Source organism: Macaca mulatta, chromosome 1 (assembly GCF_049350105.2).
Source record: "Macaca mulatta isolate MMU2019108-1 chromosome 1, T2T-MMU8v2.0, whole genome shotgun sequence".
NCBI classification, from domain to species: Eukaryota; Metazoa; Chordata; class Mammalia; order Primates; family Cercopithecidae; genus Macaca; species Macaca mulatta.
The window spans coordinates 109,345,912-109,490,090 of NC_133406.1; the positions used below are offsets into that span (position 1 = coordinate 109,345,912).

Consider the following 144,179-nt stretch of genomic DNA (forward strand, 5'->3'; position numbering starts at 1 on the left):
CTTACTATAATGGTGGGTTTCTGTATTTCTATTTTAAGTTTTGTCAGGTTTTGCTTCATTTTTTGAACCTCTGTTTTCAGTGCATGAAGATTGTGGTCTCCCATTGGTGAGTTAACTTGTTCATCATTAGGTGATGTCCCTCTTTTTCCCTCGTTGTGCTATAAAGTTTACTTTCTCTGATACTAATTAGCCATTTCAGCTTTTTAAGGGAAATTTTGTATTTTTATTAATACAGCAAGTTGTATATACTTTGGGGTACATGTGATATTTTGACACATGTATACAATATGTAATGATCAAACCATGTTAACTGGGATATCCATCACTTCAAACATTTGTCTTTTCTTTCTGTTGGAAACATTGAAAGTTTTCTCTTCTAGCTATTTTGAAATATACATCAAACTATTGTTAGCTATAATTTCTTTATTACACTATCAAATATTAGAAATTATTCCTTCTATCTGACTGCATTTTAGTGTCCATTAACCAACTTCTCTTTTTTCCCTCATTCCCCTTCCTTTCCCAGCTTCTGGTAACTATCATTCTACTCTCTACCTCAGTGAAATCCACTTTATAACCTCTCACACATGAGTTAGACCATGCAATAATTATCTTTCTGTACCTGATTTACTTTACTTGATATGATGACCCAGTTCTATCCGTGTTACTGAAAATGACAGGGTTTCATTCTTTCTTATGGATGAATAATAACCTACTGTGGATATATACCACATTATCTGTTCATCTGTTGACAATCTGTTGACAATTCCATATGTTATCTATTGTGAATAGTGCTGCAATAAACTTGAGAGTGCAGATGCCTCTTTGGTATATTGATTTCCCTTCTTTTGAATATATACCAGGCAGTGGGATTGTTGGATCTCATGGTAGATCTCTTTTAAGCTTTTTGAAAAACCTCCATACTGTTCTCCATAGTGGCTATGCTAACTTATTCCTATCAACAGTGCACAAGTGTTTTCCTTTCTCCACATCCTTGCCGTCGTTTACTACTTTTTGTCTTTTTGATAATAGCCATTCTAACTGGGGTAAAACAATATCTCACTGTGTTTTTGATTTGCATTTCCCTGATGACTAGTGATGTTGAGTGTTTTTTCATATACTTGTTGGTGATTTGTATGTCTTCTTTTGAGAAATGTCTATTCAGGTTATGATTTATTTTTAATCAGATTATGTATTTGTTTTACAATTGAGTCATTTGCATTCCTTATATATTCTGGTATTAATCTCCCGTCAGGTGGATAGTTCGCAAATGTTTTCTCTCCTTCTGTAGATTGCCTCTTCACTTTGTTTTCTTTGCTGTGAAGAAGCTTTTTATCTTCATAAAATCCCATTTGTCTATTTTTGTTTTAGGGACTTGTGCTTCTGAGGCCTTACCAAAAAATCTACGCCCAGAGCAATGTCCTGGAGTGTTTCCCTAATGGTTCAGTAATTGCATAGTTTCAGTTCTTACACTTAAATCTTTAATACATTCGGAGTTGATTTTTGTATATGGCAAATGATGGGAATCTAGTTTCATTCTTCTGTATATGAATATTCAATTCTTCCAGCACCATTTATTAAGGAGACCATCATTTCCCAAATATATATTCTTGGTGCTTTTTTGAAAATGAGTGGGCTGTAAATGTGTAGATTTACTTCTGGATTATCTGTTCTATTCTATTTGTCAATGTGTATCTCTTTATGTGAGTACTACCCGGTTTTGGTTACTATAGCTTTGTAGCAAATTTTGAAGTCAGATAGTGTGAAGTCTTCAGCTTTGTTCTTTTTGCTCCAGATTGCTATAGCTATTCAAGGTCTCTTGTGGTTCTATGCAAATTTGAGGACTTTTTTTCTTCTTATTGTTCAGTAGTTTTTGAATACAGGTAGTTTTGGGCTACATGGATAAGTTCTTTAGAAGTGAATTCTGAAATTTTAGTGCACCCATCACCCGAGCCGTGTACACTGTATCCAATAAATAATTGTTTATCCCCTACCCACCTCTAGAGCATCTCCCCTGAGTCCCCAAAGTCTATTATATCACTCTTGAGCCTTTTCATCCTCATAGGTTAGCTCCCACTTATAAGTGAAAACATACGATATTTGGTTTTCCATTTCTCAGTTAATTCATTTAGAATAATGGCCTACAGCTCCATCGAAGAAGTGCAAAAGACATTATTTTGTTCCTTTTTATGGCTGAGTAGTATTCCATGTTATATATATTATATATATCATGTATATATGTGTATATAAATGTGTATGTGTGTATATATGTGTATATATGTGTGTATATATGTAAAACATTTTCTTTATCTACTCATTGGTTGGTTGATGGGCACTCAGGTTGGTTCCATATCTTTGCAATTGCAAATTGTGCTGCTATAGACATGTGTGCGCAAGCATCTTTTTCATATAGTGACTGCTTTTCCTCTGGGTAGATACCCAGTAGTGGGATTGCTGGATCGAATGGTAGATCTGCTTTTAGTTCTTTAAGGAATCTTTATGTTGTTTTCCATAGTGGTTGCACTAATTCACATTGCCACCAGCAGTTTAAAAGTGTTCCCTTTCACTACATTCATTCTAACATCTATCATTTTTTGACCTTTTAATTATGGCCATTCTTACAAGGGTAAGGTGGTATCTCACTGTGGTTTTAATTTGCATTTATCTGATGATTAGTGATGTTGAATATTTTTTCATATGTCTGTTGGCTATTCGTATATCTTTTTTTGAGAAATGTATATTCATATTCTTTCCCTATTTTTTGATGTGATTATTTGTTTTTTTCTTGCTGATTTGTTTGAGCTGCTCGTTGATTCTGGATACTAGTCCTTTGTTGGATGCACAGTTTGCGAATGTTTTCTCCCACTCTGTGGGTAGTCTGTTTGCTGATTATTTCTGTTGTTATACAGAAGTTTTTAGTTTAAGTCCTATTTATTTATTTTTTGGTTTTGTTGCATTTGCTTTTGGATTCTTAGTCATGAATTATCTGCCTAAGCTAATGTCTAGAAGAGGTTTTCTGATGTTATCTTCTAGAATTTTTTATGGTTTTAGGTTTTAGATTTAAGTCTTTGATCCATCTTGTATTAGGCGAGAGATGAAGATCCAGTTTCATTCTTCTGCATGTGGCTTGCCCATTTTCTCAGCACCATTTATTGAAAGGTCGTCCTTTCCCCAATTTATATTTTTGTATGCTTTGTTGAAGGTCATACAATATTGAAGGGTGTCCTTTCCCCAGTTTATGTTTTTGTATGCTTTGTTGAAGATCAGTGGACTATATTTGGCTTTATTTCTGGGTTCTCTATGCTGTTCCATTGGTCTATGTGCCCATTTTTATACAAGTACCATGCTGTTTTGGTAACTATAGCCTTGTATAATTTGAAGTCTGGTAAGGTGATGCCTCCGGATTTGTTCTTTTTGCTTAGTATTGCTCGGCTATGCAGGCTCTTTTTTGATTCCATATGAATTTTAGGATTTTTTTTCTAGTTCTATGAAAAATGGTGATAGTATTTTGATGGGAATTGCATTTAATCTATAGATTGCTTTGGACAGTATGGTCATTTCATACTATTGATTCTTCCCATGTATACGCATGGGATATGTCTCCATTTGTTTGTGTCATCTATTATTTCTTTCAGTAGTGTTTTATAGTTTTCCTTGTAGAGATCTTTCATTTCCTTGGTTAAGTATATTTCTAGGTGCTTTATTTATTTCTTGTATTTGTTATAAAAGGGACCAAGTTCTTGATTTGATTCTGAGGTTGGTCATTGTGGGTGTATAGCAGTGCTACTGATCTGTGTACATTGATTTTGTAACCCAAGTCTTTACTAATTCGTTTATCAGATCTAGAGCTTTTTGGATGAGTCTTTAGGGTTTTCTTGGTATGCAATCATATGGTGAACAGCAATAGTTTGACTTTCTCTTTTCCAACTTGGATGCCCATTATTTCTTTCTCTTCTGTGAATGCTAGGATGCGGATTGTTTTTATATATTTCTGTGAAGAATGTCATTGGTATTTTCATAAAAATTCCATTGAATTTGTAGATCATTTCAGGCATTACAGACATTTTAACAAGATTAATTCTTTCAATTCATGAGCATGTACTATCTTTCCATTTTGCGGGTCCTCTTCAATGATTTTCGTCAGCGTTTTATATTTTTCCTTGTAAAGATCTTTCACTTCTTTGGTTTAATTGATTTCTAGGTATTTTATATTCTTTGTATCTATTGTTAAGTGAGATTTTTTTAAATTTATTTTTTAGATTGGGTGCGATTAGCAGGTAGAAATTCTACTGATTTTTATAGGTTGATTTTGTATTCTGCAACTTTACTAAACTTGTTTATCAATTCCAAGAGTTTTTTTGTGGAGTCTTTATTTTTTTCTTAATATAAGATCATGTTATCTGCAAACAAGGGAGATTCAACTTCTTTCAGTTTGGATGCCTGTTCTTTTATTCACTTGCTTAATTGTTCTGGTTAGAACTTTCAGTCCTATATTGACTAAAAGTGGTGAATATAGGCTTCATTGTCTGCCTCCAGATATTAGTAGAAAGGCTTTCAATTTTTTCTGTTCAGTTTAATATTAGCTATAGGCTTGTTATATGGCTTTTATTGCATTGTAATATGTTCCTTCTATACCCAATTTGTTGAGGGTTTTTATCATGAAGAAGTGTTGAATTTTATCAAATGATTTTCGGCATCTATTATAATCATCCTACTTTTTTTCCTTCATTCTGTTGATATAATGTTATCATGTTTATTGATTTGCATATAGTGAACTATCTTTGCATCCCTGGGGTGTATCCTACTTGACTATGGTGAATGATCTTTCTAATGTGTTGCTGAATTCTGTTTGCTAGTATTTTGTTGTGGATTTTGCATTTATGTTCATCAGAGATGTTGGCCTATAATTTTCTTTTATTGTTGTTTCTTTTTCTGGTTTTTATATCAGAGTATTTCTGGCCTTCTCAAATGAGTTTGGTTGTATTCCCTCCTCTTTGATTACTGAAATAGTTTGAGTAGAATTGGTATTAGTTCTTCTTCAAATGTTTTGTGGAATTCAGCAATAAATCTATCAGGTCTTTTGATTTGCTTTGATGGGAGAAGTTTTATTACTGCTTCCATCTCATTACTTCTTACTGATCTACTGTGGTTTTCTGTTTTTTTATGGTTCAATCTTGGTGCCCCTTTTGCCATATAACACAGATTCTAATATGTTGTGCTTCTATTTTCATTTTTTTCAATAAGTGTTTAAATTTCTTAATTGATTCATTGAACCATTGTTCTATCAGAAATATGTTGTCTAATTTCCAGGTTTTTGTGCAGTTTTCAAAGTTTCTCTTGTTATTTCTAGTTTTATTCCATTGAGGTCAGAAAAGATATTTGATATAATTTCTACTTTTTCAGATTTGTTAAGACATGTTTTGTGATCTAAAATATGGTCTATCCTACAGAATGTTTCACGTGCTGGTGAGAAAAATCTGTATTTGGCAGCAGTTGGATGAAATGTTCTGTAAATGCGTGTTAAGTCCAATTGGCCTAGAATATAGTTTAACACTGATGTTTCTTTGTTGATTTTCTGCCTGGAAGATCTGCTTATGGCCATAAATGGGATGTTGGAGCGCTCTACTATTATTGTGTTGCAGTCTATTTTTATTTCTCTATTATCTATCTCTTAACAGATTGTTACTATAACAATCACATTTTATCATTTCTTATGGAATAGGTCTGATAAATTTCTTTACTTTTGGGGGCCAGAAGGGGTTCTGGGAAAGTCTTTGTCTCCTTTATTCCTGAAGGATAACTGTGCATGGCACAGTATTCTTGATTCTTTTTTTTTTTTTTTTTCTTTAGCATGCTGAATATATCATCCCATTCTCTTTTGGCTTGTAAACTTTCTGCTAAGAAGTCTGCTGCCAGGTGTACTGGATTTCCCTCATATGTTATTTGCTTTCTTCTCTCACTGCTTTCAGGATCTTCTTTTTTGGTTATAATTTGTCTTGTGGCATTATAATTTGGGTTGAATCTGATTGGAATCTTTGACCTTCCTATAACTGAATATATAGATAGATCAATATCTGGATATATCTATCTAATTATCATCATCATCTATTACTTATCTATATCTAGCTTTTCAAGGTTTGAAAACCCTTCCACTATTATTTATTTAAATAATAACACTACACTATAATAACACAATAATAATACCACTTTGCCTTTCTCTAGTTCTCTTTTTAACTTGAATAACCTGAGTATTTGCTTTTGATGTTGTCTCATAGATACCATAAGCTTTGTTTATTCCTTTTAATTATTTCTTTTTTTTCTCCTCTGACTGTGTACTTTCAAATAAACTGTCTTCAAACTCACCGATCTTTCTGTTTGATCAATTCTGTGATAATCTCCACTGCATTTTTTGTTTCATTTATTGCATTTTCAGCTCCAGGGATTATTGTTTTTTATTATTTCAATCTCTCTATTAAATTTCTCTGATAAATTTATAAATTCGTTCTCTGTGTTTTCCTGAATTTTTTTGAGTTTCCTTAAAACAGCTATTTTGGATTCTTTGTCTTAGAAATCACACATCTCCATTACTTTAGGGTCAGTTTCTGGTGTCTTATTTTGTCTCATTGGTGAGGTCATATTTCTCTGAAGTTTCTTGATACTTGTGGAAGTTCAACAATGTGTGCAGATTAAGATATTAAGTATTTGTTTTAAAATAAAAAAGCCACAGCGTGGCTTTTTGTGTGCCTGTCTTTCTTCAGAGGTCCTTCTAGGCATTCTAAGTTTTCTGACAGTTGTGTCCCTGACCCTGTGACCACTGCAGTTTTCTCAGCAATAAGAAGATTTTCTAATCTCAGGCTTTCTGTGAGTCTCATGAGGACTCTGATACAGCTTTCCAACCCAGGTGGATCTGGAGAAAACCCAAGGAAGGTACTGGGCTGCATGAAAACACTGGTCAGGGACCTTGGGCCAAAAGTCTGCCCTGGTGAGCCTTGAGTGGCATCCCTCTCCCAGCAAGTTCCTGCACAGCTGAGATAGCTCCCCGATTGCAATAGGAAGTGCCAGAGCTGAGACTGAGACCCCTCAGGATCCTCTGTAGTACAGAGCCTGGAGAGCCTGTGTCATTCATCCAGTCAGATATGCATATTTTAGCAGGTCTGAGAACATATGAGATAGTTCCCCATCTGTAGCAAGAGGAACCAGAGCTGAGACTGGCCCCCCTTGGGATCTGGTATAGGACAGAGGCTAAGGAGCCCATTGGTAAAGGTTAAACTCCCAGGCTATGAGGTATGGGTGAATCTTCCTCTGGGTCCTTATATAAGCAGTTCTGATGCCGGACCTCAGCTGAAGAAGGCTGTAGCAGGGCAACCAGGCAACTTTCAGGTTCACTGCCAAGACTGATGTCAGCAAACAGATGAACCTTTCTGCCAAGGCACTGGTGTGCACAATTTTTTCTCAGGCCCTTGACAGGTAGTTTTGCTTGCAAACTCAAGACCAAACAGAAAAGTAATCAACCCCCTGGGGCACTGGATTATTTTGGGGCTTGAACCCAGAAGAAATACTGGCAAGGCAGATCAGCCACCTGGATATCTGTCTGCACTCTCAAAATTTCCTTCTTAGATCTTTAGCTCCACTGGGCTTTTACAAACTCCTATCTATGAGCAGAATATCTTCTATTCTGCCATCTTGGTGACATCACTTTGATCAGTTTCAGCTTTCTTTGAACAAGTGTTTGCATAGTACATCTTTCTTTTTTTTCTCCTCTTACTTTTAACCTACTGATACCATTAATTTTAAAGCCAAGCAAGGTGGAGAATTGTGGTTGTGAGTGTCCAGTTGCCAGACTGCTCCTCCAGCTAAGGTATTCCCTCCACCACCCTCTGCCCTCTTCCTGTTTCTCCTCCACCTAAATGTCCATGTCGAAAAGCCCTACATAAATTACATTACCCCATTATTCATAGAGGACCTTTCTTTTTCTTGACTGCTGATTTTCTGAGATCCTCTCTCTCAAACCTCTTTCTTCCCAGTTTATCTCCCATTCTCATTTATGTCTCAGTCAAAATATCATGTTTTATTTTTCTTGCTGTCATAAGGGTCCACTCAGCCCTAGATAGTGCCTAGTTGCCCAGCTGTAGCCAGTGTACTGCAATGACAATTATTTCCTTTGGGTTGATGTTTCAGGACTAGACTCAAGGGGGAGAAGACATGTGGGTAAGGGACTAGGAGTTGAGGATTGGAGGAGTCTCCTCACCACTTCAGCCCTGCTGATGTTCTCAAGACAAGAATGATGACAACAAGTGATGTTGATTTTACTCATCAAAGTTGATTACCATTGACAGAGACCAAAGACATATTGCTTGTCATGTCACAAAGACACAGGCCAAAACATATTCAAGAGCTAGAGAAACAAATTCCACCTCTCTAGGTAAACAGCTACAAAGTCACATTGCAAATATATGGATTCAGGGAAGAGAAGAATTTGTGGCCATTTTTATAATCTACCATGGGTCCTGAAGAGTTGAATGTAGTCTGGACAAATTAGTTAACATAATAGAGAGGTGACCCTATTGTGAATGGGGCTAACATTGAACTTGTTATGAAATTTAAATTCAAGATGGTAATGTTTTGTAATGACAGATAACTTAAATCTCATTATATTATTCACCAGACTCACTCTGCACCAAAGAGTTAAAAACAGAACATATCTCAAACTCAGTAATTAAAACCATGAGTTAGATATATTCCTGAGGTTAGAAGCACAGAAGCGTTAGCACTTTACTTGATGAATTAGATGCAAAGTATGCCGATCAACTATACATGAATTTTAGGTGGCTTTCTTGTGGCATGGTGAATTGAAAAAAAAAAATAACTCTTTCATTTCACCCAATGAACAAACTTGGTCTTGGCTCCTTATCAAAGATTAGATCAAATACTTGGCCTTTTTACTGAACAATACAACCCATTTAAACACTTTGAATCTTTCTCAGATAAACATTTATGAATAATTACCGAAAATTATAATCCTATTCACTGAAATCAGTTTCCAGAAATAAAAGGATTGAATTATATATCCTAAATTGCTGAATTGAAAAGTGAATTCAGAAAGTAAAAATCTAAAAATAAACCAGCATGGTTGAATTGACTTTTTTCAATTAATATTGATAGCGGGACTGAAGAGTTACAAATAGCAATAATTATAGAAGTAGGGAAGACAATACTGAAAAACAATATGGCAATGTAGGAATGCCAGAAATCTACAAATATCTCAGAAGAAGCTATCCTAAATATAAAACTATTGTGTAAAGTTTCTATCCATGGGCAGAGTGCCTACATTTGCAAACAGCAATTTGCCTTTATAAAACAATAAACTAAATATCGCAACCATTTAAAGGATACAAAGCTGAATCCTGTGTTGCACATACACTGTGAAATGTAAGTTTTGCCACTGATTTTTTGGTGCAAAAGAAGAGATGTCAACTTTTTAGTCCCCAGTTCAGAAATAATAAATAATAAAGGAAAAATTAAAAATTAATTGTGTCTGCATTCCAATTTGTATTTTTCAAATGTGAATTTAAAATATAACCTCCAACCAGTGTTTGTATTATGTTACACACATACCCAATAGTTCAGCAAAAATAATCAAATTTTATTAAATTTTGGCAGTTAGTTTTTCTCCCACATTACTTTCTTCATTCTACATTGCCTATCTGGCTCCCATAGGTTTTGAATTTACACCCCCTGAAATAGGCTGAGCCAGATTAAAACTGATGCCAGGGGCACCAATCTACAAAAAGTAATCAAACCAGGGTGAATCGGTAAAATGTAAACTTCCTCCTCTCCCATGAAGTGAAGCTCACCATCCAGTTTAATTTTGTAAATACACCTCTCTAAAGTGTTTCTCTGTTGAGTGTTTTTGTGATGTGCAGTTCCAGCTAAAAATGAGTAGTTATAGACAAAATTTGGAAGCCATCAAATGCTTAGCTTAATGTTGTTTACCAGCGGATGCGTGATTTTACTTTAGCACCTAATTTTTTAATACTTCAATACACAGTCTAATAAATTGCTTCGTTTAAGAAATCTTGAAATCTAAAAATTATGATTTTAAAACTTTTATTTTGGTGATTCTTTTTCAAGAATCAACTCAGTTTTGGCTAATAGAAATGAATGTAGTAGAAAATCAGTTTCCACATAAAGTGAATTAATGGAAAAGCAGTATCTCCCTTCCCCTTCTAGGTAAGTGTTCTGTGCCTCCCTAACTTTTGTAGAGGCCCTGGCAACAGTGCAAGTTGAGGTCTTCCTAATACAAATCTGGGGATTTAAAAGTTATAAATTGGCCGGGCGTGGTGACTCACGCCTGTAATCCCAGCACTTTGGGAGGCCGAGGCGAGTGGATCGCAAGGTCAGGAGATGGAGATCGTCCTGGCTAACATAGGTGAAACCCCGTCTCTACTGAAAATGTAAAAAATTGGCCGGGCGTGGTGGCGGGTTCCTGTAGTCCCAGCTACTCGGGAGACTGAGGCAGGAGAATGGCGGGAACCTGGGAGGCGGAGCTTGCAGTGAGCTGAGATCGAGCCACTGCACTCCAGCCTGGGCACCAGACAGAGACTCCATCTCAAAAAAAAAAAAGTATAAATCAATCTAATAACCTAATAAGATGTGTTTTATTCTCCTACTTTGATAAATATACCTTCATAATGACCTGGAAGTCTGGGTTCAAATAAAACATTTAAGATCATGGGAGTTTTGTACTAGAACAAGGCATGATAAGGAAAGCAGGCTCTGGTCTCCGGTTCCAAGCTTACAGCTTCCTACTTCTCTTCCTGCTCCCAGCTCCATCCCATAGTACAACACACTGGAATGAGCCAGCCTGCACATGCAACCTTCTGACACATCCCTCAAACAGCACTGCCTTGGCCAATCCTCAGGAAAAAGCTGACCAAATATGGCTAAATGTTAATAACTGGTAACTCTCAGTGGAGCAGGTAAGTATTTATTGTACTATTCTTGCCATTTTTTGAAAGGTTTAAAATTTTTTGAAATAAAAATATTGGGGAAATCAAAGTTTGGTGTTAAAGTCTCCAAGTAACAAAATGGATTTGCCTTGAGCTACATAGCTTCTAAGTGATGAAGCAAAACCATAGCCAGGCCTTAGAGTTCAAATCTGGTGTCCATTTCACACCCTCTACTACATAACTGTGGATCTATGAATCTAGAATAGAGGGCACTAACAACCTGTGATTCTGTTCTCACTTTGGACAAGTTTTTGAGCAAAAAGATCTGTATGTTCATGAAGATAGAAGAGTCTCAACTTAGAACAAGAAATCATCTCTGAAAAGTCTCTAAAACAAAAGGAGATTATATTTTACCATTGAAGGCGAGAAATATTCTTATCTGCAGTCATGGAAAATAAAATGAAGTTTCTACATGGCACTAGCCTACAAATAAATGTAACTGAGCTTATTCACTGCCTTTTCTTTGAAGTTCAAAGTTGATTACTCCAAGCAGCTGTTCCTCCATCACTAACAAATGGCTATAGAAATCATTATGTATATAGCCACTGATTTGGGAGAAGGGTCTTTTAATAACAAGAACAACAAGTTTATCCCTCCAGTATTTTTCCCACCCATAAAGCACTGACAAGACCACAGACTCCCTGTCACATAGTTAAAAATGTATGATTCTCCCGTAGCAGTAAAGAACATACTCACACTCAGATCTTGGTTTCTAAATATCAATCTCTATTGAAAGGAATTGGGGCTCCTTGAAGAAGTGGCTGATTCTAGAGTTGGGGCAGGAAAATGTAAGATGAGCCAGGAGCAACTCGTAGTGCCAGAGAGTACAGAAATGTTCCAACAAGGAAAAGGATGAGGGTTTGTCAAAGGCTCAAAGAAGCTGACCTGAAAGAGCTCCCACTCACCAAAGCTGGACCAATTTGAGCAACAAAATAAATAAAGTATTATATTGTTACCAAAGTTTAAAGTAAATGTACAAATCCATAGTGATATAAATAAATGATTGAATGGATGGCTACATCAATAAGTAAATAAGAACAAGGAGACAAATCCCCCTACCTCACCTCTCGCCCTGACTGTGGGCTGGACTTGCTCCCAAACAGAAGAACATAGAAAAAGACAAACAGTAATTTTACATTGAAGAAACCTGGCAAACACTACCTTAACCAAGCGATCATAATTTACATTACCAGTGATAAGTCATGTTGAGATTCCATACCCCCAATGTGATGAGAAGGATACTCTACCACTGTGGTATTCTTTGTGAAAACTCATAACCCCAATTTAATCATGAGCAAAACATCAGACAAACCCAGAATGAAAGACACTACAAACTACCTAACCAGTACTCCTCAAAACTGTCAAGATCATGAAAAACCAGGAAACACTGAGAAACTCATAGACCAGAAGAGACGGAGCAAAGATAACTAAATGTAATGTAGTATCTTAGAGGGGATACTAGAAGAGGAAAAAGGTATCAATGGAAAAACTGAAAAAAGCTGGATAAGCATGTAATTAATAGCAATGCAGCAATCTTTGTTTCTTAGTTTTGACAAATGTACCACCATGATGTGAAATGATAACTGTAGGGGAAATTGAAACACGTGAGGGCTTCCTACATGGGAACTCTTTGTATTATCCTTACTATTGTATATAAATCTAGAATTACCCCAAAATGAAATTTTATTTTTTAAACTGTAATGGTTTAAATGTTTTTCAAAAAAAGTTAGAAAAGTTTCAAATTTTCGGTTTCTTACATTCTCACTGAAAACAATTATTTTTGTCCTTTGTTAACATAAAATCTAAAAGTTCCGGGTTAGTCAAGCACTTGCTTAATAAATCATGGTATATGTACTCCCTGGCTGATGTTTCAAAGTAAAACCATACTTCTGGAACCAATATCTAAAACATTTCTGTCCGTGACTTAAACACAACAACAAAAATAGTACTTGACTGATGTAAACTTAAACATTTACACAGTAGTTGTAAATAAATATGATTTTTGTGTTTGGACATCTTGTATAATGTCATAAATGTGAAATGTTATTTTGCTAATTGAAATTTATTCATTCAACAAAACTTATGGTAGAAACAAGAAAACAGGCAATATGATTTCAACTTCCCCTCAATCCTTAGTCAATCAATAAATATTGGAGTTCTAAACTTATGCAAAACACTATTTTCCTGTGTTATAAGGAATACAAAAATGATGGTAGAATATTATGTCAATTATAAAGTGCTTTCCAGTTCATTACACTTGTTACTTCGAGTATTACAGAATAGTTCTCAGCACAGGGACTGACCCCAGAGTTCTATGTCATTAATGTATTCATGCAAACATCAATATCAGCATCCACTTCAGCTGGACATTATTTTTATCTCCTTTTTACCAGTGTGAAAGAGGCTAAGTACCTGACCAGAGTCACCCAAATAGCAAGAGGTGAAGTCAAGGTTTGATCCAAATGTGTGGGATTCTACAGATCAGGTTCTTGACTGCCATTTTACACCCTTTCTCCTCCTGGGACAAGTGAAGGCAACTGAAAGATGACAGCAAGGTCACAAGGCAAGGAGACAAAGGACCCGTTTGCCGCCTTGACAGCTTGTGTCTCTATGGTTCCTTGTGCCTGTGTCTACTCTGGTCCTTACCACATTGACTTTTTCTAAGTCTTTAAGAGAGATTCACTTTATTCACCTTTTTATTCTTCTAAGGCCATGGACATTGTCTAAAATACAGTTGATGTTCGATACAAACCCTAGTTATAAAATAAACTATTACAAATATATAGAAAAACATTATATTAGAAAAATACAGACCACTCTTAATCCATCCTATGTCTATTATCTATTCACAGATATCTTGAGGATGATGATGATGGTCACGATAACTGCCTTCCATCTTAGTCCATGCTAATCTCTCAGTCCTGGAATGATATTCTTTCAGCTTGGATGTTACTTCCTCAGGGAAGCCTCTCGTGCATCCCCAGAACAGGGTCAGATTTCTCTCCTAGTGGACTCTCAGAACACTTTTCACTTGTATGTAATTTCCTGTTGACTTGTTGTCTTCCCCACTAGAATGAAAGCTTTCCAAGTCTTGATTAACACTGTACTTCCAGCACCTGGCACTATACCTGAAGCACCACGGTGCTTCTTTTTTTTGCCATTAACATTTTTTTATATCTATATACACAAGATAACAGCATAAAAAAGTTTTAAAGAGTTATACATACCAAAAGGTTATATGTACCAAAAAAGTCATTATGAATTTTTCCCTGTTTTTTTTCTTAACTTTTTTTTTAAGTTCTGCGATACATGAGCAGAGTGTTCAGGTTTGTTATGGATAGGGAGAGCATTAGGTGTTTCTTAAAACACCAAACGGCATGTTGCCCAGTGTGAAAGAATCCAGATGACAAAATTCAAAATTTAATAGAATTATTTAAGTACCCACTCTGACATCCTGATGTCAAGGCTAAAGCCATCATATTTTCAGAACTCTGTAGCCTCTTGTCTTTCAAGGAAATCACAACTTATTCTCTCTGCCACCAGATACCAGGCATATGTATTTCAATCAATATATATTTGCCAAGACATTCCTGTAGCAAATTTCGGATTCTAGGACATTAAGTAAAAATGTTATGGTCTATTATCTAGGAAGAGCATGATGGGGCTATAATTTACTCCTCAGCTTGCCTTCTACTCAGATCAAAAGCTGTGGCTTCTCCCAGACTGATGAGTCAGGATACTTTCATATATATCAGACAAGGTGAGAGTTGCCTTGTGATTGAGATGTTTCATCAGATATACAGACGGCCTGCTGGCGGTGTTCCAGTAGAAGCATCAGGGGTCAAAGGAAGCCTTTTCCATGTTGAATGAGAAATTCTTCATCTCTGGTGAGATTCAGGGACATCCTTATATTATGTGGATTTCAATATGCCTGCAATCTTACCTCATCTCTGGTAGCAGAGAGAATAGGTTGTGATTTCCTTGAAAGATAGAGGCTAGAGAGTCCTGAAAATAGAGTAGCTTTAGCCTTGAGAAGTGATTTACGCCAGGATGTCACAGCAGTACTTAGTTCTATTAAATTTTGATTTTTATGGTTTGGATTCTCTCACACTGGGCCACATTGTTGTTTGGTGTTTTCAGAAAGAGTCCTCTACTTCCCCCTTTCACTTCATTATCTCAATCAGCTTTATGTAGAGAAGAAGCTTACTGAGCTCGCTGCTGGTGCTGGTGTAGGCAAGTGCTGCTTTGGCAATCTGGGCTGACCTGGCTTGTCTACTAAGAACTACTTCTCTAACCCTGGAGCAGGCTTCCATGCTGCTGTGGGCGTCCTTGCTGCTCTTTGGTAAGTGATTGAGAGGAGGCCTCTGCTTGCTGCAAAGCTGAGCCTCACCATGAGCAAAAGCCCTCTTTTCTGGGCTGCTGCAATCATGGATTTTTACTCCCATTTTAGAACAGCAGAAAATGAACAAAAAGGAAAGATAATGATTTACTGGTAGAAGGGGAAAAATGATAATGATTGATTTCCAAAGATGTATTTCTCATCTACTTTTGCTATTAATTGCCTATGGAAAATCATTTTATCCCCAAATGGACTTATTTTGTTTATGTAAAAAGAAACCTATGGCTAGGTTCAGTCCCTAAGTCACAGAGCATGAGGACCCAGAGGAGAAGATGGACTGAGTCCTTTGTGAAGGACCAAGTCCTGATTGTGAACTCAGGTAGAAAGGATCATCTGCTGGGAATAGTTATTTCCTTCTCTGTATTCTAAGATCAAACCTGCTCTGATGTTTGCAAAGAGCATGAGAAGAGAAGAGATAAGATGGTTTCCCTTTGATTTTTTTCTTCCTGCTTTTGTACCACTTGTCAGTGTTTGTACAAATGAGGCACTGGTTTCCTAGTAGCTCAAGCTAGGGAATTAAAGAACAGTCAGTCTGTTGTACATTAAATATTTATTAAGCATATTTGTCTAGTTCCCACCTGATCCCCAGACCCCAACTAAGGGAAGACCTGTTAGTGTGATTGACATATGATGAGAACTAAGGAGTGAATGGATGGGTATACTTGGCATACCACACTGCTGGGTACCACAGAGGATATGGAGACCTGCAGGACAGAGATTCTGCCCTCAAGAGGTGACATTCTCAATAGAACCTCAATGTACATATGCAAGAACATCTGACTCGACAATAGGAGAAAAATATTACGCAAATAGTTATAGGATAATGTGTGAGGATGTCAATTAATTTTTGCTGAGCCCTGACCACATCCCACGTTTCTAAGGTTACGCCATGTATAAATTTATCCAATTCTCTAATATTTGATCTGGTGGAACTTTTATAACTCCCATTTACAAATGAGGAAATGAAGGCACAAAGATGTTGGTCTTATCCCTAAGGTTTATGCAGCTAGTACAGGATTCAAACCCATAATCTAACTTTGGAAACTAGGCTTTTAACTACTACCCCCTACTGTCTGTCTCATTTTGAGTTCCAAATTAGCTATGATAATAAGTGTTCTGAGTCAAGAGAAGAGGGAGCAGCAGCAGCCCCATACTAAAAAATTAATGACAGCAGCCATTAATTGAAACCTTACAGATCTAACTCATTACAGTACTACTATGAGGTCGATTTTGTGAGCCTCATTTTTCAAATGAGAAAACTGAGACTTGAAAGTTCATGTGGTTTGCCCTGGGTCATACAGCTAAAATTCAAACCAGACCATCTGAGCCCACAGCCTGAGCGTCCAGCCACTGTGTTTCCTCACTTCCCCGGGATGGGTGAAACGGAACGCATTTCTCTTCCTCTTGGTTGGAAGTAGCATACGAGTGTGTGGGCTCTCAGGGTGAATAGTTTGGGACTCCTTGCCTATGCTGATGGCTGGCTCTTTACTCTCTTTCAGCTCCAGTCTGTGGACAATCTGGTAAGTCCTTATTTTCTTTGCTCCTTTATATCTCTAGATTTCCTAATAACTATATCTTATCTCAAATACTTACAAGAGTCCCCATTGTCCGTTTCATTCTTTTCCTGAGGGCTGCAGGGATGTGGAAACATCAGCTGGTGTGGTGACCCTGACTCTAAGAATCAGGCTATTTGGGGGTCACTCTCTTAAACCAAAACTGCCATTGTGCTGGATAAACATGGCAGGGCCTGGGATATGTGTCACAGAGTCCACAGGAGGAGGAGCTGCCACCCTGCCTGATGTGGGATTCTAGCCAAGCCTGATGGAATGCATAGCATCCCAAGAGGAAAAGGGTAGAAAGAAGCCAATACTTCACAGGGGGAGGCTGGGGCTCCAGCAGCTTTTCCACTAACCATGTGTAACAAATTTATCCCCACCTTCCGCATCCCATAGAGACACGCTTCTCTGTGAATAGCTCAAATTATGATGACCCTGAGTCTGCATCTACCCTACTGGTCAACAAAAAGTCCCATCCTCCATAGGGAGCCGCCTCACAGGTGTTTGGGCCATTCCTCTAGAGCACCCTAGGAGCTGCTGGAGCCAGCAAGGGTCTTGGCCCCCTTGAGGTGCACTGTCTCTTGCCGCTCCTAACTCTGCTGTTCTTCCCCTCCTTGGTGCCATGGACACAGACTGTTTCCCACACACCCTTCCTGAGACAAGATTATAACTTGGCAGACTTTGCTAATGGTTCTTGGATGGGGAAATGAAATACAAAAAGTGTCTTGAATTAACTACAGCCAAGGATGTAGTTCATCTCAGAGCCCATCAACTCAGTCTCAAACACACAAAGGCCCTGAAAAGTTATGTCCCTTCTTGGCCATAGGGCCACCTGCACATAGCAGGGGCAGCTTCCTCAGAACAAAGAAGAGTCTAGTTGCACATATCAAAGGAAATAAATTCTCCTTCCCTCCAGTAGAAGACGTATTGCCTAAGTCTCAATTGCCCCGCATCCAGGTGCTTCCCAGGAACAGAGCCGGTAGGGTTTTCTATTCTCTTCAGCAGAAACACAGCCCCATTCCCACTGATGACATAGGGTATTCTGTCTAAACCTTTAAATACAGAATTTTCTTTTTAAAAAGTGTCTGCAGAGGCTGGGCACAGTGGCTCATGCCTGTAATCCCAGCACTTTGGGAGGCTGAGGTGGGTGGATCACTTGAGGTCAGGAGTTCAAGACCAGCCTGGGCAACATGGTGAAACCTCATCTCTACTAAAAATACAAAAAATTAGCCAGTCGTGGTGGCACGTGATTACAGGCTGAGGCAGGAGAATCGCTTGAGCCCTGGAGGTGGAGGCTGCAATGAGCTGAGATCAGGCCAGTGCAGTCCAGCCTGGGCAAGAGCAAGACTCCATCTGAAAAATAAAATAAAATAAATTCTGCAGAGACACACAGATGTTTCACCTTACCAAACAGAACATTTAGCTTCTTCCTGTAAAACATGAAGTTGGGTTATTTTACAGTTTTCTTTTTTCCCCCCAAACAGAGAAAGGGCATTTTCTTCTCATTTAGATGTAACTAAAAGATCTATTTGGGAAGTTCTTCTGGACAAAGGCAAGAATGTTTACAATTTTAAGCTTTAAAAAATCAATTGCCTATAAATCCTTAAAGGTAGACAGTCCTCATCTGAGTAAAAAGGTTCCAAGAAGAATATAATTAGAATTTTTTCTATTAAAAATTTTATAGTAAATAGCAATCCCCAAAATTGAGATTTTATTTTTGAAAATCAATACAAACAAAAATGATGCATTTTATTTTCTACTTCACAGAAGTGACATTACCATAGGCAATCTGTAGGACAAAGCATGAATCTAATATTGACTTTTCAAAATGTGGTAGCTGCAACAGCTCCAGGCTTCATGACTTTGTTCAAGGCAGAAAGTGGGGAGAAGTAAGGAGGCAAGTGGAGAAGGAAAGCGAAGCTGTCAAAGAGCACCCAGTGTACATCTTTTCTTTCAAATAAAGGAAAAGCACTTCCCCAGAATCCTTATTCCCTAGTCCATCCCTAGCATTATTTCTCTGACATCCCTTTATTCAGACCTGGATCATGTAGGTGGGAAAGTTAGTACTTCATTTTTTCAAACACATTAGTGGGCAACAGGTTAGAGAGAAGAGCATTGGGACTGACTTTTGAGAGCCAAACAAGTGTTTTCCCTATTATTGATTTCTCCTTCATAATCATTAATAGGTCTTGCTGGGCCATACTCTTCAGTGATTTTATGACTGATCAGAGCAGTGGTTTCACATAACTATTACCAAGTTTATAAATTACTGCGTCTTCAGCAGAATCTAAAATAGCAATCAATTTTCGTTTGTACACCCACTAAAGATTAGCCTACCAAAGCACTGATCTTGGAGAAGGCTAGATAGTAGTATTATATTGGTAAGGACGTTTGAGTGAATGTTTCTAATAGTGAATAATTTGTGTTGTAGTTACTTTTGTTGTTAGCCAGCACGAAGTCAGAACTACAAAACTCAGAAAACAAACATTCAGATTAAAAAGAGCCTCGGAAACAGTTTCTTCTTAGAAGATACATAATTAAAAACAAAATCTCCTCCCAACTCAGAAATCCTCTCCACAAGGGTAGTAGAGAAAGGAAACATTTGTATTAGTGAATAAGCAATAAGCCAGAATATGATGAACATCACAGACAATCCACTAAGAAGCTGCAAAGACAGAAAGGAATTCCACCCCGTCGTCTTCAGTAACTGAAGGGAAACAAACTTCTGTCTTTACAACAGCAGGTGGTTTTGCACATTGGAGAAAGCTGAGGCCACCAAAGTTAGGTCCTTACTCTCCCACAGGAACTGAGAGAGACAGAGGAACTCTCTCCCTAGATGTTTGTATTCAAAAAGGTGGTTCCCAGGACTTCCCTGGGTTGTGAGCCAGGCAATAGGCTTATTTATTATATTATTATTATTATTATTATTATTATACTTTAAGTTCTAGGGAACATGTGCACAACGTGCAGGTTGGTTACACAGGTATACATGCGCCATGTTGGTTTGCTGCACTCATCAACTTGTCATTTATGTTAGGTATTTCTCCTAATGCTATCCCTCCCCCAGCCCTCCCACCCCTGACAGGCCCCAGTGTGTGATGTTCCCTGCCCCGTGTCTGTGTGTTCTCATTGTTCAATTCCCACCTATGAGTGAGAATATGCCGTGTTTGGTTTTCTGTCCTTGTGATAATTTGCTGAGAATGATGGTTTCCAGCTTCATCCATGTGCCTGCAAAGGACATGAACCCATCCTTTTTTATGGCTACAGAGTATTCCATGGTGTATACGTGCCACATTTTCTTAATCCAGTCTATTATTGATGAACATTTTGGTTGGTTCTAAGTCTTTGCTATTGTGAACAGTGCCACAATAAACATATGTGTGCATGTGGCTTTATAGTAGCATGATTTATAATCCTCTGGGTATATACCCAGTAATGGGATCACTGGGTCAAATGGTATTTCTAGTTCTAGATCCTTGAGGAATCGCCACACTGTCTTCCACAATGGTTGAACTAGTTTACAGTCCCACCAACAGTGTAAAAGTGTTCCTATTTCTCCACATCCTCTCCAGCATCTGTTGTTTCCTGACTTTTTAATGGTAGCCATTCTAACTGGCATGAGATGGTATCTCATTGTGGTTTTGATTTGCATTTCTCTAATGACAGTGATGATGAGCCTTTTTTCATGTGTCTGTTGGCTGCATAAATGTCTTCTTTTGAGAAGTGTCTGTTCATGTCCTTTGCCCACTTTTTGATGGTTTTTTTTTTTTTTCTTGTAAATTTGTTTAAGTTCTTTGTAGGTTCTGGATATTAGCCCTTTGTCAGATGAGTAGATTGCAAAAATTTTCTCCCATTCTGTAGGTTGCCTGTTCACTCTGATGATAGTTTCTTTTGCTGTGCAAAAGCTCTTTAGTTTAATTAGATCCCATTTGTCTATTTTGGCTTTTGCTGCCATTGCTTTTGGTGTTTTAGTCATGAAGTCCTTTCCCATGCCTATGTCCTGAATGGTATTACCTAGGTTTTCTTCTAGGGTTTTTATGGTTTTTAGGTCTTACATTTAAGTCTTTAATCCATCTTGAGTTAATTTTTGTATAAGGTGTAAGGAAGAGATCCAGTTTCGACTTTCTACATACGGCTAGCCAGTTTTCCTGGCACCATTTATTAAATAGGGAATCCTTTCCCCATTTCATGGTTCTGTCAGGTTTGTCAAAGATCAGATGGCTGTAGACGTGTGGTGTTATTTCTGAGGCCTCTGTTCCATTCCATTGGTCTATATATCTGTTTTGGTACCAGCACCATGCTGTTTTGGTTATTTAACCAATATAAACATTTACATGCATTTGCAAAGGACAGAGAAAGAAATTCTGAAAGAGGAAGAGAAGCCTCTTCCTTTTGTCAGAGAGAATTAAGCCTCTTATTTTTTATTTGTATTATCCTCAAATTCTTCAGTTTCTATCCACCAATGCTTCAAAGAGTTTAGGGCCTAATTTCATGTAGGGTTAGTATTTTACTGTCACAAGAGAGTGCTTTGAGGTCTGGGAAGTTAGGACCACCTAGCTCCCTGCACTCTTACTCTCTGCAGCTATCTAGATATATTTCTTATGACAGACAGAGCCTGCTCACCTCTCCCATACATATTTCTTGACAGTAAAAACATAAATTAAACCACTTTCCATAACAGTCTAATTGACCTCCTGATTTCTATATTCACTCCATCTATAACCCCATCCCACCACATGCTCATGCTACCTGTAGGGGAGGGAAAAAATTTCCATCTCTCTTAGGTTTGAAGAAAGCCAAAATATTTCACCCCAAAATATGGCCACTTGGTATAACTAGTATTTTGAATTAAAGGCCTTTAAAGATCAGCAGAAGAAACTTCACCCTATCCACCTAAAGACCAATCGACCCACCAGTAAGCACAACTGTTCTTCCCTCCTCTCTACTATAGAAAAGAAGACTGACAGGTGTAACCACACCTGAACAGACCCCATCACAAGAAAATATCTATGCTTCAGGCTCATTCGTCTTCCAAATAGAACCATTTATCCATTAATTCACCATGGTCATTATTTATTGCTCTTCAAAAGAGTTACCTACATTCCCCCTCTCCCCACTCCCCTCCAAAAATGGCTGTGTAAGTGTCTGGGCCTTATTGGTATATTTGGGGAATCACTCTGTAATTCTGCCCTGCACATGTAAATAAATTTGTAGACCATTTCTCCTATGACTCTGCCTTTCATCAGTTGATTTTTCAGCAAATTAAGAGGGCAAGGAAAAATTTTTCTCTTGATCCTACAGGTTAATTTTCTGGGGCCCATAAATTAACTTGATAAAAGATAGACTAGGCCAGGTGCGGTGGCTCACACCTGCAATTCCAGCACTTTGGGAGGCTGAGGCAGGTGGATCACGAGGTCAGGAGATTGAGACCATCCTGGCTAAGAAGGTGAAACTCTGTCTCTACTAAAAATACAAAAAATTAACTGGGTATGGTGGCACTCGCCTGTAGTCCCAGCTATTCAGGAGGCTGAGGCAGGAGAATCGCTCGAACCTGGGAGGCAGAGGTTGCAGTGAGCCGAGATCTCGCCACTGTACTCCAGCCTGGGTGACAGAGTGAGACTCTTTCTTGAAAAAAAAAAAAAAAGACTAACAAGTGAAAAAAAATTTTTAATTATGTACATAGACAGGGGAATTTACAAAGAAAACAATGGCTGAAGGAGGCAGCCAGATGATTGAGATTTACACAGGTTGAATATCCTTCATCCAAATATCTGAAATCCAAAATCTGAAAGTTTTTAAGCACTGACATGATGATCAAAAGAAATGCTCATTGGAGCATTTCATATTTCACATTTTTGGTTTATGTATATGTTCCAAAATCTGAAAAAAACTCAAACTCCAAAACCCTTCTGTTCCAAAGTGTTTTGAATAAGGTATACTCAACCTGTATATCATCTTGGACTAAACAAAGGAAAAGGAGTTTTGGGCTTCTGGGTGGGAGAGGCAGGCTGTGGCAGGTTGACTAGGAAAAACTTACCTTGTTTACCATACAAGGGTTTTTATGCATATTTAAGTCAATGCCTTCTCTATCGATGAAAGTTGTTAAGAGTCTTCCTCTTCCTAGTGTGGGAGAGGGAGACACATTTACAAAAGGAAATTTCCCTTATAAGGGAAAACTTTTCACTTATAAAGGAAAACTTGTGCCTTGCTTTTAGAACTTTTCCTATTTCTGGTGATTCTCAATGGCCTTTGGCTCAAAATAATCCATATGCCAAAGAGACAAACCTGGAGATGGCATTTTCTGGTACCCTTCACACACAAGAACTCATCTTAGAGAGGTCCCTGTAACACCAAGATCTCAGGTGAGAGTCCAGGAGAAACGCGATTTCCAACTATCTACCTGAGGACTTGGTTCACTGAAACAAGTGAGAGGGTTTGTGAGCCTCGCATCATCTATCACTGCTGAGTGGATCCTGCCAGGGCTGCCCTCCCTCTGAAAGGCCAATCTGCTGCTATAGACTGCTGAGCAGCCACTGCACCCTGGAGAAGGTGAGCACAGCTCACCTGCAACCTGGGGAAACAGAAGTCATCCAGGGGCCTCTTAGGGAACTCCCAAGCCATGTCCTCCAGTGTAACCTACACAAGCCACTGCAGCTGGGACTGCAGGCACCTCTACCTCAGACCTACTACTCTTTCCTCCTCAGCAGCTGCACACAAACCTGTGATTTCCGTCCATCCTCCATGGACCACATTCTTCAAAGGAGAGAGAGTGACTCTGACTTGCAATGGATTTCAATTCTATGCAACAGAGAAAACAACATGGTATCAGCACTATTGGAGAGAAAAGTTGACCGTAACCCCAGGAAACACCCTCGAGGTTCGGGAATCTGGACTGTACAGATGCCAGGCCCAGGGCTCCCCGCAAAGTAACCCTGTGCGCTTGCTCTTTTCTTCAGGTGAGAAAGAAGGTGAATTAGTTGAAACTTTATAAAGAGTTTCCATTTGTCTTAGCTCCCTGGAGGTTCCACGAACTGGGGTCTTTCGTTGCTCTCTAACCCTCGATCCCATCTCCTTTAGTTTCACATTTTCCCTCCAATGGCTACAAGTGTTTTTCAAACTATGATTGAAACTTGAGTTTAAATGGTTAATATTAATCGACATCCCCACACACTTACACGGTCAAGAAAATGAGTTACTTTTAGGGAGTACAAAAATGAAGCTGTCTCAGATCCTGCCCTGCAGGGCTTTATAGCCTCATAAGGGAGAAGTTACACACACATAACTGTGCTGAGGACAAAAGTGCCATCAGAGGAGCTCAGAGGTGGGAAATCTCCGAACTGATGCTTTTTATCCCCACCCGTTGTTATGTGTCCCTTCTTCATTGCTAGTTTTCCCTCTGATTGGCATCAAGCTCCCACAGCTCCTCCTGTCCAGTTTTACCTGATTGATAATGATTTTGGTCACTTGCAAGGGCATGGTCTACAGGCGTAGGCATTCAACACAGTCATCTAAGAAAGAAGAGATATAGCTAACCTCAAATTAGAATCATTAGAATCTGAACAGCATGGAATTTCCATAGAGGACCACATCCACTGTCCCTTGAACCTAGACTGTGTCTGTGTCTCTGACAAGAATCCTGCTACAAATCATGCTCCAATGCCCGGGAAGAGTTCCTCACATAGTTCTCCAAGTGCCCCTTCTTTCATAGTCCTGCTCTGGGACTCGGTGAGCAGGTTGGTTTTAAGTTCTGACATACTCTATTAGGTCAGGGATTTTGATCACCCTTCCTCTCAGCTTTTATTCTCCATATTAGACTCCTTATCTTTGGAATCTGACCTTGAATGATAAAATAGTTGCCTCTGGGATTTATTTAGGAAATTTAGGAATTGTATCTGAAGCATGTTACACTGATTTAGGAGTTTTGTGAGCTTGGATCAAGAGACTACCTCTTGTGGAAGAAAGAAGAAAACAATAAAGCCTTTGTAATTCAAGAGACACAAAAGAAGGAAGTAGCAGGAATGCTTTGAATGACGATCTCCTCTCTGTGTCTTTTCCAGACTCCTTAATCCTGCAGGTCCCGTATTCTGTGTTTGAAGGTGACACGTTGGTTCTGAGATGCCACAGAAGGAGGAAAGAGAAATTGACTGCTGTGAAATATACTTGGAATGGAAAAATTCTTTCCAATTTTAATAAAAGCTGGGATCTTCTTATCCCAAATGCAAGTTCAAATAACAATGGCAATTATCAATGCTTTGGATATGGAGACAACAATGATGTATTTAGATCAAATTTCAAAATGATTAAAATTCAAGGTGAGTCTTTCAGTTCATATAGATTTGCTTAGTAATGTCAGGGATAGGAAACCGAGCATGTAAGGAAGGAATTTATGGGTTACTATTGAAACCCTGGATAGATGAGAGGCACAAGTCCTCTAAGAGGCAGAGAAAGTGGGATGATTGTACCTGAATAAACCTGTGGAAGAAAATTTTGATAGAGGGTTTGATAAGTTTGTCTTGCTGTGTGTCTGAAGTTTCCTGGGACTGAGCACCCAAACCTGTCTCTCCCAGAGTGCTAAATACTCTCATGCTCAGAACTTGATTTACCTCTTCTCTCTAGAACTATTTCCACATCCACAGCTGAAAGCTACAGACTCTCAGCCTACAGAGGGGAATTCTGTAAACCTGAGCTGTGAAACACAGCTTCCTCCAGAGCGGTCGGATACCCTACTTCACTTCATCTTCTTCAGAGATGACAGGGTCACCCTGTCAGACTGGAGCCCTTCCCGGGAACTCCAGCTCCCAGCCATCTGGAGAGAAAACTCAGGATCCTATTGGTGTGGTGCTGAAACAGTGATGGGGAACATCCAAAAGCGCAGTCTCTCGCTACAGATCCACGTGCAGCGTGAGTGTTGGAGAGCCAGGCGTCTTCCCTGCCTTTCTGGGCCCCTCAGGCTCTGCAGGCATGGGGACTATGTAGCAGAGACCGGTTTTATCATCCCAACAGAGGAACCGGGCTTAGGCCAAGAAGTGAAGTACAATAATAAGAGAAATACATGACTTCTTTTCTACCTCCATTTTCCTAAAACCTCAGTCTTCCTTTGAAATTCTATGACTTCAGAATCACAGCTGACTCATGGAGTTATGTTTGAGAGCTATGGAAAACAAAACAAGAAAATAAGGTGCCCTGCTAGGGAGTTGGCAGATTCTAGAATGGCTAGATCTCAAAGAAAACTATTTAGAAGACAAGCATCCATCAGTAGCAATGAACAATGTGAGTGCCTATGATGTGTACAGCAGAAGAGAAGGAGAGATAGATAGGTCCAATAAACATCACTTAGGTACCAAACTATGACTTTTAAAAATAGATGTGGTCCAGCCTACTGCCATGATGGCCACTACTGCTATTACCTCTCCCTCAAAACAACTCGGACCTCCAGCCAGGATGTCAGACTAAACCCAAATGCTTCTTTTTTCTTTCCTGGGGCCTCATATATCAGGATGGAAAGCTTATCACATTTAGTGATATTTTCAGCCCTAAATTCGTGGTCTGTTGGTCACAATGTTAGTGCCTGCTGAAGAGGATATCTTGAAGTCACATAAGAAGTGACTCTGCCCAACACCCCAGCTACCCAGCCCTGCCCTCCTTCACAACTGGCCCCGACCTGTGGTCTCATTTTTACATAGGGATCCCTGTGTCTGGGGTGCTCCTGGAGACACAGCCCACAGGGGGCCAGGCGGTTGAAGGCGAGACGCTGGTCCTTGTCTGCTCCGTGGCTGAAGGCACAGGGTACACCACGTTCTCCTGGCACCGAGAGGACATGCAGGAGAGTCTGGGGAGGAAAACTCAGCGTTCCCCCAGAGCGGAGCTGGAGCTCCCTGCCATCAGAGAGAGCCATGCAGGGGGATACTACTGTACAGCGGACAACAGCTACGGCCCCGTCCAGAGCGCGCTGCTGAATATCACTGTGAGAGGTGAGTTTTCATCTCTATTGACCTTATTTATTCTCAGCAAACTTCCTCAAATTAAGGGTGGGTAAAGTAATTAACATTACCCTGTGATTCTGCTTTTTCTGTTTCCATTTTGCCATGCTCCACTGTGATAAACGATTTCTTCCATTAGAATGTTAATAACTCAATCGGGTCAGAGTAAGGTCCTGTAGTGAGGTAATGCTGGCTGGGAGCCACTTTGCTTTTTGGAGGTGATTTTTTTTTGTCTGTATTTGGAACCATTGTGTGTTTATCTCCAAGAGGAGCCTTCCCTCATTAGCAGTGCTTCTGGGTGGGGCACAGCGCTGTCACCCTAACCTCTCCTTTCAGTAAATCATCCACACACATCAGACCAGCAGCCGCACAGAACCGAAAGCACGAGGCATTCCTTTCCTTCATTACTATAATAGAATCCTGAGGGATCTCGGCAGCCAAATCGTATGTGGGTCAGGAAACTCACAAGAAGCATGGAGAGCAGATACAGAGCCCACTTTTGTCCATTGAGGAGAGAAGCCTTACTTTGGGATCTCACAGGTTTAGCTCATATAGGTCTCTTCCTCCATCCCTAAGAAGCCACACTGGGCCAAGCTATGTTCTCGCTCAGCTACCTTGGCACTAAGGAAATGGTCTTTACGGGGGTTCAATTCCTCCTCAATCTCAGGTTTGGTTGCATCCCTGACAAAAAAAAAAGAAAAAAGAAAGAAAGAAAAAGAAAGAAAGAAGAAAGAAAGAAAGAAAGAAAGAAAGAAAGAAAGAAAGAAAGAAAGAAAGAAAGAAAGAAAGAAAGAAAGAAAGAGGGGAGGGAAGGGAGGGAGGGAGGGCAAGAAGGAAGGAATGAAGGAAGGAAGGAAGGAAGGAAGGAAGGAAGGAAGGAAGGAAGGAAGGAAGGAAGGAAAGAAGGAAGGAAAAGAAAGAAAGAAAGAAAGAAGCTTTTATTAAGTTACTGGAAAGCTAGATTTCCCTTTTTTCTATATAGTAAAACTCCTCAATTCACTCTCCTTACTTCCGTTATTTTTTCTTCAACCCATCACCACCAGGCTTGCTTCAATCCACCAAAATTCCTAATGATCTCCATATATCTAAGGCCAGTGGAAAATTGTTCCCATTTGATTTGACCTACCTCCAGCTTTTGATAGAGTTGATCCCTCCCTCCTTCTTGAAACATTTTCCTGCTCAATTTCTGGGACATAACCTGTTAGTATTCTATCTATTCACCAGATACTTTTTGAAGTTTTCTTTCTGGATCCTTTTAATATTTCCAACTTCTAAATTTTGGAGACTGCTCCCCCAAAACAGCTGCACTGTTTATACAAAGTCAGCTCTGATGGTCAGAGCCATAAACCTGAACAGTTTAGTCAGAGGCTCCAGCAAGGGGGTTGCTATGCTAATAGCCCAGTTGCTGGCAAGTCTTGTGATCAAGCAGGCCCCACCAGGTTAAGAGACTGAGGTGTTTCCCCAGAACTAAGTACCACAACAGTCTGCATCTCAGTCTGGGAATAACACTGGGTGTAATTCCCAGCAGAGAAGGACTGAGACTGAGCTAATGTCATTTCAATGACTTTTTTTTTTTAAGACGGGATCTCTCTCCATTGTCCAGAGTGGAGTTCAGTGGCATGATCTTGGCTCACTGCAGCCTTGACCTTCTGGGTTCAAGTGATCCTCCCACCTCAGCCTCTTAAGTAGCTGGGACCACAGGCATGTGCCACCGTGGCCAGCTATATTTTTTAATTTATTTTTCATAGAGAAAGGTTCTCACTATGTTGCCCAGTCTGGTCTTGAATTCCAGGGCTCAATGGCATTTCAAGAATCAGATTAGGGAAGAGAAAGAAGGGATTAGCAAAATTGCAAACTGCCAAGGGCTCCCTCTAAAGACTCCTGAATGCCCTGAAATCCAGAGTAACGCTGATGGTAGAGGGTGTTTCTTCTGCAGGAAGGCTGTTATTCTGAAAAGTTTGCCTCAGGAAGCTAAAAGATTATAATCTCTGAGGAGATAACAGTGAATCTGTTGGTAAGTATAAATTATTCCTCTCCCTTTTGGGGGTTAGGGTCTTTAGAATGGATCAGCTTCTCCCGATCCAGGCAGTGAACTGGCCACTTCACATGTATCATTTCACTTTATTCTCATGACAGCCCTGGAAAGCAGGTGTCAACATCTGTTAAGGAAACAGATGATCTCAAAGATTAAATGGACATCAAGGATCCAGTGATATTTGATGGAATAGGGATTCCCTCCTAAATATTTTTTAATCATAGACTTTGTGCAAAATCCCCTGTGCTTAGAAATAGGAGAATATATAACAAAGAGAGAAACTCTGCAGTAGCCTCATGTGCTGGGCTAAGGTGGGCTGTCTCAGGCAACTTGAACTGCCATAACCGAATACCAGGGACTGGGGGGCTTAAACAACAGAAATCTATTTCCTCATAGTTCTGGAGGCTGGAAGTCTGGGATTAGTGCACTAATATAATGTGGATTCTTATGAGGGCTCTCTTTCTGGCTTACAGAAGGCTACTTGCTTGCTGTATCTTCACGTGGCAGAGAGAGAAAGCAGGACAACCTTTCTGGTGTTTCTTCTTAGAAGGCACTAATCCTATCTTTGGGGCCCCACCCTCATGATTTCATCTAAAGCCAATTACCTCTCAAAGGCCCTATCTCCAAATACCATCACACTGGGGTTAGAGCTTCAGCGTATGAATTTGGGGGAAAAGAGTACAAATCAATCCATAGCATGGACTGAGGTTGTCTGGGGTAGGGCTGTATGGGAGCAGGCTTAACCTATGGAGGTGTTCTCTAAGCTAATCAGAGACCAGCCTGAAGTTCCTGAGAGTCTAGGGCATGGTGTCAGGACCACAAAATAAGAACTAGTACTTCCCTAGACATAACACTTAAGTGTCAGGCACTGTCCAAAGCACTTTACATGTACTAACTCATTTACAACAGTAAGTAGTTGAAAACTGAGGCAAAGGGAGATTAAATAATTTTCCCTGCTCACACAGTGAGTAAGTTGAGGAGCTGGGATTCTAACCCAACAACTTGGATTTAAAATCTGTGCCTTTCTAACTGAGACAAATTTCAATTACTTTCCCCAAAGTAGCCATTTCTTTTAGGAAATAGAGTTACCAGGAAGGTAGAGTAACTTGCTTTCTGCCCATTGAGTCTAGAATCCTAGACCTGGGCATGGCTGATTCTAATTTTGCACAGGCAGATGCCCCAGCAGGCGACAGGGAAAGATTCAATACAGGATGTAGTGGCCAAGCCTCTCTGTCCTTAGATTTCTCTCCTGCTGTCCACCCTACTCTTTCAGCTGTTGTGGCTGGGAAGCTGGGCTGGCTGTCCACTGAATACTGTCTATCAGTGGAACCACTCAAAGGTCAAAGCGCAGGTATGTTGGTATTGTCAGGGAGGGAAGGATAATATCAGAAATGTCACCAGCCACTCCTGGCCAATGGCTCCTCTGTGCCCGAAATCATAGATGAAAATAAATGGAAATCACGGTCAGTGTTGCTGTTGTTCTACTACCTGCATGTTCTCTGTCAATTCTGTGGTACCTGTGTCTGAGGTCTGAATTTAGTTTACCTGGGGACCAAGAATACGTATGGGAAAGTACCACCCCTCACTCTCCACTCTCTCTCCCTCTCTCATGCTTTTTGCTCTTTAGCTCATCACCACAGGGCATGGTATAAATTTATTTATTTGTTTATTGCTTGTCTCCCCTCCCTGGGTTATCAATTCAAGAGCAGGGACTTTAATGCCTTGTTCACTGTTGTATCTTCAAGGGTTAGGTCAGTGCCCGGCACAGGGTAGCCTCAGTAAATACTTGCTGTATAAACGAGTAAATTGAATGAAACCTCCTTTTCTGTGGATGAAAGGATAGGAGAATGGACCCCATGGAAATATCAAAATCCCCTAATAATGCATGGATTGTGTGTACTTTTACCATCCGTTTTTTTCTCTCCTGCCCTTCAGACCACACAGGCACAGGCTTCTGTGAGGAAGGAGGCTGATGCCATTTCATCACGGTGTCCCAATGCAGAGCAATCTCAGAGTTACTGTTGGTTCAATTGGCGCCCTAATCACTGGTGCAATTTTCATTCTCTCTCATGCAGTTTGCTGTTCCTAAGTTAGGTGCTGCCAAGCCATGGTCCCACAGTATCTCTCCAGGTGTCTGGGGGCAATTTGCAGGAAGCCAGGTTACCAGAATACAACATTAGGATTTCCCCTAAATTGTTAGTTTCTAAAATGATTTACTGAAGGTAGAGGGAGCTGTTTCCTCTTCTACTCAGGCCCTGGCCCACCCAGTGTGAGCTTTTCTGGCCAAAACCTGGCCCAAGATGTCTTTATGAGTCCTAGTCCTTTAGATTCTTCTCTCTTCCAGGGCTCAGTACCCAACCAAGCTGAGGAAAAGGCAATCCCAAGCCCTGAACCTCTCCACTGAGATTCACACAGGTCCTTTCCCCTTAGAGATCTCAGGCAACAGAGATGGCCTTGTCGCCGCGGGAGCCACTGGGGGGCTGCTCATTGCTCTTCTCCTGGCCTTGGGCCTGCTGTTTCACTGCTGGCGCCGGAGGAAGTCAGGTTTGTGCTCTTTTCTTTGCCACAGTTCCTGCCCTGTCCCTTCCCCTGAACTCAGCGTGCAGCCAGCCTCAGTGGCCACCAGGCCACCACTCCCAAGTCTCCCCTCCCAGCGTTCACATACACTCACGTCTGTCCCTTCCTTAAGGGGTAGTTTTGCAAATAGAGGCCATGAATGAGAGCTGCTCATATCTAGTCTGATTGGCTAAGTCTCAGGGAAGGGGAGGAAAAGTGAAATTTTTAATGTAAAGTTCCAAAAACTGTATCTGAACAGTTTACTTAGGCAGTTTCTTTGGTTCATACAGACTGGCCAGTTAGATACTTCAACCTAAATGCACCATAAATGGAGATTCAAAAGGAACTAAAGGGCTCTGCAGAAATGACTGAGAATAAGAGCTGGCTAATTTTATCCTTCTGTCCCCTCAGGAGCTTTTCTGGGTCTGAGTTTGAGCCTGCCATCTAGTGCTCCAGCAGCCCCTCTCTCCTCAGGTCAGCCTCCCCTGCCTCTTGGACATGGTCTGTCCCAGGCATTGTTGGCTGCGTACTTCCAAAGCCTTCTTGCTTCAGCCCACCTCAGGCTGGCTTTAGATGCCAAGAAACCTGGTGTAGAAGACAGGAGCAGAACCTTTTTCAGCTCTAGAACAATTACCCACATCCTTCAACTCTGTCTCTTAATTCAATTCAACTTTCCAGATTCCTGACAGCACCTTCTATGTGTCCTGCATTGAGCTGGAGGTAGGGAGCTTTGGACCTCTGACCGATTCTCCTTAGTGAGCCTGAGTCAGAGCCCGATGCTCCTCTGGGCATGACCACAGATGTTCCTCGAAGTTCACCCACAGCTCACTACTCTCCAAGTGACACTTTGGTTATATGTAATGTTTCCTGAGGGATTTCAACACAGACTTGAGTCTTCAGAAATTCTCAAACAATTGCATATTTAACTCAGGAGTATGCAATCCTGGTCTCAACAAGTTATATGCTTTGTTCAATCTTTTTTTCACCTCATTTTCATGAAAACCCAGGACCGGGCAGGTGTTTGAATTGACTTTCTTGATGACATCTCTTAGATAGCGCCTGTTATGTGAAGTCATTGAGAAAGGGCTCCCTCTGCTGACAAAAATGCATCTTTGCTTTATTTTGCAGGAGTTGGTTTCTCGGGAGACGAAACCAGGTGAGACCTCAGCTTCTGCCAGTTCCTTTTTAGTTTCCCAAGCACACAATATGCAAAACTGTGGGGTTATGAAATTAGGTCAAGTTATATCTCTTTGGCCCTGTAGCTAGATACTTCCATTTTCACACTCCTTGAACTGGTCAAAAATGAACCTTCCTAGAACTTTGCTTGTCAGCTAATAGTTTGCAATACCTACAAAATGATAGATTTCTTATTTGACCTTAACCTACTCATCTAAATGGATAATACCAAAGGTTATAAATTTTCTGGGTTGGCAAAGAATATTTCTTGTACCATAATTAAGTTAGACAATGTGTTACTATAACTATGCATACAATGACTAGAGTCTAGATTTTCTACAAATGTTCTAGGTTTTCCAGGGAACTCTATGTTTCTAATAATCTCCTTTTTGCACCATACATGCATATATACTCATTAAATGTTATGTCCTTAACTTCCATTTGGAAAATACTGTCATCTTCCTCTTTCTATGTCAGTGTCTCAGTCTTAGGTTAGGAATAGGAGTGTGGATTATGTCTAATTCCTTCTTGAATTGTACAGACATTACAATGTAAAGACATTTTATTTATTTTATTTATTTATTTTCACCCAGATTGGAGTGCAGTGGCACAATCTTAGCTCACGACAACCTCCGCTTCCCAGGTTCAAGTGAGTCTTATGCCTCAGCTTCCCAAGTAGCTGGGATTGCAGGCGTGAGCCACCACATCTAGCTAAGTTTTGTATTTTTGGTAGAGACTGGGTTTCACCATGTTGGCTGGGCTGGTCTCAAACTCCTGGCCTCAAGTGATCCGCCCACCTCAGCCTCCCAAAGTGCTGGGATTACAGGTGTGAGCCACTGAACCAGGCCAACAGTAAAATAAAGACATTTAATCACTACTTCCTGATGATGAAGAAGCCAGTATGTATACATTTGAGACAGGATCTGGCTCTGTCACCGAGGCTGGAGTGCAATGGCATCATCTCAGTTTACTGCAATCTCAACCTGCCAGGCTCAAGCAATCCTCCCACCTCAGCCTCCCAAGTATCTAGGACTACAGGCACATGCCACCATGCCTGGTCAACTTTATTTTATTCTGTATAGAGACAAGGTCTCACTATGTTGCCCAGGCTGGAAAGCCAGTATTTTTTAACCAATCAAGAGTAGTCATTCTAACTATGAGACGATGATTGTTACTATGATGTCAGAGACTCCCTAACCTTGTTTCCAGGCAGCCTGTCCATCCTACAGCCCCAGGATTTCTTTCAAAAGAACAATCTCACTCTACATAGACGTATTGAAACTCTGATTAAACCATTCAGGCTTTCCTGTTCCCTGTTGGCTGCTGACTTTCTCCAAATCCTCTTTCTCCTCTGCCGCTCTCCCTGAGTATCTCACTCTCCTGCATGTTATAATGTGACAGGGATTATTATGGTTTCTGTGTCTCGCAGGCTTCCTCCCACTCCAGGCCCAGGAGACTCCTCCCATTCCATCTACCCTGCCCAGGTGGAGCTTCAGTCGCTATGTGTCGATGGTGAGGATTCCCCTCTAGGAAGCTGTTCCTGGCCTCAGCCATGGAAAGATAATGCGCTTTCAGCCATGGGAAATGCCCCTGAACTCCCCAAAGTGTCCCAAATCCAGATATTCCCAGATAATTGTTCCGTTGTGTGTCCAAGAAGAGTGGAAATGATGCTTAGGAAGAGGTATCTGTAGCACTTTAATACTAACAGGAACAGCCTTGAAAATGTCTTTTCTTTCCAGTACACCCCAAAGAGGGAGATTTGATGTACTCGGAGATCCAGACTATTCGGCTGGGAGAAGAAGGGGAAGGTACGTCCCTGGGAAGAGATTCTGGCTGCAAACTATATTCATTCATTCAACAAACATTTACTGAGCACCTCCTATGTGCTAGGTACTATTGTAAGTATGGGAAGTCAACCAGTAAACAAGGCAGACAAAAATCCCTGCAGTGGGGAGCTTAGATTCTAAGGAGGGAAAATAGGTACTGAAATATACACAGTATACTTTTGCTGATGATCAGGATGGAAATTAAGCATCCTTCTGATATTGTGATCATTATAGTGTATGTATTAAGGTCTCCCTTAGGTCTGAATGAATAAATGTTTGTAAAACGTCTACTATGTGGTAAGCATTGTGCTGAGAATATATATATATATATACATATATATATATATATGCAAGGCATTTTTAATTAAGTGCTAGAAAATGTGATTTTTACAGTATTTTATTCCTCTAATTACTGTCAGATTTTAAATTTTATATTGGAGAAAGGTAAGTTATTTGGAATGAGTTGGATCCTTTTGAGGCTTGCTTTTAAGCTTTGTTAGGGTGAGTCTCAAGCAACCTTTAGAGTAGGGTTAATCTAGCCTGATAGTAAAGCAATGCATTTCTGGGGATTCTACATCAGATGGTCCGTTAATTACAAGGTCTGCATCAGCTTCTGGGATTATTCTGCCTGTTCTTCTCCCGTGGTTCTTACCCTGGCCTGAGATACTTTCATCTTACAAATATGCCTATCAGTATTCAGCCAAAGACTCGAGGAGAGCCCTCTGCAGACTTCTGGAGCTTTCGATCTGTTTTCCTCCTGTCTCTTTGGTACTGTCCCACAAATTCTAGCTGCTTTAGTAAAACAGAACTGTTGGTCTCCGTCACTTCAAGTCAGCAAGGCTTCAGGCCAGAAGTCAGGCTCTGTCTGAACTCCCAAGTCCATGCACAGTTTAGTGGTAAACTGGTGCAATATCTGAAAAGCACTGTTTTGTCCTTTTTTCTCATTGTTTAAAATGGGAAGACAAATCCAGTCCCTGTTAGTCCATTTTGGCCAGAATAAGCTGAATTGTTCCTTGAAGTTCTACTTCGCTTCTTTAATCCTATTCAGACTCCATTTTAAGACCCACTAATGAATTGAGATCTGTTGTTAGAAAAATATCACTGTAGGTAACTGCAACCTGTGGTCCACTTTGGCTTTCTGAGGTGAGAGCTCTATATCCCAGCATCAGGGAAATCACTTCAAAATCACTTCAGAAGTTCAAGAGGAATTTCTTTTTTTTTTTTGTTTTTGTTTTTGTTTTTGTTTTTTGAGACGGAGTCTCGCTCTGTCGCCCAGGCTGGAGTGCAGTGGCGCGATCTCGGCTCACTGCAAGCTCCGCCTCCTGGGTTTACGCCATTCTCCTGCCTCAGCCTCCTGAGTAGCTGGGACTACAGGCGCCCGCCACCGCGCCCGGCTAATTTTTTGTATTTTTAGTAGAGACGGGGTTTCACCGTGGTCTCGATCTCCTGACCTCGTGATCCGCCCGCCTCGGCCTCCCAAAGTGCTGGGATTACAGGCGTGAGCCACCGCGCCCGGCTCAAGAGGAATTTCTGAGATCTCCTTCACCAGGCTGGGGGCTATAAAATAGCGGTCTCCACCTGCTACTCCCACCTCAGAAAACCAAAGCAGAGACACATTGGACGTAAACTGATCAATCTTTCTAAAGACATCTCTTCAACAAATCTTTTTATTTTTTTCCTCCCCACACTTCCTTGCTTTGGTTGATTAACCTGGGTTCTTACAGTCAAGGAAACAAACAATTCTCTCTATTTCTTGTATAAATCTACCCATGGCACCTCACTTGGGAGGTTAAAATCTAGGAATTTCAGTTGTAACCTGATGCTGAAGGTGTTCTATGAAAATGAAGTATTACACATAAGACTCAGAGAAGGACTTTCCCAAGGTCACAAAGTCAGTAAAGGACAAAGCTAAGACTAAGTCTTCTGTCTTGCTATATTTTCTGCATGCACAGCCTATTACTATATTTGACCAACGTATATCACCTGATCACTTGCTTTGTCTTTCACTTTGTTCCCTGAGCCACCTCCATTAATCAGGATCCCCTTTGAATGGGAGCATTAGAAAGGCCACTACCTTTCTTGGGTGGATTGAGTACATCTTATCTTATAGAGCTATCTTTATCATTTTGCTTTTCTTCATACTCTTTCCTTGACATATTTATGAAAACACCATTTAAGCCAAGTATTCTGTTGATGGACTAGTTACATTTCAGACACTTGAAGTATTAATGATTTGTAGAACGGTTTCTTTAGCTGTTCCTCAAGGTTTACATGAAGCCCCTGAAATCATATGCAAAGTTTTATGCATATGACCATTATTCTGGGGAGAGTACATAGCTTCCATCATATTATGAAAAATATCTGCAATCCCTAAAGGTGGGGTAAGAATATGGTAACAATACAGTAAGAAACAGAGAGAAAGCGGCCGGGCGCGGTGGCTCAAGTCTGTAATCCCAGCACTTTGGGAGGCCGAGACAGGCGGATCACAAGGTCAGGAGATCCAGACCATCCTGGCTAACATGCTGAAACCCCGTCTCTACTAAAAAAAAAAAAAATACAAAAAACTAGCCGGGCGAGGTGGCAGGCACCTGTAGTCCCAGCTACTCGGGAGGCTGAGGCAGGAGAATGGCGTGAACCCGGGAGGCGGAGCTTGCAGTGAGCTGAGATCCGGCCACTGCACTCCAGCCTGGGCAACAGAGCGAGACTCTGTCTCAAAAAAAAAAAAGAAAGAAAAAGAAACAGAGAGAAACCTCAAGTGCCCCAGAGTGTATCTTTTTTTCAGGCTCTCTCTCTCCATAAAATTGCTGTGCTGCTCTGATAATTCTACCTTTTACTCTGAGACTCTTAATTCCTAATATGCATGATCCACCAAATCGTATCTGCTAAACTTACCTCTCACTCTGGCTCCAACTCTAGGAAACTATGGCAATAAAAATCAAGAACTAGAACTTGTTAATGTAGGAGAGAGTTTTTCTCACAGGGCATACATATGGAGCACTGTAATGGGAACTTGCCAAACAATCAGGGGTGGTGAGATGACAGTATTGTAAGTTAAGAGAAGCAAGAACTAAAACTAAGAAAAAAAATAATCTCTCAATATCTGGTACAGGAAGGATGTGAGGTTTCTTAGTGTGGTATTGATGGAGGACTTTACAGATCAATGGAGCTTGAAAAGAACTTGCAGAGGGCTGGGTTAAGAAATGGTAGAACAGAAAGTCAAATGTATTGTAAGACATGTTAGGGGAAGAGGTGGAGAAAACATGACAATCAATGGACAGGGCCCAGTGGCTCCCAGACTCTAGGGAATCAGCTAACAGACTGAGTTCTAAGTGCATCCTTGTGCCCATAGTCCAGTGATTATCTTTCTCTCCACAGCTAATACCTCCAGGACACTTCTAGAGGATAAGGTGAGTTTCATTTCCCCACAGTTTTATCTCCACCATTACCTGCAGCCTCACACTCCCTCTTGGTTTCCACTTCTTTCTTCGTTTCCAGGAGGTCTCAGTTGTCTACTCTGAGGTGAAGACACAACACCCAGATAACTCAGCTGGAGAGATCAGCTCTAAGGACGAAGAAAGTTGCGAGAATGAAAAGCCACGAGAATGAAAAGTTACGAGAATGAAAAGTTACGAGAATGTCCTACTCATGTGATTTGTCCCTTATGCAAAGTCCCAGGCCCAGTGCAGTCCTTGTGGCCCCTGGAATGATCAACTCATTCCAGCTTTCCAATTCTCCTCATGCATATGCATTCACTCCCAGGAACACTCATTCATCTGCTCTGATGTTGGGATGGAATGGCGTGAAAGACTTCACTAAAATGACCAGGATCCACAGTTAAGACAAGACCCTGGATTATTTGCTGTGGGCCTGGCCTAATACATTCCCTAGGGTCTGCATTAGCGAAGGGGGATAAAGAGAGAGAATGACTGTTTTTGAAAAACAGAAGCACACATTTTGGTGAATTGGGATTTGCACAGAGATGAAAAAGACTGGGTGAACTGGATCTCTGCTTAATACATCTACAACAATTCTCTCACTGGAGACTCACTTGCATCAGTTTGTTTAACTGTGAGTGGCTGCATGGGTACTGCACAAACAATGAAAAGCCCCTTCACTTCTGCCCGCAAAGCTTACACTGTCAGGATTCCGTTGCAGATAACAGAACCCACCTGAAATGGTTTACAGACAGAGGAATTTAAAAGAGGACATCAGAAGAGCTGGAGATGCAAGCTCTAGGCTGCGCTTCCAAAAGCAAATGATAATTATGTTAATGTCATTAGGGACAAAGATTTGCAACATTAGAGAAAAGAGACACAACTATAAAATTAAAAACTTAAGTAACAATTCTCCAAACCTAAATTTGAATTTAAAATATTAGTATAAACTCATAATAAACTCTGCCTTTAAAAATAGATAAATATTTCCCACATCTGTTCACTGAAAAGGCCTAGAAATTAATTACCAACCTGTAAGCAATAAGCACTCCTTACAGATTCTCTAAATACCATTCCCTACTCAAAGGAAATAAGGTTGCTTTTCTTGTAGGAACTGTGTCTTTGAGTTACTACTTCATTAATGTGAGAATAATTCTTGCAATAAATGAAGAAAGAATAAAAGAAATAGGGAGCCACAATTTTGTATGGATGTTTCATGATATACCTACTGGTTAAATAATTGACAAAAACCAGCAGCCAAATCTTGTAGGTCTCCTGATGGAAGTGTACAATACCACCTACAAAGTATCCATGCCCCAAATGTTAAAACTGAATCCATTCAAGTCTTTCTAACTAAATACTTGTTTTATAGAAAATCCATGGAAAAAAGGAACTTGTTTAAATAATATTATGGGATTGCAACCAGCAAAACACAAACTGAGAAAAAGTGCTATTGGGCAAATGACCGGGCTTCTTTAACAAACAAATGGCAAAAAAAAAAAAAAAAAAAAAAAAAATGAAGAGGAGAGAGAGGAAGAAAGGGAGAGAGAAGAAAAGAAAAATGATGAAAAGTAATTAGAATATTTCCAACATAAAGAAAAGACAAATATTTAAGGTGATAGATACGCCAATTACACTGATTTGATCTTTACAAATTATATGAATGGATGAATTTGTCACATGTATCACCCCCAAAAAAGAGAAAAAGTAAAAGAGAAGACATATCAATTAAATGAGACTTGAGACAATTCAACCAAAAGGAATGCATGGGTCTTGTTTGGATCCTGACTCAAATTAAGAAAAAAAAATTACCTATGAGATACTAAGAAAAACGTGTACACTAATATTAAGAAATTGTTGTGTGTTTTATATATAAATGATAGTTTATTGTAGTGATGTTTTTATAAAAGCAAAAGGATATTCACTTTTATAGCTTATACTGAAGTATTAGATTAAAGTTTATTAATGTAGATTCAGTGTACATGAAATTAGTAGATGAAATTATGTGATTTGGTTTCAAATAACCCTATGAAGTGAGGGTGGGTAGGAAGTGGGTAGGTATAGATGTAGCAGGATCGGTCATATGTGCACCATTTCTGAAGCTGGGTGATGGGTAAGAAGAGGAGGTTTATGCTACTCTTTACTTTTGCATGTTTTAATTTTCCATAATAAAGAGTTAAAATATCTACACCCAGAAGACTGCCTCGTTATACCACCCCATTATTCTACTCTTGTCTGAGGTGCCACTCACTTCTGTTACAGTGGTAGCTTCGTGTCTCCCTTCTTTTTCCCTTTCATCCCCACAGCCCATTCTCAGCACTGTGGTCACTGTGCTCAAAACCCTGCAGTGCCTCCCCATCTCTCTTACAGTGAAAGCCAGAGGCCCTAAGTGCCCACAAGGCTACACCTGACTGCCCCCATTGCTGCCAGTCTCCTGCCATTCTTCCCCTTAGCACTTCACAGAGGAAGTGCTGCCTTCCATACTGCTTCTTGCACACACCAGGTAAATGCTTGTTTGAGGCCTTTGCATGAGCTGCTCTCTGCTTAGAATGCTCTTCCTCCCTGATATCTACCAAAGCTTTGAGGTCTGCCCTGGTGACTCAAGGCTTTGAGTCACATGTAAATTTGGAAACTACTTCCCCCCCATCTTCAGCACCTCCAGTCTCCCTTACCCCGATTTGCTTTTTTTCCATAGCACTTATCACTTTCAAACATACTTTGAAACAAACGTTGCCGATTTACTACCCTTACTGCATATCATCTCTCTAAAAACTAGATTTCTTAAGGGCAACAAATCTTGTTCTCTTTGTTCATTGATATACCCCAAATACCTAGAACTCTGCCTAGTCCATAGTAGGTGTTTAATGTATATTTTTGAATAAATGAATCATCTGTTTCAGTGAGAAAAATCATTGCCTTCTCCATGATGGAAAGGATCCATTGCAAATAATCCACAACCACAGAGCACACGGGCCGCTGAGGATCTGACTCTCTATCAGAGGCTCAGATTTGGCCTCTATGTCTGTCAGTTGGGCACTTAGCAGTGGTCAGAGAGGCCTGGGTGAGTACAAGCTTATGTTACTGAATCATTCCATAAACTCTGCACCTTCCACGAAGGCCGCTTCATTAATGAGCCCTTTGAGCAATCGCTGGAGTAACTGGAGAAAGAGGCTGCCTGACATTCAGCCAGAGCACGTGACCACAGCCTCCTGATTACTGAAATCTTCCTCAGTAAGGGCTTGGATGAGTATTCTCATAAGACACAAATATTCTCGTACTCTAGATCCATTGGAAGAGGTCCAACAATATGACTCTTCCCTAATCTTGCAGTTTTATTCTTTCCAAATCCTGACCATACAGCTCCAAACACTAGCCACCGCTCATGAATCAGAGTAGAACCTCACCTCTGGACATCTCATCTTCCAGGTAAAGTGGACCACTGGGAATACCCACCTTTGTCACAATCCTCCAGGGATTCCCAAATGTGGTTGTGGTGCTGCAGTTGCCACCCTCAGCTGACGTGAGGGTGTATTTAAACTAGGATAGACTGTTTTTTCCTCCTCTGTCAGTTGGTCATAGGGAACTCACCACTAGGTCACAGTTGCTGGTTGAGAGAGAGAAGTAAAAAAGCAGCAGAATATGAGCTATTCATTGTTTATTCAACTTACCATTGCTTTCAGACCACTCTGGAGTGAGACCTCCTGTAAATCACTTCCACTTAATGATGGAATAATCCTCAATATATTATGAAGTTTTGCTTAGTGGATCAGACAGCTTCCAGTTCATGGGGAACAGCTCAGGTCTCTGATGGGCCATGTTCAAGTGTTCAGTGAAAAAGGAAAGTTACTTGAAGAGAACATAGTTTTGCTCCAAAATTTTATGGTTCTCAACTGTGATTCTCTTGTAGAGCCTTGCTGTAGCCCTTACACAACATCCTGACCAGCCATAACAGTTTTGGGCTCTTTGGATATGCTGGATCCTAAAAGCCAAAGTCCGTGGTTCTTGCGCTGTAACCTAGACAAGCTAAAGACCCCTTGCTTGCTCAGGGGCCCACTCAAAGATGATAGATTTGTGAGTTATCCAGTTATTGAGTGAGAATAGGCAACCAAATGTGACGTCTGTTGCTTCCAAGATCCAGAGGCGTATCAAATGTTGGGCTTCTTCCTTAAAAGAATAGAAGCAACAATTTAATTTACTATCCCAACATGTTGCAGACACCTAATTGCACAATAAATCCCCATAAAGGAAGAATTAGATTTAATAGAATTTCTTTAACTATTAATTTTAACAGCAGAAATCTGTATATTTTGCTGAGAATAGTAGACCAAGGATAGAGGAGTATAATTCTGTTTGAGGCTAAACGAATTGATACAGAGACACTTGGAAGAGACTCTCAACTCAATGGACTAGATCAAGCAGCTGGGAGTGATTCTAATTAGTTCTCTCTTGGTGGATCAAAATCTTAGGCAACAATGGCCTTGGAAAAATAAAGTGAGATAATAACAGGTCCTTGGTATAATGTAGAAGAAAAATTCAAAGATGTATAGAGATGGGATTGTTGCGGTGGATTTATCACACATGTTCCGTTCACGTGTGCCCTGTATCTCTTAAAAGGGTATTTCCACAGAGCATTGAAAAATACATTAGTGATAAAAGTACCAGCACCTTTGAAAAGTATAATAGAAATAGGTCAAGGGCAAAGGTGAAGACATTGTCTCACAAGTAGGCCCCCTGATTATGATGGAGTCTCAGAGTAGCAGAGACAAAAGAAGGCATGGCTACAACAATGAGAAAATGGTAATGACAATACTATGACTGACAAGAACTTTGGATCATAGGAACAAAATAGGTGAGCAGGCCATATGTATACAAATGACAGTAAACTAGAAGCCTGCTTAGAATCATCGAAGAGAATCATAGTCACCCCATTTTCCTGCCAGTTGCTCTACCAGTCAGGGTTCAGTGGCAGACAATAGAGGCCACCCTAACTGGTTTATGAAGAAAGGAATTTGTTTAGGGTATTAGTGGAAAGACTAGAGAGTAAGGCTCTAGGCTGGGCCTCTAGGAACAACTTCCAGAAGCAAACTGCCAAACTGGCCTGACAAGCCACTATCACCACAGCTGACTCAAGATCCGTGGGGCCTCTGCTGCTACTGCAAAAGTTCTCAAGTCAAAAAGCTGCCTAATTGCCACTCGGTACTACAAGATTAGACAACCAAAGGCCATAGCTCAGAAAAAGCAAAATATCCACTTGCATCACCCAGCTTCCAGAATAGCCACACAATTATGATTTAACTAGACTCAAGCTCACTTCTGAGTCTTGCAGGTGGTCTGTTTAGTGGAAAAGAGGCTATATGCAAAGACCCTGGCTTTACCCTTCTACTTCCTATTGAACAAGAAGTCACTCTAGAAGGAGCTTAAATTGCTATTGAAACAGCTACTCTTCAGTATTTACCACCATGTTTCTTTTAGAATGCTGTGTGTGTGTGTGTGTGTGTGTGTGTGTGTGTATTCTTTTAGTGTAATTAGTAAAAGTTGCAGACAGAGGGAGTGTATCAAAACAGAATACAGATTTTTAAATTCAAAAGATTTTAGTTCAAGTCCATAATGTCCCACTTATTAGTATAAGCCCTTAGACAAGTCACTTACATTTTCTGGGTTTTATTTCCTTCTGTGTAAAATGAAGATAACACCTACCTTGTACAGCTGCTGTCAGCACATTTCTTCTTCCAAGCTTTTGCACTTGCTATTCTCTCTGACTGTAATGCTCTTCCCGTGGCAACCACTGTCTGTGACCTCACAACCTTCAGTGCCTGTTCAAATGCTATCTTTTTAAGGAGGTCTTCTGTTGCCACATGTTTAGAATAGCAACATGCCCCAACCCTTATCAACCTCCTTCATCCTACTCTACCTCATGTTTCTCCAATGCCACTTTTCACTATCAAATATTCTAAAATATTCTCATTTATTTATCTGATTGTTTCACCTATTGTTTATGCTTTATGAAGACAGAGACTTTTATCTGTTTTGTTCACTAATGTATGCCCACTGCATCCTATAGAAACCAATATATGGTAAGTGCTGAAGTAACATTTGTGAATTATGAGGATTATATAAAGCAGTGAGTGTAAGTGCCTGATAATATGTCTTTCTCATATAAGCACCCAATACATGTTAATCATTAGTATTGGTATTTACTACAGATATGTTTCTATGTCAACAAACATTTATTGAAGACTTAGTATACCAAATACAAACTTTGATCAGAAAAAGGTGTCTCCTTTGACCAACATACAGGTTGAGGGAAAAGTGTCTCTCTTTGTGAAATTTCCCCAGTAATATACTGGAAGAGATAGATGCATAAAGAGATAATTTCCATATAATACGAAAGTAACATTAGAACTAATAGGCCCTAGGTCTATGTGTTAGGGAAGATAACACTAGCAGTTTTAACAGATGATCCTAGAAATCTCAGAAACTCTCTAAAACAAAACACCCCATCACTTGCTCCCAGGGTGAAGGGCAAGGCTCTGCTCCACATGATCATTCAGGATCCTAGGCTCCTTACATCTCATGGTACCACCATCTTCGGGGCTTCCAAACTCTCTGCGAAAGGAGGGAGTACGTGGCAGATCATCCAGGAGACTCTAGAGGCCATTCCTGAAAGTGGCATGCATTCATCCTTCCCACATTTCATCTGCCAGAATTCAATCACAGTTCCTTGCTTATCTCAAGGGGTAGGAAAAATAGTCTAGCTATTGCCCAAGAATACAGATCTGCTTATCATCCTGGAAAGTAACTACCATACTCCCATACTCAGCAAAGGGAAACGTTCAGGGAAATTTTACTGGAGGATATAGCACACAGACATCAAGATAGTAACATGTGGAGTCATGAAAAGCTGAGTTGAAATTCAGGTAAGAATTAGCAGGCTTAGTTAAATCACTCAAACTCTCCAACCCATTTTAATCTCTAAATAATGGGAATAACAGTAAAATATAATAAAATTGAACCTATAAACTTATTGTGAGGATTAAATGTGTGAAATCCTTTTTTTTTTTTTTTTTTTTGAGACGGAGTCTCGCTCTGTTGCCCAGGCTGGAGTGCAGTGGCGTGATCTCGGCTCACTTAAATGTGTGAAATCTTAAGCACTGCATAATTACATAGTAAGCGTTTAATAAATGTTAGCTCTCAGGAAGAGGAGGAAGTATGAGAAGGCAAGAGGGAACAGAAAGAAGAGCAAAAGGAGACGGAGTTGGAAAATTAGACACAGAGAGGATGTGCTGGGAAATGAAGAAAATGGCTTTAGACTGAAATAGAAAATGTGCAGAGGCATAAGACAATAACATGTGTTCAAGAAATTACAAGCAATTTAGTATATTTGCAGAATAAAATTCTCTTTACTGGAAAATCATGTCAGTCCAGAGAGGGTGAGACCCTAGTAGGCCTTGGTGCCATAATCAGGAGCTTCATTTTGTAACAACTGAAAGCCACTGAAGTGCTTAATCAAGCAACATATCCAGGTTTGTGCTTCAGATAGATTCTCCTGGTGGTTGTGTAAAAAATAACTTTAAGGTAGGAGAGATTGGCTGGTGGCAGGGAGGGTGGTTGCTGTGACTATCACCTAGGTTAGAAAAAGAGGGCCAGAGTCACAGATGTGCTAGAGCAGAAGGGTGCAAAACTTGTTTTGTAGGAAACAGTAAAAGTAGTGATTGATTGGAGGTGAAGGAGACGGTCTAGGCTGACTCCCAGGAATTTGGCTTGGACAGCCAGGGGAATGACGTGCCATAAATGGAGAGAGAATGCAGCATAATCTAAAAGCTCCTTGGTCATATTGCAGTTTCATTCTTTTTCTCTTAATGTTGCATTTTATGCGCCATGATTTAATTTTCCAAATCTGTTCCCAAAACAATTTCTAGAAACTTTGACATTCATATGGAGTTTCTTTCTCCCAGAATATCACTTTGTGTCTTAACTAAAAACAAAAAATAGCCTTTGACAATTGCTTGCCTTTATTCTTGAGTCAAGGTAGAAAGTTTACCTATATAATCTCTGTGAGCAGTGCCATGTATTCCATGATTCCCCTGTGCACACCATCAGCCTTCAGTGCACATAAGCTCCATCCCAAATTCTCACTTGTCATGTTTAATGAAATCTCCAAAGCTGGCATGAACTGTAGAGAAGATTTAAAAACAGCCCCCACACAAGCCACACGTGGTGGCTCATGCTTGTAATCCCAGCACAAGGCCGAGGTGGGCAGATCACGAGGTCAGGAGATCGAGACCATTCTGGCTAACACGGTGAAACCCCGCCTCTACTAAAAATACAAAAAATTAGCCAGTGTGGTGGCAGGCGCCTGTAGTCCCAGCTACTCAGGAGACTGGGGCACGAGAATGACTTGAACCAGGGAGACAGAGCTTGCAGTGAGCCCAGATTGCGCCACTGCACTCCAGCCTGGGAGACAGAGTGAGACTCCGTCTCAGAAAACAAACAAACAAAAAACTCCACAACCCCCACCCAAATGTTAGTTCTAGACTTTCAGAAAGAGGAACCTCAAGATAAATATATCATTTATGTTTATGCAAAAGTGTGTTGGGTCATCGGACTTCCCAGAGCCGTGGAAAAATAACACCTCAAATATTTACATAAGCTGAGGGGATAAGGGGAAAGCCTCAAACCAGTTGCCTTCTATTTTCTGGTTTAATAATGAGGGTTTTCATGACAAAAGGAAGAAAGTTCATCTGCATAAGGCCTTCCTTCTCTGAGAACACATCTGTTCTATTATCTCTTTAAAAAGCCAAAGTCCTCTCCTGGCAGTTACCCAGGGACTGCAGAAAAGAGAACAGAGTTAGATGCAAAACTGGCTACATGATTTGTGGGGCTCAGTGCAAAAAGAAAATGCAAGGCCCTTTGTTCAAAAAGCAAGAAAAAATGTGCCATTAAACGCACTTTTTCCTTTATTCCATGGTCTCTCCCTTAACTTGTCACGATGCTTCTTTATTCGCTATTTAATGTCATTCTAAGAGAAGAAAAAAACGACATTTTAAATTATCAGTGTGAATTTTTACTGTTCATCTTTATATTTTGCACTATAAAAGCATTTAATCAGTATGCAGGATTATTAAAATTAGACAATACATACTTCATAGCTTATGCACACAGGCATTTTGTTCTTATCAGAACAGTGGAAATGCTATAAAATTTTTTAAAATACGCGATTCTTTTTGTTTTATTTCTTGATATGTGCACATTCTAACAACACTTTCTACCTTTGGTTTATTGATGAGAATGGAAGGAGGGAAAGGTAAAACAACTCCAGGATGCCCTGTCTTTCCATTTCCTTCTGTTGTTTTCAATGAAAGTGATTAGCTAATATAAGGACGTAACATAAGGAAGATATGATAGAGTTCCTTGACTGTTTGTTTCTTAGAAACACCACTGCCTTCTTTCTATATGAGAAGCAAGATCTGGGTCAAATGCAAAGTGATGCCTTCGTGGGGCTGTCGGTCATTGATGTCATACACTTACTTTGTACTTGCTTTGCGTCTCACTGAAGTCCCACTCGTTGTGGGTGCACTTGAAATTCTGTGATCCTGTGATGTTACAATAGTGAACACGCATATTGCAAGTATCTCCTCAGCTCATGCATAGACTGTTATCCAATTAGACTTCATGTACTAAACACAAGTTCAAAGATAGAGCTATTACAAGTTTCAAGATGGCAACAACAAAGCGTTAAACCAAGCTCAGGGCCCTTCTGAATGTTGGGCCCTGCGTGACCACACCGGACATATCCGAGGAAGCCAACTGTAGTTGAGTATTTTCATCAAGTCACAAGAGACTGGTGGGAGGGCTCTCCAATGGGGAACTGATCTTCTAGATTTAAACAGGCCCCCAACAATTTCGTACTCTCTTTTAATAAATTCTTTGTAGCTGTTTCAACCTGTCATTGGAATTTCTGACCATGACTGTGCTGTGCTTAGGGGGCTACTGAGCATCAAAAGCCCTGGCCTAAGAACAGCCTTGATGAAATAGTAATTGTGTGAATGGAAAGAAGACCTGAGGCCAGAGTTCAGAGGGCTAGGCTGATAAACTTTATAACTGCTATTTATGCAGCTTCTGCTATGTGCTTCTAATATTTACTTTACAAACATCTCATTTAATACTGACAACAGCTAGAAGGCAAGTCTAACTAATACCTGCTTTATAAATGAAAAAACTGGGATTATATCTTGCAAAAATTTTCCTACAGTCACCCAGACAGTGACACAGCTAAGATTCAGTTTCATGTCTGTCCGATTCCAAAACCTATGCTCTTATTTATTATTTATGTATTTAGTTTTGAGACAGGGTCTCACTCTGTCACCCAGGCTAGAGTGCAGTGGTGCAATCTCGGTTCACTGCAACTTCCACCTCCCGAGCTCAAGAGATCCTCCCAGCTCAGCCTGCCAAGTAGCTGGAACTACAGGCACACACCACCACACCTGGCTAATTTTTTATTTTTTTACTTTTTGTAGGGACAGGGTTTTGCCATATTGCCCAGGCTGATCTTGAACTCCTGGGCTCAAGCAATCCACCCACCTCAGCCTACCAAAGTGCTAGGATTACAGGCATGGGCCAACATGCCCAGCCCAAAACCTATGTTCTTTCCATATAACAAGCTTTCTCCATTGCCAAGGATCAGCATCTGAATAAACAAGGCCAATGCTGTATTGAGATGCCTGCGTGGGAGAAGAGCCACAAAGAAGAGAAGCTGCTTGTGGTGGACATCGAGACATTTTCTTTCCTCATCTCTAGCTGTTGCCCTTATTTATCACATTCAAGTTGGTATAGGTAGTACACTCAGAAAATTGTGAAATATTCCAGTAGATTCTTTTTTCTTCTTCCCCTTTTTGAGCTAGGATTTCCCTCTGTTGCTCAGGTTGGAGTACAGTGGTACAATCTAAGCTTACTGCAGCCTCAACCTCTCAGGCTCAAGCAATCCTTCTGCCTCAGTCTCCCAATTAGCTGGGACTACAGGCACGCACCACCATACCTGCCTACTTTTTGTATCTTTTGTAGAGACGCGTTCTCACTATATCTCACTATATCGCCCAGGCTCTTCTCAAATTCCTGGGCTCAAGCGATCCTCCTGCCTATACCTCCCAAAGTGCTGGGATTACAGGCATAAGCCACCATGCCTGCCCTCCAATAGATTCTTAATAAACCTTTTTATACTGCTCTAGAATATTTAAACCGCAAAAAACAAATTCACAAAGTAGTGACGTATGCTATTACATGGATGAGCCTCAGAAACATTATACTCAGTGAAAGAAGCCAGATACAAAAGGGAACAAATTATATGAATTCATTTCTGTGTTCAGAAAAGGCAACTCTATAAAGAAAAAAAGTCAACTGGTAAACAGTTAGTAGCCTGGGTTGTTGGTGGGAATTGAGAGTGACTGCAAATGGATGCCAGGTTTCTTTCTGAGGTGGTGAAAATGTTCTAAAATTAGATGATGGTGATAAAACGAGTGAATAATATCATTAAATATTGTACCTCAATAGAGCTGTTAAATACATAGGCAGTCACCCAGGGTTTTTCATAAGCATCCATTAGCATAAGTAAAGACAACTGGTAGAAAGGCTGAAGTGCAGAAAGTGAATAGAACTTTGAAAAAGCAACAGATTTTGGTGTCATGTAGACAAAGGTTTCGAATATATTGAGTGTGATTTTTCACACCAGCCTAGTGAGGTGGGCATTGTGGTCCCCAATTTTTTTTTTTTTTTTTTTTTTGAGACAGAGTCTCACTCTATCGCCCAGGCTAGAGTGCAGTGGTGCGATCTGGGCTCACTGCAAGCTCTGCCTCCCGGGTTCACGCCATTCTCCTGCCTCAGCCTCCCTAGTAGCTGGAATTACAGGCGCCGCCACCACACCCGGCTAATTTTTTGTATTTTTAGTAGAGACGGGGTTTCACCGTGTTAGCCAGAATGGTCTCGATCTCCTGACCTCAAGATCCACCCGTCTCAGCCTCCCAAAGTGCTGGGATTACAGACATGAGCCACCGCGCCCGGCCTGTGGTACCCATTTTAAGGATGAAGAAACTTAAGCTCAAGTTTAATAATTTGCTCAGGGTCACCCAGCTGGTGAGTTGCAGAGCCCTGAGTTTTTCTGGTAACAGGGCCTGTGCTCCTTCACCTCTCCATCGTGACAGAACATCGCCTGTAAGACTTTCCCTCAGGAAAATCCAATATTAATATTTAAGAAATTAAATCTTCGTTTTGCCCAGATTTGTTTTCACTGCCAGCACTTTCTCTTCATCTGTATCAACTCTCTCTCCCCATTTACCATAGTATATTTTGTGGCCATAGCATCCTGCTTGTCAGTATACAAAATTCTGCTCATCCCTCCAGGAGCTCCTGAGAGGCTCTGCCCACTCTCCAAACTGACTGACAGAGCCCAAGAGCTGCTCCAAGCCCACTCGGTGATCATGAAATTACTGTGGTTAATTCCACACTGCCTGTTTAAATACGCCCTCCAAGAACCTTTAGTTTTTATCTCTCTGTGTTATAAATAGTACAGTGGTTATTTATAAACTTCAGAACTCTAAGTTTCCATTTTCTGTCACCAAAATCTTCCCCTAGTAATTACTCTTGAGAGGTAACCATTAAACCGTGGCCCCTGCTGCTGCTACAGCTGGCTGTAGGAAGATCTTGCATCTAGATTCCTGTTCAGATACCTGTGACTGTTGAATCTCTTTGTTGAAATTTTTAGGCTCATGCTCAGACAGCTCTCTACCACTTTTGGCTTTTGGCTTATGAGGTGCTTGAAAGTAAAGTGTGCAATTTCTTTGAACTTCAGTTTTTCTCATCTATAAAATGAGGATAAAAATACCTCCCTGAAAGAATATTTTCTGTGTTTTTTCCCTGTTGATTCAAAGGTTAAATAAGGTAATATTTACAAAGTATCTGGTGTGATGCTGTGTTACAGTAATCATCCAATATATGGTAACTCTTATTGAGATAAGGGTAAGGATCTCCTTCAGTTGAGAAAAAGGCATATCTACACATTCTACATACTGAAACCAACCACAAATGACCAAAAAACAAAAAAACAAACAAAAAAAGAAACTCCATCCTCAGTGAAACTTTTGAAAACCCACATTCCCCGACTTATAAACTCTGGAGAGCAGCTTCTAACCACAGTGAAATTAAAATTCAAATCAAACCAAGGGAAGAATTGAGGTGGCAGGAAACACAGGCTCCAATACACTTCTAAAGGAAAAGCTCCAAGTTTTCCAAAAGTAAGGGGCAAAGTCCTGAAGCTCCAAACCAGTAAACTCATACTCAGAAGACAAGGTGTTGGGAGTATGGAAACTGTAGCAACATCCTCAAGTCCCATAGAACACTCAAAAAAACAGGGACATACGGTCCGAATGAGACACTTTGCAGAGGTGAGGAGAGATGGTATACACAGTACTGGCTCTGCAGATGTGAACATTATTTGCTGAAGAGAAGTACATGCTAAATCACCATATGAGGAAATATTCTGAAGCAAAATACCTAGGTCCAAGCTGTCTGCTGCCTCAGCTCACACACCAGCTTGTCCCACAAGCTGCTCTTCAGTCAATAGAGAGCTGGGAAAGTGTGGCCCTTGTTGAGAGATAAGCCGTAATCAGACTGTCACTAGCGTGGGACTCAGGCATGTAGACAGAATGAAAAAGTGTAGGCAGTAAAAGAGTATAGGCAGAAGAAGCACAACGCCACCCAGCCACCCGGAAAAAATCAGACAACCTCTTCTCCATGACATCAGAGAAATTTTAAAAATAAAGTCTCTTTTTCATATAATGACACTTTGGGCTTAAAAAAATGTAGCAGAAACAGAAGACTATTGAGGGTAAATTAATAAAGTTCAAAAACCAGAAGAGGAAAATCAGCCATATTAAAATCAGAAAACAAAAAATGAATAAAAATTGCTGAAAATATAGTAATGAAAGATGGATTTGATAAAACTAAACAAAATAAAATAGGAAAGAACAAACGTTTAAATTATTACAGAGAAAATAATTGATATGAGTGAAGATAAAAGATCTCCAATATTCCCATAAGTGGTATTCTGAAGCCAACAGAATAAATGCAAATAAAAAATATTTAAAGATATAATAGAAGAAAGCATCCAGAAAACTGATACAGAATTAGCAACATGACATATTTAGATAAAGTTACTATACTTCAGAGATTTTTAAAAAAAGAATTTAATGGACTTTGGGAGGCCAAGGTGGATAGATCACCTAAGATCATGAGCTCAAGACCAGCCTGGCCAACATGGCAAAACTCCGTCTCTACTACAAATACAAAATTAGCAGGGTGCAGTGGCACACGCCTGCAATCCCAGCTACTCGGCAGGCTGAGGCAGGAAAATCACTTGAACCCGGGAGGTAGAGGTTGCAGTGAGCTGAGATGGTGCCACTGCACTCCAGCCTGGGTGACAGAGACTCCATTTCAAAAAACAAATTGAAGAATTTGGTGGACAACCAGAAAAATGTCAAGTTATGTGGAGGAGGGAAAAAGCTGTCTTCAAACTCATAGCTGCGTTCAAAACTAGAAGACAATAGTCTAATGTTTAAAGACCCTCTAGAGAAGAAAGATTAACCCAAGAATTTTAAATCCAGATATATTTCAGGAATAAAGCAAAGACATACTTTCTAACGTGCAAGAACTCCATGACTGTGGCACTTTAAGACAAAACATGACTTAAAACCTATGATGAGTATTGAATTCAATTAAATATAACACTCAAATCAGGAAATTATGAGAATTATGCGGTTATAGAACACAGCGTAAATATTATAAACCCTGAAAATATAGAAGTTATACTATTAGTAATAAAAATCAGGAGGTGGAGGATATGAAAACATATGGGATAAAGTAATAGTAGGCCGATTCCTTTCTTTTTTAATAGGAAATAAGTAGATATATTATCAAATCAAAAAAGATAGCTATAAGAATACCAGAGTTACAAGGTTAACCACTGGGATAACTAAGAACAAACTATAATTCCTTCAAAACATGAGCAGTGCTGTACGCTCTTTAAAAATACAAAGGATTGAAAGAAAATAAAACATTTAAAAGCAAAAGTTTGATAACATGAATTATATAACAGAGTTAAGACCAACCACCTTTGTCTTATGAATGTGGAAATATGATAATTTTATCAAAGAAATAGATTTGTAATCTAAAAACAAAACCCAAGCATATATTATATGCAAGAAATAATTCTAAAACAAAGTAGTCTAAGACATGATAAAATGGTGACAAAAGCATACAGCCATGCAAACAAATGAGAACAAGAATCATGACATTAATATCAAACAAGTCTAATTCAGCTAAAACAATAAAGTATTAAATCACACCCAAAACAATATAGTATTAAATCACACCCAAAAAACTACTCTATAATTATAGAGAGTACAACCTGCAACAAATATTGGCTATGAATTTTTATGCATCAGATCTTGTACTTCAAAATTTTATAAATCAGTGAAAAATAAGTATTACATGAGGTTATAGAAGATTTATTTAACATATTCAATAACTGGCTGTAATAAATATATGTGAAACACCCTATCCTGAAGATGAAGAATACATCTTCTTTTATTTTTAAAGGTCCATGAAATACTTATCAAAAAAAAAAAAAAAAGAGGAGAAAAAAGACCATATTAGATCACAAAGAAAATCTCAATAAATTCCAGAAAGTAGTAAATTCCAGAAACTACATATATCACGTTGTTGTATTAAAATGCAATGAATGGTAAAATGTCACTATTAATAGCAAAACCAGAAAAAGAAAAATCTACCATCTAGATATTTTTAAATGTTTTAAAAATTCCTGCATTAAATCAAAACTTAAATAGTAAACTATGTACAACATATTGTAATGAAAAGAATATATCAGAACCTATAGAACATGACTAAAGCACTGAAGAAAATTCACAGCCTTGAACATTTAAATTACTAAATAAGAAAACTGAAAATACATAAACATTTAATTTAAGAATTTAGAAAGCAAAAATATACCTAAGAAAAGCAGAAATGCGCACGTTAGAAAACAAAACAACAGAGCTGGTAATTAAAGAGCTAATTTTGCTTCGAAAGAAAAAAATAAACCAATGCCAAGGAACAAAAAACAGAATTGCCAGGGAATAAGATAGAAAATTTAAACAGATAAATTATCATAGTAGAATTTTAAACAGTTTCCGAGGAACAATCCCATTATAGAAACCTATCAGTATAAGAGAGTTTCAAAGACAAATCTTTCTAACTTTCAAAGAATAAATAATTGCAAGTTACTTAACTGGTCCTGAGGCACACAAAAATTAAAACTAGAAGGATCTTTTTTTTTTTTTTTTTTTTTTTGAGACAGAGTCTTACTTTCCCACCCAGGCTGGAGTGCAGTGGCGTGATCTCGGCTCACTGCAACCTTGGCCTCCTGGGTTCAAGCGATTCTCCTGCCTCAGCCTCCTGAGTAGCTGGGACTACAGGCACATGCTACCGTGCCCAGCTAAGTTTTTGGATTTTTAGTAGAGATGGGGTTTCACTGTGTTAGCCAGGATGGTCTTGATCTCCTGACCTCCTGATCCACCCGCCTCAGCCTCCCAAAGTGCTGGGATTACAGGTGTGAGTCACCGCACCCTGCCGGACCTTTTTCTTAATGTGATAACAATTATGTATCTCAACCCAAAAATTAGATTTGTATTTAATGAAGAGCACCAAAATAGTTTCCAGTAAGGCTGGAAAAACGGTAATTTAGAAATGTTCTGGTATGGTATCTCATTGTGGTTTTGATTTGCATTTCTCTGATGGCCAGTGATGATGAGCATTTTTTCATGTGTCTGTTGGCTGTATGAATGTCTTCTTTTGAGAAATGTCTGTTCATATCCTTTGCCCACTTTTTGATGGGGTTGTTTGTTTTTTTCTTGTAAATTTGTTTGAGTTCTTTGTAGGTTCTGGATATTAGCCCTTTGTCAGATGAGTAGATTGCAAAAATTTTCTCCCATTCTGTAGGTTGCCTGTTCACTCTGATAGTAGTTTCTTTTGCTGTGCAGAAGCTCTTTAGTTTAATGAGATCCCATTTGTCAATTTTGGCTTTTGCTGCCGTTGCTTTTGGTGTTTTAGACATGAAGTCTTTGCCCATGCCTATGTCCTGAATGGTACTACCTAGGTTTTCCTCTAGGATTTTTATGGTATTAGGTCTAACATTTAAGTCTCTAATCCATCTTGAATTAATTTTCGTATAAGGAGTAAGGAAAGGATCCAGTTTCAGCTTTCTACTTATGGCTAGCCAATTTTCCCAGCACCATTTATTAAATAGGGAATCCTTTCCCCATTTCTTGTTTCTCTCAGGTTTGTCAAAGATCAAATGGCTGTAGATGTGTGGTATTATTTCTGAGGACTCTGTTCTGTTCCATTGGTCTATATCTCTGTTTTGGTACCAGTACCATGCTGTTTTGGTTACTGTAGCCATCTCACACCAGTTAGAATGGCAATCATTAAAAAGTCAGGAAACAACAGGTGCTGGAGAGGATGTGGAGAAATAGGAACACTTTTACACTGTTGGTGGGATTGTAAACTAGTTCAACCATTATGGAAAACAGTATGGCGATTCCTCAAGGATCTAGAACTAGATGTACCATATGACCCAGCCATCCCATTACTGGGTATATACCCAAAGGATTATAAATTATGCTGCTATAAAGACACATGAACACGTATGTTTATTGCAGCACTATTCACAATAGCAAAGACTTGGAATCAACCCAAATGTCCATCAGTGACAGACTGGATTAAGAAAATGTGGCACATATACACCATGGAATACTATGCAGCCATAAAAAAGGATGAGTTTGAGTCCTTTGTAGGGACTTGGATGCAGCTGGAATCCATCATTCTTAGCAAACTATCACAAGAACAGAAAACCAAACACCGCATGTTCTCACTCATAGGTGGGAACTGAACAATGAGATCAGTCGGACTCAGGAAGGGGAACATCACACACCGGGGCCTATCATGGGGAGGGGGGAGGGAGGAGGGATTGCATTGGGAGTTATACCTGATGTAAATGACGAGTTGATGGGTGCAGCACAGCAACATGGCACAAGTATACATATGTAACAAACCTGCACGTTATGCACATGTACCCTACAACTTAAAGTATAATAATAATAAATAAATTAAAAAAAAAGAAATGTTCTGGTAGTGTGTTTTAGTGAGAAGAAGACAGTTTGAAACAAACCCTAAAAATTTAGCGACTCAACACATAATAGCTTATTTTAATTCAAGTTACATGTCCAACATGAACTGGCAACAGATCCAGGCTCACAGAGGCTTCACCATTTTGTACCTGCACTGTCTGAATCACATAGGCTGTTTGGTGTCTATAGCAAGAGAAGTGATACAGGGGCATTTCTTGCCTGGTCTTGTATATGATAGCATGGAAATAACTTATACTACTTCCTCTCACAACCTATAGGACACATCTAGTCACATGGTCCTCTACTATATGAGAGCTGAAAAATGTGGAGCATATGGGTATTCTGTGAGCAGTAAATGTCTTTATTTCAAGAGAAATAAAACTATACAATTATAAAAATTGCAAAGAATGAGATAAAATTAAAGCATGCAAAAGCTATGCTATAAGAGAAATCAAGAGTTGAGATAGATTAAAATTAGAAAAGATGTGGATTTGAATACCATGATTCACAAGTTTGATCTAACAAGAAAAATAAATTTTAAACAAACATTACTAGAGATAACTGGATTATCACTTAATGACAAAAAATAACATTCCTAAACATGATGGAATAAGCCCATCTCAGTTATCTGTTGCTGCATTAAAAAAAAAAAAAAAAAAAAAAGCCAAAAACTTGTGACTTAAAATAACAATGATTCTATAAATGGACCATGCTCAACTAGATACTCAGATTGGCTGAACATCATTAAAAACATTACAGCAAACACAGCATCAGATTCAGGTTTTTAAGCATAGCATCCAATCAACTGAATCAAGTCCAAATGTAGATGAGACTCTCCCAGTGTGGCTTTCAGGCAAAAAACAGAGATAAAGAGAAATATTTAATAATGGCAAGTGTGTCAAATTATCGGGAAGAGGTAACAATTCTAAATGTGTAAGCAATTCACAAAATAACTTCAAAGTATAAAACAAAAAAATGACAGAAATAAAAAGGAAGTTGACAAATTCACAATGATAATGGAGAGCCCTAACATAATTTTCTTGGTAACTTATAGAATATCAGAAAAAATAGTAATATCATAGGATATTTGAATAACACAATATAGATTATAGAATTATGTAACTGACAGAAATGAAATGCTGCACCATTTGCAAATATACATTATTTTAAAGAAAACATGGAAAATTTACAAAACTTGACTGTATACTAGCCCATAAAGCAAATTTCAACATAGTTCAAAAGACTGAAATCATAAAATATGTTCTCAGACCACAGTGGAATTAAATTAGAGATTAATATCAACAAAAATGAAAATCTCTATTAGGAAAAGAAACAATACACTTCAAAACAACCCATGGGCCAGAAAGAACACCCTAATGGAAATTAATAATATTTTTAACAAAATAATCATAGAGATATGACATATCAAAACTTACACATTGCAGCCACACTTAGACAAAACTGTATAGCATATTAGAAAATAAAAGACTAAAAAATCAAAGGCGTAAGTATCCCTGTAAGAAGTTTTTAAAAAACAAGTTAACTTTTAAAAGGTAAAATGAAGTAAATATTAAAGAAAAGAGGAGAAATTAACAAAATAGAAAATGAACATACAATACAGAAAAATCAACAAAGCCAAAAAGTTCTTTGAAAATGCTAATTCAATTGATGATTCCCTCTAGAGTCTGATCAAGAAAAAAAAAATAGAATGACAAAGAGAAGACAGTTATCAATATTACAAGTGAAAAAATAAAAAATGTTACTACAGATCTCAAATATGTTAAAAAATAAATGAGGACATTGCAAATAATGTTATGTCAAAAAACTTGGAAATATTGATAAGCAAATTCCAAAAAATATACAACATATCAAAACTGGCACAAGAAGAAATAAAGTATCTGGATAATCTCGTATCAGTTTTAAAAATCAAATCTGTAATCTGCCCTCCTCCAGAGAAAGTTCCAAGCCTAAGCATCTTTACCAGTAAAATCTTCCAAACATTTAAGGAAGAAATAACATCAATCTTACACAAACTCTTCACGAGAATAGAAAAAGAAGGAGCTTGCTTATGAGACCAATATAATTTTGTTACTAAAATTCATCAAGAAAGAAAATTGGTCCATCTTTCTCATGAACACAAATGCTGAAAAGCACAGCAAATTTATAAGTCAAATTCAAGAATATATAAAAAAGATAACACATCATGGCCAAGTTGGCATGTGCAGTTGATTTTACATTTGTAATCATCCATGTAATTCATCACATTAACAATAAAAGTAAATAATCATATGATCATACTAATAGAGGCAATAAAAGTAGTTACTGAAACAACATCTATTATTTAGGAGAAAAGAAAAATTTCTTAACAAATTAGAAATATAAGGAAAGGTATTTAGTCTGATACATAGTATTTACCAAAAAAATTACAGAAAATATTATATTTAATATTGAAATATTAAGAGCTTTTTCTGTGAGACTAAGACAAGATGCCTGATATTACCACTTCTCTTTAGTATCATGTTTGAGTTCCTAGTCAGCTCAATAAGTGAGGGAAAAGGAAGTTTAAGTATTAAAAATAAAGAATAAAACTATCATTATATGATTGTGTATGCATGAAATCTAAAATAACCTAAAGATAAACTATTAGAATTAATAAGTAAATTCAGCAATTTTAGTAGATATTAGAAGGTCAGTAAGGCCTGGCATGGTGGCTCACACCTGTAATCCTTGCACCTTGGAAGGCCAAGGTGGGCAGATCACTTGAGGTCAGGAGTTTGAGACCAGCCTGGCCAACGTGGTGAAACCTCATCTCTACTAAAAATACAAAACTTAGCTGGGTGCAGTGGCAGACACCTATAATCCCAGCTACTCAGGAGGCTAAGGCAGGAGAATCACTTGAACCTGGGAGGTGGAGGTTGCAATGAGCCAAGATCACACCAGTGCACTCCAGCCTGGGGCACAAGAGCGAAACTCCATCTCAAAAAAATAAAAAAAAAAAATGATGGTCAGTAAAACAAAAAACTATTCTATTTCTATATACCAATTATACATTTTTTAAAAATCTAATGATGTCACTTACAATATCATCAAAAACATATCAATAACCTAAGGATAAACCTACCAAAAGATATACTTTCCACAGTCAAAGCTACAGAAAATTACTGAAAGAATGTCAAGTTGACCTAAATAAATGAGGGGATATTTTATGCTTATGCATTGAGAGACTCAATCTCTTCTAATTTATACAAATTAACTTATAAATCCAATGCAATCCCAGTTATTAAAAGTCTTCTAGGCTTTTGGGGAGAGAGGGAGCAGGAATTGAAAAGGTGATTTTCAAATGTACAGAAAAATACAAAGAGCCAAAAATAGCCATAACAATTTTGAAGAAGAGCAGCATTTTATGACTTAAACTATCAGTTAATAAGCGTTATTTTAAAGCAACAATAATTAGAACAGTGTGGTATTGGCATGAGGATAGACGAAATAGACTAATGGACATGAAAGAAATTTCCAAAAATAGACCTACATGGCTTTCTGTTTTATAACAAAAGTGAAATTGCACTGTACTGTGGAAAAAATTAACTTTCAATAAATAGGGCTGGGTAAATTATCTATATTTACATTAAAAGTGAATATAAACACTCATACTATACACAAAAATCAATTGCAATGCTATTATAAATATAAAATAAATGGTAAAAAAAAAATAAAGTTTCTAGAAGATAACCTGGGAGAGTATCTTTATGATCTTGGAGTAGACGAACTTTCTTAGAAGGGATACAAAAATCTCTAACCATAAAAGAGAAGATTGATAAACTGGACTATGTCAAAGTTAGAATGGTTGTTCATCAAAAGACACTATCAATGAGCAAAGAAGCAAGCCACAGACTGAAGGAAGACATTTGCAATACATATATCCAACAAGGGTTTATATTCAGAGTTTAAAATAGCTACAAAACAGGAAGAGAAAGACTGAAAGTTAAGAGAAAAATGAGGAAATATTTGAAGGAGATTGCACATAAAAAGGATATCTACATCACCAATTAGACTATGAAAAAATGCTCATTCTCAAATTCACCAGAGACATACAAATTAAAACCACATTGAGATAATTCTAGCAGAATGGCCAAATTTTACTAGATGACAATACAAATATCAGCAAGAATTTTAGAACAATGGTAACTCTCATACATTGGTTGGTGAGTGTGGTGGGAATTGGCGCAACCACTTTGGAAAATAATTTGGTAATACTTCCTAAACTGAATATATGCATACATTATGAGCCAGGAATTCCACTCTTGGGTATATACCCAATAGAATTATGTGCACACATGCTCCAAGAAATGTATACAAGAATATTCATAGCAGCACTATTTGTTTTAGCACAAAAAGTAGGCAAAGACTCTGTGTTCCCTTTGAAATTCTCCTCTTGTACTTAGATGGATTAATCTCTATTCACTCCTGTAACCCCTGTATGATTTTCTTGCCTCAGGGTGCAGTGGGTCGGATGTGACATAATATACCTAAGGTGATGTGCATTTGTAGATATAAAATTAAATGCCCCCTTAGGAAGACCAAGGTATGGGCCCAGAGAGAAAGGGTGGGAAATTATTTGAAACAAAGAAACTGGCACTCCTCATGGCAGCTGATGTCTTAGGAACCTCTGTTGATCCGTATACCAGGATGGAAACTTGACTTTTAGAAAATTATAAGAGCTATACATTCACATGGTAATTTTTTTTAAAAAATCAAACAGTACAGAAATACATAAAATAAATTGTCTTCTTCCCACCTATTACTCTTCAAACATAATCAGTATTTTTGTGTGTACGTTCCAGGAAAAAAAAAAAAGTATACTTAAAAGAGTTGATGTACACATATATCCTATTTTTAATATTTACCCAATGGGATAATACTACAAAACCAATCTATATCTCACTTTTATTCTCTTCACATCAAACAAGGTGGTCTCGTCTTCTTGGCATGTTCAGATTTACCTTATTCTTTAATGATTGCTTGTCATTGTACGGAAGAATCAGAATATTCTTAAACAGTCTCCATATTGTGGTTTTTTGTTTTGTTTCCAGTGTGTAGGCAATAATGAATGCTACAATAAACGTTCTTATAGAACTCTCTTCAGATACTTCCTTCAGGGTAATTTCCCAATAGCAAAAATGTAGGGTCAAGGGTATTTGATTTTTTAAAACCTTAACTTTTTTTTTCTTTGATCATCGGACAGGAAACTCTGATTAGTAGCCGAAGATGGGTATTCCCACTTCCTTTTTTCTAATTCACTAATGTATTCTGCTGTTTTTGAGAGCGCAACTTCTCGGATGTGCTCCTTGGAGCTGGTGTGCAGTGTCCTGACTGTAAGATCAAGTTCAAACCTGTTATTTCTGAGAAAACTTCTCTTTTGATCTCAGCCCTTGGTGGTCCAGGTCTTCATGCTGCTGTGGGTGATACTACTGGTCCTGGGTGAGTAAAAGGGCTCACGATGGGACCTGGGTGGGGTCGGGACAGCTTCTCTCTCCACCACAGGCCTGGTCCTTTCTTCAGCACAGCCCCTGCTGAGAGAATTTTTCCTACATTAGGAGACTGTGTTTTTGAACTTGGCTCTGCAGCTCAGGGCTTTCTCTTGAGGCTGAAGAAAATGGCCACAGCTGGAAGGAATTTTCAGTCTTACAGAGTAGGAAGCCACAGTAACCACGACAGTTAAAATTTCATTTTTTTTTCTTTAAAAAGAACTTCATGAAGTCCAGAAAATGTTTCATGTTTGTTTGTTCATATCATCTTATTCATAGAAGAGCCCTCTGTCCTCTCTGTAGAGGAGATGTGTTTACTCTTTGTATGACAAGGCCAGATCCTGGTCCCGAGCATGAGAGGGCAAGATTTCTAACAAGAAAGACAGCTCTTTCTCTTGCACATAATTGCAAAACACTGCAGCAATGGGTTAAGAATATGGTGTGGAAGAGAGGGGTCGGTGGACAAAGCAAGGACAAGTCTAAAGCACATGACTTTCTCTTTGTCCCTGTGGGTGTGTATAAGTCTCTATCAACTCGTATGTGCAAACTGGTTGATTTTTACTAACGTTTAAATATTAGAATTAAATATGCTTATTTATTTGTTCAGCAAATGTGTTTAGTCATATCTACGCACAGTATTGTACCAGGTGCTGAACAATGAGAGTCCATAGGAGACACTATGTCTGTGTTCTGGAAGGTCATGACATAGAAAGGCTCCCAGCAAGGCCAATGTACTTTCAAGCAGCTATGCAACAAGATCCCAGTTAAGTAATTGTCTAGGCAAAGTTACCAATGAATGCTGTAGGCAGATAATAAACTGTATTCAAAATAGCTAGTGAAGACTTCATGAAACTTAGAGGTGAGTAGGAGCTAGAGGAGCAGAAATGGAGCAGGCATAATATAAGAAACGAGGACCCCAAAGTTGGAAGGTGCATGGACTATAATTCCTGAAGTAGGAACACATCTCAATTATGGCCCCACACATTGTGGGTAATGGCCAGGTCCTGAGCATCAGAGGGCAAAATTTATAACATGGGCTCTGGGGTCAAACAGGATCTAGGTTCAAAACTTCATCCCGCCACCTACTGGCTACCAGATTCCTGGTTTACAAAATGGGGTTAATCCTAGCACTTACCTCACAGGGTTATTGACATGGTTATATGAAATAACCTATGTAAATGCAGACCATATAGAAACCACTCACAAAAATACTAGCTTCATTTAAAACAATGCAAAGACCAAAGAAGCCAAAATATTCAGGTGAATGGTGAATAATTTGTTGTTCTCAGTAAAACACTTAAGTTTGGATAAGTCTCCAACAGCCTCATGTGGACGGGGATGATGTGTCTCTCACACACTCCTGGATTTCTATTGCCTTGCTCTGGAGCATGATTGGCATTCCAAAATTGTGTTGAATAAATAAATCAACCCATATGCAGAATATATATTCAATTGATAAACATGCCAGTTTTGTGTCCTCTCTCTCTTCATTACCCATTTCTCAAATCTCTATTCTTCTACCTCTATATTATTAACCTAGTTCTTTAATTAATTCATTATACAACAAAAATATATTTAGTGAATATTAAAGGAACATCTTTTATATGCCAGTCACTGTTATAGGTCTTGGAGGATATATGGTGAACGTAAGAAAAGTCCTAGATCTCATACAGCTTGCATTATAGAGAAGGGAAAATAAACAAGCAGATAATGAAGATAATTTTGGAAAAACACTCTGAAAAAAATTACACATTACCATCTCTCGGGCTGAGTATCAGGTCTAAATAATCTGAGCCTCAGTTTATTGTTTAAAAATTAGGCATGATGATAATGAACCCTTGGATTCAATGATCTCATGAAAAGAGTATAGCCTGGAGTCTGGTGCCCAAGGAAGGCTTAATTCGCGTCCATAATCTTGCCCTGCCTTCTATTCAGTCTCCCTACTTCATATTATCCCATTAAATTCTGTCCACTGACAGAGTGCTCCATCAAAGTTTCAAATTCTAACCTTGTCAATCTCCCCTTGAAACCATTGCATGACTCCTTATGACTTTTATAATAAAATTAGAGCCACTTACTCAGGCCCTGCATGCTTCTCTTATCTTATTTCCCCCAACCCTCCCAAGTCCTGAGCACCAATGTCATTTCTCCACCTCTGTGCCCTTTCTACTTTGATTACCCTCTGCATCGCCTCTTACCATACACAAATGCTAACATCCACCTGCAGACTCATGTTCTCACTCACAGTTTTGTGAAGTATCATCTCCTTCAGGTACCTTCAAGGATCCACCTATCCTGTTCAACACATGTACACACAAACACACACTCTACACACACACATATATATCCTACCCACTGGGCTAGGTGGCCCTTCTGCCCCCAACATACCCCATGTGTATTTCTGTTATTGCACTTACACCCTGTGTTATATTATTTTAAATCGTGTTTCTGTTTTTCCACTAGTCAACTTCTTGATGGCAGATATCATTTTTAAAATACATTGTAAAAGTCCAAATACCATGCCATCTATATGTATATAATGTATGTGTGTATATATATGTATGTATATATATCTGTATAGATGTGTGTATATATTTTTGTATATATGTGTGTGTATATATATATCTGTATATATATATATACACACTTGATGAATAATTATTAGAGTTTTTAAATGAATTTTTTAAAGGGACAAGTAATACCTGCATGGGTTAAAAAAGGGAATTATCTTCTTCAAACAAAATAATCATGGTTCTGTGCTCATCTCTGGCTCTTATTTTTGCAGCTCCTGTCAGTGGACAGTTTGGTGAGTTCTCCTGTCTTTGTCTCTTCAGTGTCTCTGGTTGAGTGTCTCTTCCTAATCAATAGAGAACATTTGTGATGGCTGCCTGAGATCTCTAATATCTCCTGTTTTCTCACTGAGGTCTGCAGGGATTTGAAAGTGATGCCTGGTTTTTTGGCATCTCCCAAGGGCCAGGAGAGCTCCATGGTCACCCTCTGACCCTCCCGGGGGGAAGGGGTGAATGCCCAAGCAGCTCCTGACCTTTGCTAAGCCCTGCATTTACTGTTATTGCCAACAGATCCCATTTAGTCAGGCAGGACATCTTTAACTCCATGGCAAGTGTGCTGGACTCAGGATAGGATCCTCTCCCATCAGCAAGCCAGAAAAATCCCCAAAAACATCCCACTCTGCTGATGCCAGCAGGAATGCTGCATTCTCTGCAGCTTTGGAGTAAAATCCTCCTGGACATCCAACAACTGGGTCCTCACAAAAAAGAAAGGCACAGAAAGGGGAGAGAGGGGAGAAGACAAGTTATCTGCATCCCACATTTAATTAGTTCTGGCTCTTACTGCCGTTCCTTTGGCTCAGAGTGGATGATTGAGAACCCAAGAGTAGCAAGAACCCTCTACAACCCCTCTCCTTGTCCAAATCAGTGGTCCCAGCTGTAACCTTGTCCTAGTCACCTCTGGATGCCAGTGAGTGACTTGCCCCTTCCTTGCTCTGCCACAATTAGCTATGATGGGGTTCTTCTGGGCACTTGAATCACCATCTACAAAATGAAGATGTTAGGTAAGTTGAGCTCTCGAGGCTTTCTCAGGGACAAATCCTAAGATAATATGATTTATTCTCTTAGGGAAAGTGCAAAATTGTGATTTTAACATCACCTTTGGAGTTTCTTATGAGTGTTTGAACATGATGAAATGGCAGCGCAGCATTGATTTTCTCTGGGACCCACTTCCATGTAAGGCTACTTAACTGTGATATTTGATGGTGAATCCTGCTGGTGTCACCCTTCTGAAATCATTTTGCCCATTGCCATCCCCTGGGCAATTTCTCCCTTGGGTGAGATGAGGGCCACTGGCTGACAGGGAGCTTTGAGCTATCAGTGACCCTCCCCGAGGACCTCTTTCAGATCCTCCAAACCCAGGTCCTTCAGGCTATGCAGCAGGAGGCCCTGAGGCTGGGCCTGCAGGTGCCTCCACCTCAGACTCCTTTTCTCTTTCCTCTTCAGTAAGGACATACAAGTCCATTATTTTCCTCCAGCCTCCATGGACCACAGTCTTCCGAGGAGAGAGAGTGAATCTGACTTGCAAGGGATTTGGCTTCTACTCATCACAAAAAACAAAATGGTACTATCGGCACCTTGGGAAAGAAATATCGAGAGAAACCCAAAAAAATACCCTTGAGGTTCAGGAATCTGGAGAGTACAGATGCCAGGCCCAGGGCTCCCCTCTCAGTAGCCCTGTGTCCTTGGACTTTTCTTCAGGTGAGAGAGCATGAAAGATGCACCAACTTTAGAAATCAATTCAGCCCATGTTTCTCTCTAGCTGTTATTACTGTTTCCCTCAGACCCTTCATGAGTGGACAATTTTATTTCACACTATGGTAAGACAGGGAGAGAGTAAAAAGCTCAGAATACAACCAGACAGGGAATGGAATTAGCTGCTTAATTTTAAACATTCAAATGAATAAAATTTTTACTTGAGTAGATTAATGTCTCTGCACCTGGGGTTCTTGAAGTTTGATTTGAGTGAGAAAGCCTGGGCAGCTTATCAATCATAGAGACACTCAGGACCTACCTATGCTTATTCAATCAAAATCTATAGAAGTGAGGTCCATTAATTTGCATTTTTTACAAGGTTCTCGGGTACCAGAAAGCCTGAGGACTAATTTATTTGAATGGTTCCTGAACAGTTTTTTGGTTTTGTTTTGTTTTGTTTTGTTTTTTGAGATGGAATCTCGCTCTGTCACCCAGGCTGGAGTGCAGTGGCGTTATCTCGGCTCACTGCAACTTCCGTCTCCCGGGTTCAAGCAATTCTCCCACCTCAGTATCCCTGGTAAGTAGGACTACAAGAGCCCGCCATCAGGCCTGGCTAATTTTTGTATTCTTAGTAGAGATGGGGTTTCCTCATGCTGCCCAGGCTAACGCTGAACTCTTGGGCTCAAGTGATCTGCTCACCTGGGCCTCTCAAAGTGCTGGGATTACAGGTATGAGCAACAGCACCCGCCTCTGTGTCTAGTTTTAAGCCATATTATTTACTTGGAATAATAAGTGGCAGGAGAATTGTTCATACTTATGGCTACATAATGCAGAGGTAGATAAATATACAGAGAAAGAAAGATAAAGGAAGAGACATTTCCTTTTTTGTCCTAAAGCCACGTGTTTTGAAGTTGAAGTTATATCATTTTTTAAGGTAGTGGGAGCAGTGTACCAGCAAGGAATAAATAAAATGCTTATACTCTTTGATTTAACAATCCCTCTCTTAAGAATTTACCTACTGAAACAATCATAGATGTACACCCCTGAAAATGGCAGACCTTGACATGGTTTAAAAAAAGAACAGTCATTAAAGAAATTACATTACTGCCAGTGAAGGAAAACTTTATGAACATTAAAAATCAGGTTCAATAGTGATACTAATGACATAGGAAAGTGTTCATAGCATAGTAAGTGAAAGTTATCGAATCTACAAATATTATTATTATTCCATAAAATAAATACACATGAGCTCTCAAGTACTTGAAAGTTGAAGAGAAAGCTGGAAAAACATATGCCAAAACGTGGGTGGTGAGATGATAGGTGATTTTACCTACATTTCTGCTTTTCACTTTTCTCGAGGTGTATGTGTTCATTTCTAAATCAGAAAAAAAGAAGTGATAATTATTTTAAGAGTCCTTTTTCCCAACCCATTTTTTTAAAAATAAAATCTTCTTGGAAAAACAATGAAAAGAAAGGGGAAACAATGGGATGCACCAAATAACTACTGTTGTGTTTCTCATAGCTTCGCTGATCCTGCAAGCTCCACTTTCTGTGTTTGAAGGAGACTCTGTGGTTCTGAGGTGCCGGGCAAAGGCGGAAGTAACACTGAAGACTACTATTTACAAGAATGAAAATGTCCTGGCATTTCTTAATAAAACAACTGACTTCCATATTTCTCATGCAAGTCTCAAGGACAATGGTGCATATCGCTGTACTGGATATAAGGAAACTTGTTGCCTTGTTTCTTCTAACACAGTCAAAATCCAAGTCCAAGGTAAGGCATTATTTTGTGAAGTGAGTTGGTCAAAAGGAGACTCCTTGGGGTCACAGAGATAGAACAGGAGGAAAAGGGTGGACTGGAATACCACTAAACTACAGGCCACGTGCCTGCAAGGACCAGAGCAAGTATAGTAGTGCTTTGGGCTGAAGGAAGCTAGGGATCAATGACATCCCTTTCTTTGCCTGCTTTTGGATGTGCTGCTGCTTGAAGTTTGTTTTTCTCCAAAGCACTTCCAGCCTCATTGCTCTAGGACTGTTGTGATTCTTCTCTCTAGAGTCATTTACACGTCCAGTGTTGAGAGTCAGCTCCTTCCAGCCCATCAGCGGGAGCCCAGTGACCCTGACCTGTGAGACCCGGCTCTCTCTAGAGAGGTCAGATGTCCCGCTCCAGTTCTGCTTCTTCAGAAATGACCAGATGCTGGGATCAGGCTGCAGCCTCTCCCCGAAGTTCCAGATTACTGCCATGTGGAGTAAAGATTCAGGATCCTACTGGTGTAAGGCAGCAACAATGTGTTATAACACCACATCTAACAGCTTGAGATCCTGGATACAGGTGCTGAGTAAGTGTTGGTGGAATCTGAGATTTGCTGCAGAGAGGGCTGGAAAAGTGGGACAGAGCTGCATATCAGCTTGGGTCACCAGTCTCTATAGAAAAAACTCATACCTGTGAGAATGGGAGTTGTGCAAGCAAAGAGACCTTTACTCTTATGGGCATCTTAAAAGAGTTTAGACCCAGGAAAATCCAAGAAAAGAAAGGTCTATTTTTTTTTTCTTTCAATGCCATTAAATACAAGTCTTTCTTTTCTCTCACAGGCCTCTCTTCCCTGACATCATTTTTTTTCTTCTAGGCCCATAGGGATAAGCCATGGGCTGTGGCATAGCTCTCTGACTCTGAGGTACAGAGGGATCTGTTGTCCCAATTAACATTACTTATTGACAATAACCAATGTGAAAATTTCTGTAGGATACAAAGACAGGTTGCAACATCATAGTTACTCCAAATATGTAATTCTGGAGGTTTACCATTCCCTAGTTATGAGTATAAATATGCACCCCAGATTACATCACCTCCCTTACTAGTATACAGCACCATCCTTCCCCCAAAGCTATTGTGGTAGTTACAGTGATGAGGGAAAAACAGCTTCTGTAGAGCCCTGTGTCACCCCTCCACTCATGGCAAACTCCAGGCTCACTTCTAAGGAGACAATGTGATCATCACCAGAGTAGGAGTCAGGACACCAACTCTGGCCCTGGCTGGCCCTGAAAACGGCCTACACAGGCAGGTCTCCTCATCTCTCTCTGACTCAGTTTTCTCACCTATAAATAAAGAATGTCAGTCTGGGCCAAGGGAGAGAGTAGGAGCAGGAGAAAAAGCTCTAGAAGACTATGCTAATCTTTAAGGAAAAACTACCAACGGCAAACAAATCCCTGAGGCCAATGCAAGTGAAGGAGAAATGAACAGGAATAGGAAAGAAGACTCATAATAATTGGGCACTCCAGGTGCAACGTTTCATAGTCATAGGGCAGAGGGAAGGAGCAAGAAGCAGGTGCAGGAAAGGGTGTGTGGTTCTGATGGCAGCAAGGTAAGGGTGGAGACTGGAGATTGGGCATTTGCATTGGCCATGCCTTGGAATCTACAGTAAGAGGCAAAAGCAATTCTTGACTAATTTTTTCTCTTGCTCAGTCCCCGCATCTCATCCTGTCCTCACTCTCAGCCCTGAAAAGGCTCTGAATTTTGAGGGAACCAAGGTGAAACTTCACTGTGAAACCCAGGAAGATTCTCTGCGCACTTTGTACAAGTTTTATCATGACGGTGTTCCCCTGAGGCACAAGTCAGTCCGCTGTGAAAAGGGAGCATCCATCAGCTTCTCACTGACTACAGAGCATTCAGGGAACTACTACTGCACAGCTGACAATGGCCATGGTGCCAAGCCCAGTGAGGCTGTAAGCCTGTCAGTCACTGGTAAGCCCTGGGTTCCTGCCAACCACCCACCCCTGGCCAAGAGTCCTGTCTCACCCCGCCCTTCAGAAATCAGCATGTACCTTCCAGTATCCTCGGTTTCTTTCTTGGGAAAACCTAATGTCCTCCTCCACTCTCTGGCTCACTGAACCAGCTGTCTGCCTCTTGAGTCTCGTTGCATTGCAATCTGGGTGTCTTCATACCCCTGCCTGATGGTGCAGTGGCTTTCTCTCCCCTGGTCACCAATTTCTGAGAAGCCAGGTGCTTTTCTTGTGCTTTCCACTTGTCCTCTGGCTCCCCAGATGCCTGATTTTCATTCACTATATTATTCTCAGTAAACACAGACTCAATTTCCAGGAGCACAGAGGTATCTCCTGTTCTGTTAATATCAGACATTAATCAATAAACCAGAGGCAAAGACAGGTAAGACACAAAGACAAGTCTCTGGATCATAGTTAACCCAGCATGTTCTTCTTGCTCAAGCCTTTTTTGGAGTTGATTGGGCAGTAGGTAAGAAAGGCACAGACAATGGTGGGCTTGGGGCAGGCCAGGAGGAAGTTTCACCTCTGCTTGCTTGGCTTGATGCCCTCAGAGCTATTCAGGTACCAATTCAGCTGCCAATGAGTTATGACATCAAAAGGTTTCCATTGAGCTTTGGATCTCAGTTTTGAACCATCCATGCATGACTGAATGCCAGGTCCAGTGTTGAAGGAGATAGTGTGATTTGGGCCTATACTGGTGACAGAGAGTCCAGTCTTGGTTGGGCCTGGAAGCAACATCAGTTTTCTCTCCTGTAAAACAATAATACCAGCTTGGAAGACAAGCAAGAATCCAGTGCCTCCCACAGGGATGTGTGAGATCATAAAGGAGAGGACCAGGGAACCCAGGGGGAGACATCAAATGACACAGAAAGAGAACAGTGTCCCTGACATTCAGAGGCCCAAGGAAAGTGGAGACAGTGACATCATGATCAAACATGCTCAGAGCTGTATCAAATTCTATTCAATGATTCATTCCTTCACCTAATAAATACTGATTGCATATATTCCGTGAACCAGACTGTACTGACATCTAAGGATGCATCTGAGAATATACTAACCTGGCCCTGCCCACACAGTTGGTAGAGGCTAATAGCAAATGCAAACAAGTAATACAGAAAACATCAACCTGAGGATAGAAGTACCTGGTGGCTGCAGGAGCAGATGGAAAGGCAACCAATCTGAGTTGGGAAGTGAGAAAAATTTCTTGGAAGAGCTCATGTGTGAGTTGAGACCTGAGGATGAGTGGGAACATTTCAGGAGAAGAAGATTGTGGTGAGGGAGGGAGGTCATGATCCAGGAACTGGAGGGACAGTCAGCTCTTGGTGACTGTAGCACAGACTGAACAGTGGAGAAAGGTAGGATAAGGTTGCAGAGGAAGGTATGGTTAGACCATACTTAGAAGCAGAGTAAGGGCTTGGGCCATATTCTGCAAGGCAATCTGGGCCCCATGAATGGTTTAAATCTTGGGGAACACCTCCCTAGCAGCACAGTGAGGAACGAGTCATAGAGCAGACAGTTTGGGGAGCAGCCAGGAGTGAAGGGGAGGGCTCAAGAGAGTGTCCAGTTGGACAGCACTCCCAGGCCAGTCCCAGTGGACGAGATGGGACTTGAGAGGAGGCACTGTGAGAGTGTGCCCCACTGTCACCAAGGGCAGACTGTGTTCTAAGCAGAAGAGAGGGAGCCGGTTTGGATAAGGCAAAGCTAAGAGATGACGGAAGATAAAAACTGAGTCACATCCAGTGAATTTTGCCACAAAGTACTCTTTGGCAGACGACAGAGTAGAATCAGAATACCTCAGTTTGACTGCTGCCTCTTCACTTACTAGCTGTGTGACTCACCCACTTGGGTCCTCAGCATCTTCATCTGTGAAATAGGGACAACAATTGTACCCACTTCAATGAATTGCTTTGATGATTAAATAAGTGCCTCTCTATATATCCATACTTACAAATTAAATCCAACAAATACACACACACCAGAACTTAAAGACACCATAGTGTCATTATAACAAACATCTATTTTATTATTTTTATCATTATCACAATAATTATATTCAGAAACATGAAAATCCACTTTAGTAGATTGTTGGGGATAAAATCCGAGTTGTAATAGACAAAGCATGCATATGAGATATGAGATAAAGAAGTAGAGATGTTAAAGGTAGGTCACTTCTTCCAGAAGACTGACTACAGAAAGGTGGAGAAACCGACTGTGAGGAACTTCAAATGCAAATGGGGTTGTTTTTCTATTGTCTGATGGTTTTTTTTTAACATGGAGTGGGTTAAACACATGCAAATGGTGTTTGCAAGAAGCCAGTAGAGGTAAGAATGCTTTATCTAGGACAGAGGCAGGTGTGCACAGGATGAAGAGTCAGAAGAAAATCCCCCTAGGCAAGCCAAAGAGGGCTCTTCTATGGTCTCAGGGCACAGGATGGAGTGAGGAGCTGCTGTGGGTAAGGGTGTGATTCCGCTCCTGGAAAGACAAGGAAATTCTTCTTTGAGAGTAACATCTCTCCACAAGAGAGGCAGATCATACAACAAGGGGAACTGGGAGAGGAGAAAAGACAAGAGGTCTGGTGGAAAAGGAAGAGACAGGGAATGACTAGCAAGAGGAGAGGGGAGCCGGTGAGAGCAGCCTGGGAAGTGGCTGGGTCACCCTGTGGGTGGGTGGAGCCTGGAGACTGTGGACTGGAGACTGAACATCTGCACTGGGGAAATGTTGAATCTGTGAACCAAAACCTATCTGAGACAGGTCTCAATCAATTTGGATAGTATATTTTGCCATGGTTAAGGATATGTGCCCCGGATTCAGCTCCCTGCCTTCTCCAAAGATGATTTTGAGGGTTTCAATATTTAAAGGTGAAAGGGCAGATACTGGAGAAAAAGGAAGACATTTTTTAAAAAGTATGTGTAGATAACAGACAAACAGTTGCATTCTTTTGAGTCTTTGATCAGCCTTTAGCAGAATACAAATTTACATGTGAGAGAGGGGCAGAGAAATAGTCAATGCTGTCTTCCTCTAGCCCAGTGAGTCTGCATTTTTAAATCAGGGAAACAATCAGATATGCATTTGTCTCCTATAAGCAGGGATGACTGAAAGTTCTGTCTTTTGTCCCGCACCTGTGAAAATCAGCTATCAATTTACATTGTTAGGGTAAAACAGAACCATTTAAAACAGAACCATTTTAGGGTAAAGATCTTGAGGCCCACAAAGAAATATTTCAGTGGACAAATTTTGAGGGAGGTATGTAGCTTTTTAAAAAGTCTTTGAAGTTATCTTATTAAGAAATAAAATAAAAGGCAGGTTTGCCTGAAACAGTTCTCAGCTTGACTTTTCCCTTTGGCTTAGTGATTTGGGGTTCCCAAGATTTATTTTCCTTTTACAAAATCTACAGCAAGCGGCAGAAACAAATCTTGACTAATTTTTTCTCTCTCTCAGTCCCTGTGTCTCGCCCTGTCCTTACCCTCAGCTCTGCAGAGGACCTGATTTCTGAGGGAGCCAAGTTGACACTTCACTGTGAAGCCCAGAGAGGTTCACTCCCCATCGTGTACCAGTTTCATCATGAGGATGCCTCCCTGGGGAATAGGTCGGCCCACTCTGCAGGAGGAGTGGCCATCAGCTTCTCTCTGACTGCAGACCATTCGGGGAACTACTACTGCACAGCTAACAATGGCTTTGGCCCCCAGCGCAGTGAGGCAGTGAGCCTCTCCATCACTGGTAAGCCCTGGGTTCCTGCCAATCACCCACCCCTGGCCGAGAGTCCTCTCTCACCCAGTCCTTCAGAAGTCCGCATGTACCTTCCGGTTTCCTCTGCTTCTTCTTTGGGACAACCTAATGTCCTCCTCCACTCTCTGGCTCACTGAACCTGCTGTCCACCACTTTCAGCCTTGTCTCACTGCAGCCTGGGTGCCTTCCTACCCCTGCCTCATGATGCAGCAGTTTTTTTTTCCCTGCTCCTCAAATTCTGAGCAGTCAATTGCTTTTCTCGTGCTCTCCACTTGTCCTGTAGATCTGCCAGATGCCTGATTTTCATTCACAAAATTATTCTTAGTAGATATAGACTCAGACTCAGTTCCCAGGAGCACAGAAATGTCCCCTGTCTGATTAATATCAGACATCAATGAATAACCAGATGCAATATCATGTGAGACACAAAGACAAGTCACTGGATCATAGTTAACCCAACATGTCTCCCTTGCTCAAGCCTTTTTTACAGTTGATTGGGCAGTAGGTAAGAAAGGCACAGACCGCGGCAGGCTGGGAGCAGGCCAGGAGACAGCTTCACCTCCAGTTGCTTGGCTTAATGCCCTCACGGCTATTCAGGTAGCTGTCAAACAGTTATGACATCAAAAAGGTTTCCTTTGAGCTTTGGATCTCAATTTTGAACCATCCATGTGTGGCTAAATGGCCAGGTCCAATGTTGAAGGAGACAGTGTAATTTGGGCCTACATTGGAGACAGAGAGTCCAGTGTTGGTTGGGCCTGGAAGTGGCCTCAGTTTCCTCTCTTGTAAACCAATAATACCAGCTCAGAAGACAAGCAAGAATCCAGTCCCTCCCACAGGGATGTGTGAGATTATAAAGGAGAGGACCAGGGAACCCAGGAGGAGACATCAAATGACATAGAAAAAAAGCAATGTGCCTAACATTCAGAGTCCCAAGGAAAGTGGAGACAGTGACATCATGATCAAACACACTCAGAGATGTTTAAAGTCCTATTCAAAGACTCACTTCTTCACCTAATAAATACTGATTGCATCTATTCCATGGACCAGACTGTACTGACATCTAACGATGCATCTAAGACTACACTAACCTGGTCCTGCCCACACAGTTCATAGGGGCTAATGGCAAAGGCAGACAAGTAATAGAGAAAACATCAACCTAAAGTTAGAAGCACCTGGTGGCTACAGGAGCAGATGGAAATGCATGCCAATCCGAGTTGGGAAGTGAGAAAACAATTCTTGGAATTTGAGATAAGACCTGAAGGAGAAGGGTATTGTGGTGAGGGAGGGAGGACACTTTCCAGGAACTGGAGAGGGGTCAGTTCTTGATGACTGAAGCATAGACAGAACAATGGAGAAAGGAAGGACAAGGTTGGGGAAGACGACATCATTAGAACCTACTTAGAAGCAGAGTAAGGGCTTGGGTCATATTCTGCAGGGCAATCTGGGCTCTATGAAGGTTTTAAATGTTGGGAAAACCACTCCAGCAGTACAGTGAGGAACAGGTCATAGAGCAACCTGTTTGAGGAGCAGCCAGGAGTGAAGGAGAGGGCCCAACAAGGGAGTGCCCAGTTGGACAGAACCCCCAGTCTAGTCCCAGTAGAGGAGATGGGACATGAGAAGGAAGGCCTCTGGCCGAGGGAAAAGGCACTCACTATGAGAGTGTGCCCCACTGTCACTAAGGGTAGAACATGTTCTAAGCACATGATAATGAGCCAGTTTGGATAAAGCAAAGCTAAGAGATGATGAAAGATAAAAACTGAGTCACAGCTGGGAGCAGTGGCTCGTGCCTATAATTCCAGCACTTTGGGAGGCTGAAGATGGGTGGATCACCTGAGGTCAGGAGTTTGAGACCAGCCTGGCCAACATGGTGAAATCCTGTGTCTACTAAAAATACAAAAATTAGCCAGATGTGGTGGTGGTTGCCTGTAATGCCAGCTACTTGGGAGGCTGAGGCAGGAGAATCGCTTGAATTCAGGAGGCAAAGTTTGCAGTGAGCTGAGATCATGCCACTGAACTCCAGCCTGGGCGACAGAGTGAGACTCCATCTCAAAACAAAACAAAACAACACAACAAAACAAAACAAAAAAGCTGAGTCACATCCGATTAATTTAGCCACAAAGTACTCTTTGGCAGGAGAACACAGACTAGAACCAGAATATCTGGGTTTGACTGCTGCCTCTTCACTTACTAGCTGTGTGACTCAACCACTCGTGCCTCAGTATTTTCATCTGTGAAATAGGGACAACAATAGTACCTACCTCACTGAATTGTTTTGATGATTAACTTAGTGTCTGTATACGTATAGATATTCACAAATTACATCTGACAAATATACACACACCAGAACTTAAAGGCACTATAGTGTCATTATAATAAGTATCTTTTTTATTTTTATCATTATCATCATTACTACATTCATAAACATGAAAAATCAACTCTAGTAGATTATTGTGGGTAAAAACTGAGTTGTAATGGACAAAATGTGCATATGAGATATGAGATAAAGAAGTAGAGATGATAAACGTAGGTCACTTCTTCCAGAAGACTGTCCACAGAAAAGTGGAGAAACCGACTGTGAGGAACTTCAAATGTAAATAAGGTTGTTTTTGTATTGTCTGTTAGTTTTTCGTATATGGAGATAGTTAAACACATCAAAATGTAGTTTGGAAGAAGCCAATAGAGGTAAGGACTTCATGTCTAGGACAGAGGCAGGTGTGCACAGGTCAAGAGATGTAGGAAGTTCCCCCTTGGAAAGGCCAGGCGTGGCTCTTCCATGGTTGCAGGGAAGCCTGCATGGTTGCAGGAAGAAGTGAGGAGCTGGTGCAAGTGAGTCTGGTGGTGGCAAGACAAGGAATTTCTTCCTTGAAAGCATCATCTCCTCTGCAAAAGGGAGGCAGATCACACTACAAGCGGGGCCATGAGAGAAGAAGAGACTATTGGTCTGCTGGAAAAATGAACAGATAGGGAAAGACCAGCATGGCACATAGGGGAGCTGGTCAGAGAAGCCTGAGAAGTTGCTTGGCTGCCCTCCCGGGAGGCGAAGCCTAGAGACGCTGGACTGGAGACTGAGCATCTGCACTGGTCAAGTGTTGAAATCTACAGTAAGAGGCAAAAGAAACTCTTGACTCATTTTTTCTCTTCCTCAGTCCCCGTGTCTCGTCCTGTCCTCACCCTCAGCTCTGCTGAGGCCCTGACTTTTGAAGGAGCCACGGTGACACTTTACTGTGAGGTCCAGAGAGGTTCCCCACGAATCCTATACCAGTTTTATCATGAGGACGTGCCCCTGGGGAGCAACTCAACACCCTCTGTGGGAAAAGTGTCCTTCAGCTTCTCTCTGACTGCAGCACATTCAGGGAATTACTACTGCACAGCTGACAACGGCTTTGGTCCCCAGCGCAGTGAGGCGGTGAGCCTCTTTGTCACTGGTAAGTGCTGGGTTCCTGCCAATCACCCACCCCTGGCTGAGTTCTCTCTCACCCATTCCTTTAAAAATCTGTTTGCACTGTCCAGTTTCCTCCCCCAATCAACTTAATCCCCTTCTTGGCTTCCTCCTCAACTAACTAGCTGGGGTTCTCAGTCCTCATAAGTCCTGGCTCAGCCAGACCCCTAAAATAGCTCAGTAGATTCCCCAGCTTTTACCAAATGAATTTATTTATTGTATTTTCTCCTCATTACTTGTATGTTCTAACAGTATGCTGATTTTTCTTGAGGCACAGAGCGTGTCCTACTTCTCCACTGACATTTACATATTAACTTAGCTACAAGCACAGTCTTGTAGGTAACTGTTGGTCAAGACCTTAAATTCTCCAAAGGATTTCCAATCTTATGGTAGATTTGGAGAAGTCTGCTTGTGAACAAAGGGGGAAATGGCTCCCTAGGAACCAGCTCCTCAAACTTCTGGAGTTTTTATGATCCGTTGTTTTCTAACCCGCTAAAATCAGTATCCTTTTATTGCATTATTTTAAAAAACTGTTGTTGAAGTATGACATACATTCAAGAAACGTGTGCAAATTATATGTGTATGATTTGGTGTCTTTTTAGGAGCTAAGCTGCTTCTATTTTTACTTGAATCTTTGTTTAGTAGAAACTGGGGGAAAGTTTATTTTCTTTTCAGAGAATCAAAATGGTATGATAGAAAAATCTTGAGCCTGATGTGTCAGACATGCCCCTAGTATAACTTGCTGAGTAAAGAGGTTATTTTTAAAATATAAATGTTCTGAGACTACTCCAAAGTCAGAGCCAAATCTATCTAGGAAGCTTCTAGGCTTCACGCATTCTGTATCCCATTACCATGTTTTTATCCATGTTTTACTTTCTTCTCATATTTAGCAGCATCTTAAGCCTCTTTATTTTCTGTTTCTTCACTGTCACCCTTAATGCCAGTGGAATGTAAGCTTCATGAGAACAGAACTGCATCCACCTTGGTCTCCACAACATCCCTGTGCCTACTCAGTGTTTGGAACACAGTAGGTCCTCAGTCAACATTTGTAATTTAGTGGACAGATGATATGACAGGATGGTAAGAGGGGATTTTTAAAAATCATCTAGCAAAGCCCAAGAGGAAAAAAATCAAAGCTATTTTAGAAATGAAATACAAATTTGAAGCAGTAAGACTAGAATGGATACCTTTGAAAACCTCTAATTGAATGAAGAATCAATCTGAGAAAACAATACAGAATGCAAAGTAGAAAGATACAGAAATAAAGACAAAAATTATAATATGGAAATCAGACAATGGAGCCCCCCAGTTATCCAGTTATGTCGATAATTAAAATGGAGACCTTCAGAAAATTAAACTGAAGGGTAAAATGAAACTCAAAGACGTAGTAGAAATGGTTGAGAAGTAAAGAAAACTTGAATATGTAGATCAGAACATACATGCTGATAAAGTTATTGACCTTTGAGGTTAAAAATATATTTATGTGTTTATGATTATGGGGAAAAAAGCAGTCATCTCAGAAAGAAAAATATCAAGTTAGTCTTAGATTTTGCAGAGCACTCAATACCAAAGAGAGAGGAGTGATGTCCAGACTTGGACCTCCGAGGGAGGAATAATAACTGAAAATTTTATATCAAATCAAAAAGGCATTGTCAAAAATACAAGGATTCGGGAAACTGAGAATGCACTAAGCCTTCTGAAAAATCACCTAATGACAAAATTCAGCCCAACAAGATGTAAATGAAGATAAAGGACTCATAATGAGGAAACTGCACTATGACTTGTTCTCAACCCCAGTTGCACATTACACTCGTCAAAGACCTTTGTAAAAGACACATTACTAAGCCTCTCTCCAGACTAATTCAATTCAGGATCTCACAGATGGGGCCACAGAATCAATATTTTTTGACAAAACCACAGGTGAGAATATTGTGTGGACAAGATTGGAAACCACTGATTTAGATATAGAAACAAAGGCTAATCAACTGTGAGAATTATGGTCACAGAATAGAAAGTAACTATTATAAACACTGAAAATGTAAAAAAAAAAATGTGACAAAGAAAAATCAGTTAGAGGAAGGAGAGGAAGTAAAGGAACAATCATTTTCTCATGATTATTATTATTTCAGAGTAAACCGAATTATTTCATAATTCAAATAGAACAGGCAGTTTTTAAAAATTAGTGACATTTCAAAATGTTCATTTTGTAAATCATTTCTGAATACTTTGTCAATAGTAACTCATCATTAATGGCTTATATTTCACTAAAATTCCATGGAAAACCAACTAGTAGCCTGTAGGGTCACATAGGATAGGACAAGTGAATTCTTTGGGTGAAGCAACCATAGATGTTAGGGCTGACCAAAAAATAAATAATAAAAATAAGCCTGTGCATTGATATGATCACAAATGATCAGGGAAAGAAGAAACAGAAACTCTCATACAAGAGAGTACAAGTTATTACAAGTGTAAATTGGTTCAACCTTTTCTTCTTAATTGACACATTGTAATTGTGTGTATTTATGGAAGTACAATTTGATGTTTTGATACACATACATGGTATTTAATGATCAAATTAGGATGTTTAATGTACCCATCATCTCATGCATTTATCATTTCTTTGGGATAAAAACATTCAAAAGCCTCTCTTCCAGCTTTTTTGTAATATATTGTAACTGACTGTTAACCAGCATCACCCTACTGTCCAATAGAACAGAATTTATTCCTCCTGTCTAATTATAACTTTGTACCCGTTGAACAACTTCTCCCTATCCTCCTCTTCCCTCTCCCCTCCCCAGTCTCTGATAACCACAGTTCCACTCTCTGCTTCCATAGTATCAACTTTGGTTTTTTTAGATTCAAAATATGAGTGAAATAATGCAGTATCAGTCTTTTCGTGCCTGCCTAATTTCATTAAATATGACATCCTCCAGGTCTTTTCATATTGCTGCAAATCACAGGATTTCATTATTTTTTATGGCTGAATACTATTCCACTGTGTATATATACCACATTTTATTTATCTATTCATCTGTTGGTGGACACTTAGATTGCTTGTATATCTTGGCTATTGTGAATAGTGCTGCAACAAACTTGAGAGTGCAGATACCTCTTCAACATAGTGACTTTATTTCCCTTGAATATCCACCCAGCAGTGAAATTGCTGGATAATATGGTAGTTCTATTTTTATTATATTAGGAAACTTCCATATTGTTTCGTGTAGTGGCTGTACTAACTTACAATGCCACCAGCAATATAAAGGTTCTGTCCTCTCCACAACCTAACCAACACTTGTTTTCTTTTGACTTTTTGATAACAGTCATTCTAACTGGAGTGAGGTGATACCTCATTGGGGTTTTAATTGTATTTCCCAATAATCAGTGAGATTGACCATTTTTTTCATGTACCTGTTGTCCATTTTTATGTCTTCTTTAGAGAAATGTCTGTTAAAGTCTTTTGCCCATTTTTTAATCAGCTTGTTTGGTTTTTCCTGTTGAGTTGTTTAAGTTCTTTATATATTCTGGATATTAACACGTCAGACATATACTTTGCAAATATTTTCTTCTCTCCTATGAGTTGTCTTTTTACTCTGTTAATTGTTTCCTTTGATGTGCAAATTCTTTTCAGCTTGATATAATACCACTTGTCTAATATTTGATTTTGTTGTCTGTACTTTTGTATTTTAAAAGGTCCAGTCTTTTAGAAGAACAATTAGACATTATGTGTTATTAAAATGTTCGTATGGCCAGGCGTGGTGGCTCAAGCCTGTAATCCTAGCACTTTGGGAGGCCGAGACGGGCGGATCACGAGGTCAGGAGATCGAGACCATCTTGGCTAACATGCTGAAACCCCGTCTCTACTAAAAAATACAAAATAACTAGCTGGGCGAGGTGGTGGGTGCCTGTAGTCCTGACTACTGGGGAGGCTGAGGCAGGAGAATGGCGTAAACCCGGGAGACGGAGCTTGCAGTGAGCTGAGATCCAGCCACTGCACTCCAGCCTGGGCGACCGAGCGAGACTCCGTCTCAAAAAAAAAAAAAAAAAATACAAAAATATATCTACAGAATTACTTAATGCTGCATTACTTGACATTCAAGAAACAACAACATCCCAAACATCCATTAATGGGAAAATGCTTAAATGTATTATAGCATATCTATACATTGAAATACTTTGTCATTGTTAAGAATAATCAGGTAGGCCGGGCGCGGTGGCTCACGCTTGTAATCCCAGCACTTTGGGAGGCCGAGGTGGGCAGATCACCTGAGGTTGGGAGTTCAAGACCAGCCTGACCAATATGGAGAAATCCCATCTCTACTAAAAATACAAAATTAGCCGGGTATGGTCATACATGCCTGTAATCCCAGCTACTCGGGAGGCTGAGGCAGGAGAATCGCTTCAACCCAGGCGGCAGAGGTTGTGCTGAGCCAAGATGGTGCCATTGCATTCCAGCCTGGGCAACAAGAGTGAAACTCTGACTCAAAAAAAAAAAAAAAAAAAAGAATAACCAGGTAATATATTTCCAAAACTATCAAGTTGTAAATTTAAAAGTTGTACTTTCTTGTGTCTAAGTTATGCTTTAATAAAGATGAGATTTAAAAGTTAGTGATGTAGATTTTTAAGTAATACCACAGAAAGATGTCCATAATGTATTGCTAAGGGGAAAAAGCAGGTTGTAGGCTAGTATATTATTGTGATCCCATGCATGTGTGTGCTTCTAATGTATTTATTTGTCTATGAGTGTACTTATACATAGAAAACATTCTACAAAGTATCACCAAACACTCCACAGAAGTAATTTCTGAAAAAAATAAAGAAAATGGTAAAACTTTTTATTTTTACTTAGATAATTCTGTAAAGTTTGATTTTATTAAATGAAGAGCTGGGTTTTTCTTTCTTTTTTTTTTTTTTTTTTTTCCAGTAGTTTTGGGGATCAGGTGGTGTTTGGTTACATGAGTAAGTTCTTTAGTAGTAATTTCTGAGATTTTCGTGCACTCATTACCAGAGCAGTGTACACTGAACCCAGTGTGTAGTACTTTATCCCTTACCCCACTCTCACTATTCCACTGAATCCCCAGAATCTATTATATTATTCTTATGCCTTTGTCCTCATAGCTTAGCCCCCACTGAGAAATGAGAACATACAAAGTTTGGTTTTCCATTCCTGAGTTACTTAGAATAATGGTCTCCAACTCCATCCAGGTTGCTGTGAATGCCATTATTTTGTTCCTTTTTATGGCTGAGTAGTATTCCATAGTACACACACACAAACATAGACACACACGTGCATATATATATCACATTTTCTTTATCCACTCCTTAATTGATAGGCATTTGGGCTGGTTCCATAGTTTGCAATCATGAGTTGTGCTGCTATAAACACGTTTGTAAAAGTGTCTTTTTCATATAAGGACTTCTTTTCCTCTGAGTAGATATCCAGCAGTGAGACTGCTGAATGAAATGGTAGTTCTACTTTTAGTTCTTTAAGGAATCTCCATACTGTTTTCCATAGTGGTTGTAATAGTTTACATTCGCACCAGCAGTGTAAAAGTGTTCCTTTTACAACACATTCATGCCAACATCTATTATTTTTTGTTTTTTTAATTATGACCATCCTTGCAGGAGTAAGGTGGTATCGCATTGTGGTTGTGATTTGAATTTCCTTGATAGTGATGTTAAGCATGTTTACCTGTTTGTTGGAAATTTGTGTATCTTCTTTTGAAATAGTCTATTCATGTCCTTTGCCCAGTTTTTGATGTGATTGCTTGTTTTTTCCTGATTATTTGTTTGAGTTCTTTGTTGATTCTGGATACTGGCCCCGTATCAGATGCATAGTCTGTGGATATTTTCTCCCACTCTGTGGGTTGTCTGTTTACTCTGCTGATTGTTTCTTTTGCTGTGCAGAAGCTTTTTAGTTTAATTCAGACCCATCTATTTATTATTGTTTTTGTTGCATTTGCTTTGGGTTCTTGGTCATAAACTCTTTGCCTAAGCCAATGTCTAGAAGAGTTTTTTTTAATGTATGTTCCAGAGTTTATATGGTTTTGGGTCTTAGATTTATGTCTTTGATCCATCTTGAGTTGATTTTTGTATAAGGTGAGAGAGGAGGATCCAGTTTCATTCTTCTACATGTGGCTTGCCAATGATCCCAGCACCATTTGTTGCATAGGGTGTCCTTTCCTCACTTTACGTTTTTGTTCCTTTATCAAAGATCAGTTGGCTGTAAGTATTTGGCTTTATTTCTGTGTTCTCTCCTTCCATTGGTCTACCTGTCTGTTTTTATACCAGTACCATGCTGTTCTGGTAACTATAGGCTTGTAGTATAGTTCAAAGTCGGGTAATATGATGCCTCCACATTTGCTCTTTTTGCTTAGTCTTGCTTTGGCTATGTAGGCTCTTTTTTTGTTCCATATGAATATGAGGGGTGTTTTTTCTAGTTCTGTGAAGAATTATGGTGGTGTTTTGATGGGAATTGCATTGAATTTATAGATTGCTTTTGGTAGATGGCCATTTTCACAATATTGATTCTACTCATCCATGAGAATGGGATGTGTTTCCATTTGATTGTGTCATCTATGATTTCTTTCAGCAGTGTTTTGTAGTTTTTCTTATAGATATCTTTCACTTACTTGTGAAGGTGTATTTCTAAGTATTTTTTTTTGTAGGTGTCATAAAAAAGTTTGAATTTTTTATTTGATTCTCAGCTTGGTCACTGTTGGTATATAGCAGTGCTACTGATTTATGTACATTGATTTTGTATCCTGAAACTTTACTGAGTTCATTTATCAAATCTAGGAGCTTTTTGGATGAGTCTTTAGGGTTGCCTAGGTATACAATCATATAATCAGTGAACAGCAACAGTTTGACTTATTTCTCTTTACCAATTTGGATGTTCTTTATTTCTTTCTCTTGTCTGATTGTTCTGGCTAGGACGAAGAGCTGTTTTTAATTTTAAAAATACATGTGTCCCTAACTCATTTTCTCTCTCAGTTCCAGTGTCTCGCCCCATCCTCACCCTCAGGGTTCCCAGGGCCCAGGCTGTGGTGGGGGACCTTCTGGAGCTTCGCTGTGAGGCCCTGAGAGGCTCTCCCCCGATCATGTACTGGTTTTATCATGAGGATGTCACCCTGGGGAGCAGCTCAGTCCCCTCTGGAGGAGAAGCCTCTTTCAACCTCTCTCTGACTGCAGAACATTCTGGAAACTACTCATGTGAGGCCAACAATGGCCTGGTGGCCCAGCACAGTGATACAATATCACTCAGTGTTATAGGTAAGTTGACCTAACCAGCAGCACAGAAAGAAACAGACCATCTCCCCCAACTTTACCAGTAGCGAAAATCAGAGGTATGGTTTCTAGAGCCATTTGCTGTGTGACATCCTGTCAGGCTTGGTGCCTATACAGCCTCTATCTCTGAGTTTTCTTTCCTACACGTTCAGGAACTTGCACCTTCCCTTCCCTTGCTGTAATTTTCCTGCTAGCAGCAGTCCAGCCACCATTACCAAAATTACCCTAACATAGGACTAAAGGTTTTCAAAATACAAACTATATTCTGGCCAACAGTGATACTAAGAAAGAAAGTTATAAAGTTCTCTGTGCTTCACCTTGGAAGAGATTTAATTGTGGTTTTCTCTGTCTGCCAATCAATAAAAAGGCCAACACAATTCTCTTATTGACTCACACATTTCTCTCTAGCCTCTCCTGCCCCTGTCCCAGAATGGCTTGGGTTCCCACCCAAGACCATTGTTAGAAGACATCATTCTTCTGCCTCCTTATCTGTTCCTGTTCCATTCAGCAACATCATGATCTTCCATGCATCCTTGTCACAGGCTGACTCCTAGTATGTCCACTCTCGGTGAAGGCTTTGGCACCTTCAGTCTTCCTCCATACCCCACAATCTGCCATCATTTCCTGACTCTCATGGCCACATGTATGACCCCCTTAACACCATGGCCTGTCCTCTCCACACCAGTCAGCCACTCCCACATACATACACTACTTCATCTCCAAAAGGACAATTTTAAGCCCTTATCATCTGACAACAACCCCCTATCCTTCTACTTGAGTCAGCTCCTCCTATCTCTATTGTTCTCAGACCTCAACAGAACCCCCAGGTCATTAATACCTCTACTCCTTCCCTACTCCACTAGACAATAACCCCCTCCACTCCCACCACCAAACTGAGTGTCTAGCTCTGTATCCAACCAGTAACTCATCTCTCCTTTTCCTAAAATATAGAGGAGAGGACTCTCCTCCCTACAGGTGAACATCTCCATCTGTTCTGCAGATTTCATCATTTTGTGCATTCTCAGAAGCTGTACAACTGATTATTCCTTTCTCTTCTGTGGCCCCTAACATCTCCTTCTCTGTAGGATCCTTCGCACTGGCATTTAACATGCTATGTCTCTCCCATATCCAAGGAAAACCCTCTCTTGGTCCCACTTATGCCTCCCTACACTACCCCTTCATGATTAAACTTCCAAAAATAGTCAGCTACCCAGGTTGTCCCCATGTCCTCATTATCCACTAGGCTCTAATCTACTACATTTTTCCAACCTCTCCACCAAAATGCTTCTCACAAAGGTCACCGATGACCTCCAAGGCTTTGAATCCAATGGCCATTTTTCAATCCTCATCTTCCTTGACATCTCAGATATATTCCATGTTGTTTACCATTTCTTCCTCTTGAAACCCTCCCTTCAGTGAATCCATCTTCTTCTGGCTCTCTTTTCTCCCTGGCCACTTCTTCTCAGTCTTCTTTACTGGCTCCTCCTTTTATAGAAAACCTTTAAGCATTGGCATGTTCCAGAACTTTGACTTATGCCCTCTTCTCTTATCTAAATCCTTTCTCTGGATGATACTGGGGATGTCATTTATAAATGGCCTTGTCATCTACAAAGATTCCTAAACTTCTATCTCTAAAAGGGACCTCCCACTTGAGCATCTGCACATGACATATCTCCACTCAAATATCTCAAAAGCACATCAATCTGAGCATCTCTAAAACTGAACTGCTGACATTCCCCTCCTCTTTCAAGGGTTCCTACCTCTGTGAAACACATCTCTCCTCAACAGATACACAAAACAGGAATGGAGGAGTCTTCCTCAACATTTCTCTTCCTCACCCCTCACAGCCAGTTAATCATTAAGTCCTGTTGATTTGACTTCCTAAATATTTCTTGAGTCTCTATCTCTACCACCTCTATCTAGACAAGTCCATCATCATTTTTACTACTGCAATGCTACTCATCTACCCCTCAATTCCACTTCCATTCCACCACAGTCCACTTCATGCACAGAGGTCAAAATTGTCTTTTAAAAGGGACAAATTTGATCATCTCACTCCCCTGCATAGATAGACTTATAGACTTCCCAATGTTCTGTGAAGAAGGATCAAAATCCTTTCATGGCTTATGAAGTCCAGCCTAGATCTCCAGTCTCCTATTTCACCTTTGTTTGCAGACTCTTCTCAGTGTGATGCTACTATATTTCAATAATTCAAATGTGCCAGTCTTATTCCCAATTCAGGGCCTTTGCACATACTGTTTGCCTGCCTGTTGTACTCTCCACCTCCCTCTTCAACTGGCTAATTTCAATGTTAATTTCAAAGGTCATTTTGTGAGGAAGCTTTCCCTGACTAATACATACATTTCGTAGTACCCTGTCCTTTATCAATTATCAAAGTTTTAATTCTAATTTACTGCATTTTTATTTAACTGCTGCCTCTCGTCCTTCTGGATTGTAGGCTCTATGAGAGCAGGAACTATGTCTTTCCCGTCATTGATTCCCTAGCATATCATGCCATTCTTGGAACTTATTAAATCTCAATTAATTTTTTTTTTTGGCTCAGTTTTTTTAAAAATTCTTGTTCAATTAATTTTTGATGGATAAACGAATATAAAAATGTGCAAATAACTTGACAATACTCATTCTCTTGTGGGCCCTATTTCTGATGCAGCCCAGATGCAATTACATCCCTGGTGATGTAAGCAGCAAGCCTCTCCTGTTCTTCATTTTCTGTTGAACTGATTTCTCCTTTCTCCAATTGCCTTTTGACTTCTAAGACACCTGAGTTTCAGTTTAATATTTGTTTTCACATCCTTTGAACACATTTGAGTTTGTATATTCCAGTATTCCAAGCTGTTTATAGCACTACTATAGCACTACACAAATGTTATTCTTTCTGGAGATCTGAAAATATTGCTGAGTTTTGAGTAACATCACAAGGGCATTAAAAACAGAGAAAAACATTTGAAATGTCTTTAGCATGAAGGAATATATTTTAGCAGAAGCAGCTGATAGGTAACGTTTTTCCTCCCTCAGTTCCAGTGTCTCGTCCCATCCTCACCTTCAGAGCTCCCAGGGCCCAGGCTGTAGTGGGGGACCTGCTGGAGCTTCACTGTGAGGCCCTGAGAGGCTCCTCCCCAATCCTGTACTGGTTTTATCATGAAGATGTCACCCTGGGTAAGGTCTCAGCCCCCTCTGGAGGAGGAGCCTACTTCAACCTCTCTCTGACTACAGAACATTCTGGAATCTACTCCTGTGAGGCGGACAATGGTCTGGAGGCCCAGCGCAGTGAGATGGTGACACTGAAAGTTGCAGGTGAGTGGGCCCTGCCCACCAGCAGCACAGCCGAGAACTGACTGTGCCTGCTCTCCCCGCAGCTAAAAATGGAGCCACAGAGCTCCTTAGGGCTGTTTGCTTATGTGGCGTCCCAGCACACTTCCTGCCTGCAGAACCTCCCTGTGAAGGTCTGGGATCCTTTGTGGTATGGTTCCAGGCATCTGAAGTTTCCCAGCAGTCTTCTTGAATGTGATCAAAGCACCTCACTAAAATTGCTAATAAGACTTTTTTAGAACATAAACTACATTCTGAACTGAAATTATTATATGAAAGTGAGACCAAAGAATTCTGAGTATATGTTTCTCTGCCCTAGAAAAGATTAGGTTGTTTCTTGTCCAGATTCTTCTCTCATTGACTTCCAACAAACCTCTACTCTTGAGTTTCTTTCATTCCTGGGGAAGTATATGTTCCTTACATTTCCACATTAAAAATCCTATGTGAACATGAGCTATGTGCACAGCCCTTCAAGAGACACACTCGGTGATCTTTAAAGCAAGGGACACAGGAGACCAGGGCAGAGAAGGGGGAGCAGGATAACGTGGAATGGAAATGGACACCCATCAACCAAATTCCTCTATTCTCGAAGCTCTTCTTTGATCTCTTGCAATTAAGTGTAATAACCCAAGGAAAGCTGCTTCTAGTGAGCTTTGAATCTTTTTGGTGATGACCTCCTACAAGCCAAACTTTGAAACTCCTGTTTAGAGAGACCTGGTGTTTAGCAAAAGTATACTAAGGGGTGTTGAGATGAATGTTCTAGACTTGGCTCTGAAGATAACTAGACAATTATCTATATTGTATGACATTGACTAAGCACATTTTCCCATAATGACATCAATTTCCACACCCATAAAGTGGGAAAATCAGACTAGATGAAAATCATGATCATCCCTTGTCCTAGAATTCTATGATTTTGGTAGACTTACAGGCTCGTAGGAGATGTGCAAAAGTAAAAGCAGGTTGTACCTGCTCCTGGAGTATATCCTGGAGAAACAGGAGACCATACAATGGTATGCAATCACCATTCCAGTCATGTAAAGCAAAATATACACTGACGCGCTTATTCCCTTTGGCAAGGTACCTGGGTATCATAAGGAATAGACAGAGCCACATAAGCAGGTTGATCTGGGCATGCTAACCCAGGCTCCAGCATCTCACAAGGTAGGCAGTGAAACCATTTCATTGTTATCCAGGAGGTGATGACTTCAGATTTGGGTTTTCCCATTCAGTCAGCTCATTCTTCTTCCCCCACCAGCAGCACCAGCCTCAACCAATTTTCCTGAGATTTGCAGGGGCTCTTCCCACACAGTTTATACACCTACCCCTTAGAGCCAGCACACAGGTGTGTACCACAGACCGAGGGCTGCTCTATCTCTCCTCACAACAGCAAGTCAACACATCATACCTCCCACATTCTGTACTTATGATTTCATGACTTTCTGCTCATCCTCACTCCCTTCTTTCTATAATTCCCTGTCACAAACGCATGTTATTTCTGCTGCTGCTGCTGTTATCACAACTAAAGGGTTTCTTGCCCAGCCTGAATAAATTGTGTCTGAATCCTGAAACTAGAACACAAGTCATAGGGACTAAGAACTGCCACGAAAGGAAATATTATTTCTTATTATCATCATGACCAATGTCATCATCATAAACACTCACTGAGCCTTCACCAGGTTCCAGGCTCTGTGCTAAATGCTTAATATGCAATATCTCATTTAATCATTAAGATAAACCTGTGAGGATAAATTTTAAGCCATTGTATTCCCTATTTGCAGAAAAGAAACTGAGGTTTAGAGAAGTGTAGTAACTAACTTGTGGTAACACAGCTAGCCAGGGTAAAGCCAGGTTGAAGCATGGTCCTCTCTAACTCTTAACATTAGTTTGAAACATGATGACATTTCCTCATCCATTGTGGCCACTTTTTAACACAGCATTTTAGTTTTTAGTAATTTGTTATTCTGAAAGAACACATGAATCTTTGTGATGAAAAAAAATCAAATAATACAAAAGGGCCAATATTGAAAAGTAAAGGTATCTTTCTACCTGCTCATAATCACTTCGTATGCACATACCCTCCAGACATAACCACTGTTAATTGTTTCATGTGTATGCTTCTAGAAATATTCTACAAACCTAAAGGTGTATAATTTTTACAAAGCCGGAATAATATTACACATATAGTTATGCCAGTTGCATTTTTTTAACTTAAAAATACATCCTGACTTTTGTTTAAGAAGCGCATCTTGGATATCATTCATATTTCATTACCCAATCTAGTAGGTGGTCTCTAATTTTCAGCTCTTATAAAAATGCTACAATAGAAATTCCTGTAGAAATATATTGGCATATTTTATGTCAGTATCCCTAAAGGAGATGGCCCTAGAAGTAGGATTTGAACTCCTGGGCTCAAGTGATCCTCCTGCCTCAGACTCCCAAATCACTGGGATTACAGGCATGAGTCACTACACCTGGCCTGCTAGAAGTAGATTTGTTGGGTCAAAGTTTATGTTCACTTTAAATTTTGTAGATATTGCCAAATTGCCATTCAAGGAAGTGTGTTAAATTTGTATGACCACCTAGGGCATATGTAGTTGCCTGTCTATCCACAAGCTAATCAGTATGATCAGTCTATTTAAGCTTTGCCAACCTGAAAAATAGAGAAGAGAATAGTACTGTACGGTTGTCTTTGTGTTTAGTTAATTAGTAATGAAGATGAGAATCTTTTTATATATTTATTGCTATTTGAAGTTTTCAGTGATTTATACACTTTCTACAGTTTTCTAATGGATATTTTTGTACACTGAAAAGGAACTAGGTCAAAGTAATTAGCTTTATCATCTGCATTTTAATCTACTTTCCAAGATTGAGATATGACTTTTTACATTTGTTTAAAATACCTTTTGTTTTTACAAATATGTTAGAAGCAGAAACGGCTGTTGACTTTTTGTTCTCTCTCAGTTCCGGTGTCTCGCCCCGTCCTCACCCTCAGGGCTCCCAGGGCCCAGGTTGCGGTGGGGGACCTGCTGGAGCTTCACTGTGAGGCCCTGAGAGGCTCTCCCCTGATCCTGTACCAGTTTTATCATGAGGATGTCACACTAGGAAATAGCTCAGCCCTCTCTGGAGGAGCGTTCTTCAACCTCTCTCTGACTGCAGAACACTCTGGAAACTACTCCTGTGAGGCCGACAATGGTCTGGGGGCCCAGCGCAGTGAGACAGTGACACTTTATCTCACAGGTAAGTTTCCCATGCCTGGGCCACAGATGTGGACAAAATGTTTCCTCCGCGGACCCTCTGATAACCCTCACAGTGCTTGACCAGGAAGGCACTCCTCAGGGACAAGTAACACAGCTGGCAGCTCTCTAAACTGCTATATTTCCTGAAGTGCTCTGAAGTGATAGCGTTGGGGCTGAGAGCGTGGGTTGGCGGGCGGCGGGCAAGAGCATCACTGACTTTAGAGCTCCTCACTTGGCTGCCTCCTCTCTCACTGGCCATCGGCCACCCTGACCCTCGACACTTGCCTCAGGCGCAGAGACGGCTTCCTTACAAAGATGGGACTCATCTTCTGTGCCACACCAGCCCCTGCTTAGCTGCCGGGGCCCTGCTCACCTAGGTTCACCCTCAGGCCCAGGCAGCAGCTTCCGGGGACGGGTCGTTCCAGACAACAGCCTCTCCCCTGGCTCACGCACGGGGTCTCCCCCTCAGGGCTGACCGAGAACAGAAGTGGCCCTGTTGCCACGGGTGTCACCGGGGGTCTGCTCAGCCTAGCAGGCCTTGCTGCTGGGGCACTGCTGCTCTACTGCTGGCTCTCAAGAAAAGCAGGTGGGTGACTCTGGGTACACCTTGGCTTGAGTTCATGCCCTTCCCAGCAACGCTCCCTTGGGCCTCATGCTGCCTTTGTGACCATCCCAGGCTGGCAAGAGCTCATCTGCCTGTCCCTCAATCATTTTCCTTTCCCGCTGGGTCCTCCAGAATTGCTTTTACCAAATGCACAGCTTCCAAAACAGACCTATAAGGTGGAAGACGTCTTGATGAGATGTAGTTTATCCAACATCATAAACTGCAGAGTGTCATCCTCTTGACCCTTACAAACCCCCCACCCACCCCCACAACGAATGGGAAGGGGAGGAGAAAAACTCAGAGAAATAGAAATGAAAATAGAAACTAGATAGGATTTGGTAATTTTCCGATTTTTTAAATGTACACTATTTTTATAGCTGATCAAGTCAAGTTTTCCTGCCTGCAGCTACCAATCATTATCTTTAAAATCTCCAAGTTAAAGGTTATGCGTTGTGGACTCCTGTTTCACATCATAGCATACCCCTCTGGCAGGGTTAGCAGTTTTTGCCCAATCTGCTACGTCCCTGGGGCACAACAAAGAAGGATTCAACCTTCGGTGACAGCAAGTCCTGGCAGTTTCTAAGTGAGCCTTGCCTGAGCTGTGCCCCACTGAGGGTCTCTTCTCCCTGAATCCAATGTTCCTCTGCTTTCCTTTACAGGGAGAGAGCCTGCCTCTGACCCCTGCAGGTAAGAGCTGAGCTGCATTCCTGTGTGATTAGTGAGATGTCCACAGGGTGGAAAAATGGAATTGAATCTGATGATTACCAAGAGCACAGTTTCCGCCAAGTGCTGCTGAGCTGGCGTGTGGCCACTACCTGTTGTACCTCCCTGGGGATCTCTCAAGGCAATTCCCAGGACCTTTGCATCCACCCCCTTGGTGGTATAGGCTGTTATCTCATCAAGTGTTAATTGCCTTTTGATTTATTAACCCACTTCCTTGGACCATTGTTGGCTTGGTTGTCTGAGTGACCACTAAGACCACCAAGTCTTTCCATGTCTTGAGATGACCTTAGCTCAGTCAACCTAGAAATCTCTGGAGATGCTGATCTCATCAACACCTCTTGTGATAACAACCGAGAAGATGGAGCCACACAACTCGGCCACCCAGAGAGGTCACTCTACCAGCAGGAGGTGGTCCCTATGAAGAAGGGGCCACCAACTTCTATCCCAAAGGCTGACTTTAGGAGCTGCAAAAAGGCTCACAGCTATCCCTGGGCAAGCCCATGACAGCAGCATCCAAACCATGCAGAGCACCTCTGAGCCTTCTGGTGACCGACCTCTCTGAGCATGCAGGCTTTGGAGCCAGCTTTGAGACTTGGCTCATCCCCTTTCTGGTTACATGATCTTCATAAGTCACTTCTTGGAGCCTCCGTTTGTTTCAGCTACAAAATGAGGATGACATAGAACTAACGTCATATTGTTATAAACATCGGCACAGTGCCTGTTACATACTAAATGACCATAAAACCTGGAAACATAGATAATATGATTATGATTCATAATAGAATGCCCATGGGCCATTTGTCATGTACTTGTCCATGTTTCCAGGCCTGGCAGCCACCCTGCAGTAAGAAGTCACTCACTGGAAGTGATCATTATAGCTACTTTGTCAGGATTCCTAAGAAACATTCACGTTTCTCTGTCTCACAGGAGCCCTTCAGACTTGGACTCCCAGGAGCCCACCTACCACAATGTACCAGCCTGGGAAGAGCTGCAACCAGTGTACAGTAATGGTGAGGCCCAGGGATCCTGCATTTGGCAGGAGCCAGAGGGCTGGTGTGGGAAACGGGTGGGGCAGGAGATGGGGAGGGTCTACGCGGAGACCTAGAGGGCTCTAGTCCTTCCAGAGAAGAGACTCTGGCTGGGGAAGGAGGAAGTATCTCTAACAAGAGGCAAGAGCCTCAGCATCCTCTGAAACTTCAACTTCTTTCTAAGTAAATCCTAGAGGAGAAAATGTGGTTTACTCAGAAGTACGGATCATCCGAGAGAAAAAGAAACATGCAGGTAAGACCCAAGGATGTCTCTGTTCTGACCCACCCTCAGCTTAGACAGTGTAGCTCCGTTTCTACCTCCTCAGCAGATCTGAGCCAGACAGGCACAGAGCCGCCCCTCCCACTGGGTCACGGGGCTTCTTAACTTGTGCCTACGCTGCTTCAGGTGAATCCAAGCCTCCCCTGCACTCTCCTTTCCCCATTCTCTGCAGCGGGCCCCAGTATAACCTGAATAACAAAACTTTCTTTTTGGGCGTTCGCTTAACCTCTCAGAGCTTCAGTATCCCTATCCATAAACTGTGACTACTTCCCTACTGTCTTAGTCAGTTCTGGCTCCTGTAACAGAGTACCATAAACTAGGTGACTTAAAGAACTAGTATCTATTTCTCACAATTCTGGAGGCTGGAAGTCCAAGATCAAGGTGCCAGCACGGTCAGGTTCTTAGTGAGGGCCCTATTCCCAGTTTCCAGACAGATGACTCCTTGCTGTATCCCCCACACAGCAGAGAGAAAGGGAGAGATCATCTCTCGTGTCTCATGATAATCATCATGATGTAATTGTCACCCAAAGGCTCCACCTCCAAATGTCATCACATTGGGGATTAGGTTTTAACCTATACATTTGGAGAGCAACACAAATATTTAGTCCACAGCACCTACCTACCTGTACTAGTTTCTGATTGCTGCTGTGACAAATTACCATAAACTTGGGGGGGATGAAGCAGTACAAATTTTTCATCTTACAGCTCTGCGGGTCAGAAGTCTGACACCGGCCTCACTGGGCTAAAACCAAGGTGTTGGCTGGACCGTGTTCCTCCCTGGAGGTTCCAGGGGTGAATGTGATCTTGCCTTGTCAGCTTCTAGATCCCATCCATTTTCCCGGGCTGATGTCTTCTTCCTTTCCCAAAGCCAGCAAAGTCACATTTCTCTAACCATTCTTCCATAGACAGGCCTCCCTCTGACCTCAGCTGAGAAAAGTCCTCGGGTTTTAGGGAGTCAGATGAGTATATTGGGCCCATCTGGATAACCCAGAAAAATCTCCCTGTCTCAGGGTCTGTAATCCTAATCACATCTGAAAGGTCCTCTTTTCCATTTAGGGTAATATAGTCACAGGTTGCAGCAATTAGGGTGTGACATCTTTGGGGCCACATGATGACAGCTGCCATGCTGTTTCATGGGGTAACTGTTAGGACTAAATAAGAAAATAGGTGTGGAAATGCTGTTGAAACTGCAGAGGGTTGAGCAGCTGTGACGATGACTACATGCTGGAGGTCTGGCTGTGTCATCAGCCCTCACTCACAGTCGGTGGTTTGAAATGAGGGAATCCCAGCCTGGCTGCCTCCTTCCTCTGAGCGGGAAAGAGGAACAAAGTCCTTCAGGGCAGACTTTTCTTTCTACCTCTGCTTCATAAAGAGTGCTGCGTGATTTTACCCAGTGTGCTTCCCTCTCTGGTTTTCCAATTTTTCTTATATAAAGTCAAGTGAATTGTGTTTGTGCCTCATTCTTGGTTCTATCACACCCCTCTGAGACATGTGAACTCATTCACTCTTACAAGCCCCTTTGAGGAATGCGCTGTTACTCCTCCCATTTTACAGATAAGGAAACCAAGGCATAGACACCTTAAATGACTTGCCTGAAATCTTGTAGTCAATCACCAAACAGTCTTCTCCAGAGTCCAAACTCTGGACCAAACTCTGCTTCTTTGTGCAATTCCAGGGAGTCCTGATGTTCATTCCAAGCCAAAAGGGGAGAGCCTTGTCTGGAGAGTGTCATATTTCTCTCCAGTTTGATGATAATATAACAATAATAACTTATAATATATATTATGTGCTGAATAGTTCCTATTATGTGCCGGGTATAGTTTATAAGTGCAATAACTAAATACACTATATTTGTATGGATAGCTGTTAGAACTATACCTGTAGCACTTATATAGAACTATGGCATGCATACCTATGATAATAGAGAGAGAAAATGTATTGAATATAGCAATCAGGACTGTACCTGACACACAGAAACTTCTCAACACATGATAGATGATAGAAATAATATATGCACAGACACACCGATACATGTGCACACATATATGTGTAAACTCATGTAGCTTCACCACAACCTTGCAGGAAGAGGATATTTTTATTCCCATCATTTAGATGAGGCAACTGAGGCACAAGACGTTGAGTGACTTCCCCCAGCTACGGAGGTGACAAGGCAGGTGGCAGGCTCAGTTTCAAGTGGCCTAGACCCGGATGGAGTGTGCTCTCTAAAACTTGCACCCGCCACACTTTCCCAGAACAATAATACCAATTATGCTCAAAGAACTAATAAGATAAAAGACAAATGTCTTTCTCTAGGGAGCCTCTAGGCAGCTCAGAGTAGGCCACGAAGTGTGAAGGGGTGTTGAAGACAGGGTCTGTCAGTGCTGAGAGGGCGAGGGTGTTAGGAATGGAGCGGGACAGAGTGAGCACCAACCAAGAGGAGCGGCTGACTCACCGCACAGAGGTAGAGCGGGCCTCCAGGAGGCTCAGGGCTGGCCTGACAGTGCAGGCGCAAGGGGAGAGCTCCATGTCAGTCTTCACAACTGAACACTTTCCTCTTTCCACAGTGGCCTCTAACCCCAGGCATCTCAGGAACAAGGTGAGTCTCCCCTTCTGCATGGCCTCCCCCACCTCCAGGCCCACCCTGGTCCTCACACATGTGCCCTTGCCTCCTAGGGTTCCCGTATCATCTACTCTGAAGTGAAGGTGGCATCAACCCCAGCCTCCAGATGCCTGTTCTTGGCTTCCTCAGCTCCTCACAGATGAGTCCACACGTCTCTCCAACTGCTGTTTCAGCCCCTGCACCCCAAAGTTCCCCTTGGGGGAGAAGAAGCACTGAAGTGGGAAGATTTAGACTGCCCCAGACCATATCTACGGGCCTTTGTTTCACACATCCTCATTCTCAGTCTGACCAGAATGCAGGGCCCTGCTGGAGTTTCGCCTATTTCCTAGTTACAGCCCTGACTGGCAGGTTTTTTAATCCAGTGGCGAGGTGCTCCCACCCCAAGGCCCAGCATATCTCCTGGCTTCCTTAGTGGGCTTCCGCTGCGGTGGGCTTCCGCTGTGGTTGCTATTCTAAATACTGCTCCCATCACACTCCCACAGAGGGGGTCTTACCACACAAAGGGAGAGTGGACCTTCAGGAGATGCTGGGCTGGCCTAACAGCTCAGGTGCTCCTAAACTCCAACACAGAGTTCCTGCTTTGGGTGGACACATTTCTCAATTGTCATCAGCCTGGTGGGGCTACTACAGTGTGCTGCCAAATGGGACAGCACACAGCCTGTGCACACGGCACATGTAATGGATCTCCCCACGGGGGCTGCATTTCACACTCCTCCACCTGTCTCAAACTCTAAGGTCGGCACTTGACACCAAGGTAACTTATCTCCTGCTCATGTGTCAGTGTCTACCTGCCCAATAAGTGGCTTTCATATATCAGGTCCCAGGTACCTCCCATCCTAACAGAGGTAACCCAGCAAGTCAAGGCCAGGAGGACCAGGGGTGCAGACAGAACACATACTGGAACATAAGCTCAATTACTATTTGACTGAATGAATGAATGAATGAATGAATGAGGAAGAAAACTGTGGGTAATCAAACTGGCGTAAAATCCAGTGTGCTCCCTAGGAAATCCAGGAAGTAGTCTGGCTTCTCTGAGTAAGAAATAATGGAAGAGAAGGAGCTTGGATGAGGAAACTGTTCAGCAAGAGGAAGGACTTCTCACACTTTCATGTGCTTGTGGATCACCTGAGGATCTTGTGAAAATATACATACTGATTTTGTCGGTCTGCATAGAGCCTGAGACTGCCATTCTAACATGCTCCCAGGGGATGCTGATGCTGCTGGTCCTGGGACCACAGTGCATGCATGTGAGGCCCTGTAGGTCTCAGCAGAGGCCCATGGAGAGGCAGTGTGTGGCTCTGGCTGCCCAGGGCCTAACTCAGTTCACACGGATCATGCTGCTCCCTGGCCAGCCCTTGGCCGCAGCACCACCAGCTGCTGTTGCTGAGAGAGCTTCTCCGTGACATGTTGGCTTTCATCAGCCACCCTGGGAAGAGGAAAGTAGCTGCCACTATCTTTGTTTCCCCACCTCAGGCCTCACACTTTCCCATGAAAAGAGTGAATGTAGACAACCCAAGCCCTCTCCATTCAGAATTGTTCTCCCATCTCTGAGCAATGGGATGTTCTGTTCCACTTTTATGATGTCCATCACATCTTGTCTTGATCTTTGCTCCCAGTGGATTGTACAGTGATCAATTCTAAGCCCCATGGCCCTGAAATAAAATCCTTCCAAGGGCATTGGAAGCTCACTCCACCTCCCACAAGGCTTTTCATCCTTCTAAGTGTCAGGGCCTTGCCCAGATAGAAAGATTGGGGTTGCTGTCCCAACCTTTCGAGGAGGAAAGCAGACACCTGAGACAGGAGCCTGTATGCAGCCTGGTGCAGCCTTGCAGAGTACAAGGCCAGAGGCATTTGTCATCACTACAAATATGCAACTAACATAGAAGTGGAGCAAAAGAAATGCATTCCCACTGAGGCCACATTTTTAGGCCTAGTTGAAAGTCAAGAAGGACAGCAGCAAGTGTAGGCTCAGGATTAAAGAAAAAAATCTGCTCACAGTCTATTCTGGAGGTCACATCACCAACAAAGCTCACACCCTCTGCAGCTCTGAGAAGGTGGAGGCACCAGGCTCACAAGAGGAAATTTAAAATTTCTCGTTGGGAAAGTAAGGTATCCCCATCCCAGAATGATAACTGCACAGTGGCAGAACAAACTCCACCCTAATGTGGGTGGGCCCCGTCCAGTCTGTTGAAGGCCTGAATATAACAAAAGGGCTGATTCTTCCTCAAGTAAGGGGGAGCTCCTGCTTTGGGCGGGGACATAAGTTTTTCTGCTTTCAGACGCAAACTGAAAAATGGCTCTTCTTGGCTCTAGAGCTTGCTGGCATTTGGACTGAAAGAAACTGCACTATTTGGATCTCCTGGATCTCCAGCTTGCTGACTGCAGATCCAGGGATGTGTCAGCCTCTACAGTCACAAGAGCCAATTCATTCTAATAAACCAATCTCTCTGTATGTGTGCATGTGTGTGTGTGTGTAGATATGTATATGTGTGTGTGTACACAGATGAGGTGTATATCTGTGTGCTTACCTCATGGGTGCATGTGTGTAGACACAAACACACACACACACACACAAGCACACACATCCTGTTGGTTCTGTTTCTCTAGAGAACCCTGACAAACACAACGATTAACGAGGATATGAGAACCAAATGGGCGGGCTGAGCATCCGCTCTCGGGGCTGGACTTCCTGAGAGGAAGGCTTCCGTCTTTCAAACAGATTCATTTTTCTAGTTTGCCGCCTTGTGCTGGTCCTGAGTGAACAGGAAGGAGAAAGTGAGTAAATCCCCCATGCTCTAGCCTGGGATAGGACAGACCCAGTGAAATGGGTCTATCTGTAATTTAGAATGGACAAACAAAGAGCAAACCGCAGCCTCGAAGATAGTGTGGCCTGGAGTGGATTTGAGTTCTCGAGGGACAAAATCTCAACTGCCCAGCAGAGGTCTCAGGAGGCTCCACAGAGGCAGAATGCTTTCTTTAGGGGGATGGCCCCACCTGCTAGGAGAGCAGCACGGCTCTTGTGACTGCAGAGGCTGACACATCCCTAGATCTGCAGTCAGCAAGCTGGAGCGCCAACAGTGTAGTTTCTTTCCGTCCAAATGGCAGCAAGCTCAAGACCCAAGAAGAGCCACTTTTCAGTTTGAGTCTGAAGGCTGAAAAACTATGTCCCAGCCTGAGGCAGGAAGAGTTCCCCCTTACTAGAGGAAGAATCAGCTCTTTTGTTTTATTCAGACCTTCAACAGACTGGATGGGCCACACCCACATTAGGGAGAGCAATCTGCTCTATTTAGTCTAGTTATTCACATGTTCATCTCACCCGGAGAGACCCTCACAAAACACTCAGAATCATGTTTGACCAAATGTCTGGACACTCTGTGGCCCAGTAAAGTTGACACACAAACTTAACCATCACAATCACAAAGGTGCTCTCGCGGCTCCACACATTTTTTTGGGTTGTTTCTCAGTTGGGTCAGATCTCTGAGCTGTTACTTTTAGGGTCTTCTCAAAGAGAAGAGAGGCTCGGCTTCCCTCACGTTTGTGGTTAAAAGAAAGCTATTCCAAGATTATGCCCACTTCCTCTTTTTGTTTTGTCTTTTGTCACTTCTGAAAGTCCACCTGTCTCTTTGACAACTAGCTGACCTGTTTCATGTCTCCTAATTTTATCTCAACTAGCCAACCTTATTGTCCTTCCCCTCTTCCAATCTCCTCTGATTGATACTGCCCACTCAACAGAGAGCTGGCCGTAAGAATAACTACTACTTATTAAGGAATTAATGTGTCATACCTTATGCTAAGCTTTTTGCATAAATTATCTTATTTAGGGTGCATAACAGGCCTATGCAATACGTATCCATTACTGTCCCTGTTCCCAGAACCAAGCTGAGTTCGGCTGCATTTTCTCAAGGCCTGATAATGAGAAGCAGACAAACTAGGAAAGAAGGGAATTTATTGCTGTAACCAGATATAGTGAGAAGGCCAGAGATAATTCCATCAGTCCAACTCAAAGTGTTACAATTTTCTTAGTGCTTATATAGGTTGGGGTTATGTGCTTATGTGCAGTATAGCATTTGCTTAAGTCTGTTAGTAACTAATTTTGTTTCAACTAGAAAGTCAGAGGCAAAAAAAAAAAAAGAGCTTGCTAAGTCCAATTAAAAGGCCCCCAGTACCTTCAAAACCGTCTACTGTGGTACTGAAATGATTATTTCTATCTTATCTCCTTTACAGCTTGGTCCGGAGAGCTGTCTTAGACTCTCCAATGAATCTGTTCAAACAGCTGCCTCTGTTACCTTGACCCGTCTCAGATTTCATTGACCAGAGACAGGTCCTCGCTCTAGGAATGTATGACTGTTGGTCCAGAGACCTGCCTTAGACTCTCCAATGAATCGATTCAAACAGCTGCCTCTGTTACCTTAACTCATCTCAGATTTCATTGACCAGAGACAGGTCCTGGCACCAGGAACATGTGACTGTCTCTATGATTTTGGTTTGCTCCAGGTTAGGGAGAAACCTATGCAAGACTTCTACTGACCGTATGTTTCATTTCCAGCTTTGATGTCTGGGCACCGCTTTCCCTAGGTTTAACTGTTTGTTCAATGTTAAGGCAGTGCTGTGGAAATGTGTGTGTGTCGCTGGGGTGCTATGCAGGCCTGTCTGTGTGATTGTCATGCAGGCCTGTGTGTGATTGTCATGCAGGCCTGTCTGTGTGATTATCAGGGAGAATTGACCTGCCACATCCCTGTTTTACAGATGATGTAACTGAGACTTAACGAAATTAGTTTAACCTAAGACCACACAATAGTAAGTCAGAGCTAGAACTGTGCATCCCCAGAGTCCACGCTTAGTCACTTTGCCAAATGTCCTCCGTGAGTATTGTGGGCCACAGAGTCCTATTTGGGGAGAGGCATTTGTGAAGTAGGAAAAGAGCACATGAGACTTGGAGCTGGAAGGCCTGGCTCCTGTACAGGCCACTAGCCGTTGCTGTTTAGCCTTTGTGAGCTCTGGTTACCTCGTGTATAAAACTGGAAAAGAAATAACAGCTACTTGACTGAATTATGTATGGAAGGAGGTAAGGTTTGAGTAAACACCATGCAGATGTTCTTGGAAGCAGGTGGGGAGGTGCCTGTGTTTGTTGCAAAGTTTGCATTGCTTTCTGTTTGCCTTTGTTTGTCCCTCCCCGATCATTACAGTGAAGCAGCTGCTGAATTGCAAAAGCATACTTCAGAAGAAAATGATGGAAAATAACCTGGTATTCTTTTTAATGTGAGAGGAATGGGAGCTGTGGGAATACATGAATTCAGCATTTCATGGATTACACGGCAGAAGACATGGGAGAGTAAGGCTGAGAGGCCGGTGCCACTCACTTGCCTGCCTTCCATCTGACCAGGCTGCGCTCTCTGTCAGGGTCACTGTCACCTGGCCTCACCAAAAATAGAATGAGCACTGCATGGGAAGGGAAGGAGGAGGTGCTGTGGCCATAACCATAGGGTAACAGAGGTGCAGGGCGGGTCAGGGAATGGCTCAGAAGGACCCTCCCCAGCTGGCCCAGGGACTCCACGCTTCAGGTTTTGGGGTGTGGGAGTGGCCAGGGAGGGATGATTGTCTAATTTTCAAGTCTTATTATTAGAGAAGACCTTAAAGGGCATCCTCTTCTTGTACTTTTCTCATGTTTAGGCCCCTCTACAGCATCCATGCTGAGACATCAGCCAGCCTATGCTGGAATGCCTCCTGGGTCAGAGAGTTCAGCACCTCACCTGGCCTGAAATCTCCGAAGGTTAGAGCTGGAAGGGGCCCTTGGGGCTGTCAGGCCCTGCCCATGCTCATGCTTCCTGTCACCCTTCTTATACTCTGAAAGTGACCTCCCTGTCACTCTTACCCTTAAGGAGAGTCTGCTCCCTGTACTTATTAGCCAAACTGCCTCTTTCAAGTGTCACATTCAATAGCTAAACCGTGGGGCAAGGCAGTGTGGGAGCTCCTCCACTCTCCTCACTATCATTTGCAAATTCCTTCACTAAGTATGTGTTCTTATTTAGTGTGAATTCATATTCAGTGTCTACAACTGAGAATTGCTGAGAAGTCATCAAGAAGACCCACCTTGTCACTATGCACATCCTCAGTTCTGCCTACAGCTAAGAATTCTTATTCATATGTATTCATATTCTGTACCTGCAACTGAGCCAGGTGCTTGCTGTACTAAGTACTTGGAATACATTGGTAAACAAGGCAGATTAAAAAAATTCTGCCCTCAAGGAGCTGACATTCTAGCAGGGAAAACAGACAGTGAACATAAACATGATAAATATGTAACTTACGTCAGAATTTAAAAGGTGGCATGCGCCATGAAAAAGAAGAAATAGAGCCAAATAGGGGGATTAGGATGCCCGAGGAGGCTGCAACAATAAAGAGTGGCCAGGGAAGTCCTCACGGAGAAGGTGATCTGAATGAAGGCATGGAAGTTTCCATGGCCATTTGGACAGCCCATGGGTGTCGGAGGGAGGAGTGCCCCAAGAAGAGGGCATAAAATAGGATCACACCCAACAAGTCTGGGGCTAGACAGCAGAGAGCCACGTGGAGGCACGGGGGGCGGTTAGGAGACCACTACACGATCCAGGTGAGAGATTATGACAGTTGAGATGAGGGTGAAGGTCGTGGGGTCAGAAGTGATGGAATACTGGGCATATCTTGAAGCTAGAATATCCAGAATTTTCTGATGGGTGAACTGAAGATTCAAGAGAAAGAAACGAAACAACATGATTCCACAATATTTGGCCTGAGATTCTAGAAGGATGGCAACTCCGTCCTGAGGTGGAGAACGCTGTGGGAGAATATCAGGAGTTTGGTTTTGAGCAAGTTGCACTTGAGATGCGCATTGGACATGCAGGTGGAGATGTCAAGGAGACAGTCAGCAATGGAAGGCTGGATTCAGGAGGGAGCTCTGGAGATGTACGTGTCAGTCATTGGCATTGAGGATGGCCTGAGGGCATCAAGGGTGTGCATAGTGATGAGGTGGGCCTTCTTGACTACTTCAGAAACATGTTTTGGCTGCCAATTCAGGATGGCCACATTAGCACCAAAATGTTAGGTTTACCATTTATTGGCCATTGTCCTAACAGTACATATATTGTCTCACCCCATCTCAAAATAACTTGCAAGAGAGTTGTATTGTTCCCATTTTACAGATGAAGATGCCACGGTGCTGAGATCCAGTTATCCAAGACCACAGGATTAATACGAAGCAAGGTTTCAAACTCAGGAGGCCCACTCTTAACCACCATGTTATGCTAACGTAGCACATGTTCCAGCAAATCTAAACTTAAGCAATAAAAATAAAATCCAAGAAAGAAAATGTCACAAGATCCATGAGAATGTAGGACTCAGATGTGCCACAAAAAAATCCAAGCTGATGGCTACACAGCAGCCCCAGGAAACAATGCATCCAAAAATCAGAGGACTCGGTGAAGATTGTGCCACTTCCACCAGAGCAAGTCACTTCCACTGCAGAAACTGTAGAAATAAGAACACAAAATAAAGATTCTACGCAGGTCTTGGTCGACTCTAAACAATCAGATGAGATATGTTATTCTTCAATAAAAATTACAGCAAGTAGAATGACAATTAGAAACCCAGGGAAAACAAGACAGTCTAAGAAAGTCATGGTTCAAATCTGATGCAACTGAAGTGTGGGTAACTGTGGATAATTAATGGAGTGGAGAAAAGAGACCTTCATTCACAGAACATTCTCCTCTGAGTGCCCAAGGTTTAATTACATAGTATTTTATTTCCTTTTCTGTGGGCCTAATCACAGTACTTGGTTCTGTAGTGAATCGTGTTTATATAATCATAATGCCGTAAATACTGTTTAAGGGTTTTCAATTTTTAGAATCAACTTCAAGCGCAGAACACTTAATTATGGCTACTTCAGTATTCAAATTCTATAAACATGTGCAACAGAAAAGTGATATTATGGCTGATAGAAATCTGGAGGTGAAGAGCAAAGGAAAGTCTACATGCACTAACTTTGTGTGTGTGTGTGTGTGTTTGTGTGTGTGTGTTTGTGTAGTAGAGAATCAATATAGACTTTTTCTAAAAATAATACATCAAAAAATTGAGATTTGACTGGGTGCGGTGGCTCACAGCTGTTAATCCCAACACTTTAGGAGACCAAGGTGGGTGAATCATTTGAGCCAGGAGTTTGAGACCAGCCTGGTCAACATGGTGAAACTCCGTCTCTACCAAAAATACAAAAATTAGCCAGACATGGTGGCACACACCTGTAATCCCAGCTACTCGGGAGGCTGAGGCAGGAGAATTGCTTGAACTCGGGAGGTGGAGGTTGCAGTGAGCCGAAATCGCTCCACTGCACTCCAGCCTAGGCGAGAGAGTGAGACTCTGTCTCAAGAAAAAAAAAAAAGAAAAAAGAAAAAAGAAATTGAAATGTAAGTACTTTTTTTAAAGCATAAATCTATCCATTAGAAGAACCTAGTCATATTACAGATTGAAACCAGGAAGTAAAGGGGACAGGAAGACAGGAAAGCCCCTAAATTCTTGATCTTTCCTACAATGCAGTTAATAGACACCATCTAACATAGTTTGGATATGTGTTCTTGCCCAAATGTCATTTTAAAATGTAATCCCCAGTGTTGGAGGTGGGGCCCAATGGGAGGTGATTAGACCTCTAGGGCAGATTTCTCATGAATGGTTTAGCACCATCCCCCTTGGTAATGCCCTCACAATAGTGAGCTATTGTGAGATCCTGTTGTTTACAAGTGTATGGCATCTCCCCCTACACTCTTTCTCTCTCTCTTGCTCCCCCTATGGCCATGTGATGCACCTGCTCCCACTTTGCCTTCGGTCATGATGGTAAGTTTCCGGAAGCCTCCCAAGAAGCCGAGCAGATGCCAGCATCATGCCTCCTGTGCAGCCTGCAGAACCATGAGCCGATTAAACCTCTTTTCTTTTTAAATTACCCAGTCTCAAACATGTCTTTATAGCAAGAGAGAATGGACTAATACACTATCTAAAGTGGGTAAATCAAGGATTTACACGTGTTGTGTTATTTATATTCGTGTGCTGACCAGATAACTAAAAACAGAAAACGCTAATCACAGGAGTCAACACAACCTATAGGGAGGAGAAACTTTACTTTTTATTGTATGTGTGTACCAGCTGTTTGAATTTTTAAACGTGAGTACATATCCTTTAGCCACATATGTGCCTATTTAACGTGGAGCCGCCTTCTTCCACATTGAACTCAAGTACAGCCTCAGTTCTAACTAATGGCCAGTAGGTGTCACTAGGTCCCCGGGCTGTGCGGGGCTCCGAGCAAAGTAGCCAGGAGAGCTGACTGTTCTGTCTCTTTGGGACCCTGACAGGGAATGGGGCAAAGGGAGGCAGCAGCTGGAGGCCAGTGGCTTGCCAACAGCAGAGCTGGCATTCTCCACATAGCTGCAGTTCTCAGGGCATGGGCAGCCCCAGATGGCACCATCACGGGGAAAATGTCCCGATGGAGGCAGTTCACAGAAGGCTGGGCCGGGCCAGCCTGCATTAGGAGGGCAGAGACTGTGAGAAAGCAAAGGAAGTCAGTCGTGAGAAAACAGAAACTGAAGCAGAGAGCAGTACTTGCATCAAGCAAGAGTGCCTGACCCACCTTCCCTAGAACCGCCATGTGCCAACTTTGTGACTGCAGCAAGCTGCTTAGCCCAGGAGAGCTGAGCATCCTCACCTGGGAGTGGGATAAGAGCAGTACCCACCCCGCGCAGTTCTGAAGACTAAAATATTCATAAACATTTTAGAAACTGCTTCTTAGTTTGGCAATTTCCTATAAAGTTAAGCATACAATTCCTGTACAAGCCAGAAAATCCCCCCAGGTTTTACCCAAATGAAATGAAATCTGAAATTCACAGAAGAACCTATACATGTACATTTTTAGCAGTTTTGTTTACAGTCACCCAAAACTGGAAACAACCCAAATATTCCTTAATAGGGAAATGGATAAACAAATTGGACAAATTCCATGCAATGGAATCCTTCTCAGCAATTAAAAAAGGGAGCAAACTCAAGAAACATATGACTTGTGTTGCAGGACTTTTCCTTAGTTCAGCTAAAAATAGGGTTCTTTGTCCCATGGACACGAAAATTCAAGCTCACAGACAATTTAAATGGTGAGTAAGACAGGTTTTTATTGACTTAAAGGGAAGAAAAGGGTCAAACAGGAGCTCTTGGGAGGACAGGGCCTGCTGGAGCGCTTCCCTCCCAACCTTCAAATCCCAGGTTCCACACAGGAAGAGGAGGGGCCGACTCCTCCCCACAAAGGGTGTGAACTTCTGTGCCTCCATCCCATTGTGCAGGCTGGTTAGAGTTTTTCCGGGGAGCCCCCTCCCACCTGGCTGTCTCATTCCCCTTTCTAAAGAAGTACATCTAACTACTGTTAGATTAAGGATAAGGATGAAGACCCAGCTTAACTGCCTCCTGCTGACAGGGGACGCTGTTTTGGGGAAACAACAGTCAGAGCTCCCTCAAAGGTCTATTTAAGGTTTCCCAGCAGAAGGGGACATTGTCAGAGGCTCCAGTTGCATGACTGTTTGGAGTTGGATGGCCTGAAGGCAAGAAGAGACAAACCAGGTTATTAGAAAACATGTATCAAAATGAAACAAGGGGAGGGTTAAGGACAGCTCTAAAATTCCGAGGCCTTTTACCAGTTTGCACAGGAAGAGGGAGGCCAAAAGCCCAATTGGTTAAAATACTTTACTCTTTTGTCAGCATGTTGCGCTCCTGGGTTCCCTTCCCCTGAGTCCAGTCCTAAGCCAACCAGTTTAAGGCCTGGGAAATTAACTCTTTCCAGTGTGGAGGATGCATCTGAAGGGAGTGTCTTGTAGTATAGAGACACAATTACCTATTAGTGAAGAGAGGACAGAGAAGGAGAAAGGAAAAAAAGAGGCACCAGTTAAATGAGTCCTAGAGGTTCAGGATGCATTCGAAAGGGGTATAGACTGAAGATGAATGGCTACCCATCAAGAAAGAGGGGAGCAGGCATCCCTGGTTCACTTCTCTTCCTAGCAGATACCCGGGATACGTGAGGGAGAGAAGGAAGAGCGTCCTCTTTCCTCTTCCGTCCTTCCATCCCAGTGTTCCAGTGACCTTGGAAGGTCCTGCCATGAGTGCCAAAGAGGCTTGCACCCATGAAGCAGGGGACCTTGGGGGTGGGAATCATCCACTCTTACCCACATATGCCCTATCTCCCCTGCTGTCAGTAGCCTCGGAATTCCCTAGATCTCATTTATGCCATGGATACTAATGTGGCCTTTATCCATGAAATAGGAAGCTTGGGGTTGGCTTAATTGGCAGGAATCAGCCATGCTCACCTGCGCTCTGACTTTTAGCCTTTGTGGTTGCCTGCCTCTGGATCCCTTAGATCCAGTTCTCCTTCTTAAGAGCATTGACCTGAAGCTTGCAGTTGAATTTGGGACAAAAATGTGTCTCGGGGGGTTGCATGGACTCCTTCTCATAAGCCAAATATTAAGGTGAAACTGTGGAACTGAGTCCTTCTCCAACAAGGGAGAGAAAAAGATGTCTTGTGACACACCCAGATAACTGGTGGCTTTAGTTATCCCTGCGAAGATTTGAGGGTACTGCATCTTTTGACTTCCCTTAAAAAAATGCTTGATTCAAGCACTTGTCTTTCTTTAGGCCAAATTAATTAGAGCTCTTTTTACAGACATTACACACAATACACACACGAACAGGCAGAAGAAAACCCAGTCCACACAAGATTCTTTTTCACAATGAAAAACTTTATGGAGAATACAAACAGTGATAGTTGTGGGGCTTGGCCTAGTAAAACTTCTTCTATAAAAACAAAAAAACAGAAACAAAAAATGTGCTAAATGTGCTTAAAACTTAACTGCTGACAGGGTAGAGAAGAGGGTAAAAAAAGAGAATAGTTTAAAAATGCCTGGGGAAGAATCTCTTATTCTTAGGCAAGTGGTTCCTCCACCAAGAGAAAAGCTTAATTACTGTCCAATGGAGCTGAACCTCTTGACCAGGGAAGGAGAAGGCTCCAGTGGCTTGTGGGAAAATGCCAGCCAGCTGGCTGTGTGAGACCCTTGGGCCATGCATCCCAGCCCTGGCAGGGAGGGGAGAGCAGCGGGGAGCTGTTGCTTGCCAGTGGGTCCTGAAAAGAGAAGGAAAAGGCCATTAAAATCCCAGGAGCTAAGGTGGTTAGGTGTAAGGTTTTGCCTACCCTCAGGAGTCTGAGGATGAAAAGGCTTAGAGCAACAGTAAGAGTTTTTGAGTCCCCATTTCACTCACTGCTTTTCTAGCCCAATGTTGGGCACCAAAAATGTTGCAGAACTTTTCCTTAGTTCAGCTAAAAACAAAGTTCTTTGTCCCACAGCCATGAAAATTCAGGCTTGCAGACAATTTAAATGGTAAGCAAGACAGGGTTGTATTGGTGAAAAGAAGAAAATGGGCAAGGAAGAACTCTTGGAAGGTCAGAGTCCCTGCTGGAGCATCTCCCTCCCACCCTTCAAATCCCAGGTTCCACACAGGAAGAAGAGGGCCCCAACTCCTCCCCACTGCAAAGGGTGCAAAATTCTGTGGCTCCACCCAGTGTGCAGGCTGGTTGGAGTATTTCTGGGGAGCCCCTGCCATCTGTCTGTCTCACATGGATGACTCTCAAATGCATTATGCCAAGCAAAAGAAGCTGTTCTCATAAGACTGCGAACTGTGTGATTCCATTCTCGTGATACTCTTACAAGACAAAACTAAAGGGACAGCAAACACACCAGTGGCTGCCAGAGACCATGGTAGAAAACGAGATTCACAACCAAGGGACATAAGAGAAGACGTTGTGGTCAGAAATGACTCTGACTTCCTGGTCGTCACTCCTGCCCCCACATGGCATGTGACTTGTCTCAGCTCCCCAAGGCTTAAGGTGCTATCCTGGGAAGCAGTGGGTTTCTCCTTCCCTGGAATTACCCAATAAGAGGCTGGAGGAACTCTTAGCAGAGAGGTGACAGAAGTCCTGAAAGCTTTTGCCACTGACAGACAATAAATGCATATTTCACCACTGACCCTAAGACATGCAATAACTCTAGTTCTTTCTTTCTCCCCTCTCCTCCTATCCCCTCTTCTTCCTGTCTGTTATCTTCTTTTCTGTGGGTGGGGCCCAGCAATCTGTGGTTCAACAGGCCTTTCAGGTGATTCTGATACAGCCTAGAGTTTGAGAGTCACTGCCTTAGGGACTAGAACAGACGTGCTCCAAATTGCAAACAGGGAAAAGATTGCACCTTTGTGACAATGAAGGAGCCAAAGGTGGCCTTGTACTTAATGTGCCATAACATGTGCAGTTGGAGGCTCAGGAGTTCGAGCCACAGATTTACAGAGCAAACTCAATGAGAAAGTAGGTGCAACACCCACAAACATCCTCAGAAGGGTGAAGCCTTTCAACTATGATGCCATCAGGAAAAATCCACAGAGGCCAGGAAGAAGGGTGATGGCAACATAAAGTTGTTTCAAACAAATGTGATAAAATCAGTAAGGTCATGGGTAAAATGCGGTTAAGAGGTTATGACATATTCATCCCAAGTATGATTGTGACCAAAGTCCTATTTACAAAGAGGAGATTTATGGGGATCCTGAGATAAGAAGAACCTGTGTTCAAAAGAGATATTTAAGAACAAAAACTCTGATGGTTCTACAGACCTGAGAATGGGGTTAACAAGACAGTTCTCATTAAATGAAGGAGGCAGCCTAATAAATTAAGGGGATCATGAGGCCTCTGGATTCCAGGCTTTCCAGAATTGGGAAAGATCAGATGCAAATGGTTTCTTCATTTTGATTCTCAGCCATTACTCGAGGCCTTTCCTTAGAATCAGGTGCCTGGCCTTGTGGTCTCCATGCTGCAGGCCCTGGACCTTAGCTATTTGTGGCAGGTTCTGTTCCCCGGGCATGTTGTGCTGCGGGACCTGACCATCCTCTTCATGTTTGATTTCCTGCTCCTGTGTGAGCTGCCTAAACTTGACAGGAGTTTCCTTGTGACACTGCATCCTTTTTCCTGAGAGCACGCTGACCTTTGGCCCCATTTGGGGAACCTCTGACTACATTGCAGAGCAGAAATAAATGAAATTCCAGGCATTCCACTTGGAAGCAGGGATGGTCTGTCTGGAGACACAGGTGGGTCTAAAATCCTGCAAAGATTGGAAGGGCTTCGTGTGGCCTAGGAATGATGACAGGTTTGTGGGTCTTAACTGTGACCACCATCTGGAGACACACTCTAAGAACAGAAGTTGAATGTGCAGGCTCTGCAGACAGATGCCCAGTTCTGTCACTTTCTAGCTTGGTGTGCCTGGAGAACTTATGAAAAGTAGTTTCACATCTTTCTAAAATGGGAATATGAATATATTAATGGTACCTACTGTTATAGGGCCAATAGGTTCCTATGACCACTGTGCAGTAACAGACCAATTACACTAGGTCAGCAGGGTTTGCAGCAGAGAAAGAGTTTAATGATCACAGGGCACCGAGTGAGGAGATAGATGAAGATCCTCAAATCCATCTCCCTGAGAAGTTCTGGGCAGGGTTTTTTAAGGATATCGTGGAGGGAGAGAGACCAGAAAGCTGGGTTGTTGGTTGTTCGGGGTAAGGGGGAAGAAATAATCAGCAATTGGAAACTGCACATTTTGGTGAGTCAGCTGCTCCTGGGATCATTCAGACTCACTGAGTCAGTAGTTTCATCAGTATGCAAGACCTGAGGGAACATCTCAAAGGGAAAACGTAACATTTCAAGTTGTTATTTATAGAGCAGTTGATAGGAACTATAATCCATAAGAGGATCTATGTGATTCTGAGGCAATAGGCACCAAACAACTGTGGGGAAGCAGTCAGAGAGCAGCAGACCTCATGATTCGTGCCGAAGGTGCTGCAAGCTCGGTTTACTTTTGCTTCTCCCCTCTTCTTCTCCCTGTCCCCAGTCCCAGGATTCAGGAAGACAATTATGAGAGTTCAGAGGTGTTGGTGGCTGCGTGATGCTGCAGGCAACTTTTTCAGGATGGCCTTGAGCTTGGGTGGGAGAGCAGGCATGGTAATGGGCATGGGTCAGGCACAGGCTGCTTAGGACAGAGCATTGTAAAGACCATGATGACCTTTAGAATTCTGTAATCAGTGGATTTGACCATTCATAAAATGCCTCAAGTTCTCTAGCACGTAGCAATTCACAAATTTACGAATACAAAAAAATTTGCATTGTGTGTTCTGTGAGGTTGGTGTATTGTAGATGGCTTAGCTAGTGAGTGAGCCTAGCAGACTGCCAAGTGATCCTAAAATCATGGCTTAGTGGCTCTCTAGTGGTGTACATTGTTGAACCACTCTAGTTGTTAGAAATGCCTTCCTGAAAACATTCTTACTCTAAAAGTCATCATTTGTTTCTACATTCTGTTCCTAGTATACGAAGTGTCATCCCTTCCTCCATAAAGTTGCTGCAAATACCTGAACAGCTACAGTGTGGAACAGGTCAATTATGGGAGACACCAGGGACTGGTAGGCCCTCATTTCAACACCGCGTCAGAGGGATCCAGAGACTTATCTAAAGGATAACCTGTTTGTCATTGAAATCGTCCGCCATTCAATGAAGTTGCAGTTCTGACGTGAACCACTAGGTGTCACTGACACTACGCATGGCAGACACTAGCGTGAGGGCCGAGAATGAGTCCTCTGTTAAAAGTGAAACATGCCCTTTGAACCCCAATTTTGACTTAAATTGCTTTATTATCACATTACTCAAAGGCATACAAACACAAAATCTATACACTGTATGCTTAGCTCAAAACAATAAAATTAAAAGTGTAGAAATAGAAACAAAGCAATAAAATTCAAGTTAATTTACTGTGCTAGGTAATGTTATTCTACTGGAACTAAATGAGTGATTTGGAGTTTTTAACATCACTAATGTTCATTCGTATTGTTTTGGTCTACTGGTCATGGACTTGAGTCTTTTACTACACATATGAAGGACCATCATTTGAGTCATTTTTAAAACTTTTACTTAAAAACTAGCTACTTTTAAAATCATCAACCCATCCTTTTCAGGTGCCAATAAATTGAAGAATACAGCTCCAACAATTCAATTCAATTATACCCCATTTTACACAATCCCTTGCTGTATTGATTCTTTATAATGCTAATTGTCTTTGAAATATTTCCCTAAAAGAGTTATATGTAAATACAAACTATTACGGTAGCTACTATTATTTTCTTTGTGTCCTTCAGTGAACGAGAGCTAGGCCGACCTTGGAGAGCAGAAGCTACAGGTCTGCTCCATCCTTCCTGACACCTTCACCAGGTGCAACTTGAGTCAAGCAGTGCAGCTGCTTCACCCCTGCCCTGCAGGTCCCTGTGGTCTTAAGGCCTCAACACCTGCCTCCACCAGCTTTGTCATCAAAGGCAACAAACCCCAGAACCATGAGCTGCTGACACTGGGTCTCAACTATGAGGCCAAATACGTGGGTTACTCTCCCTGCCCTGCTCGGCTCAGCTCAGCTATCGCAGGTCTGGGCCTTCAGGCACGAGCTCTGAAACGTGTCTTAAGCAGAACAGCATCATATCCTGGGAGCACACCTGGGAAGCTGGGAGTCCATGTGTGGGTTCCATCCTTTCCCAGCCTCTGCAAACCAACGTATAAGGAGAAGAGTACCATTAATTCACCCAAGCTCCAGGTCTTTCCCGCAGTGGAACTGCACACAAGAAACGTGAGGATGCAGCTGGCCATCTGTTAGAAGAATTCCCAAACACTCCATTGTAATTACAGATCTCTCTAACATCTGCAGTGGGAGCTGATCTGCATTGAGTAAGCATCTCAAGAGTGAAGAATGGCTCGATGCCAAGTGAACCCAAATCTCAGCCCTACAACAGCCAAGATACCCTGCTCTGCCTTTTGTTTCAGGAAACAAACTTTGTAGCTTCTGTAGAGCTCTTCATCCTTACCCAAGAAATTCTCCCAGAAGGGTTTGCAGTGAGTATGCTGTTTTCTTTCTTTCTTTCTTTCTTTCTTTTTCTTTCTTTCTTTCTCTTTCTCTCTCTCTCTCCCTCCCTCCATCTCTCTCTTTTTCTTTCTTTCTTTCTCTCTCTCTCTTTTCTTTGTTTCTTTCTTTCTTCTTTTTTTCTTTCTTCTTTTTTGACAGAGTCTCCTTCTATTGCCCAGGTTGGAGTGTAGTGACATGATCTCAGCTCACTGTAACCTCCGCCTCCTGGGTTCAAGTGATTCTCCTGCCTCACCCTCCCGAGTAGCTGTGGTTACAGGTGTGTACCACCATGCCCGGCTAATTTTCTGTTTTTCAGTAGAGATGGGGTTTCACCATGCTGGCCAGTCTTGTCGAACTCCTGACCTCGTGATCTGCCCACCTCGGCCTCCCAAAGTATAGGGATTACAGGTGTGAGCCACCACACCCAGCTGCCTGCTGTTTTCTTTAGGCTCTACTATTTAGAGATAGTAACACAAATGATACTGGTTACCAAGTTGGTGGGTCTTGCAGAAATTAAAATACACATGCCCACTCACAGACATGAACATTAATGGGCCACTACTGTCACTGGAAAACAGTGCATAAGCCCAGGACACTGACCTGAAGTGCAAATGTTTCCAACAAATTCAGAGAAAGGCCACAGAAACTAAGCTTTCAGAATGTAGCTACCCACAGTCCAGCCTCTAAACCCACTTGTGTCTACACAGTAGCTAAGCAGAGAACATCAACATGTGTCTCTCTCAACTTAAGTTCCAGGGGCAAGATGCAAACAGAAAGGGGAGACATGGTTTGACTCATGATATAGTCAGAAAAATGACAGACCAGGCCAGACTGTCCCCCATTCCCATGTAAGAGGAAAAACAGTACGTGAATCTCATACACAGTTGTAGAAAAATAAAACTTTTCTCTAAGAAACACAAGGAAACTTTGTTAATATACTTTAAATTGTTGAATTGTACTGGATATAAACCGGACCTCCATAGAAGCCATCGGCTCCTGAATTACACTTGCTTCCTCCTATCTCAGACCTTCTCACACACCACTCCCTCTGCCTGGAATGTCACATCCATTTCCTCTCAGTTCCCGGCTCTTTCATACTACATCTGATCTGCAGTGTTTTGCTTCTGAACCGTTTATTCTTTGTAATTAAAAGTTACGTGTGCCTGTTGCTTTTAACATGTGGTTCTCTCTGCATACATATGCTCCATGAAGGACTGTATTCTCATCATCAGATGAACCCATCTGGGAATGTGGATTGAAGCTACCACCTCTTGCCCCATCCTGGAATTGTGAAAAACAGAAGATCTCTCTAAGAAGACTCTGAGCAAATCCTTTTCTGTCAGCGGGGGTCAGTCCCCACCAGAGTCTATATTGTCCTTGAGCCTCGAAGACCCCTAGGTTCAAATTATTTTTTTACAGGAAGAAAATGTAAAAATAAAACAAAATATTGAAATATATTTATATATATATATGTGTGTGTGTACGTACACATATATGTATATATTTGAGATGGAATTTCGTTCTTGTTGCCCATGCTAGAGTGCTATGGCATGATCTTGGCTGATGGCAACCTTGGCCTCCCGGGTTCAAGTGAGTCTCCTGCCTGAGTCTCCCAAGTATTTGGGATTACAGGCATGCACCACCATGCCCGGCTGATTTTGTATTTTTAATAGAGATGGGGTTTCTCCATGTTGGTCAGGCTGCTCTCGACCTCCCGACCTCAGGCGATCCGCCCGCCTTGGCCTCCCAAAGTGCTGGGATTATGGCGCCACTGCGCCCTGCCTGAAATAGTTTTTTAAAATGAAATAGAAAGATAATCCGCAGGTAGGAGAAATTATTTGCATTTGTATATGTGATAGGTATTTTTATCCAGGATATATGAATAACTCTCACAACTGAAGAATAAACAGACAAATAACCTAATTTACAAACAGGCAAATGATCTAATAGGCATTTCCCCAAAGAAGATATACAAATGGCCAATACACACATGAAAAGGTGCTTCACAGCATTAGTCAACAGGAAAATGCAAATCAAAACCATGAGATACCACTTCACAACTGTCAGGATAGCTAGAATCAAAAAGTTCATAACTACAATGCTGGCAAAGATGTGGGAAAATTGCAGCCCTCATACACTGATGGTGAAGTGCAGCCGTGTTAGAAGGCAGTCTGTCAGTTTCTCATATGATTGAACATAGAATTTTACCATATAATCCAGCAGTTCCAATTCTAGGCATATACCCAAGAGAAATGAAAACACACGTTCACACAGAAACTTGCACATGGGTGTTTACAGCAGCATTGTTCATAATAGCGAAATGGTGGAAACAACTCAGACATCAGTGGATGAATGAATAGATAAATAAAAGATTGCATATCCATTCAATGGGATATTAGAACTGATATATAACACAACACTGATGAACCTTCAAATGTTGTGCTGAATTAAAGAAGTCAGTCACAAAAGACCACATCTATTTGATTCCACTCCTATGAAAGTCCAAAATAGGAAACTCTATAACAGAGACAGAAATTAGATTAGTGGTTACCCAGGGCTGAGGAAAGATGGGGAATAGGAGAAAATGGGTGGATGGCTGAAGGATACAAACTTTTTTTGAGGCAATAATGTCCTGGCCTGGCGCCGTGGCTCATGCCTGTAATTCCATCATTTTGGGAGACTGAGGTAGATGGATCTTGAAGTCAGGAGTTTGAGATCAGCCTGACTGACATGCTGAAATCCCATCTCTACTAAAAACAATAATTAAAAGAACTGGCCGGGCATTGTGGTGTATGCCTGTAATCCCAGCTACTCAGGAGGCTGAGGCAGGAGAATCACTTGAACTGGGGAGGTGGAGGTTGCAGTGAGCCAAGATCGCACCACTGCACTCCAGTCTGGGCAACAGAGCAAGACCCTGTCTCAAAAAAAAAAAAAAAAGGTCCTAAAATGGACTGTTTTGATGGCTGCACAAACTTATGAATATATTAAAAAGTATTGAAATGTACACTTTAAATGGGGAAATATATGGTATGTAAGCAAAGTTGTTTTCTTTAAAGATTGTATTGGAAGTATAGAACAAATGTTATGGGGCCAGACTGACCTGAGTTTGAATTTTCACTCCAGTATTTACCAGCCTTGGATCTGGATTAAGTCCCTTTGATCCTCTAAGCCTTGCTTTTCTCATTTGTAAAGTGAATACATTGATCATACCCACCACAAAGAGTTGTTCTGAGAATTGAGATAACGCATATCAAGTGCTTAGCCACATTGCCTTGTATATAGTAGGCACTAAATGACTGTTAACTGACCGAAATATGCCAGGGAGCACACAGCCAGATGTAAACACATAGAGAAGATGCCCAGGGACCCCAGAGATTATTCGGAAGCCTGCAAATAAATTTGATAGAAGAGCAGATTTTATCCTTTTGTGGGGACTGCTTTCCAAAAGGGATAAAACCTATTTGAAAGCCCCAAACATAGGGGCACCCAGGCCAATCAGTTAGTTGTAGACATTTTTCCTGGGTGGAGTGGAGATGCTCTTTGCATGGTTAGATTCTGATAAATGCCCACCCTACGGGGAATGGGGACAGTGGACTTCCCTCCTTTCCTCTACACATTCCCTGGGCAGAAGGTCCAGGGGAAAGAAGGGTGGACAGAGAGCAGAGTGGTTACATGGGTGTGATGGGCAGAGGTCAGATCTCCCTCCAGGTCATGAGGAGACTCACGGCAGATCTCAGTGGATGGAAGGGCTCAGCCCAGGGGAGATCCATCTCTGCACAGGAAAGGTTCTTCCATCTCTCATGTAGGGAGGTTTTGAGGACTTTGGCAACAGCAGCCAACATCATCTGTGGAGTCTAGTGGTCTCCAAAGGTCAGTGGGGGAGAAAACATCCACTCTGTGATGGGGCTGGCATTGAGTGTGCTCGCTAACCAAATCCCAGACAGGAGGGAGGGCCCCTGCCTCATTACTAGCCTGGTCTTATCTCTGATTGGCATTTTGGTTGGTGAGGCGCTTGGGATCATGCCACACACTTAACTCTACCCCATAGACTTCAACCCTGGGCACATATTTTTACAGTTCCCCATGGATTTCTAATGTTCGTTTGAAATAATTGCCTTTTTCATAACCAGTTTTTTCTAGTCCTTTGGACACAAATATATAATTTATTCAGCCTATCCCTTTGCTTAGGTTTAATAACATTTCTTTCTGATGAGTGAAGAATCTACTGGGGGTGTGAAGGGAAGTGTTATAAATATACACTTTAAAATTTTTCTTTCATTGTAAATGAGTTTCAGTGGTTCATACTTCAAAATGCAGAAATACGTTGACTAAAATAATTAGTAGGTATCTATCCTCAGGTGTTTCCTGTCCTCAGATTTTTTTTTTTTTTAGGCAGGTTCTCCTTCTGTTGCCGTGACTGGAGTGCAGTGGTGCTATCAGGGCTTAGTGCAGCCTCGACCTCCCTGGCTCAAGTGATCCTCCCACCTCAGCCTACCAAGTAACTAGGACCACAGGTGTGCACCACCACGCCCAGATAATTTTTAGATTTTTTTTGTAGAGACGAGGTCTCATTGTGTTGCCTACACTGGTTTCAAACTCCTGGGCTCAAGCCATCCTCCCACCTCTGCCTCCCAAAGTGCTGAGATTACAGGTGTGAGCCACCAAGCCTAATAGTTTTTACTTTGAAAGAAAAATTGGAAAATGCAGAGCCACGAGGGGGCGCCCTAGACTCTGGTCTGGTGTTAAAGCCAGCCCTTCATAAAGGAGGAAAGATCTCTTAGGTGCGGGGTTCAGAGTGAATTAGAATCATTGGCTGAGCATCTGCCAGGGACCTCACTGGGCACGCACAGGGGCTCACTTACTAAACGCAGACACTCCCTGAAGTGGGTGCTTGTGTCCCACTGTGATGAGCTCACAGGCTCAGGCAAGTTCAGCAATCTGTCCAGGGTCACTCGGGTAATAAGCGGAAAATGAGATTCAGACCCAATTCTGTGCACTTCTAAAGCCCAGGCTTTCCCAGGCCAGCTGACTAAGGCTCGGTCCATCTAGGGAGAGCTTGATACTTGGCAGGCGCTGGTCAGTGCGGAAGCGAGGCTGGTGGGCGCGTGTCCTCGGGACAGGGTCGCAGGCATCAGCCCACCAGGGAGGTGTTTCCAGCCGGGGTCACAGAGTGTCGGGGTGTTCCTGAATGTGGGAGAAACAGTCCCTCACCCTGACCATCTCGGAGTCTGTGTCCAGCAACAGCCCTTGTTATTTGGAAGATGCTCCCTTATTAATGGGGAGTATCTTGGTTTGCTGACTTGGTGCCCATCCCCAGACAGGAGTATCCTTTCTATTATAAACGAGTAACTTGCTTTCTGCTTTACAGATCATTGTCCATATAATTTTGTCACCATGAATGTATCACCAGGAGTCTGTTACTAAATAGGATAAGAATTTAGAGTTTTTAAACCTGAGGTACTGAGGATAAAACTGTAGAATTTGAGGTTCTCCCTTGAGGGGTAAAGGGTTTGGGGGGAAATTAGGTTCCATATCTGAAAAATAAAGTTGAAAAGATGTGGCCAAGGGAACTACTGAGGGGGTCAGGAACAGGGAAGGTGATGTTTATCAGGATGGGGAGAGGGGGGTGAAAGAGGGTCAGGAGCAAGATAAGGACAATGAACACTTAACCAGCATTAATCTAATGAGATGACAATTCTTGTCTCCATTTTACACAAGAGGAAACTGATGCTTAGAGTTACATAATCAAGTTACATAACTTGATTAGGGTCAAACAGCTAATACTTGGCAAGGCTGGGATCTGAACCTGGTTTTCCGTATGCCAGTGCCCAGTCACTTTCCATAATGCCAAATGGCCTCTCAGAAACCCAACACCTCTTCTCTAAGTGCTTTCCCTGTTTTCCTCAAATCCAGGAACTGTTGGTCTTTTCGGCAATTCTGAGTGCAGCCACTAAGTGGCGACATTGCTCGACTACGGGGCTCAGCCCTGTTTCTCTGGGGAGGAATAGGGAAGGGAAGGGAATAGGAGTTGCTCTGCTGTGTGTTGTGCTGTGTGTGCGGCTTTATTCTATCTATTTAGTCCTACCAGCAATCCTGCAGAGGAGGTATTACCCATTTTCCAGATGAGGCCATTGGGGATCTGCTGGATGATAGAGCTTAGTGGTGGAAGCAGGAATGGAATCAGTGTCCTGCTGGATCCCAAGTCCTGCCTCCGAGCATGTTGGGCTCCCAAATATAAAGTCATTTTGTGCCCTCAAATTTTAGTCTGGTGGGGAGGTAGATGGGGGAACTCCCTTCAGCCTGGGCTTGGATGGCCTAGTGAAGAAGGGTGGAGAGGGAGTCACCATGCCTTTCCTTCGGTTACTGGAAGGAAGAATTCAGTTTTAAAGTGGAAGTTAAATACAGTTAAAATTACTCTGGTGTTGGGACAACTGGATTTCCACATGCAGAAGAGTGAAAATGGACCTTTATCTCACTCCATGTGCAAAAATCTACTCAAAATCAATTACAGACTTAAATATAAGACCTGAAATTATAAAACTACCAGAAGAAAACAAAAACAAAAAGAAATAAATAGGCTTACTTTAAACTAAAAGACTCCTGCCCAGCCAAGGAAACAATTAACAGAGTGAAGAAACAATCTATGGAACGGGAGAAAATAATTGCAAACCATGCATCTGATAAGGGATTACTATCCAAAATATAGAAGGAACTCCAAAAACTCAATAATAAGAAAACAAAGAATCTGATTAAAAAGTAGGCAAAGGATCCAAATAGACATTTCTCAGAAGAAGACATATGAATGGCCAATGAGTATATGAAAAAATGCTCGAAGTCACTAATCATCAGGGAAATGCAAATCAACACTAGTGAGCTATCACCCCACAGCTCTTAGAATGGTTATTATCAAAAAGATGAAAGATAGCAAGTGTTGGTGAGGATGTGCAAAAACAGAACCCAAGTACACTCTTGGTGGGGATGGAAATTAGTACAGCCATTAGGTAAAACAGCATGGAGGGTCCTCAAAAAATTAAAAACAGAACTACCATATGATCCAGCAATTCCACTTCTGGGTATATATCCAAAGGAAATGAAATGAGTATGTTGAAGAGATAGCTGCACTTCCATGTTTATTGCAGCACTATTCACAATAACCAGGATACGGAATCAACCTAAGTGTGCATCAACTGATGAACAGATAAAGAAAATGTAGTATTTATACACTGTGGAATACAATTTAGCCATTAGAAAGAAGGAAATTCAATCATTTATGACAAAACAGATGAACTTGAAGGACATTACATTAAGTGAAATAAGCCAACATGGAAAGAAAAATAGCTCATGACCACACTTACATATGAAAGCTATAAAGCTGAAGTCATAGAAGTAGAAAGTAGAATGGCGATTACCAGAGGCAGGGGAGTGGGAGGAAATGTTGGGCGAAGGATACACAATTTCAGTTAGAGAAGAATAATAAGTCCAAGAGATCTATAGTAAAACATGGTGACTATGGCTAATAGTGACACACTGTATTCTTGGAAATTTACAAGAAAGTAGATTTTAAGTCTTCTCATCTCACACACACACAAACACACAAAAGATAAGTATGTGAGGTAATGTATATGTTAATTAGTTAGATGTAGCCATCTACAATGCTCATGTATTTAAAAACATGTTGTGTACAAAAATGTACACGATTTTGTCAATTAAGTAGAAAATAACATTTAAGAAATAGAAAACTGAATAAAATTACTCTTGTGAATCCATTAGAGTTCTTCCTGCTTTAGAAGAGACTGCATTTTCTTCCTGATGAATTGTTTGGCTGGTGTTTAGGGGCCATGCTATGTGAAAAATGTGACCTTCACATTTAAACGTTAGATCCACCCACGGACAGTGTGTGCTGGAGCCAGCTGGAAACCACTTGTGAGCTGGTTTTGTGCATCTCCTCCCAAATCTACATTCACAGTCATGATGTTGGTAGCTTGAAATCAGCCAAAGTGGGGTATTTACACCACAGAAATTGGCAAATGCTTGAAAGCAGGACTCTTTGCTCCTTGAGAGCTGGCCTTTAATCAGATACCAGCAAACCATGGGCACCCAGAAAGGTAGGTGGGAACAGAGAGATGGACCAAGGGAAATTTACAAATCTCAACTCCTATTCACTCCTAGGCTTAGGTATTTGAAAGAAGTCGATTCTACTGGGATAGAATTGCTGCACAATTTAAACTGTTACTTTTTTCTCTCATTTTTCTTTGCTGAGGGTAAAAAACTGTATTTCAGAAGTTCAGCCTGCACCTGAAACGCCTCTCCCAGCAAGCAAGATGGCTGGCACTGGAGTGTGTCTTGGGGCCAGCCCTGAGCTGGAGCCCTGCTGGCTCCTAAGGAGGTGGGCACCACAGTGCCAGGGTGGGCTGTGCTGTCAGCTATGGAACAGCAGCGCACACCTGACTGCTGAGGGCCACCTGAAGACAACTAGAGGAGAGGAGCTCTCCTTCATTTTACCACAGAACACGTAACTTGGGCCCTTGTGGGCTGAGGTGTCTGTCAGAAGGGGAGGTGCTGGGTGAGGTTGTGCTCTCTGTGAAGCCACCTAGGGGCTCAGTGACAGCAGCAGATGGTGACTGGACAGGAAGGGAAGTCTCCTCCAGTACCAGGCTCAGGTGTGCTCGGTAAATATGTGCTGCATGACAAGCAGTCCAGGCTGCTGCCTGTAGCTTAACTGGAAGCTAATTGTCTTGTTCCAGAGCATACATGACACCCTCAGGGTCTTCATGGAGAACAGCTAAGAGTCCTGAGGGAGCCCACAGCCCCTAATTCACCTGGGGCAGGCCGGGGCCGGCTCCCCAGGGCCACGTGAGCTGCATGTGGAAGGGGTAGCAGACATTTGACAGGGGATGACAGGGAAGGCTTTTACTCAGGGACTGGGTGCAGGCAGGCAGGCTGGAGGCTGACAGGGCGTCCTTCTGTGGTCCATAAGGAATGGGGCTAATCCCTGTAAATGAGGTGTTGTTTTCACAATGAACAGCTCCTGCTGGGCTCTCCCTCCCCTCTGTATCCCATCAGGAGGGGGCTCAAAGGCCTGTGGGCATGTTCTCAGGTTGCAGTTGGGATCTGCAGAGACCATACATTTCCCTGGTGGGTGGAATAGCTGTGGCTTGAGTCCTTGGTGGGTTTGGAGGTTGGACTAGGTGACGTGGTCTGTCCTCCTCTGATGGAAGAAAGAAACCAAGAACCGAGAGGGAACTCTTGAGATAAAGGAAGTCCTGCAGAAAGGCATCAGTCTGCTGTGGTTGGGGTGCAAAGGTCACCAACACACTGATGTTGGGCGGGAGCTGACCCTACCACAGACCTGAGCCATCTCTCCATCAGTGGAATCTTCCTCCATCAGAGGAATCTCCATAGTGTTCTCCATAGTGACTGTACTAATGTACATTTCCACTAACAGTGTACAAGAGATGGATGTCCCAATTACACGGATGTAAGTATTACACGTTGTATGCCTGTATCAAAATATCACATGTACCTCATAAATATATACACCTATTATGTACACATAATAATTAAGAAGAAAAAAATTTAAACAATAAGGGGGACTAGAAAAAAATTTAAACAATGAGGGGGACTTTCCTGAGTCTCCATTACCCACACCAGCTGCCCGAGTTCTCTCCAGACCATACATTCAGGGATTTTTCCTTTTTGTGTTTGAAGAGCCCTCTGTTGTTGGTGTCTGAGGAGGAAATGCCTGGCTTCTGGAAGGTCAGTGTCTGTAAGGGAGGAGACCACCCCTTACATCGTCTTATGCCCCATTTCTGCCTCCAAAGAAAGAAGAAGTAAAAACTAAAAGGCAGAAATGAAATCCACAGGCAGACAGCCCGGTGCCACACCCTGGGCCTGGTAGTTAAGGATTGACCCCTGACCTAATTGGTTATGTGATCTATAGATTACAGACATTTTATAGAAATGCACTGTGAAAATCCCTATTTTGTTTTGTTCTGATCTAATTACGGGTGCATGCAGCCCCCTGTCATGTACCCCCGCTTGCTCTCACACGAACCCCCTTAGAGTTGTGAACACTTAAAAGGGACAGGAATTGCTCACTCGGGGGACTCGGCTCTTGAGACAGGAGTCTTGCCAATGCCCCAGTTGAATAAACCCCTTCCTTCTTTAACTCAGTGTCTGAGGAGTTTTGTCTTCGGCTCCTCCTGCTACATTTCTTGGTTCCCTGACCGGGAAGCAAGGTGAATGGTGGATGGTAGAGGCACCTCCTTAGGCAGCTTAAGCCTGCCCTGTGGAATATCCCTGAAGGGAACTCTGACCAGTCCAAGCGATGCGGATCCTGAGAATGCTCCCGGGTAGGCATTTGCCCCGGTAGGATGCCTCACCAGAGCAGTGTGTGGCAGGCCCTTGTGGAGGATCAATGCAGTGGCTGAACACCGGGAAGGAGTGGGCACTTGGAGTCTGGACATCTAAAACTTGGTAAGACTAGTCTTTGAAACTTGCCTACTGCTTTTGAATGGAAGCGTGGCCTGATCACCCATGGCATGCCTTTATTGGCACTTTGGTTTTGGTTTTGGTTTTGACTTGGTTTGAATTGCTTGACAGGACCAGTCTTGAGAACTTGCCTACTCCATTTGAGTGGAAGCATGGCCTGATCACCCACGGCGTGCCTTTATCGGCACTTTGGTTTTGGTTTTGACTTGGTTTGAATTGCTTGGCAGGATTGGTCTTAGGAACTTGCCCACTCCATTTGAGTGGAAGCGTGGCCTGATCACCCATGGTGTGCCTGTACTAGCACTTTGGTTTTTGTTTTTGACTTGACTTGGATTGCTTGATACTTTGGTTTTGGTTTTGACCTGGCTTGGATTTCTGTATACTCTGATTTTGGTTTTGATTTTGGTTTGGTGCAAACTGCAAAAGTGTGTGTGTGCCCTTTTTACCTGTTCTTTGTTTTATGGTGTGCGTGTGGTGTGAGCGTGGTGTTTTGTCTCGAAGAAGCATAGGTCAGGCACAAATAAGCCCACCCTACTAGGAACTATGTTGAAAAATTTCAAAAAAAAAAAAAAGGATTTAAAGGAGACTATGGAGTACTATACACTAGGAAAACTTAAAACTTTGTGTAAGATAGACTGGCCAGCATTAGAGGTAAGTTGGCCATTAGAAGGAAGCCTGGGCTGGGTGCAGTGGCTCACGCATGTAATCCCAGCACTTTGGGAGGCTGAGGCAGGTGGATCACGAGGTCAGGAGATCCAGACCATCCTGGCTAACACGGTGAAACCCCGTCTCTACTAAAAATTAAAAAAAATTAGCTGGGCACAATGGCGGGTGCCTGTGGTCCCAGCTACTTGGGAGGCTGAGGCAGGAGAATGGTGTGAACCCAGGAGGCGGAGCTTGCAGTGAGCCGAGATCATGCCACTGCACTCCAGCCTGGCGACAGAGTGAGACTCCATCTCAAAAAAAAAAAAAAAAAAAAAAGGAAGCTTGGACAGGTCCCTTGTTTCAAAGGTATGTCACAAGGTAACCTGTAAGCCAAGGAACCATACCAGTTCCTGTACATAGACACTTGGTTACAGCTGGTTTTAGACCCCCCGCCCCCAACACACAGTGGTTGAGAAAACAGTAGCATAAGGGGCTAGCAGAGGCAAGGAGAGACCAGCAGAGAGAGAGAAACAAAAGAGACAGAGAGGAAAAGAGGCAAAGAGAGAGAGGAAGAGACAGACAAAGAAGAAGTCAAGGAGAGAGAGAGAGAAAGAAAGAGAGAGGCAGAAAGAGAGAAGAAGAGACACAGGCAAAAGGAAAGTGAAAGAGAGAAAGAAAGAGAGATATACAAGTAGTTAAGAAAAAAAAAGAAAAAGAAGTGTACCCTATTCCTTTAAAAGCCAAGGTAAATTTAAAACCTGTAATTGATAATCGAAGGTGTTCTCCATAACCCTGTAACACTCCAATACCACTTTGCTGTCAGTGTAAACAAGGGCGTATCCCGAAAGCACTGAGGCCTTCCTATTGAAAATCCTTAACCCAGTAACCCATGGATGGCCCAAATGCATTCAATCTGTAGCAGCAACTGCTTTGCTAACAACAATAAAAGGTAAAAAACAATAATAATAGTAACTTTTAGAGGAGAGGAAACCTCATTGTGAGCACACATCACCAGTTCAGAAGTATCCTAAGATTAAAACAAGGAAAAAAAAGAGGGGGTGGAAATTATATAAAAAGAGTATTATATGGTAAATTCTTGTCCTGAAACAAATTAACTGGTTGTTTCAAGAAAAAAAATATTTGTAATAAGTCAGAAAGTTGAGGCATGTCGAAGAATTGTCTGTGAAAATCATGAAAAAGAAAAATGTTATAAAAAAAGAAATTATGCAAGAAATATTGTATAATTTAAAAGTAACTACACCTCCTGAATGAAAAATTATTGAAAAAAAACCAGTTAATGTGCAAGGTGTATAAGAAAAGTAAAACATACCTTTAGTAAAAGGATTATAAGGAGGCATAAGAATGTACATTTTTACCTACATTAAAAAGTTTTTTAAAAAATTTTTGTTTTGAAGGTTTAAGCAAGTTCTAAAATGTTAATTGTAAAGAAAATCCTGCATGTAAACATATTAGCTAAAGTTAAAGAAGTATCATCCAGTTTTTCTGTGAACTGGACATTAAAGTAAAAGCATAACAGGTTTTTCCTAAAGCACCAACCTGCTCTTTAGCAAAAATTACAGAGGGTTAAAAAGAGTCTATAAAATCTTACCTTATGGTCAAACATTAAAAATTAGATAAATATGTCTACAAAGTTTTATTAAAATTAGGTTTAACATTAATAACACACTAATATAAAAATAAAATTTAGCTTATCGGGTATAAAAATCATACGAGAAGCATTGGTAAAACTAAAATGGTATTTGGCTTTCTTTGGTTTAAAAACTAATAAAAATAGGTGCTAAAGGAAATTTCTCAGTAAAAAGACACTAAGGACTGTAAAATCCACTGCCAAGGTCCCCACATTTAAAACAAAAGGTCAATTTCTTAAAAATTATAAACTTGGTTTATCTTCCACTTTCCTTTCTTGGAAAAAAAAAAAAAAACTAAAAGTCTTTTAGCACATGTACCACTCCTAGAATTTCCAGTAAACCAGCACCAACCTGAAGATCACATTCTCATTGAAAGGTGGAAAGAAGAAAAACTTGAGCCAGGCTGGGAAGGACCTTACCTTGTGCTGCTAACCACCAAGACTGCTGTTGGTACAGCAAAAAAAGGCCTCGTCACACCCGAGTCAAGAAAGCGCCTCCAGAGTTGTGGGCCATAGTCCCAGGGGAAAACCCTACCAAACTAAAGCTAAGAAAAATTTAACTCTTTTCATCTATTCTATTACTCTTTCTTCTTTCCTCATTCTATTGCTGACCACCTAGTTATTAACATAACTGAGTCAATTTCACCTCAAGCTGTTGCATTTAATGCTTGCCTTGTTATACCCTGTGGGGACTTGCCAAGTCAAAGACAGCCCTCTACTTCAGAAAAGTACTTCTGTCCCTCCTGACTCTCCTCAGACTGGGCATTAGTAAACTAGGACCATTTAATCCAGGGAGATTTCGATAAAGACTCCAGTGCCAACCAGGAGTCTTGCCCCCCAATGTAGTTGTCATAATTGGTCCAACGTTCTGTGGACAACTAAAGAGCAAGGATGGACTGCCCCAACCAGTTTTTTAATTTCCTAAAACCATACATTCATTTTACTAAGGATCTTAGAAGTTAAAGACTTAAAACAAACTTTAGCAATTAAGACAGGATACCAAGATGCAAATGCCTAGTTAAAATGGGTCAAATATTCCATCTGCACGTTAAACAAAAGCAATTGTTATGCTTGTGCACATGGCAGGCCAGAGGCCCAGATTGTCCCCTTTCCACTAACGTGGTTCTTCAGTCGACCAGGTGTGGGCTTCATGGTAGCTCTTTTCCAGGATTCTACAGCCTGGGGTAATAAGTCGTGCCAAGCTCTCTCTGCTATATCCCAAAGTCCGGCACCCTGTGGGTCAGCCCCCAAAGGCCATCTAGCCTCCGTCTCCCAACACTAAGTTCACTTTGTGTCTCTCACGACAGGGAGGAAAACTTAGCGTTCCTTGGAGACCTGAAAGGATGCAGTGAGCTTAAGAATTTTCAAGAGCTTATCAATCAGCCAGCCCTTGTTCATCCTCGAGCCGATGTGTGGTAGTATCGTGGTGGACCTTTACTGGGCATTCTGCTGAATAACTGGAGTGGCATTTGTACTTTAGTCTAATTGGCTATCCCTTTCACCCTGGCATTTCATCAACCAGAAGGGAAAAAAATATAATAAGACATCATAAAGTGAGAGAAGCCCCTTATGGGTCTTTTGACTCTCATATCTGTTTAGATGCAATTGGAGTCCCACGAGGAATACCAGATCAATTAAAAGCTGGAAATCAAACAGCTGCAGGATTTAAGTCAATATTTTGGTGTGTGACAGTTAATAAAAATGTAGATTAAATAAACTACATCTATTATAACCAACAGCAACGAGGTTTTCATGAATTAAAAGAAAAACTCATGTCAGCCCCAGCCCTGAGGTTACCTGATCTGACAAAACTCTTTACACTCTATGTGTCAGAAAGAGAAAAAAATGGAAGTTGGAGTTTTAACCCAGATGGTAGGGCCCTGGCTAAGGCCAATGGCCTATCTCTCAAAACAACTAGACAGGGTTTGCAAAGGCTGGCCCCCAGGTCTAAGGTCCCTAGCAGCAACAGCCCTGTTAGCACAAGAAGCAGATAAACTAACCCTTAGGCAAAACCTGAATATAAAGGCCCCTCATGCTGTGGTAACTTTAATAAATACCAAAGGACATTATTGGTTAACAAATGCTAGATTAACCAAGTACCAAATCTTGTTATGTGAAAATCCCCACATAACCATTGGAGATTGCAACACCCTAAACCCCACCATCTTGCTCCCAGTATTTGAGAGCCCAGTTGAACATAAGTATGTAGAGGTGTTGGACTCAGTTTATTCTAGCAAGCCCAACCTCCAAGACCATCCTTAAATGTCAGTAGACTGTGAGCAGTATGTGGAGGGGAACAGCTTTGCCAACCCCTGCAAAGTGACTCTGAAGAAGATGACAAGCCCTGCTCCAGTCATACCCAGAAGCTGACTCATCCACGCACAACCGAAGCATGAGGAAACCCATTGCAGGACTCATTTTCCTTAAAATCTGGACTTGTACAGTAAAGACTTCAACTGACCTTCCTCAGACTGAGGGCTGTTCCCAGTGTACACATCAAGTCACTGAGGTAGGACAAAAGGTTGCTATGGTCCTTTTATTTTATGGTTATTATAAGTGTACTGAACGCTAAAAAGAACTTGTTTGTATAATGTTATTCTATACAAGGTATGTAGCCCAGGAAATGACCAACCTGATGTGTGTTATGACCCATCTGATCCTCCCATGACCACAGTTTTTAAAATAAGATTAAGAACTCAGGACTGGTAGGGGCTCATAAATGACAAGAGTAAAGTGTTAGCCAAATCCGAAAAAAAAAAGGGTGCCCAAACAAGTCACCTTAAAATTTGATGCCTGTGCTGTCATTAATAGTAATAAGTTAGGAATAAGGTGTAGTTCTCTTAATTAGAAAAGATCTTCAAGTAAATATCATGGTTTGAAAAAAAGTTTATAAATGCTGTCCTGAGCCAGTATTTCAAATCTTCTATGATAAACAAAATGTGCCAGTACCAGAAATTCCAGGAAAAACAAGAAATTTGTTTTTGCAATTAGCCAAGCATGTAGCCCAGTCTCTCAGTGTCACTTCATGTTGTGTATGTGGAGGAACTGTAATAGGAGATCAATGGCCATAGGAAGCCTGAGAATTAGTACCTACAGACCCAGTTCCTGATAAATTCCTGGGTCAAAAGAATCACCCTGATAATTTCTGGGTCCTAAAAACCCTCAATTATTGGACAATATTGCATAGTTAGAGAAAGAAAAGAATTCACTCACCCCGTAGGATGACTTAGTTGTCTGAGACAGAAACTGTATAATGGTACCACAGAAACAGTCACTTGGTGGAGTTCAAATCAAACAGAGAGGAATCCATTTAGCAAATTCCCAAAGTTGCAAACCGTGTGGACCCACCTGGAGTCCCACCGGGACTGGACAGCCCCCACTGGATTATATTGGATATGTGGGCATAGAGCTTACACCAAATTACCTGACCAGTGGGCAGGTAGTTGTGTTATTGGCACTATTAAACCATCTTTCTTCTTACTGCCCATAAAAACATGTGAACTCCTAGGTTTCCCTGTCTATGCTTCCCACAAAAAAGAAGCATAGCTATAGGAAATTGGAAAGATGATGAATGGCACCCTGAGAGAATCATACAATATTATGGGCCTGCTACTTAGGCACAAGACAGCTCATGGAGATACCAGACCCCAACTTACATAATCAACCAAATTATACGGTTACAAGCTGTCTTAGAAGTCATCACTAATAAAACCGGCAAAGCCTTGACTATTCTGGCCTGGCAAGAAACTCAGATGAGAAATGCTATCTATCAAAATAGACTGGCTCTTGACTACTTGCTAGCAGCTGAAGGAGAGGTCTGTAGGAAATTTAACCTTACTAATTGCTGTCTACACATAGATGATCAAGGGCAAGTAGTTGAAGACATAGTTAGAGATATGACAAAACTGGCACATGTACCCGTGCAAGTGTGGCATGGATTTGATCCTGGGGCCATGTTTGGAAAATGGTTCCCAGAGCTAGGAGGATTTAAAACTCTTATAATAGGAGTTATAATAATAATAAGTACCTGCCTACTGCTCCCTTGTTTGCTACCTGTACTTCTTCAAATTATAAAAAGCTTCATCGCTACCTTAGTTCACCAAAATGCTTCAGCACAAGTGTACTACATGAATCACTATCAATCTGTCTTGCAAGAAGACATAGATAATGAAAATGAAAGTGAGAACTCCCACTAATAAAATCAGTGAGAGTCTCAAAAGGGGGAAATAAGGGAGGAGACCACCCTTCATATCGTCTTATGCCCAATTTCTGCCTCCAAAGAAAGAAGTAAAAACTAAAAGGCAGAAATGAAATCCACAGGCAGAGAGCCCGACGCTGCACCCTGGGCCTGATTGCTAAAGATTCACCCCTGACCTAATTGGTTATGTTATCTATAGATTACATTGTATAGAAGTGCACTGTGAAAATCCCTATCCTGTTTTGTTCTGATCTAATTACCGGTGCGTGCAGTCCCCAGTCACATATCCCCTGCTTGCTCGATCAATCACGACCCTCTCACATGCACCCCCTTAGAGTTGTGAATGCTTAAGAGGGACAGGAATTGCTCACTCAGGGGGCTCAGCTCTTGAGACAGGAGTCTTGCCAATGCCCCCGACCGAATAAACCCCTTCCTTCTTTAAGTTGGTGTCTGAGGAGTTTTGTCTGTGGCTCCTCCTGCTACATCTGGAGCTGGTGGTGGTTGGAGGTTGACTGTGTCATACATGGGCCTCCCACAAAGCTCCCTGCCTCAGCCCCACTTCTCACCCAACCCTGCATCCCACCTGGCCTCTCTGAGCTCAGAATCCCTGCAGGTTCCTCTGGGCAGAGAGCTCCAATCCCTGCTGCACCTCTATTTGTGTATTCTAGGTCAGTGATTCTCAAACTTAGCTGTGCATTGGGCACATTGGGCTCCCCTGGGTCCTTAAAGAAAAACTGTTCCCTGGAAACCATCCCAGAGATTCTGATGTGGTTGGTCCAGAGTCTGGCACTGTGTTTCCAAGCCACCTCTTCCATCTCTTGGTGAGATTACAGGCCTCTCTGGTATGCTCATTAGCTGCCAATCAGTTTTACTTTCATGTTGTGATTCAGAGACTAAAACAACATAAATTCACTATATTATTTTTAAGAAGCTTAGGGAAGGATGGGAAACACGTGGATGTACCTGGTTCATGAACACCTTGAACAAGAAGTCCAAAGCCTAATTTCAATTGTGATTTACATGCCCAACTTAACTTTACATGTCTATTTACATGTCCAACTTAATCTCCAACTACTCCTTCTCAGCACTCTATAATTTAGCAAATACAAATAAACTCCAAGACCACTCCCTTCCTCCCACCTACACACTTTTTCCCACAATCATAAAGTTACTCATGCTGCACGTGGTAATGTCTAAGCACTGAGATGAGCTTTGGCTGAGTTTGGATCAGCACTCAGGAATTCCAGGGCCCAGGTCAGCCTCTGCCTCCTCTTAACCTCTGCTCTGAGAGGGCTGCCACAGATTTGTTTTGTTTTGTTAATTTTAGTTTAAGTTAGTGGACCCATGTGCAGAACGTGCAGGTTTGTTACATGAGTATACATGTGCATGGTGGTTTGCGGCACTTATCAACCCGTCCTTAAGGGTTTAAGCCCAGCATGCATTACTATTTGTCCTGATGCTCTCCCTCCCCTCACTCCACACCCCCTGACAGGCCCTGGTGTGTGTTGTTCCCCTCCCTGTGTCCATGTGTTTTCACTGTTCAGCTCCCGACTCATGTATGAGAACTTGCATTGTTTGGTTTTCTGTTCCTGGGCTCTCACAGTTCTGAGCACCATATTCTCACTCAGCCACATGCAGAGGCAGAAGCCAGTGGGCAGTGTGGGGCCAAATTTCTTCCTCACCCTATCTATGGTTTGAATTGTCCCACAAATTTCATGTGTTGAAACTTAATCTCCAATGTGGCAGTATTGAAAGGTGAAAGCTTTCAATAGGTTGGGTTGGGTCATGAGGGCAGAGCCCTCATGAATAGGCTAATGGGTATTAGTAGGTGGTTTGGTCATGAGTGCAGAGTCCTCATGAATGGGTTAATGGGTGTTCAAGTAAGTTTAGCCTAAAACCGCCCCCTTACATATTTTAGGTTCAGCCTAAAGGTTTCTCCACACATAGTGAAATGTGACCTAGCTGGATGTTTAAACAAACTATAACCTACTCTTGTATCAATCGCAGAGTTTCTGCCCATCACAGACGTCAACTCCTCAAACTGTGTTAATACAAGTAGGCATTAAGTACCTTATATGAACAGGATAGGTTATAGCTTAGCCAATCACACTGTTTCTGTACCTCACTTCCACTCTCTGTCTGTCCCTTTCCTCTTTTTGGTCCATAAATCTTATCTGACCATCTGGCAGCCCAGGAGTTGCTCTGAACTTATTCTGATTCTGAAGGCTATCTAATTCTCAATGGTTCTTAGCTCAGTTAAATTCGGTTAAATGTAATTTGCCTGAAGTTTTTCTTTTATGAGGGGTTAATAGATTAATGGATGATCATGGGAGTGGAACTGACGGCTTTATGAGAGGAAGAGAGACCTGAGCAAGTACACTAGTACACTCACACCTAGGCCCCTTAGACTAAGGCTCCCCTTCCTCCCTAGCGTATCTGAAGCCCCAGCACACCCCCCCCCCACCAGCTTCATAACTGAAAGTCCTTACTGCCTTTACCCTCATAGAAAATCTTTTGTCAGGTGATGATGCTGCAGCAAGAATCGCCATGTGATAGCCTGTGCCACCTCAGGACACGATACAGGATCTCCACCAGCAAGAAGGCTCTCACCAATGTGCCCCCTCGACCTTGGACTTCCAAGCCTCCATAACTGTAAGGAAATAAATAATCCTCTTCTCTATAAATTACCTAGTTCCAGGTATTCTGTTAAGAGCAACATTTTGACAAGACGAAGGAGGGTGTCTTAGTCCATTTTCTGTTGTTTTTAACACTATCGACTGATGAGGGAGATCAAATATATGGGTAACTAGAGTCCCCAAAAATGAGATCAAAGATATGGAGAGGAGAAAATACAGTAATCAATACCATCAATTTCTTCCTCCAAAATCATTCCCCTTCTTACTGAGAGAACCCTTATGGTTCAGGTGTCAAGGAGAGATACCTGGTATCAGGGATGAGGTGGGCATGTGACACTAGTCTGACCAATCATATGTAAGAAAAACTTTGGTTGGGCGTGGTGTCTCATGCCTGTAATCCCAGCATTTTCGGAGGACAAGGAGGGTGAATTGCCTGGGCTCAGGAGTTGGAGACCAGCCTGGTCAACATGGTGAAACCCCAACTCTACTAGAATACAAAAATTAGCAGGGCGTGGTGGTATGTGCCTGTAATTCCAGCTGCTTGGGAGGCTGAGCCAGGAGAATTGCTAGAACCCTGGAGGCGGAGGTTGCAGTGAGCCGAGATGGCACCACTGCACTCCAGCCTGGGCGACAGAGCAAGACTCCGTCTCTAAAAAAAAAAAAAGAAAAAGAAGAAAAAGTTTACTCAGGGCTGCTTTGAGCACTTGCAATTGCCAGCACCACTCTAAGTGCTGCCAGTGTATTAACTAATCGTCTTGTTCTACAGCTCTATGCAGGAAGACATTCTAGCTACTCCCATTTTCATGGATAAAGGCACTGAGGCACTGGGAGGCTAAGTCCCTGTTCCAGAGCCTGCTCAGCCAGAAAGTATTAGGATTGTAATAGAGACAGCTTGGCCCCAAAGCCAAATTTCTTATCCATTAAGTTGTAAGGCTCTCATTAATTTACCCAAAAGTCAACTCATCTAAAACCAATTTGCTGAAAGACAGTTTACTAGAGAATCCATTTCATGAGTGAGAAAATCACTGAATGACCAATTTGCTGAATTGGCTAAATTTATAAAATAAGTATTTCTATCAATTTTTGATAAAGTTTGGAGTGATTTGAATCAGATAGGTTATAAGACCTTTGGGAAGAAAAGGTTCTGGCTTCAGATTTCTTGCCTGCAAGTCATTCGCCCCTCCTTTCCCCTTCAGTCTCCTCCTCTCTGTCCCTCAATCCCCTACCTTCAGGAATCAGCAACTCTAGATTCTTATGAACTGACTTGTCTTTCTTTCTCTTAGCAGGGAGTTGGGTAGAGAAAAATTAAACATAGGCACTCTTAAGAAAAATAATGAAAACCTGTTAACTAAAATGACACAGAAATGTTTAAAAGCTGTTTAAACTATCCTATACAATATGCTTTAAGCCTTATCCATAGTTAAAAGAAAGAGGATTCTGAAAAACAGATGGGTTTGATCATTTTGATGACTTGATCATTCACTGAATTGGCACCTGGCAAATTGGCTCACTTCTGTCCCGTAGCACCTCTAAAACAGGCCTGTCAAACCCAAAAGTCCTTGTTCCACAACTGTCAGGGACATACCTGACTGTCAAGCAGAGGTGTGGGATTCTATTTTTGTTGTAACCGCTTGCAATAGTTCATTAGCAATACTGCAGTAAATGCTCACTATGGTAGCAAACAGCCAGGGTATAACTTTTTTGTTCTATGATTCTAATAATAAGTAGATAATATGCATTGAGTGGAAATTTCAATTATGCTGAAATGTTAATTTTTTCAGGTGAAGAAAACAATTTTACAGATTAGTTGTTACCTGGAAGCCTTTTGGTTAAGAATAAGGTTAACTATCTTGAACCAGTAAACAAAGACTTTAAATTAATCAAATATTGTACAATAAATGTATACGAATTACCATTCTTTGTATTAAAGGTTTTTTTAGAGGTTATAGAACCTGATACGAAGCCTGTTTTTCCTCTCAATCCCAACGTCAGTTATTTAGTTTCAGCAAAACAAAAACACCCATCACATTAGCTTACATTTATAGCTTTGAATATTAGTTTAATAACCATTTTTCTTTGTTTTACTGTTTTGTTTTTATTTATATTATATACATTTGTCATTTATAATATAAAAGCTATAAGCACAAGACATTTATGCATAGTTTTATGTTTGTATGTCTTTAAGTAACATTGTAATAAAAATAATTTAAATAAACAGTAATAAAACTTTTTTAAAAGAACATTTTTTACTTAAAAATATTTTATTAAATTATTAAAAGAAGTAAAGATAAAGTACATCCTTAGTAAACAAATCCTTAATAAGCATAACACAAACACCAAACTGACAAAGTAAAGCATAAAAACTAGAGGAGAATGTCATTTATGAATAATGATGCAAAAATCATAAATAAAGACATTATCCAACAATAGCAAATTAAAAGAATAGTACAGCAACTGAGATTTATCCCAATAATGCAGGAAAGGTTTGATAGTAGGAAATCTATTAATGTATTACTAATAAATTAAAAGCACAAAACTATATGGTATATTCAAAGATGCAGAAAGGAGATGTTAATACTTGACATTTTATATTTGATAAAGCTTTTCATAAAATAAAATGGGTATATACTTTCTTTTTTTAAAAAAAAAATTATTTTAAGTTCCAGGGCAAATGTGCAGGATGTGCAGCTTAGTTGCACAGGTGAACGTGTGCTATGGTGGTTTGCTGCCCCTATCGTCTCATCACCTAGGTATTAAGCCCTGCATGCATTAGCTATTTTTCCTAATGCTCTCCCTTCCCCCATCCCACTCCTGGACAGGCTCCAGTGTGTGTTGTTCCCCTCCCTGTGTCCATGTGTTCTAATTGTTCAGCTCCTACTAATAAGTGAGACATGCAGTGTTTGGTTTTATGTTTCTGTGTTAGTTTGCTGAGGATACTGGCTTCCAGCTCCATCCATGTCCCTGCAAAGGACACGATCTCATTCCTTTTTATGACATATAGTATTCCATGGTGGATATGTAACACATTTTCTTTATCCAGTCTATCATTGATGGGCATTTGAGTTTATTCCATGTCTTTCTGTTGTGAATAGTGTTGCAATGAACATACACGTGAATGTATCTTTGTGATAGAATGATTTATGTTCTTTTGGGTATATACCCAGTCATTGCTGGGTTGCTGGGTCAAATGGTATTTCTGGTTCTAGGTCTTTGAGAAATTACCACACCATCTTCCACAATGGTTGAACTAATATACATTCCTACCAACAATGTAAAAGCCTTCCTATTTCTCCATGACCTCACTAGCATCTGTTGTTTCTTGACTTTTTAATAATTGCCATTCTGACTGGAGATGGTATCTCATTGTGGTTTTGATTTGCATTTCTTTAATGAAAGTGTCATTGAGGTTTTTTTTCATTTGTTTGTTGGCTGCATAAATGTATTCTTTTGAGAAATGTCTGTTCATGTCTTTTGTCCACTTTTTAATGGAATTTTTTTTCTTGTAAATTTGTTTAAGTTCCTTGTAGATTCTGAATATTAGCCCTTTGTCAGATGGATAGATTGCAAAAATTTTCTCCCACTCTATAGGTTGCCTATTCACTCTGATTATAGTTTCTTTTGCTGTGCAGAAGCCCTTTAGTTTAATTAGATCCCATTTGTCAATTTTTGCTTTTGTTGCAATTGCTTTTGGCAATTTTGTCATAAAATCTTTGCCAGTGCCTATGTCCTGAATGGTATTGCCTAGATTTTCTTCTAGAGTTTTTACATTTTTGGGTTTTATACTGAAGTATTTAATCCATCTTGAGTTAATTTTTGTATAAGGTGTAAGGAAGGAGTCCAGTTTCAATTTTCTGCAAACTGCTAGCCAGTTCTCCCAGCACCATTTATTAAATAAGAAATATTTTCCTTATTGCTTGTTTTTGTCAGATTTGTCAAAAACAAGATGGTTGTAGATGTATGGATTTATTTCTGAGTTGTCTATTCTGTTCCATTGGTCTGTGTGTCTGTTTTTGTACCAGTACCATGCTATTTTGGTTATCATAGCCTTGTAGTATAGTTTGAAGTGTGGTAGCATGATGCCCCAGTTTGTTTCTTTTGCTTAGGATTGTCTCAGCTATATGAGCTCTTTTTTTGTTGTTTCATATACATTTTAAAATTATTTGTTCTAAATCTGTGAAGAATGTCGATGGCATTTTAATGGGAATAGCATTGAATCTATAAATTACTTTGGACAGTATGGCCATTTGCATATTCATACTTCCCATCCATGAGCATAGAATGATTTTCCATTTGTTTGTGTCAGCTCTGATTTCCTTGAGCAGTGGTTTGCAGTTCTCCTTGAAGAGGTCCTCCACTTCTCTTGTTAGCTGTATTCCTAGGTATTTTATTCCCTTTGTAGCAACTGTGAAGAGAAGTTCATGATTTGGCTCTCTGCTTCCATGTTGTTAATGTATTGGAATGCTTGTGACTTTTGCATATTGATTTTGTATTCTGAGACTTCACTGAAGTTTCTTATCAGCTTAAGAAGCTTTTAGGCTGATATGATGGGGTTTTCCAGATATACAATCATGTCATCTGCAAACAAAGATAATTTGACTTCCTCTCTTCCCCTTTGAATACCTTTATTTCTTTCTTTTGCCTGATAGCCCTGGACAGAACTTCCAATACTATGCTGAATAGGAGTGGTGAAAGGCGGCATCCTTGTCTTTTGCCAGTTTTCAAGGGGAATGCTTCAGCTTTACCCATTCAGTATGATATGAGTTGTGAGTTTGTCATAAATGGGTATTATTTTGAGGTATGTTCCATTAATACCTAGCTTATTGAGGGTTTTTAACATGAAGGGATGTTGAATTGTATCAAAGAACTTTTCTGCTTCTATTGAGATAATCATGTGGTTTTTTTCTTTAGATCTGTTTATGTGATGAATTATGTTTACTGATTTGCTTATGTTGAAACACCCTCGCATCTTGCAGATGAAGCCAATTTGATTGTGGTGAATAAGTTTTTTGATGTGCTGCTGGATTTGGTTTGCCAATATTTTATTGAGAATTTTTGCATCGATGTTCATCATGGATATTGACCTAAAGTTTTCTTTTTTTGTTGTTGTATCTCTGCCTGGTTTCTATATCAGGAAGATGCTGGCCTCATAGAATGAGTTAGGGAAGAATCCTTCCTTTTCAATTGTTTGGAATAGTTTCAGAAGAAAAAATACCAGCTCCTCTCTGTATTTATGGTAGAAGTCAGCCGTAAATCCATCTGGTCCTGAGCTTTTATTGGTTGGTAGGCTATTTATTACTTATATATTATTTATAATTTCAGAAGCTGTTATTGGTTTATTCAGGGATTCAACTTATTCCTGGTTCACTCTTCAGAGGATGTATGTGTCCAGGAATTTATCCATTTCTTCCAGATATTCCAGTTTGTTTGCATAGAAGTGTTTATTGTATTCTCTGATCATTGTATTTCTGTGGCGGAAGTGGTGATATCCCCTTTATTATTTTTTATTGTGTCTATTTGATTCTTCTCTCTTCTTTACTAGTCTAGCTAGCAGTCTGCCTACTTTGTTGTTGTTTTTTTTTTTTTTTTCCCAAAAAACCAGCTCCTGGATTCATTAATTTTTTGAAGGGTTTTTTGTGTCTCCCTCTCCAGTTCCACTCTGATCTTGGTTACTTCTTGTCTCTGCTAGATTTGGGGTTTGTTTGCTCTTGATTCCCTAGTTCTTTTAGTTGTGATGTTAGGATGTCAATTTGAGATCTTTCTAGCTTTTTGATATGGGCATTTTAGTGCTATAAATTTCCCTCTTAACACTGCTTTAGCTGCATCCCAGAGATTCTGGTATGTTGTCTCATAGTTCTTACCAGTTTCATAGAGCTTAATTTCTGCCTTAATTTTATTATTTACCCAGGAGTCATTCAGGAGCAGCTTCTTCAATGTCCATGTAGTTGTGTGGTTTTGAGTGAGTTTCTTAATCTTGAATTCTAATTTGATTGTACCATGAATGATTTATTTCCAATTATGTGATCAATTTTAGAGCAAGGGCTTTGTGGTGCTGAGAAGAATGTATACTCTGTTGTTTTGGGGTGGAGAGTTCTGCAGATATCTATCAGGTCCACCTGATCAAGAGCTAAGTTCAAGTCCTGAATATCTTTGTTAATTTTCCTTCTCGATGATCTGTCTAATTTTGACAGGGTAGTGTTAAAGTCTCTCACTATTATTGTGTGGGAGTCCAAGTCTCTTTGTAGATCTCTAAGAACCTGTTTTATGAATCTGGGTCCTCCTGTATTGTGTTGATAGCTATTTAGGATAGTTAGCTCTTCTTGTTGAATTAACCCCTTTATCATTATGTAATGTCTTTCTTTGTCTTTTTTTATCTTCGTTGATTTAAAGTTTATTTTGTCAGAAACTATGATTGCAACCCCTGCTTTTTTCTGTCTTACATTTGCTTGGTAAATTTTCCTCCATTGTTTTATTTTGAATCTATATGTGTCTTTGTATGTGAGATTGGTCTCTCGAATACAGCATGCTGATGGGTCCTGACTCTTTATCCCTATCAGTTATACACTTAATCTTTTAACATAATCCCATGGTTCTTGGAGGTTGTGTTCATTACTTTTTATTCTTTTTTCTCTAATTTTGTCAGCTTGTCTTGTGTCAGCAAGATAGTCTTCAAGCTCTGATATCCTTTCTTCCACTTGGTCTATTCAGCTATTGATACTTGTGTTTACATTATGAAGTTTTTGTGTTCTGTTTTTCAGCTCAATGAAGTTATTTATGCTCCTCTCTAAATTGGCTACTCTGGTTAACAACTCCTGTAGTGTTTTATCCTGGTTCTTTATTTCTTTGCTCAGCAAAGTTTATTATTACCAATTTTCTGAAACCTACTTCTGTCAATTCATCCATCTCAGCTGCAGCCCAGTACTGTGTTCTTGCTGGAGACTTGTTGGGATCATCTTCAGGAGAAGAGGCTTTTTTAGTTTTCAGCTTTATTCCGTTGATTCTTTCTCATCTTCATGGGTTTATTTACCTTTGATCTTTGAGCCTGCTGACCTTTGGATGAGGTTTTTGTGGGATCTTTATCATTGATGTTGTTGTTGCTGTTGCTTTCTGTTTGTTTTTCCTTTAGCAGTCAGGCTCCTCTTTCATAGGGCTGCTGTGATTTGTTGGGGATCCACTCTAGACTCTATTCATTTGGGTTCCTCCCACCCCTGAAGGTATCACCAGAAGAGGCTGCAGACCAGCAAAGATGACAGGCTGCTCCTTCCTCTGGGAGCTCTGTCAGAGAGGGGTACAGACCTAATGCTGACTGGAATGCTCCTGTATGAAGTGTCTGGAGACTCCTGTTGGGAGGTCTCACCCAGTCAGGAGGAGTGGGATCAGGAACCACTTAAATAAGCAGTCTGGCTGCCCCTTGGCAGAGTGGGTGTATGTGCTGGGGGAACCTCTCTTGTCTGGGCTGCCATGACTCTCCAGAGCCAGCAGGCAGAAAATACTTAGACTGCTGATCCACAATATTGCAGCCCCCGCTTCCAGGGGCTCCTCTCAGGGAGATCAGAGTTCTATCCATAGACTTCTGGCTGGGTATGCTGAAATTCCCACAGTGAGGCGCTTCCCAGTGAGGAAGGGTAGATCAGGGTCCCACTTAAAGAAACAGCCTGGCTACCATCTGACCCAGCTGCTATGCTGCACTGTGAGGAATTGCTCCCAGTCCAAACCACCCATTCTCACCAGCACCAGTGGCAGGGGAAAATGGCCTACTGGAGCTGCAGTGATGGCAGCTGCCCCTTCCTTCCGGGAGCTCAGTCTTCTTAGGCAGTCTTCAGACTGTTGCCCTGGCCAGCAGGGGTTCCAAGCCAGTAGGTTGTAGTTTGTGGGGTCCCGTGGGAGTGAGGCTGCTTGGCTCCCTAACATTATCCCCATTCCAATGGGAGTGAATGGATCTCCTGCCTCACCAGAGTTCCCAGAGCTGGAGTACACAAATACTCCTGTGTCTCAGTGCTGGCTTGAGTGACCACCCACTTGAGCAGCCACTGTGAATGTGCACAGCTCTGTGCTCGGGACCCGAGGCCCTAGTGGAGTGGGCACATAAGGGGATCTCTTGATCCCCTTGCAAGGATCCATGGGAAAAGCATGGTTTTCAGGAAGGTGTAGTACAATCCCTCACCACTTCTCTTGGCTGAGGGAAGGAGGTCCCTTTTCCCCATGCAGCTACCAGCTTGGCCATCGCTCCACTCTGAGTTTCCTCACTCTTCATGGTTACATCAACTGCTTAGTCATTCCCAGTGAAAGAACCTTGGGACCTCTATTGAAGATGCAGAATTCACTCACCATTTTCATCATTCTCAGTGGGAGTCACAGAGCAGAGCTGTTTCTATTTGACCATTTTGGCTGGTACCATGGTCCTATATTTTCCTAATCAATGTGGTGCCTTTTAACACCATAAAATTAAGAAGGCTGAAAATTCAATCTACTTTGAAATCCAACAACACACAGGACAATAATATCTAATTTTTGACTCTGGAAAATAAGAAATTATTTTATGATGAGATATTATGAGAAAGTCCTTGTTTTTAAAACATTTCTTAAACTGAAAATTTTTAAACTTGAACTTGTCTTCAGCAGAAGTAGAAGAATCCAGGCTACCCTATATATCTCATATTCACCCAGCCTTCTCCCCATAATTTTTAATCACAGTAACCACTTCAATCTGGCAGCATCTTATCTTTAACAGGCATTTTGTTCCAGCTGACAACAGGTGATAGTTTAAGTAAATGTCTACAATTCGGTGCTATATACTACCACTGTGACATAATAGAATAGTAATATTTGTAACTGCATCAGATTCCTTTTATTATACAATATGACTTTTAAATCGATTAAATAAAAATATGAAATTCTTCTAATCCACCCAGATTAGATAGAGAATTTCATATTACATTTTCCTTTACAGTCTATTGCCAGAAACTAATTTTATATCACTTTGCATTAGTGAAAGGTTTTTGTTAGGACAACCACATTGTAGCTACTCTACAAACAAAAAGGTGTACTAAAGGATACATTTTATGATTTTTTGTTGTAGAAAACTAGCCTGTTATATGGCAAGAATGATGCCATCTTGAAGCAAAACCATTAGGATGATTGATGTTTGAGTCCTGCATCTGCAGCAAGGTCTTTACACACTGTCCATAGCAGAGACAACCCCTCATAAATAAACAATATATACAGCATAAATAACCCCTCATGAGGATTTCTATCTAACCAAAAAGCTTGCTATAGAAAGTATGTTACTGGAGGGCAGGTGTAGGAATCCACCATCTTGCAGCTGCCTGGGACATCATTTCTGTTTGTAACTCCCTATTAAATGTTTTTTTTTTTTTTTTCTGTTGTTGTTGTTGTTTCTTAGAAACCCGATTTGTCAGCCTCTTTCTTCAGCCTCTCAGCTCCCTGGGCCTTTAGGGGTAGGTTTGCCATAACTGCTCATCACAGAACATTTGGTAGGGCTGAAAAAACAAACTCAAGCCAGAGATCCCAGAAATGCCTTCCAGAGCCACACTGCAGAATTCAGCTGTGGAGAGAGCTGCTGCCTGTGCCAAAGACAGGAAACTGCAAGGTCAGTAGCTGCTGGTCATGACCATGCCATTACTGCCTGCGTTCCATAACCAAAAAGACATACCCTGCACTTTGCCTCAACCCCCATGTTTCTCAGTCTCAATGAAAGTCCCAGTGGGAAATGCCTCAGTTGAAATACATCTGGAAAATGTAGTTTTGAGTTTTTATCCCCTGCAGTACTAGAAGGCATCTGATATGGTTTGAGTCTGCATCCTTGCCAAAATCTCATGTCAAATTGTAATCTTTAGTGTTAGCAGTGGGGCCTGTTGGGAGGCAATTGGATTCTGGGGGCAGATTTTCCCTTTAGTGTTGTTCTGTGTATTGTGAGTGAGTTATTGTGAGACCTGGTTTTTAAAATGTATGTAGCACCCCCCCACACACACTCCCTCTTCCTTTGCTCTGGCTATGTAAGGTGTGCCTGCTTCCCCTTCACCTTCTTTGTTCATTGTAAGTTTCCTGAGGTCTCCACATCCATGCTTTCTGTACAGCCTGTGAAACTGTGAGCAAATTAAACCTCTTCATCGTATTAATTACCCAGTCTCAGGTATTTTTTTGTAGCGGTGTGAGAATGGACTAATACAGCATCCTAGGTCAAGAGTGTAACGGGTGTTGGATGAGCCCCTTCAGGACATCTGCCAATTTGTCCTCAGAAATACACTTGAGCTTGGTTTCACCCCTCTCTGGAGTTTTACAAAATGATGTCCACCATCCTTCTGTAAATGTCCATCTTTACTGTCCCACTGTCATCCACTTCCTTTCCCTCCCATGCTAACCATTCCCACCTGCACCCACACCTACTGGCTTGGCTCTGTTCTGCCCTGGTTTTCAGGAAAAAATAACCAGTGGATTCAAGATGGTGCTCAGTCATTGACTTCACTGCAAATCTAGGTCTATCTCAGGGAGGCATCAGATCTTGTTGGCCACCCACAGGCTTCCCCTCTTAGCCATCACTTTCATATTTGCCTCCTTCCACAACCTGAGTTCTGCCTGACACAGGACCACCCTCCTGTCTGCGATGTCCTCTGGCCTTGGTGATCTAGTCCATCCTCACTAATTAGTTCTCTGAGGGAGCAGCCTGGCCAGATTTTCAGCTCCTGCAACCTCCCCCTTGGAACTCTGGTGAGTGAGTTTATTAGTCTCTCCTCACACTGCTATGAAGAAATGCCCGAGACTGGGTAATTTATAAAGGAAATAGGTTTAATTGACTTACAACTCCACATTGCTGAGGAGGCCTCAGAAAACTTACAATCATGGCAGAAATCAAAGGAGGAGCAGACACCTTCTTCACAGGGTGGCAGGATGGAGTGAGTGTAAGCAGGGGAAATGCCAGATGCTTATAAAACCATCAGATCTCATGAGACTCACTCACTGTGACAAGAAAAACATGGAGGACACTGACTCTATGATTCAATTACCTCCACCTGGTCCTATCCTTGACACATGGGGATTATGGGGATTACAATTCAAGATAGATTTTGAGTAGGGACACAGAGCAAAACTATATCAGTAAGACTTTCCTACCTCACTACCTCAGTGTGCACAGGAGGACCAGAGATGGAGGGAGAAAGAACTGAAAAAGTGATAACAAAAGGTGTATATTTCAGTAATTTTTCTTAAGCCCGAGTAAACCAGTTGAAACTACTCCAACCTTTCCCATGAAGTGAAGTACACGTTTATTACCAGATAGTATACATGATAATTGCTTCAGCTTCTATTCCCTATTGGAGAAGAATAATCCATCATTTTTTGGGCCAAGTCCGTATAATACAGAAAGGAAACATGGCACACTACAATATAGTGTGATGAGAGGGAGTGGAGAACATTTAAAAAGCAACTCCCATGGACTGGGGTCTTTCTCTCTCTTTAACTGTAATATATTTGCTTTCTATATCTGGGGTGCTC

At 41.4% G+C, this 144,179-nt stretch overlaps 2 protein-coding genes and 1 long non-coding RNA gene across 13 annotated transcripts; all 3 read left to right on the plus strand.

Moving 5' to 3' along the window:
- Positions 1-15,128: 15,128 nt before the first annotated feature.
- FCRL4 (Fc receptor like 4) lies at positions 15,129-39,501 on the plus strand. 2 transcript variants are annotated; one of them, XM_015110332.3, is made up of 12 exons: positions 15,129-15,351; positions 16,908-16,928; positions 23,669-23,920; positions 25,022-25,276; positions 25,581-25,865; positions 26,648-26,935; positions 31,410-31,523; positions 32,664-32,691; positions 34,141-34,223; positions 34,451-34,519; positions 37,913-37,944; positions 38,033-39,501. In XM_015110332.3, the coding sequence occupies exons 1-12, from the start codon at positions 15,321-15,323 to the stop codon at positions 38,141-38,143; spliced, it is 1,569 nt and encodes a 522-aa protein (XP_014965818.3). In that variant the 5' UTR covers positions 15,129-15,320; the 3' UTR covers positions 38,144-39,501. The 2 variants fall into 2 exon arrangements, with proteins under 2 accessions (XP_014965818.3, XP_077843214.1); XM_077987088.1 differs by having other exon boundaries at positions 15,199-15,351; positions 23,672-23,920.
- A 21,966-nt stretch (positions 39,502-61,467) lies between these two features.
- FCRL5 (Fc receptor like 5) lies at positions 61,468-97,734 on the plus strand. Of its 9 annotated transcripts, XM_077987096.1 has the most exons (18): positions 61,500-61,679; positions 64,512-64,532; positions 65,362-65,469; positions 65,740-65,994; positions 67,511-67,762; positions 68,043-68,327; positions 69,452-69,730; positions 73,207-73,485; positions 76,641-76,919; positions 83,924-84,202; positions 87,254-87,532; positions 90,512-90,787; positions 91,256-91,372; positions 92,050-92,077; positions 93,041-93,123; positions 93,326-93,394; positions 95,986-96,017; positions 96,095-97,734. In XM_077987096.1, the coding sequence occupies exons 1-18, from the start codon at positions 61,649-61,651 to the stop codon at positions 96,182-96,184; spliced, it is 3,042 nt and encodes a 1,013-aa protein (XP_077843222.1). In that variant the 5' UTR covers positions 61,500-61,648; the 3' UTR covers positions 96,185-97,734. The 9 variants fall into 9 exon arrangements, with proteins under 9 accessions (XP_014968035.3, XP_077843244.1, XP_077843222.1 ...); XM_015112549.3 differs by lacking the exon at positions 65,362-65,469 and having other exon boundaries at positions 61,468-61,679; XM_077987110.1 differs by lacking the exon at positions 91,256-91,372.
- Positions 97,735-98,726: 992 nt separating this feature from the next.
- On the plus strand, positions 98,727-103,597 carry LOC144338351 (uncharacterized). 2 transcript variants are annotated; one of them, XR_013412354.1, is made up of 3 exons: positions 98,727-98,816; positions 101,712-101,811; positions 103,217-103,597. It is a non-coding gene; the product is annotated as an uncharacterized LOC144338351 (long non-coding RNA). The 2 variants fall into 2 exon arrangements; XR_013412353.1 differs by lacking the exon at positions 98,727-98,816 and having other exon boundaries at positions 101,672-101,811.
- Positions 103,598-144,179: the final 40,582 nt, after the last annotated feature.

Excerpts from the sequence above, each read along its gene's own strand:
- FCRL5 (XM_077987096.1), top strand. The coding sequence starts at position 61,649 with ATGCTGCTGTGGGTGATACTACTGGTCCTGG. Across the intron at positions 61,680-64,511 it reads GGTGATACTACTGGTCCTGG|CTCCTGTCAGTGGACAGTTT; the intron begins GTGAGTAAAAGG and ends TTATTTTTGCAG. Across the intron at positions 90,788-91,255 it reads AGTGACACTTTATCTCACAG|GGCTGACCGAGAACAGAAGT; the intron begins GTAAGTTTCCCA and ends TCTCCCCCTCAG.
- FCRL4 (XM_015110332.3), top strand. The coding sequence starts at position 15,321 with ATGCTGCTGTGGGCGTCCTTGCTGCTCTTTG. Across the intron at positions 25,277-25,580 it reads CAAAATGATTAAAATTCAAG|AACTATTTCCACATCCACAG; the intron begins GTGAGTCTTTCA and ends TCTTCTCTCTAG. Across the intron at positions 26,936-31,409 it reads GCTGAATATCACTGTGAGAG|AGATCTCAGGCAACAGAGAT; the intron begins GTGAGTTTTCAT and ends CTTTCCCCTTAG.